The sequence below is a fragment of the Tamandua tetradactyla genome, chromosome 13, assembly GCF_023851605.1.
Source record: "Tamandua tetradactyla isolate mTamTet1 chromosome 13, mTamTet1.pri, whole genome shotgun sequence".
In the NCBI taxonomy this organism is placed as follows: Eukaryota; Metazoa; Chordata; class Mammalia; order Pilosa; family Myrmecophagidae; genus Tamandua; species Tamandua tetradactyla.
This window is the reverse complement of record NC_135339.1, coordinates 80,644,629-80,788,807: the sequence shown is the minus strand read 5'-3', so window position 1 is coordinate 80,788,807 and position 144,179 is coordinate 80,644,629. Positions and strand designations below refer to the sequence as shown.

General features: G+C 38.5%; 1 protein-coding gene, 1 long non-coding RNA gene and 1 pseudogene across 16 annotated transcripts; 2 read left to right on the top strand and 1 right to left on the bottom strand.

Moving 5' to 3' along the window:
• The first annotated feature begins 19,086 nt into the window (after window positions 1–19,086).
• Window positions 19,087–21,030, top strand: LOC143653257 (protein NEDD1 pseudogene; annotated as a pseudogene).
• A 15,613-nt stretch (window positions 21,031–36,643) lies between these two features.
• Window positions 36,644–70,270, bottom strand: LOC143654347 (uncharacterized). Of its 7 annotated transcripts, none has more exons than XR_013161772.1 (8): window positions 69,727–70,270; window positions 55,703–55,948; window positions 54,923–55,254; window positions 52,945–53,108; window positions 51,643–51,796; window positions 50,507–50,734; window positions 37,302–37,380; window positions 36,644–36,866 (listed from the first exon to the last, which is right to left on the bottom strand). It is a non-coding gene; the product is annotated as an uncharacterized LOC143654347 (long non-coding RNA). The 7 variants fall into 7 exon arrangements; XR_013161774.1 differs by having other exon boundaries at window positions 55,789–55,948; XR_013161775.1 differs by having other exon boundaries at window positions 52,940–53,108; window positions 54,923–55,948.
• Window positions 69,804–104,864, top strand: FAM204A (family with sequence similarity 204 member A). 9 transcript variants are annotated; one of them, XM_077126170.1, is made up of 11 exons: window positions 69,804–69,885; window positions 70,198–70,393; window positions 71,498–71,647; window positions 73,875–74,008; window positions 75,007–75,248; window positions 75,756–75,840; window positions 75,981–76,011; window positions 76,194–76,293; window positions 87,417–87,506; window positions 101,546–101,652; window positions 101,953–104,864. In XM_077126170.1, exons 5-11 carry the CDS (start codon window positions 75,015–75,017, stop codon window positions 102,002–102,004), a joined length of 699 nt encoding a protein of 232 aa, XP_076982285.1. In that variant the 5' UTR covers window positions 69,804–69,885; window positions 70,198–70,393; window positions 71,498–71,647; window positions 73,875–74,008; window positions 75,007–75,014; the 3' UTR covers window positions 102,005–104,864. The 9 variants fall into 9 exon arrangements, with proteins under 9 accessions (XP_076982285.1, XP_076982284.1, XP_076982289.1 ...); XM_077126169.1 differs by having other exon boundaries at window positions 73,825–74,008; XM_077126175.1 differs by lacking the exon at window positions 69,804–69,885 and adding an exon at window positions 69,890–69,977 and having other exon boundaries at window positions 73,825–74,008.
• The last annotated feature ends 39,315 nt before the right edge of the window (window positions 104,865–144,179 follow it).

The following is a 144,179-nucleotide window of genomic DNA, read 5'->3' as shown; positions in this document are numbered from 1 at the left end:
AATCATACAACTCAACAACAAAAATCAAACCACCCAAATGAAAAATAGGCAAAAGATGTGAATAGACGCTTCTCCAAAGAGGACATACAAATGGCTACAAAACACATGAAAAGTTGCTCAACATCATTTGCCATTAGGGAAATGCAAATCAAAATCACAATGAGATTACATTTCACACCCACTAGAATGGCTACTATTAAAAAATAACAGGGGCTGCAAGGGTAGTTCAGTAATAAAATTCTCACCTGCCATGCCAGAGGCCTGGGTTCAGTTCCTGCTCCATGCACTGCCCCCCAAAACAAACAAGCAAGCAAAACAAACAAAACACAAACAAAAAATTTAACAAATGGTGCTGCAATAATGGGATACTCACATGGAAAGATAATGAAATGTGACCCTGCCATACAGCATACAAAAAAACCAACCAAACAAACAAACAAAAACCCCAGAAAATTATAGGTCTTGGAGAGGATGTGGAGAAATAGGAACACTCATTCATTGCCGATGGAAATGTAAAATGGTGCAGCCGCTGTGGAAGACAGCTTGGCAGTTCTTTAGGAAGGAAGTTATAGAACTGCCATGTGGCCTGGCAATCCCACTACTAGGTATATACTCAGAAGAACCAAAAGCAGGGACATGAATAGATAATGCCAGACTCATGTTCATAGAGGCATTATTCACAGTTGCCAAAAGACAGAAGCAACCCAAGACTCCATCAACCAGTGAATGGATAAACAAAATAAAGTATATACATGCCATGGGATATTGTTATGGTATGTACACACAAAGAAATGAAGTCCTGATATATGTGACGACATGGATGAGTCTTGAAGCTATTATGCTGAGTGAATTAAGCCAGATACAAAAGAACAAATATTGTGTAATCTCACTGATACGACATCATGAGAATAAGCAAAGTCATGGAATTAGTATTGAGAATATAGGTTATCAGAGGCTGGGTTGGGGGTAGAGAATGGGGAGTTAGTGCTTAATTTGCACAGAATTTGTATTTAGGTTGATGGTAGAGTTTTGGAACTGCATGCCAGTGATGGTAGCATATTATTGTGAATGTTATTAACAACACTGAATTATGTGAATGTGGTTAAAAGAGGAAATTTTAGGTTGTATATATGTTACTAGAATAAAAACTAAAAGATAAAACGTAGGGAGGGCACGGGTGGTTCAGTGGTAGAATGCTCGCCTTTCATGCGGGAGACCCAGGTTCGATTCCCGGACCAGGCACCACCTCCAAAAACAAGATAAATCATAGGATTATATGACACAGTAAACGCTATTATAAATGATGGACTGTAGTTAATAGTACAAGTATTAAAATGTTCTTTCATGAATTATGACAAATGCACCATACATGCACCGTACTAATACAAGGTATTAGTAATAGAGTGGTTTATAGAGGGAAAAAACCCTAATGTGAACTATGGACTAAAGTTAATAATAATATAAATTAATAATAATATTATTAGTAACTATATTAATAATATTAATATTCTATCATTAACTATGAGAAAGGTACCACACTAAAGCAAAAAAGAGTTTTCTGTAAAAATTCATTTTCTTCAACTTCTCTACTTAAAAAAAATTTGGAAAAACAACTATTCACAATTAAAGGCTTATTGAAAAGGCTATTCAAATACTTCTCCTTTCCCAACTACAATCTAGGTCAAGAAAGTCTTTCTTCCCACATTTCAGCCACAACAACATATCAAAGCAGATTCGCCGCAGAAGCAGATATGAGAATCCAGCAGTCTTCAAGTCAGACGTGAATAAAATTTGAAAATATGTCAAATAATGTCATTCCTCACTAATTTTTTTTTTTTCTGTTTTGGAGAACATAGCTATTTTTTCATAACTATGTTGTTTTTGTTAACATGTAAGGGGTGAGCTTTGTCATTTAAAGTCAATTAATAAACAAATATTTAAAAATTTCTCAGTTTTAATTTCTATATGGTAAATATCAATGGTACAACCCAGGTAAACAGAAGCTCAATAAATTTTAAGAGGGTAAAGGCTTTAAGAACTGCTGGCTGATCGAAATGAACCCAGATTAAGACTCAAAATTCTGCATAACCCAGATGTTCCTTATCCTTCTGGCTTTAACTTCTCGACTCTCAATGGGACACTTTTCTCCAGCTGGCTGCGTATCTTCCCAGCCTTGCTCCAAGTGCAGTTTCCAGGCTGGGTCCATGGCTGGCTTGTGCTGTTGTCTTCCTTTAGCCTCTCCCTACTCCTCCTAGGTGTGGGACCTTGGGCAACTTTTTTATACTGCAGGTCACAGACGGATAATAGGATGAGCTTCACATTGAGGATTAAGTAAGTTTATGGAAAGCATTTAGAATAGTACCTGGGAGACGGTGAGCACTCAAGACATGTTCAGCGAATCTGGAATTGTCTTCGTCATTGTTACCTCTCCTGCTTACAAAGCTGCTCAAAGGAAGTGCTCTTTCTTTGGAAATACCACTTCTCGGTGCTCCCATGCCTACCTCCCCTACCCCTAAACCCTGACATTCATAGTAAGTGAATGCCAATGGTTTTGCTCTCTTTCCTTTTGCTAGTTGATTAAGGCATTTTCACATTATCTCCCTAACTTTATCTAAAACTCGTTTAAAAAGAATTCTCTATTAGGCATGTTTTATTTGTGCCAAACTGACCTTAATAAATACTTATTGAGCCATTGGTTTCCAACCCTGTCCTATGCAAACTATAATATTGTCTGTATTACCGACTTTATGGATGTGCTGTGATAATACATGTGACGAGACTTAATCTTCCTTAGAGAAAAAAAAATCCACAAGCCAAAGCAGCCCTCTTCTTTGTGTTCCAAAATGCCCTAAGGCCACAATAAGAAATCTGTCCAGACACTGATTATTGTTAAATAGATACCCTTGTTTGTGTTTTCCCTTAATACTCTGCATTTCTTTAGTGTACTGAATGTTTCATACCTAACAACCCTTTCTGTCAAATAAGCGTTTGGAGAAACATCAAAAGTTTGGCTTTACAGGACGTGTGAAGATGACATTTTCTACTGTCCTTGTTAAATATGTTCTCACTTAAACTTTGCATTGTCAAGTTTCTGCCCATAATATTCTCAGGAGGGAAATGATTGATCCATTAAAACCCAAAATAAAGAAGTCCTCAGTGGCATTTGGAAAGCATTTTTGCAACATTATTATAACTACTTTAATCTGTATAGAATTTTTCAGATATGATAGATGGCAAATTTTAGCCAAATTCTAACTTTTTAAAATGTTGAGCCTGAAAAACCTTGAGTAAAATAATTTCAGAGGTTATGCCTATTGCAAAGACACAAAACTACATGGTATTACATTTAATTGCTCACAATGACACTACGTATGCCAGAGGAAGAATATTAACCGATTTAAGCAGCATTTATTGAGCATTAACTGTGTACAAGGTGCTGGGGATTCAGGAGGACGTCTATTCTTGTAGCAGGAGACAAAGAACAAATGAAAAATAAATACATGAGACCATTTTAGATTGTGATGAATGTAATGACAGCAATACAAAGGGATGACAGACAGACAATGATTGGGGACTGAGGATGTTGTTTTGATAAAATGAGCAGAAATTACACTACTTATTTTACAGATATTCAAAATCTATGTCTAATGAACATAGATTAACAGGCATTATCTCTGTGAAGGGTGATCTTATTGACTTCTAATACTTTTCTATATTTTCCTGTTTTACTTGCACATGTGCTATTTTATAATCAAAGAAAAATCATATATACAAAACCTTACTCTGATGGTGACCAAATTCAAATTGTATTGACCTTGTGAATAAAGATGCGATAGAGATCTAAAATTCTAAGAAGAGAAGATATTGTTTGAGGTGAACTCTTCGATTTAGTTGCCTGTTAAAATAAGTACAGTTTGAAAAGTACTTGGAGTGCTTAGCACCTAGTTAGTGCTACATGTGTGCTAAATTAATAAATCGATAAATATATTGAAATGATGTCTACCTTTAAGTCTGTTTTCTATGCACTGTGGAGAACAAAATAATGAAGATAACATGGTCTGAAATTCAAATATTACTGACTTTTTTCATTTCCCAGCTGCTAAAACAAATGCCGTACAATGGGTTGGTTTAAACAACAGAGATTTATTGGCTCATGATTTCGAGGCTAGAGGAAATCAGCAAAGTGATGCTTCCTCCTGGAAGACTGTGGCATTTGAGGCCGGCTGCAGTGATCCTTGGTTCTTAGCTTTTCTATCACATGGCAATCAGTGCACATGGTGAAATTTGCTCCCTTCTCCTCTGGGCTTATTGACATCTGGCATCTGATTTTCACTCTGCTTATAAAGATCCCAATAATTCGGACTAAAGCCCAAATAGGTTTAGTTAGGTCACAACTCAACTGAAGTAACATCTTGCCCAGATCTTACTTACATTGGGTCCACACCCTCCAGAATGCAGACCAAGAACACAAACTCCAAACTGGAGCACACGAATTCAACCCACATCACTGGGTGTCTCTTATTATTATTATTATTTTTGCTAAATCTAGCAGCCTGGCCTTCAAGAAACTTATACATCTACTAGGATAGAAAAACATGCACATAACTATCTGTGATATCAATGCTCCTTTTATGCAGCAAAAACTAACTGAACTTTCCTAGTTAGAAAAGGAAGACTTAAGTTGCAGGTTTAATTGAATCCGAAGGGGAGGGGTATTGAACAACTTCCTCTTGTTGATGAGAAGTCTAAACATTTATTTTCTCAAGGATGTTCATTACAGGCCATAAACAGGCTCATAATAAACCCAGTGGTATTTTTCTGAGTGAAATGTGGCAAGTCATCACATCACCCCCAAAGAAGAGATGCTTTCAACCCAGACATGGTGGACTGTTGGCAAACACAATGTTCTTGACATTTCTGGAGGTGATTGTCCACACAGTTGCATGTCTTCACATGGTCAGGTAGAAATGAACCAACACAAACTCTGTCCTAGAAGACACCAGCTGGTGATAGTAAACAAAATGTGTACATCTGACCCCTTATTTTATAAATGCATTTCATATGGGAGAACCTGGAATTAATGCCTTGCCATCTGTGGCTGCAATAGCTGTCAAGTTGGAAAGGGTGTCTGGGGACAATTTCAGAACTCCTTGCCTGGACGTCTCTTCTACTTGGCAGAAGGAAGGAGAATTTCAATAACAGAAAAATATTCCTTCCTTTTCTCCTTCTTGTCAATCTCATAGCCCACTGAAATGTTGACTTTTAGAAAGCCTGTCTTGAAGGTACTTTGTGGAGGAAGAAATCATGGAAAACTTTAATCTGGACTACACAGGCTTTTCTTAAAACTTTTCACTTCCTTATTGTTTCATATCTCTGCTTACTCAGCACTGCTTAATACAGTTCTAAAGGAAGTCTCCCACTTATGCATGTAGTTCTAGAAATTTATCTTGAGTTTGGTTATGTGGATCTGAGAACACAGTTTCCCTTGGAAAAAAATGTTATAGATGTTTAAGTTCCCAGGCAGGCCCACAAGCCAATTTAATGTTCTTGAAGTATCATCTAAAAAAACTGTAACATAAATTTAGTAGATTGAAATGCTAGTGATCAATGAAAGGGAGGGGTATGGGGTATGGTATGTATGAATATTTTTCTGTCCTTTTTATTTCTTTTTCTGAATTGATGCAGATGTTCTAAGAAATGATCATGATGATGAATATGCGACTATGTGATGATATTGTGAATTACTGATTATATATGTAGAACAGAATGATTATATGTTAAGAATGTTTGTGTTTGTTGTTGTTATATTTTTTTTAATTTTAAAAATTAATTTAAAAATTAAATAAAAAACTAACAACCTAAGGAAAGAGAGAGGGAGAGGGAGAGAGAGTACTTGCTAGTTTATGCTTATTCAGATCTAGATGGATTCTTCAATCAACTGAATACAAGTGTAGCTTGCAGGAGGAGCTCTTTGTGCCTTTTGAATGTTGCACCATATGGAAATGCTATCTATTCCAAATGTTTTTAATTTTAAAATCTGCAAACCCACTTACAAATGGTGACAATATTAGTCTGGGCCTGGTCTCAGGAAAAGGAGGTACAATAAGAGGAAGAAGGAAAAGAATTTCACAGCTGGTTCTAAATAAAAGTTGAGGAAGCAAAAATAAAAAGAAAATTATTTTTTTTAAACTTTTTAATTTCTTTTTTCTCCTTCTGGGTGCCCCAGCCCTGGTCCACTTTCCTCCTAGCCCTCTAACCTCTCTCCTCTCCTGCTTATAGAGCCATCTACTTTAAGAAAGCTACCCCTAACCTCCAATATTTTATCTATTTTGCCTCCTCATTACTTCCCATAGAACCTCACATTTGCCCATTACAACTATTCTCTGCTAGGTATTGGGAGGAAAGCAACTCTATTAAACTACCTTAGAATAAAATGTGAATGACAGCCAATGTCATAATTTTCCCTGAATTATTTATTTTGAAGGGAAGGTCTTAAAAAATTTTTTTAAAAATGGAAGTGAACTACTTCAGATAGCATGTGCTGGGCCCAGTCAGGATTTGGTGGGCTGTCTCTGGGCCAGCATCTCCTCTAAGCTTTCTGCTTTCCTCATTTCTGGGTGGCAACTCCCCTGGAAGCTCCGGTTTTCTTCCCAAGGCCACCCATGGTAATAGCTGCAGGAGCTCCAGTGGAGAGGCTGAGGTGCGGCAGGCTGTTTGCAATGTCTCCCCCTTGGGTGGCTGGGGCAGGACTGCCCTGGGGCTGGTCCGGGTGATGGGGCTGGCTCTGATTCCAGGGTCAGAGCGAAGCCCTCTGCCTTAGAGGTCCAGGGGTGGGTGGGGCCAGAGGCGGAGGAAGCCAGAGTCCCCTGAGGGTATGGAGGCCAAGCTAGGGAAGCCCCAGTCATATAGAAGTCGCCACTGAAGGGTAAGAGCGAGCTGAAAATAGGAAATAATTGCAAGCTTCAGGATCCTGGTAGAACAGGAATGGGCAAGAGTGATGAGGCAGTCTTGGGGATCAGGCACCAAATCATGCTTGACTGTCCCCTCCTGCCTTTCTGACTCCCAGCTCAGGGAGGGGACCATGTCTGGACAAGGTGGGATGACTTAAAGGCACAGGGTTGGTGAACTCCTTGTACAAACAACAAGCTTTGTTCTTTGGCCCATAGCCGTGGACCACCTGCTACTTTTTTGTATTGAATGAACTTTTAGAAAATTGTGGGTGTGCAGTCAAGATTTTGTCTTATAATATTTTCCTTTAAGGAGCACCTGTAGTTTGTCCATGACTGTTGTTTCCTGTCACTCTGTAGCAAAGACTCTATAGGTTTCTTGTTATTAGGAGTGGCTCTAATCTCTAGAGTGTTCAGATCTTTCCACCTGAGCTACCAATAATGATGCTTCTTCCCTGCGAGCTTAGCTCCACTGCAGTCTGCTGGTACATCAGGGACCCCCCTGCAGGAGCTGACGGGGTTTGAAACCCAACCTCTGATACTCGTGGGCCTGGAGTGATGAAGTCCCTGATGCCCCTGAGCCTGGAACTGTAGTCTCCCTCCTCTGTGCCAGGGAGAAACAAGCCTGTCCACCTGACCCTGCTACCCCAGCCTCTGTTACCTGGGGTATTGCTGGTACCCAGCGGAGCCCTTGCTCCAGCCACTTGGCTGAGGCTGGCCTCACCTTCTCTCCTAGTCTGAGCTCCCTTTCCTTATAGCCAGGCCTGGTTTCCAGAGGCCTCTGCCTGGTCCTGAGAATGGATATGTCTACCAGTGACCAATGTCCACCCAGACATCTCCACACTGCATTATCATTTACCACCTGAAATGGTTATCATAAATGCATCCTCTACTTCTCATATTTGAGACAATTAACTTGGACCTCTGCATGGTCTTATCTTCTTCTAGACTGCTTCCCCAGCCCCTTGAGCCATACCATATACTTCCTTATAGATTTTGTTAGTTTTCCTGGTTTCTGTTTGAAACCCTCCAGGCCATAGCTCCCAGCCTGCCCTGTGACCAGCGCTTTTTTGTCACACTGGTGTAGTTACTTCTGCTGCAGAATTCCTGCCTAACAAAGCTTTTCTGCATCCAACACCTCTGTTAATAAAATGGTTACATCTCAATCCATTTGCTGGTAGTAACAGTCATATTACAGCACTTAGAGTTTTCATATCCTATCTAACTTAATGTGATTGAAACTTTGTGAAATAGATAGGTCCAATAAGGATATTATCCTGGTTCACAGATGAGAAAGCTAAGGCTCTGAGTCACTTCCTGTTGGAAATACAACCATAAAGTTATGTGGCTGAAATAAAATAAGTGGCCACTCCAGAAACTGGACCTGGTGCCACCAGCCCTGGTGACATAGAATCTCACACAAAAGAGTCAAGTCTGATTCCTAGCAGGCTTATGATCGTGATCAAGATGATCAAATGATTCATTCATTTATTCCTCTAATAAGTACTTATTGAGTACCTACTAGGTGCTAAGGATCCTTCCAGATGCTTAGGATTTATCAGAGAATAAAAGGGACAAAACTTCCCACCTTTATGCACTCATATTTGGTGATCTATCCCTAAGGAGGGATGGACTCTTAGTCCTGAGTTCTGGACAAGACACTGCACTTTGTTTAACCTTTACAGACGCAGCAAATAACTGACCCTGGTGATTCTAAGGCTTTGCCAAGCTTGGGAACTGTGATTCTGTGATTCTCCCCCTGAGGGCTTCTTCAAGTCAGGAACTGACAGTGGGTTCCTGATTTGTTTGCTGCAATTTCAGCCAAACAACTGCAACAAAATTTTATAGCACTACTGAAAATCATCTCAGAGAAGAAGCACAATTGCTCGTTGGTGAGGCTATTAAAAAGTGTTAGTGATGCAATAGAGAGGGCATCCCTTAATGTCAATATTCCAAGTGAGGTTGAATGGTATCATCCAATGAAAAAAAGACTCTACAATGTGGCTTTATTTTTCTGTTGATTTTACAAAAAAAAAAACATGTCACCAGGGAAAATCATTTTAGAGGGAAAACATAAAAATCTATATCTGGGCTGAAAATAAACCATTTTTGCTGTGTGTATTGAGAGCTTTAGCACAGAAAAGAATACGTGGTTGATTTGATTCCCAAAAGAAGCCTAAAAGATCTGTTATGTGCTATAATTATCGTGGAATCTTTTGTACGATGAAAGCATGAAGAGCTGATTCTCTGTGCTGTCAGAAATGTTTTCTTTCATTCCAACCCCCCCTCCCCCCGAATCTTTCTTAAAATATTGGTGTGAATTAAACTCACTGAGGAGGAAACCTGCGAACACCTTCCATAATGCAGTTAGGAAAATAAGAGCAGAGTCGTCATTACTCCCGTCTGGGCTGCCAGATGTTTGCAGCCTGGTGTGGGAGTCGCAGCACATTTCTGACCCCAGCCCAAGACCTGGTTAAATGTGTTTAAAATGTCCTCTTTCTTGCTCCGACGTCTAAATGCAAGCAAGTCAGGTAAAAAAAAAAAAAAAAAAAACCATGGATAATACCGATAATCTTCTAGGAGGGCATGGGAGATACCCACTAGCAAAGCCAAGTGGCTGAATTAGCATCTGGTAGTGCATGTGACTTATAATATGGAAGGAGGGCAGAGAATTCAGATCATGCCATGTCATTAGGTCCATAACACCAAACCCAGTCTGGTGACTGCCAAAACCATGACGCTTAGTACAGGAAGTTTCCTCCAAACTTTTATCTTGAAAAGACAGGGATAAAATTTTCCTTGACCCGTACATCTAGAAGATCAAGAACGGACACACAGACCATGTGATTGTAAAAACCGCATGACTGACACTCACTCCCTTTATCAGTGTATAGGTAGATGAAGAATAATATCAAGTTGTGCATAAATAAAAACAAAACCAGCAAAGAAGGGGCACATAGAACAAATATTACATAGAATACACATAGAACAAATATTACAACAGATTGTAGAGTACTCTCAGTTATATTTCTTTGTCATTTGTTAAAGGGCGGATTGTCCACCCATTTGTCATCTTAACATGAAGGTCTCAAGGAAATACCCAGGAGGGAACCATTCCTATCACCCCTCATTTTGTCCATCCATAGTTGTTGAAAGGTAGAGCTCCCTTTGCAGACTCTAGTGAGAGAGGCTGGGGAAACGGGATGTCTAGCAGAGTACCGGACATCTGCTATCAACCTCTGGACTTCTAGGAGTTTTTGCTTTAAGTATAAAACATTTGAGAAATGCCTCTGATACATGTGCAATTTGATAGGTTCATAACATGGTTAGTTCTTCAAAGTTCAGAAAAAACATACAGTAATTATCTTGACCCACGTTGGTCTGACACAGTTCTCATGACAATTTGATGACAAGGATATGAGGAAAGAGTTTCTATATACTAAAGATCATGCGTGTGCTTAACTGTTGACAGTAAAATACAGATTTCAGCTTATTCTGTGGTTCAGGAATATACTTTGCTGAAACGGTAGGCTTTTTCCTGTCCTTTCTGAGACCAAAGAACATTATATGTATGACTCACTGAATGAAATCCTCAAGAATTTTTAAAAATAATTAAACTTTTAGAAAGCGTAAATAAATTAGAAGAAGAGAGTTTGTATCACATTGGGGTTAAAGAATTTCTTAATGTTTGCATTTCGAAATGGGTGCTAGTTTAACTTTAGTTTTCTAGGTTTCTTCTTATTGCATATAAATACAATTTTTGTGATGCCGATAATTTATGTATGTATTTGATAGATGGTTGTGGAAAGAAGCCCTGCAATGATTAATTTTGCAAAGTACTTGTATAATGTAAAAAAAATTATTCCTTAATGTGCCTCTTATGAAAGTTTGGATTTTCATGTATCGTTTTTTCCTAAAATGACTCAAATGTGCTCCATAACTTCAGTTTTCCATCCCCTGTACTTTATACTCAGTAGTAATTAAAGAAGGGTAAAGAGAAAATGAGGGAAAAAATCCTTGTTTCCTTACTTAACGATAGAGAGCTAAACCACAGATAGTTCTAGATCCCTTCTAATCCAAAGATTATATAATAGAGTTTTATTAAAAGCCGATATTTATTAAGACTTTTAAAAGACTAAATTCTTCTAAGCCACAATAAGGATTTTCATCTTGCATAAACAGCATGTTAATGAAATCTTCTTATAATGTATATACAATGGCAAGACAGCTCTCTACCTCAGTGTATATACAATGGCAAGGCAGCTCTCTACCTCATACACAAAATAAAGAATGCTAAACTGAGCACCTAAAACTTTAAAATTATATGATTTTAATAATTTCCAAGTCATAAGAAAAATCGTTAAAAGATTTGGGGGTGGGCCACGGTGGCTCAGCAGGCAAAGTTCTCACCTGCCATGCCTGAGACCCGGGTTTGATTCCCAGTGCCTGCCCACGCAAAAAATAAATAAAAATGAGATTTGGGGTGTTTGCATTTTACGAAAGGGCATTGGGTCTCAGAATTGAAATGCGGTCTCCCTCCTGCATATTTTCTGTATGTGGATATGCTGTCAATGCACAAAAAATCCTGATGGCTATTTACCTCTGTATTGTCAGGACGCTTAATATCACTGCTTCTCACAGGCTTTGCCCAACATACCCTATTATTTTCATCTTGCGTTTGAGACAGAGAGGCCTGTGTCTCACTTCCGTTGTGGATGGAGCCAGGAAAGAGAGCATGACATCCAAGTGCTGAACTACAAAATCTGAAACACATTCAGAGGGCCGTCCTCACCAGATGTCTTTGTGAGAGCTTCTAAGTGGGGCCAGGGAAGGGTGGAGAGCTGCATCATGCTGCCATGGTAGAAGTAAGCAAATCTTTGCAAAAGAGAGTGCAGAAAGCAAGAAAGGGCCCCTGGGATTTATTATGTGGGTGTGGGGTCTGGTTCTTCATTTTTGGTGGTGAGGGAGCAAGTGCTCCCTCTGACTTCGTCCTGGAGGAAACAGTTTACCGTTGGTCTACAGGCATGCATAGGAGTTGTGTGGCCTTTGGGACACTGCAGTTGGACACTGCACTGGACAAAGGGCCCCTACTGAGCACCAGCTGAATCCTGCTTCTGATGCTTATTGGCAGTGGGGTCTTCTGCATATTTATCTAACATTTGAGCCTTCATGTTCTCATCTAGTAAAATGGAGATAAAATTCATGTCTTCACAGTCTGTAGGGAGGAAAGGGACTCTCACAGAGGAACCAGATTGCTCTCCTCAGACCTCTCTTCTCTAATGGGGTTAGCCCTTCTCCTTCCCAGACCTATCAAATTATTGGCTAATTGGGATGTTCCATTAGCTCCTTTTCTCCTTCTCTCAAATCAGGATAGTTTATTGACCTAAAGACCTTTCCCTTGGCCCTGCCTCCTCCTCACACTGCCATTCCCACTTGGGTCCTTTTCTTCACCACTAAGGAGAGAATATTTCTGGAGAGAAATCATCTATATCCTGGATTTCCACCTGTCCCTCTTCAGCACTCTGCAGTCTGGCTTTAGTCCACTTCACACAATCAGAATGGACTTGGCAAAAGTCCCCAGTGATAGCCTCATCACCTAATCCAGCCGCCTCTTTTCTGCATTCATCCTATTTGACATTTATCTATGCTTCGTTATGGCAAAGCTCGTCTCAGCCTGCGGTATCCCTGGTTCCTGGAACAGTGCTGGGAACATAGTAGGGGCTCGGCAAATATCTGTTGAATGGATTTCTTGTTCTCTCTGTTTTCTCGGCTTTCATAACTCTCCTTGGGTCTGTCTACTGCTCTGATTACTATTTTTTCTGTCATGAAGTTTGTTACATGGACGAAAATGTTCTCAGCTTTTCAGGGTTCTGGCCCTTTTGAGAATCTGATGAAAACAATGGAACCTCTTTCTAAAAAAATACACACAATCACAAACCCAGATAGTTTTGCATTTTTACCTTAGTATCTGGAACTCAGGTTAAGAAACGGCTTCAATTGCTAGTGTTCCTTTGGAATTTTCTTCTAGTACACTACCTTTTTTTGCTTTACATGCTTTTTTGGAAGCCCTTACACACTTGCATGGCTTCAGCGCTATTCATAAATGACTTCTAAGTTTACAGCTACAACACCAACCTCTCCTTTAAGCTCAGAGCACATATTCGCAGCTGTCCATGGATCTGTCCATTGCATATCCTTCAAATTGCCCCACTTCAAATGCCTAAAGCTTACCTCATTTCCTTCTTCTCACACCCTTCTTCAACTGTATGTTCCTTGAATTGCTTAATGCCCCCATCTCCACTCAGATGTCTAGCTGGAAACTCAGGATTCAATCTATATCATTCCTTCTCACCTACTCCCATATCCAACTAATAATAAAATTCTGTTCATTTAATCTTGGAAACATTTTTCAAATCTAACTTCTTTATCCCTATTCCTTCATCATTTCTTACCTGCACTATTACAATCCAGAGTAGACTTACTGACTCCAATTTCTTCCCCACTCCACTGCCCTGCATCTACTGGGCAAAGATCAAAATCTTTAACATGGCTGACAGGGACCCAGCCTACATAGTCAGTCTCATCTCTACCCACCTCTCCCATGCTCCCTAATCCTTCACTACAACGCTCTCTCACTTGCTTTATTGTCTTCACTCAGACCCAAATACCCTCTTTCCCTTCCCTGTCTAAAAAACAGGCTCTAATCCTTTAACCCAACCATAATACCGTTTTTGAGATCTTCTCCAGATGCTTCCATTTCAGGCTTCAACTTCTCTTTGTTTCTCCTTCTATTACAGTGTACTTCATTTATACTTTACCATATTGTCTCTTTCACCAGACTCTGAAAATCCTCAGAGTGATGGGGTATTCCTACCCATTTATGGCACCAGTGGCTTCTGCCTCAGGTGAGTGGATCTTGGCATGCACCTGTCTTCCCAGATTTCAGGATGACGATTTGCCCTCCAACCTCAGTTATCTGATGAGTGCAAGAAAGGTTATTGATTTTCACTGTGTTCTGTTTGTCTTGTAAGAACAAGAGTGACAACTCCAAATCTTTTATATGTTGGAAATGAAACTGAAACTATCTATCTTTTGATGCAGTGTGGAACGTTTCTGTTGGATGTATACCTGGGAGTGAAATTTCTTGGTCATAGGGTACATAAGTGTGGTAGTTAGACTCAGTTGTCAACTTGGCCAGGTAGCATACCTAGTCTTGTTGCTGCGGACATAAGCCAATGGTACGTGAACCTCATCTGTTGCTAATTCCATCTGCAGTCGGCTAGGAGGCGTGTCTGCTGCAATGAGTGACATTTGACTTAATTGGCTGGTGCTTAAATGAGAGAGCGCAAGGTAGCACAGCCTAAGCAGCTCAGCATACCTCATCTCAGCACTCTCAGCTCAGCCCAGGCCTTTGGATATGCAGAAAGAAGTCACCCCGGGGAAAGTTGTTTGAACCCAGGGGCCTGGAGAGAAGACCAGCAGAGACCATCCTGTGCCTTCCACATAAGAAAGAACCTCAGTGGAAAGTTACCTGCCTTTCCTCTGAAGAACTAACAAAATAAATCCCCTTTTATTAAAAGCCAATCCCTTTCTGGTGTGTTGCATTCCGGCAGCTAACAAACTAGGACAATAAGTATGTTCAGATTTGGTAATTAATGCCAAATGGCTTTCTAAAGTAGTTGTATAAATCATGCCATTTTATGTACAATATGTGTATATGTATATATTTGTGTATACATACTTTGTTTTTCCTAATTAGACCAGTGAAATATGATATGGTTTGCCCACAGTGCTCTAATGATGATGGTGAAACTGATGATAAAATTTGGGGTTTTAGAAAACTGAGTTCTCCAAAAGTTCTACTGAGACAAGGAAAATAATATATGTGAGAAACTTAGGTCTACTTAAATAATGAACATCAGAGAAGGAATTAATTAAAGTAAAATAAAATATTCCATTTTCTTATTCTTAGTTGCTCTAAAAAATAACCATTTTAAGTAATAGTAGCAATGCATTGGTTGGTTAAAGTATAAGGATAAATGAAATGAATGACAGCCATGTCATAAGGGACAGGAGGAAGGAATGGGGAATACTCTCTTTCGAGGTACCTGCTGCACACCTGGAGCATTATGGTGTTGTTGAAAATGGACTTAATTTAAAATGTTTATTGTAAATTCTAGGGAAATCACTGAAAAATTTTTAGAAAGATATATATAATCTCTAAGAGAAGAGATAATATGAAATCATATAAAATGCTCAATTAAGACCAGGAAGGGATTAAAAAGAAGCAAAGAACAAATGCAATGACTAGAAAACAGTTCCAAACATGATGGATATTAATTCAACTATACCAATAATCATTTAGAATGTGAATCTTCTAACATGCTAATCAAAAGGCAGAGAGGTCAAAGAGGAAGCAAAACCAGACCCAACTATATGCTATCTAACAGCTGTTGCAGATTGAATTTTTTGTGTCCTCCAAAAAGATACGTTGAAGTCTAAGCTCCCTGTACCTCAAAGTGTGACCTTATTTGGAAATGCAGTCATTGCAGTTGTAATTTGTTAAGATGAGGTGATACTGAAGTAGGGTGGGCATATTAATCCAGTATGACTGGTATCATTATAAGAAGAAGTGATGAGACACAGAGGCACAACGCGGAGAAGGCCATGTGAAACTGGAGACAGAGACTGGAGTTATGTAGCTACAAGCCATGGGACACCAAGGATTGCAAGCCATTCACCAGAACCTAGGAGGAGGCAAGGAAGGGTTCTTCACTGGATGGTTGGAGAGGGCAGGGTCCTGCCAAGCACTTTGATTTCAGAATTTTAGACTCCAGATCTGTGAGAGAATAAATTTGCTTTGTTTTAAGCCACCAAGTTTGTGATCGTTTGTTATAACAGGGAACAACTATAACAACCAATGCACCTTAAATACTAATTAAAATAGACTAAAGTAAAATGGCAGAAAAATATATACCAGGCTAATACTAATCAAAAGAAAGTTAACCTCAGACAAAGCAGACTTCAGAATGGGAAAATATCAAGAATAAAGAAGGAAGTTACATAATGGTGAAGGGGTCAATTCTCCAAGAAGACATAATAATTCTAAATATGTATGCACCTAGCAAAAGAGTGTGCAAATATATGATGCAAAAACTGCTAGGACTTAACAGAGGAATAGACAAACCCACTATTACAGTTGGAGACTATAGCACACCTCTCTTGGTATGTAATGGGTCAATCATTAAGGAATGTTAGACCTGAATAGCACTATCAAAAAACTTTAACTGACATTTATAGAATATTTCATACAGCAAGAGCAGAATATACATTCTTCTCAAGCTCGTATAGAACAGTCACCAAAATAGACCACATTCTATATATATCTTAACAAATTTAAAAGAACAGAAATAATGTAAAACATGCTCTCAGGCCAAAATGGAGTTAAATTAGAAATCAATAAAAGAAATATGGCTAGAAATTTTCAAAATATTTTCAGATTAAACAATATACATCTAAACAAGACATGGGCCAAAAAAGAAGTCTCAAGAGAAATAGTAACTATTTTTAATTAAATGAGAATGAAAATACAACTCATCAAAATGTGTTGAATGCAGCAATAGTCATGCTTAGAGGGAAGTTTATAATAATGAATGCATATATCAGAAAGAAGAAAGGTCTAAAATCAATAACCTTTGTTTCACAAGGCTCACCCTTGTGAAACAAGAGGTAGAAAAACAAGCACAAAGCAGAAGAAAAGAAATAATAAAAATTAGAGAAGAAATCATTGAAATTGAAAGCAGGAAAAAATAGATAAAACCAAAGACCTACTTCTGGTAAAAGATCAATGAAATTGATAAATCTTTAGCTAGACTGAGCAAGAAAAAAGAAACAAGACACAAGTGATCAAGATCAGAAATGAAAGAGAGGATCACTACAGCGATGCCTCACGAATATTTTTAAAAGATAACAAAGCAATACTGTGAACAACTCTTATGCCCACAAATTTGATTACTTAGATGAAATGGACCAATTCCCTGAAAGACACAAAACTACAAAAACTTACACAAGTAAAAATACACAGTACAAGTAGGCCTAAATCTATTATATCTATTAAATAAATTGAATCAATAATTAATAACTTTCAGAAAAAGAAAGCACCAGACCCAGATGGTTTCACTGGTGATTTCTATTTAGCATGTTTGGAAGAAATTATACAAATTCTCCATGATTTCTCTCAGAAAATGGAAGTAGAGGGAACATTTCCTAACCCATTCTATTAGGCCAGTATTGTCCTCATAGCAAAACCAGATGAAGAAATTACAATGAAAGTAAACTGCAAACTAACATCTTTCAAGAACACAGACGCAAAATTCCTGACCAAAATATTAGCAAATCAAATCCAACAATGCATAAAAAGAATTTTCCACCTCTAAATGAGCTTTATTCCAGTTATGCAAGGCTGGCCTACCACTTAAAAAAATCAATTAAAGCAATGTATCACGTCAACAGACTAAAGACCAAAAATCATATGGTCATATTAATGGATGCAGAAAAAACAGCCAACAAAATCTAACACTCGTTCATGATAAAAACTCTCAGAAAAATAATAGGGAATGCCATCAACTTGAAAAAGAACGTATACAAAAACTCTAATACATAAGGATGAGAAATTGGACACTTTCCTGTAAGACGGAGAATAAAGCAAAGATGTTCTCTCTTACTTCCTATTCAACATCTCACTGGCAGTCCTGGCTTGTGCAGTGAAACAAGGAAAGGAAACAGATGATATTCCGACTGGAAAGGAAGAAAGGAAACCATATTCACAACTGACATGACTGTCTATGTAGAAAGTCCCAAAGTACTGATAAAAGTTTCTGGAACTGATAAGCAAGTATGGTAAGATCACACACAGAATGCAAAGTTACGATGCATAAGTCAATTGTTTTCTTTTTTGCCAGAATGAACAATTGAAATTTAAGATTAAAACTATACTATTTAAAAGAGTAGCCAAGAATAAAATATGTACAAGATCTATGTGTAGAAAACTGCAAAACTCGAATGAAAGAGATCAAAGAAAATCTAAACAAATGGAGAGATATTCTGTGCTCATTGATTGGAATACTCAATATGTTAAAATGTCAATTCTTCCCAACTTGATCTAAAAATTCAATGCAATCCTAATCAAAATTGTAGCAAAAATTTGCATATTGTTTAGCTGATTTTGAAGTTTTTACAGAAAAGCAGAAGTCCTGGAACAGCCAACACAATAAGGAAAAAGAACGAAGTTGGAGGACACACACTAAGTTCTAGACATTATAGAGGATTCAGTAATAAGAGCAGGTGGTGTTGGCAAAAGAAAAGACACAGATCAATAGAACAGAATAGAGAATCAAAAAGCAGACCCACACAAATATAGTCAATTGTTCTTTGACAAAGAAGCAAAGATAATTCCATGGAGAAAGGATAATCTTTTCAACAAGTTGTGCTGAAACAACTGGACAGCTACATGAAAAAAAAAGCTGAACCTTAAACGATTCACAAAAACTAATTTACAGTGGATCATAGACCTAAAAGTAAAACGCAAATCAATAAAAGATCAAGAATTAGACATAGTAGAAAATTTATGTGCCCTTGGATTTGGCCAGGAGTTTTTAGATATGACTCCAAAAGCACTATCCATAAAAAAAAAAAAAAAAAGGTCATTTGGACGTTATTCAAATTGCAATTTTCTGCTCAGTGAAAGACACCCTGAAGAGGATGCAAAGACAACCACAGAGAAAGAATGTTTGCAAAGCACATATCTGATAAAGGCCTTCTCTTCAAGATATACAGAGAAGTCTTAAAACTCAACAGGAGGAAAAGAAACAACTGAATTTAAAAATGGGCAGACCGGGCGGGGCGGGGGTGGGGGGCGGCTGTCAGCGGGCCACTACCCGCCCGAACCCCACGGGGTCTCCCGCCCTGTCACCCGACGTGTCCAAGGTCCCCGATCGCCGTGCGGTCTCCCGCCTGGTGCTGCGGGCTGCGGCGGCCGGTCCGGCGCGGGAGTGCCCCGGGAGCCGCGGGCGGCCCCTGGTCGCACACCTCCACCTGTGCTGGCCTCTACAATGGTCCGAGAGGCCATTCAGGTGCAGCCATGCAGGAAAACCTCAGATTTGCGTCCTCGAGGGATAGTAAAAATATGGGATGCCTCATCTGTGACATACATTAGTGGGTAAGGTCAACCGGCACACATCACCAAATGGAGCAACTCAGTGTGTCGGAGCAGCATTAACTTCCTGGCGACAGCATCTTCCAGAGGCGACAAAATAGTTGTTTCAAGTTGCAAGTGTAAACCTGTTCCATTTTTAGAGCTGAAGGGCACTAGGAGATGTGTCAATTTAAATTCCGCATCTATGTATTTGGTAAGCAGAGGCCTAAATAAAACTGTTAATATTTTGGATTTAAAATAGAAAAAAAAAAGAGTTCATGGTCTCCTAGGTGACCTAGCTTGTGTAACCCATAGTTGAAATGATTGCTGTGCTGCTTCTGGGTCTCTAAGTGGGGAAATGATTTTGCATAGTGTAACCACTAACTGATCTAGCACTCCTTTCGGCCACAGTAATAACCAGTCCCTTTGGCACTTGCAGCCTCCTTGTTTAAGAATTCGCTGCTGGGCTGTGTTTCAGATAAGGGATAGTAACTCTCTGGGATGTAGTCAGAGCCCACGCTTACCTTTGAAATAAAGCTCCAGCTTTCAGCCTGTGCTTTTCTCTTGTTAACGAATTGCTATTTGTAACCGTAAGCCTGGATAAAAGAATCATTCTCTCTGCCACTTCAAGTAAGAAATGGGGGAAAACGTGAGTGGCCGAAGCCCCTCTCAGTACAGTGGATTTCATGCCGCTTTGGCTATTGGATCTTCCCGTGGGAAAATAAATCAGTATGACTTAAGGATATTGAAATCACCAGTAAAAACCATCAGTGCTCCCACAACATCTGTGCTGTGGATAGCATTTCAGTACCACGCTGCTCTTCCTAAGACAAGCTGAAATAAACGGTGTCCAAATAAGCCCATGGCAGAGAACAAACGGACGTTTTAATGTGAGCAATAGCAGTGGAGGAGTCAGGATTCTGGAATTTTCAGAGAAGTAACTGCCACTTCCATTGCCACAGTTCTGTCACAACCCATGACAACACTTGTGGGGAAAGGAACAGTTGGTGTTCAAGACAAAGCAGGTTTGCCTCGAAGCATAAACACAGATATTTTATCTAAGGAGACAGAGAGTGGGAAAAGTTAAGATTTCTCTAGCATTGATGATACTGGAAAAGTAGTTTAGGGGACATGTTCTCACCTATCAGAGATGATGCTGTAGTTGACAAGAGAGCTGATGAGTCCATATGCAAAGGGAATGGCTTTGGCCTTCTACCACAACTGAACTCAGTGTTTCCTCCAAGAGAAACTCCAGTGGCTTCAGACAGTTCAGCATTGTATTCTACCCCTCTTATGTCTTCATGGGATCCCCAGGGAAAGAGGAAAATGAAAATCATGATATGACAGCTGAGTTTAAGAAAATGTATATATGAAAAAGAAACCTAAAGACTCCTTCAAACATTTTGCAAGGTTGATCTCCTCTGGAGCTGAGACTGGAAATCTAAATACCTCTCCATCATCTAACCAAACGAGAAGTCCTTTGAAATTTGAAAAGTCAGAAAATGAAATCGAAGCCCAGTTGATATATGAGTCCACAATCAATGGGTCCTCTACCCAAAATCCAAAGATAGCATCCTCTGTCACTGCTGGAGTTGCCAGTTCACTGTCAGAAAAAAATAGTTGATACCATTGGAAATAATCGTCCAGATCCACCATTGACCTCTGTTCAAATCCATTTTATTCAGAACATGATACAGGAAACACTGTATGACTTTAGAGAAGCATGCCATCGGGACATTGTGAATTTGCAAGTGGAGATGATTAAACAGTTCCATATGCAATTGAATGAAATGCATTCTTTGCTGGAAAAATATTCAGTGAATGAAGCTTTAGTGGCTGAAAGTGAAAGACTGTGAGAAATAAAACAAAAGATTACAGGCTCACTTTTGAAATTCAGTGCATGTGTATTATAATTTGGTATGTTTCTAGTAACACAGACCTACAAAGAATAAACATTGTTTTTATGACCTCTGGAAGATTATTTTTTTTATATGCTATATGGCAGGAGTCACATTTCATTCTTTTTCCATGTGAGTATCCCCTTATGGCAGCACCATTTGTTGAATATTTTGTTTGTTCGTATACTTGTCTGTTTGTTTCTGTTTGGGAAGTGCATGGGCCGGGCATTGAACCTGGGTCTCCCGCATGGCAGGCAAGAATTCTGCCACTGAACTACCTTTGCACTCCCATGGAAGAATTTTTATTTCAAGTAAAAGGGTGATGATATTTTATATGATTTCCTTTCCAATTATTAAAATATTTATATTTTATAGTAAAGGCATTGTACAATATATCATCTATCCAAAAAGAAAGTCAACAGGATCTTTATTTTCTGAGAACTTTAGCTATATACTAAGTGTCCTTTTTCTTAAGAGAAAAAATTGTGTTTAAAGGAATAGGTTATGTACGTTTTTAAATCACCTTTTTTAACAGAAAACTTGATTCACAAGTTGTCTTCCAAAATTTTGGAGGTGTTTGAATATTAAAAACCTTGATATGCCTTCCACTTTTGTGGAAATGTCATTTTCAAGTGGCAATTGGTGTTCCTAAGTAATTGATTAATAAAATACAGGGTTGGTTAGTTTTAAAAAAAGGGACAAAGGATCTGCCTAGATACCTTGCCAAAGAAGATATAGAAGTAAGCATGTATGAAAAGATGCTCCACACCATTTGCCATTAAGAAACCACAAATCAAAACAACAATGTGACACAACCACATACTATCAGAATGGCTAAAATTAAAGAAAAAACAAACTGGCAATACCAATTGCTGGTGAGGATGGAGCAACAGCAACTCTCATTCATTGCCGGTGTGAATGCAAAATAGTTCAGGCCACTGTAGAATACACTTCCTTACTAAACTAAACACGGTACTACTCTACTATTAACAGTTGCACTCCTACCTATGTTGAAAATTATGCCCAAACAAATAACTGCATACAGATGTTCATAGAAGTTTCATTTTTAATTGCCAGCAAGTGGAGACAACCAAGGTGTCCTTCAGTAGGTGAATGGATAAACAAGCTATGGTATATCTGTACTATGGAATATTATTCCACACTAAAAAATACATGAGCTGACAAGCCATAAAAAAAACAGGGACAAATCTTAAACACATATTGCTAAGTGAAAGAAGTCAATCTGAATAGACTCATACTGTATGATTCCAATCATATGGCACCTAGTAAAAGCAAAACTATAGAGACAATTAAAAGGTCAGTGGTTGCCAGAGATTCAGGAGAAGAAGGATGAATGACTGAAGTACAGGGAAAATTTTAGGTTACTGAAACTATTCTGTGTGATACTGTAATGGGTGATACATGGTGTTATGTATTTTTTCAAAACCTATAGAATTTTACAATACTAAGTGAGCCTTAACATATAAATTTTTTAAATCATTAAAAATTGGGGGATGCCAGTAAAGAATGCAGATTGTGACAAGAGAATCTAACTGTATTATAGATGTATGTGATAATCTCAGAGAAGGGGGTTGGGAAAATGCTGCTGACCTAAGTAGTTGTGGAAATGGATGGAGTCTTTAAAATTAAGACAAAAAGAGCTGCAAATGAGTACTGTACTCTAGTTGATAAAGTTGTTTCCATTGGTGGGACTATTTAACAATTCTAGTACTGCTATACATGTATATATTGGAATTGAAGAAATGTGTAAATCGCTGGCCGATGATGGGAGCCAGGTTTCTTGCTGTCGCAGTGGGAGGTTACAGATAAGCAAGGGGAGGAGACTAGAAAGACCTCTGTGGTAATGGATTAGAGCCAAAGAATTCAGTATGAATTCACATTTAACTTAATCTGGGTACAGATGTCTACACATAGAAATACTTATATGTGTATATACAAGGTTTGTAGATATATATATATATATAATTTTTGCTCTGGAAATTGAGAGGGTCTAAAAGAAATAAACCACCAGGGGTTGACAAGCATGCGTAGTACCCAGAACTTGGTTTCTAATCCCATTCTCCAATATATGGAAGGAGGGCTCACTGGAGAAATGGCTGCTTCTAGAACTGAGGTTGAAATAGATAAGATGAGCCTGGAGCATCTGACTGTGCCTGAAAATAAGGAAGTTTTAATAATAATTTTAAATGTATTGTAAATCCAACATTATGAATGTGATTAATACACTGAATTATATATTTGAATGTGGTTAAAAGGGGAACTTTCAGTAACTTATTTGTTACTAGAATAACATTTTTAGAGTGTACAATGATAGTGACCAAATGTACAAATGAAAAAATGTTTTTGCATGAGGAAGAATAAAGGAACGTCAATATTGCAGGGTGTTGAAAATAGATGGTCACTCATAGTTTAGCACTTCAACTTCTCTATGAGATTAAAGCAAAAAATGTTCATTTGGTACAAAATTTATATTTTAACTAATGTTTTTCCTAAAATGACTTATATGGACAGGTTAATTGAACATTATAAGTACATGGAACCTTGAATAGGGCATGAGATTTTGTAGGTTTGTCCACTGTGATGCCCCGATAAATCTCAGAGTGATTTGAACAGTGAATAAAGAAGTATTTGCAAAGTCCCCTTGGGGGAAGGGGAGAAAGGGGGAAAATTCAACTTCCCCATTTGGAGAATTCCTGATATTCTCACAAGCAGTGGGGACAACCAAATCAATAGGCCAAGCCCTCAATCTTGGGGGTTATTCATATGAAACTTATCCCCACAAAGGATAGGCTAAGCCTACTTAAAATTAGGCCTAAGAGTCACTCCCAGAGAACCTCTTTTGTTTCTTATATGTGGCCTATCTCTCTTTAAACCAACATGACAAGCAAACTCACGGCCCTCCCCCTCTCTACATGGGACATGTCTCCCATGGGTGTAAACTTCCCTGGCAACGTGGGGCAGAAATCCTAGAATGAGCTGGGACTCAGCATCAAGGGACTGAGAAAACCATCCCAATTGAAAGGGGGAAGAGAGAAATGAGACAAAATAAAGTGTCAGTGACTGAGAGATTTCAAACAGAGTCGAGAGGTTATCCTGGAGGTTATTCTTACACATTATATAGTATCCCATTTTTAGTTAAAGGTGTATTGGAGAGGCTAGAGGAAGTGCCTGAAACTGCAAAGCTATGTTCCAGTAGCCATGTTTCTTGAAGGTGGTTGCATAATGATATCGCTTTTGCAATGTGACTGTGTGATTGTGAAAACCTTGTGTCTGATGCTCCTTTATTTACAGTATGGACAGATGAGTAAAAAATATGGGTTAAAAATAAATGGAGAAACGATGATCATGCATCTATGTGATGATGTTAAGAATTACTGATTGCATATGTAGAATGGTATGATTTCTAAATGTTGGGTTAATTTCTTTTTTTCCGTTAATTAAAAAAAAAAAAAGAGAAAGGGTAATTGGAGCTGAAGGGATACAGACTGTGCAACAGGACTGGATATAAAAACTCAGAAATGGACAGCACAATACCACCTAATTGTGATGCAATTATGTTAAAACATTGAATGAAGCTGCATGTGAGGTATAGGTTTTTTTTTTTCTCTCTATTATCGTTTTAATTCTTATTCTGTTGTCTTTTTATTTCTTTTTCTAAATCGATGCAAATGTACTAAGAAATGATGAATATGCAACTATGTGATGATATTAAGAATTACTGATTGTACATGTAGAATGGAATGATTTCTAAATGTTTTGTTAATTTTTTTAATTAATAAAAAATAAATAAATAGATAGATAATAGGAGGAACAAATGTTAAAATAAATTGAGTAGACTGAAATACTAATGATCAATGAAAGGGAGTGGTAATGGGTATAGACAAAAAGTAGTGGGAACAAAGATTAAAGTATATCGGGTAGATGGAAACACTAGTGGTCAATGAGAGGGACGGGTAAAGGGTATGAATATATGAGTTTTTTCTTTTTTCTTTTTATTTCTTTTTCTGGAGTGATGTAAATGTTCTATGCAATGATCATGGTGATGAATACACAACTATGTGATGATATTGTGAGCCAAGTATGGAATATTCATATGTTAAGAATGTCAGTGTTTGTATGTTGTTTGTATGTTGTTTTGTTTTGTCAATAAATATATTTTAAAAATCATCTACAACTGTACAACACAATTAATGGTGCAATTATAATATTCTTTCATCAGTTGTAACAAAGTTGCCACACTAATGCAAAGTGTTAATAATAGGGAAAACTGTGTGCGGGAGGTGTGTGTACAGGAATCCTGTATTTTCTGCATGATTTTTCTATTAACCTATGTTCTAGTTTGCTAGCTGCCGGAATGCAACACACCAGAGATGGATTGGCTTTTAATGAAAGGGGATTTATTTTGTTGGTTCTTCAGAGGAAAGGCAGCTAACTTTCCACTGAGGTTCTTTCTTACGTGGAAGGCACAGGATGGTCTCTGCTGGTCTTCTCTCCAGGCCCCTGGGTTCCAACAACTTTCCCAGGGTGATTTCTGTCATGGTTAGGGACAGGTGTCAACTTGGCCAAGTTGTGGTACCTGTTCATCTGATTGGGCAAGCGCTGGCCTGTCTGTTGCAATGAGGACATTTCATAGGATTAGGTCATGATCACATCAGCTACATCCACAGCTGATTCCATTTGTAATCAGCCAAAGGGGAGTGTCTTCTGCAATTAGTGATGCTAAATCCAATCATGAGAAGCCTTTTAAAGAGGACTCAGAGGAGACAGGTTGCATTCCTGCTTTGGCTGGTGAGCCTCTCCTGTGGAGTTCGTCCAGGCCATCCATTGGAGTCATCGGCTTCGCAGCCTGCCCTGTGGATTTTGGACTCTGCGTTCCTACGGTCACGTGAGACACTTTCATAAATTTTATACTTGCAAGTGTTCCCTGTTGGTTCTGTTTCTCTAGAGAACCCTAACTAATACAACCTATAACCTACAACTTCTCTAATATACGCACTCTAACATACATTGCATGAAAATTGGGCATTTTGTCAAAGGGACACAGGGGCCAACTGAAAGTGCTCCCAATAGTGAAGCCTAGAATAACTAGAGCAACAAAATAAATAAGTTAGTATTGGATTATAACCAACAGTACAAAATAAATATCCATGAGTCCATATTGATATAAATAAATGATTTAATAAATTACTAAACAGGGAGAATAGACAACTCTCTGATGTAGAAGAATTCCAAATAAGTTAAGTAGATGCTCCTCCGTGAAGGGTACAGTATGGAAATGTGGAGAAAAAGAGAAACTTTACAATGGAGAAGACTGACAAACACTACCTTAGCCGGGGGTTAAGGTCAACCCCAGTAGACATAAATCATGTTGATAGTATGTGCACTTGATATGATGTGATGAAAACACTTTACCTCTGTGATCATCCTTCCAAAACCCCTAAGCCCAGCCTCATGAGAAAACAGCAGACAAATGCCAATAGAGGAGCAGCCTGCAATCGTCTTCTCTCAATATCTTCATGGTCATTAAGAACACGGAAAGTTTGAAAAACTCACAGCCAAGAGGAGCCTAAGGAGACAGGACAACCAAATATAATGTAGGATCCTGGGATGAAGAAATGGACACTAGGTAAAAACTAAGAAAATCTGAATCAACTGTGGACTTTAATTAATCATAATGTATCAATATTGGTTCATTAAATGCCACAAACATACATCATGAATGGAAGATGTTAATAATTATGGAAACTGTGTACGTGGGGAAAGGAGCATGTAGGAACTGCCTGTATTCTTTGCTCAATTTTCTGTAGTTATAAAACTGTTCTAAAAATTAAAGTCTATTAATTTTTAAAAAGTAAACTGTTGGGCAGGCCACAGTGGCTCAGCAGGCAGAGTTCTCACCTGCCGTTCTGGAGACCTGGGTTTGATTCTTGGTGCCTGCCCATGCAAAAAAAAAAAAAAGTAAACTGTTATAACTTTTATTCCACTAATTTGGGATCCAACTCATTCCTAAGTTGCATGAGAGATATAAAATAAACATATAAAATAGTTTCTATTCTGAAGAAGTTTATAATCCAGTTGGGGAGAAAAAATACTCATAAAGCTAATAGCTACCATTTAACATAACACTGTTAGTTTTGCACATATTATTTCAACAACCGTATGTGATGGCTAGTGCTATTACTACTGTTTCAGTTATTTTACAAACTAATTTTTAGGGAAGTTAAAGAACTTAGAACTTGCAAATAAGGAACTGGTGGAAATGGGATTCAAACCACGTCCTTCTGATGCCATGGTCTATTTTTACACACATGAGAGTTAAATTGTGTAGAAGTGCCTTTCATTTAGGAGTTTTGAGTAAAGAACTAATGGAAGAAAATTTAACCTTGACATTCGCTCCCCCTAATGGGATGGATGGGTGTGGAGAAAGAGTGACCCCCAGGGGGTCAACCAGAAGGCTGGTGCAGAAATCCCAGGTGAGAGAACTAGAGTTTGGACAAGGGATTGTTTATGGGAATGGAGAAAAAGTAGGCAAATCCAAACAGTTCACAGGATGAAATGACAGTGCTTGACTGTGACTGGGCAATGGACACGAAAGGCTGTCGTGACTAGCATGGGGTGCAGAAGCTGGGAGAAGTGAGGTGTTTGAGAAGGCCTCTAATCCTAACACACTCAAGAATGCGTCTTCTTTTCCCACCACATGAATGCTAGGGTCCCCAACAAAACTGAGCTTTATAATGAGAGTACAAACCCCTCCACAGGCTATCTCCCTTCTACGGAGAGTTAATGCATACTTAGCAGGGAAAGAAGAAAGGGAAAAAAGCAAAGAGTTAGACGAAAACGGATATAGTTTTACATCTTCTGCTCACATTAATCTAGTGATAAATTAATGTCTGTTTTTTTATTGTGAAATATAACAAATATACAAAAAAGCAATAAATTTCCAAGTTCATTTTAACAAGTAGTTATAGAACAGATTTTAAAGTTTGGTATAGGTTACAGTTCCATGATTTTTCATTTAGTTCCTCCAAGATACTGGAGACCAAAAGAAATATCAATATAATGATTCAGCAGTTATATTCATTTTTAAATCCTATCTTCTCTGTTATACTTCTCCTTCTGTTTTTTTTCTTTTTTGTGAAAAATAACATATATACAAAAAAGCAATAAATTTCAAATTACATTGCAATGGTAGGTTGTAGAACAGATTTCAGAGTATGGATTACAATTCACAATTTTAGGCTTTTATTTCTAATTGCTCTAAGGTACTGGAGACTAAAGAAATATCAATATAATAATCCAGCAATCATACTTGTTGTTAAACCTGAACTTCTTTGTATAACTCCACCATCACCTTTGATCTTTCTCTCACTCTTTAGGGGTATTTGGGCTATGCCCATTCTAATTTTTTATGTCAGAAGGGGCTGTCAGTAATATGGGATAAGGGATGGAACTAGTTGATGTTCTGGGGAGGCTGGCCCCTCTGCATTTCAGGACTTATCTGGTCCAGGGACGGATCAGGAGGTTGCAGGTTTTGGATAGTTACCCTAGTGCATGGAACCTTTGTAGAATCTTATGTAATGCCCGAGGTATTCTTTAGGATTGGCAGGAATGGTTTTGGTTGGGGTTAACACCTGGTTTTATTGTGTTATCTTCCTAGGAACAAAGTTCGACCTCTGTGCCAAAGGGCCAATTTTGTGGTGGTGGTGTTTTTACACATGGGCTATAATATAAGCTAAATCCATAGGCTTTTATCAGCATATATGATTAGAAATGGAGAAGGAAGAAAGGTAAGACCCTTCAGGGAGTGGGGGGAGGGAGATGGGAGCCCGAGGGAAGGGCATTATATCTCCCTCACCTTCTTCTGTTCTCTGGCTTTGCCTGCTATTTCTACTAGCGGCATGGGCAGAATAGAAGGTGCCGTCTTCTTCCATAGCTGCTGTAGTTAACATTAAACTGACAAACCATCTCTTTTTTTTGCAGTCCTTGGGGACCCACGAGGGCTGTCTAAAGACACGAAGACTACTGCTTCTTATGCTGCACTCCTCAGTTCTCACATTTTCCCCCAAGAGACCTAAATGGTGGTGTTTTAGAGGACTTGCCAGATTTTTGTATTCTAACGAGACAAAATAATAATAATAATCATCAAAGCAAGTCTGTTAATTCAATGAGAATGTTACATATCTATGTGTTCGGTTGTCATCCCTTAGGACTGTCAAGGCTTTTCCCGAAAGGAAACTGAGCATATTGAAGCTGAAAGAAGATATTCCTAAAAATGTGGCATAGAAGAGGTTTCTGGTCCATTCGTTATGTTTCATTATACAGCAAAACAATGTCAGGCATACAAAGATTTGTTGACATCACATATAGTATTGCAAAATGAATCAGTTTAAATATTAATAGCATATGGGAAAGTAGCTGGTCAGTGAGGATTGTCTGCTCTTAGACCTGAAGCACCAGCGGTCATGTTCACCTTAACTCCCCAAAAAGATGGTGCTCAGGGTGGGCCACGGTGGCTCAGCAGGCAGAGTTTTCATCTGCCATGCCAGAGACCTGGTGCCTGCCCATGCAAAACAACAACAACAACAAAAAAAACCAGAAGGTGCTCAATGTTTGTTCACGGAATTAATTGATAGTAATATTACTAGTTGACTTTAGTGATGTCATAAACTTATTCTAATTGCATTTTGAGTGAAAGATACCCTAAATGATGACATTGAATTAATGTAAGGGTTTTAATGCATTGTTCGGGATGAAAAGACTACTACAGTACAAAGTTGTAGTTGTGATTTATAAATCTAGTATAATTATACTTGTGATCATGCTGGAGTTCCGTGGTAAGTTTGAGGGTTAGGTCAACCAGGTGCTCATTTAACTGGAGGGGACTAGAGAGAAATCAGAAATTACAACTCTTAGCTCCTTTTTAAGGTAGTCTCTTTCTACCTGATTTCATTTTATGTTTTTTGAATCCCTTTGGCCTGTTGTGACACTCACCCAACCTGAATTATAGGAGGACTCCAACATGCCTGCTAAATCTTGGCTTAGATGTGTTCAAATCTATCTCTGGGGGTTGGAATTTTTCAAAATTATCCTTACAGACTCACTTAGAGAACACATCTCTAGTATTCTGGCTCAGAGATGGCTTAACGACTGGTCTTCCATGGCTCAGAAGGCTTGGGTAGGGCCAAGATTCTACATTGCTAACCTGTCCCCAGGCAAGGCCAAAGTTACTGGTCCAGGAACCACACACCGAGTAGCAGACTGGGCTTTATGCCTCTCATTTCTTTCAGCTATGAGATACATGAGATGCTAGACGAATCTTCTTGGTCTCCTAGTCTGAAACAAATTTGAGTTAGTGACAAATTGGTGGGCTTCTCTGTCCCTTCCAGAGTTTTCATCCAAGTGTCCATTCCAGATGTGAACTTCGAGCATCCCCCTTCCCTGGGCAACTCTGCAGCCCTCTCTCCTCTGCAGGAATGGCCATGGGCACTGTCCTCCAGGGTGTGAAGGACCCCTCCTTCTCTACCCCCCATGAGTCTTCTCTTAGCCTTGGTTTTCCTGCACTGATTTTCCCAAAATCTACAACCTAGATTTGAGAGGTCTCAACAATTCCAATATCTGGAAGTCTGACCCTTACCATTGCCCTGTTTTATTTTCCTGGTTCACTTTATAGGTTCCTTGACAAGCCCCACTTTTCACTTTTGATGACAATTTTAGACCTGGAATTAATCATGCTATCAGTCGTATGTCTCCACTGCCCCTGCCAGCAGAGTGCCTTACTTGAATGTTGAGCTTCTTAAGTCATATACCCCATACCCACTTTTGCCCTCCTTGAGTCTGCAGCCAGAAAGTTGTGGAGTTTTTTTTTGTTACCAATCCAATCATTTCTCTCTCTTTCTTTCTCACTCTTTCTCTCCTCTAAAGGGCAGACTAGTTCCTCATTCTGTCCCTATACCAACTAGTGTGTTTTCTTAGTCCAACACTGGCAAATCTCAGCTTAGCTGAGGGGTTTCCACTCCAACTTCTCATCTCCTGCATCCAAAGACCTCATTATCCCTTATCTAAATATTGGGGTTCCTGAGATCAATAATTCCTGCAAGGGCAGCCATGGCAGAGTTCATCCAGCTTACTCACTTCCTTCTTTAATTCTAATAGTTGGGGGTTTCCCATGAATTCTACCATGAAGTAAAGAGAAATCTTTATTCTATGGTCAACATTTCCAGGTGTTTTAGCAGGGGCGTTTTTAGATTGTCTACTCCTCTGTATTGTTAGCACCTACTCTTTCTCTGCACTCACCCTACAGGCCATAATTCAGGGTTTTATTTCTCATTAAAGGTTTTAATGCTGTACTCCCTATTCAAACTTCAGAACTCAACACAAAGGTCAGTTCCATAAAGAATATTCCGATTCCTTTGATGAGTCAGATTCTTCTCTTAGTGTTTTTCCATACAGGCATGTGTAAATTTGTAATGCCTGTATCCCCTCTAGAAGGTAAGCTCCTTGAGGGGAGGGGAGGAGAGGGAAGGGGAGAGGAGGAGAGGGAAGGGGAGAGGAGGAGAGGGAAGGGGAGGGGAGCTTGTTCCACACTGTACAAGGCTCCAGCACAACATGGAACATAATGACAGCTAGAATCCATTGAGCCCTGTTTTTGTGTGCCTCACCACACCCCCTGGCACGCCCCATTTTACAGGTGAGGAAACTGAGAGATGAAGTGGTTAAATAAATTGTCCAAGGTCAAAAAGCTAGTACTTGATTGATCTGAAATTAAATCCAGGAAGTCTGGCTTCAGAACCTACTGTCTTAACCTTAATTTTGGAAGGCATGGTTGTTGCTTTGGTAGAATAACTGTTCCTGAGAGCCTTTGAGCTCTCGTTCCCCACCCCATAGAGCCAGCGAAAGAGGTCTCATTTCTTCATTTTTCACCATATGGCCCTGTCCGAGGGGCCCCTCAGGCTGCTGCTCATTTGCAGTGCAGAGAGGTTGGCAAGCCCTGAGCATGGTCACATGGCTAGCCTGTCACCTTCCCCCAGCTCTATGAGAGCTCACTCCTGAGACACCCCAAAGGGACATTTCAGAAGTCTACACCTACTGATTCCTGCAGATTCTGATTCAGAATTTCTGGGGTGGGGCTTGGGATTCTGTATTTCTAACCAGATTCCAAGTAATACTGATGTTGTTGATCAGCAGACCATTTTGGGTGGTCAGGAGCTACAGCAATATATTTTACTCCTCTGTGTTTTCATTCCCTAAACTGTATTGGAGCTATAGGACCTATTAAATGAGAATAAAATGAGAATGAAAGAATGTGTACAAAGCACCTGCTGCTAGGGCTGGAAAATAGTAGGTACTCACTCAGCTAATGTTTTGGTTCATTTTCCCATTTTATTTTTCAAAAAATATGCTTATTTTTCTAAAGATATGTATTATTTACATATGTAAAGAATCTTATCGTGTGATATTGCTGTGGGAAAACTAAAACACACACACAGCTCTTGGACCAATCAACACATTTAAAATACCCATCTAACATTATGTAGTATATTTTTAAAAGGAGTCATCTTGACACCTTTGCAACTTAAATTCACTCTCTAACCACCTAACTTCTGGATATTCTTTGCCTGACTATTAAAAGCCAGTGATGAATCACACTAAAAAGAAACTCTTATTGCTTCTGAGTTCTCACCATTATTACAAATCCATAAATTGCCCAGAATTGCAGCGCTGAAGGCTATTAGCTCCTAAGATTTCTATTATGAATTTGCACTTAATCTTTGATCCTGACATCACTTTTGGGCTTCCTATTCAATTATTTACTAAAGACACCTCTAGAGCCCCTGTAAACCAGCCTCTCCATGGCTGCTGTCCGCTGGCTCTTACATCCCTACCTGTGTTTCTGAGTTCCTGCCTTCCTAGGACTTCCTGGGCTGCCACAGTCTCTTGTTGGAATTCTGAGTTCCATGGAATTCTCCTAGTGGGCTGCAGGATGTTCAGGGGACATCTCTGGGTCTGAAACTCAGTTACAGACACTTTGACTGACACCAAGCATGAAAATCACATTACCCTGGTTGTAAAAAACCTTCACTGGCTACCTGTAAAGGACAGGATTATGTGTAAAGTCCTAGTTATTAACTTACAAGTCCTTAAATTGACTTGGTTTTGAATACCTGAGAGACATTCTGCGTCCACACAGCCTCGGTCGTTTTCTTTGGTCTCAGTCAATTGGATTACTTCTTTTTGGCTGAAGACATTGAGCTACGGGACATTTTTAATGTTTGCTCTCTACTTATGGAATTTATTAGCCACGGAGTTCAGGCCATCTTAGTTTCTGTCAAGCTTTCACTCGAAATTTAAGAGGTACCTTTTCCAGATTGCTAAACTGGTTAAATAAGACATAAATCGATCTGTTGCTTCATTTCTGAATCACTGGTCTTCTTTGGTATTTTTATGAATCTGCTCTAAGGCTTTGGCATATCACAGTTAAATTTTATATTATTCCACTTAATATCCTTTCTTTTTTGCCACATGCTGACTTGAAACACTGTCAAAGTGAATTTACTACTTAAGTGCTTTGCATGACCTATTACCTTTTCACATCTATTTCAGAGGGATGTTCTAAGGACAATGAAATACTATATGCAAAAGTACTTGGATTGTGAAACATTAGGTATTATATTCAATTACGTACAGATTTTCACCTTATTTTTCTTATTAATCAATCACTCCACTATTTTTGGTATAATTAATTTTTATAAATAATTAATTATAAATAATAAATAATAATTAAATATAAATAATTATTATAAATAATCAATTATTGAATGAATGAATGCTAGACACAGAGGGGAGCACAAAGTATTAGGTCATGGATTTCTTAAGCAAATTTCAATCTGACATCTTTTGATATGGCATAAATATGTCTAAAGTTAACTAAAAGTAAAATATTTAAATAACAGGCTAGGACAACAAATTAAAACAGGGCACAGGATATCACACAATCAATGGCCAGATGTACCCACAATGGGATACCACATCCCATTTCACTTTCCATATATAATTACAGCTCTACAATTCCTGAGGACGGTGAGGCTTCCTCAGCCTGGGACACCAAGGAGAGAAATCTGATTTTGGGGAATTGAATTTGTGTTGGACTCACAGGCATGTGTAGCACTGGGATAGGCAAAGAAGAGATGGGGACGGAGAGGATATTACAAAAAGATGGAATAGAGCAGGAAAGAACAAATGACTTTTTTTTAATTAAGTTGGAGGGATATATAAATTAAATAACTTTGGTTGGAGGCTGATTCAGGAAGAAAAGATAGTAACGTAAGTAATTAGAGGTTCCCATTCTTTTAATGGGAAGACTTTAGTTTTCATTTTTCTTAAAATCTCAAGACACTTGGCTGGGGTCGGAGAGATGGAGTGGGTAAGGTTGGAGACCATCAAGAAAATTCTTTAGGGAAGTGGAAATAAAGATTCTGTTGTTGACTGCATTGTCCTTTCTGTTCTAGGTTGTCTGTGAGTGGCTGGTAGAGATCTGAGATCTAGTGCTAAAAGTTGATCACTTATTTGTGAATCACAGTTCCAAATATTTAAAAATTTGAAATCACCCATAGAGCTCTCACATATCAATCTATGAATGGAAAGAAATGTATTTTTCAATATAGTGTAAGAAAGTGTAATCAGTTCAGTCTGATCCAATCACATTCCAATTCAATGAGTAACTGTGATGGGCTTTCTGTGCTTTCGGTGCCATCACTTGTGCACCTAGAGGAAAGTAAAGGACAAAACAGCTTAGAATCTACTTGTGAAGATAAGCCTTACACGCAGGAAACCGTTACCCAGCAGGCAAGGTGGACGCTAACTGCCAAGACCAATACCAAGCACTGTCCATCTGTGCTCCCAGAATTCAGAGGGGCCCTGAGGAGGAGAAGACATTCACTGTGTGGGGAGAAAGTTCTGGCTTCGAGGGAGTAGGGGCCTCATTATTCAAAATGGGGTTTGTGAGCCAGCAGCACCAGCATCGCTGGGGAGCTTGAGAAAAAAATGCACATCTTTGGGCCCCATCTCAGGCTCAACAAATGTGTCTGCATTTTAACAAGACCCCAGTGACTCATGTGTACGTCACAGTTTAGGAAACACTGTTTTAGAGGACTCTGGCCAACCTGTGCAAGAATGAGCACATGAGACCAATGGAGATGCCCGGCAAAAGAAACCCAGGGCTGCAGGGTGACCCAGCTGTAGCTGTGCACTCCCCAAATCTCTCCCTCTAGCTGATCTCCTAGACCTTGCATGGAGTATCCTAGGACAGAGTTGGCTTCAAGTGCTAGGTAATGGCCAACCCTGTTGAAAAATACTCCTCGGCTCTGACAGAAATGTACAAATATTTGCATGGTGGACACAGCTTGGGAATAGGCAAGGATTGAAAATATCCTCCACGGCATGTCTGTCACTATGCATAAGTGCCTCCAGGTATAGATCTGAGCTGATGCTTTTAAAAGCTAAAAATACCATGCATCCCATATACACAAAAATACTCACCTTCCTGTTTCTGTCCTGTAAGTTCATGCTTGTCTGGTTTGAATTAGAGTAGTTCATTAGGGGGCAGGGGTAGAAGAGACACGTTAATGGAACTAGCAAAATCCAAGCCAGGATGCCCAGCAGAACAGGCTAGAAGTAAACAGCATTGCTCTGATTTTTCATGTGAAGCAGGGTTCTCATGCCTAGGGATAACAGAGTGTTGAAGCAACTATAGAGAATTTTGTACGATTATCATTTCTTTCTCCCTCCTTCTGTCCATCCTTCCCTCCTTTCCTCCCGCTGGTCTCTCTGTCTCTCTCTTTTTCTTCTTTAAAACATGATGTGGTTTCCATGCAAATGAAAACCAGCTGAAAGCTTGCCAAGGCCGAGATGTAATTGAAGATGGCATTTAAGCCTTTGTATCTCCTCTGTCCCCAGAGATATCATCATAAAATAAAAGACTTCACCAGGTAATGTTTTCTTCATTATTCAACATCACAATTCTGAAGCGAAAAAAGATAATTAGACATACAGTGCTGTCAACACATAGTTTGTGAGGAGCGTCTAGTTAATTAGTTATGGTAAAAGGTTTTCATATAGTCATAATTACTTTATATTTCAGAGGAAAAGCAGCAAATATACACATATTTTATTTTACCTGGTGACAAGTTTATCAAAGTGATGCTGATGTTTTGATGATACTTTGGCACCTTCTTCAGATTTTTCAGGATATAATGCAAAGTGTCATGGGAGGAATTTAACAGTACAACTCTTGTTAGCTTTAATATGAGCGACACATCTGAAATCCTTACACAATCTAAAATACACTTTAGAGACTATAAAAAAATATCTTCTTGGTGTCCAGAATTTCCTTTGTCATCAGTGGAAGGCTCACCCAAGGAATAAATCAGAGAATGGCTACAGCAATTTTGTTTAAAATAAAATATAACCTTCATGAGACTATTTTTTCTATCCTAATTTCTGAGGTTGACCACTGAAGCATGAGTGGTGGCAAAAATAATATACCAAGAAATGTGAATTCTGTAATTTATTTATTTACAATAGTTTCAATTAATACAAGCTATCTCTTCATTTCACCAGGTGTCTCTACTGAATCAGTTACTCAACATCTCATTCTAATGAAGAAATGAACATGCTTTCTTCTTTCCTTTGTGTCTGTACCAGTTCCAATGAAGTCTTAGCTACGAGGAGAACCAGATGCCCCCTGCCTTGTCCTTTACCCATCTGGGGGCCCTGGAGCCCAGGTTGTCTCATCTCTAGTGATGCCGACCCCTGAGAGAGAAAACAAATCAGACAGCAACATGCCTTTAATTGTTGATCTTCTCAAGAGGTCAAGTGTCTGAGGTATGACTGTCTATATAATCGAGATGTACTCAATCATGAACACAATTTTCCTCAACCCAGGTCTAATAATTAAATTCTAATTTATTTATTAGAATGGAAGATGGGACCCTGGATATGTGCTAATAGTGGCTAATGGGCTGCTTTCCTACAGCACCATCGAAATGCTCATGTCACCTTATCCATTGGAAGTTGCCAATAGGCCAACTCCAAGAGTGCATGACAGGCTTGTACTTTCCTCTACCCCTGCCATATTCTTTGATGTCATTACACTTTTAAATAGGTCAATGGGAATTACAATAATCATTTCTTGAGGGTTTAGTAATACTTGCATTGTGTAGTATAGTACATGCATTATTTTCTCACTTTAATCCAAGCTTTGCCACCTTCTAGCTTTATGACTCTGAGCAAGGCACTTAATCTTTCCAAACCTTAGTTTCTTCATCTACAAAAAGAAGAAAATAATAGGCTTAAGATATATAACAAATGTGAGGAACCCCGCACAATTTATAGAATGCTCAGTAAATATTAGCAGTTTAATTTTTATTCTGAGAACAACTGTCTGCTTTAAGTAGTATTATTATCTCCATTTTATAGACAATGAAACTCGAATTTATGGAGGCTAAATCACCCAACTAGTATATGATGGTGCTAGGATTCAAACTGAGGTCCCAAACCCATGCTACTGGCCACATCAGAATACTATAACAACCCTAAACCATGATCCTTGATTCTCACCCTTCATCCTCCATCCAGGTGAAGATGCTGGAGATGGGATCTAAAGCCTCTGGTTCCTGGGGTGTGGCACTCTTGGCTGGCCTTTGTGTGGATCTGGAATGTCTGGGAGGTCTGAGTATCCCCTTGCTGCTTACTTCAACTTGCCTGGCTTTAAATGCTTATTTGCTTCTATTTAAAGGATGAGAGGGAGGGGGTGCCTTCTAGAACTTCCCACACATGTTCTCCTCGCCCACCTGACTAGTCTTTTGGAAAGAATGACCAACCTATCATGCTCTGATGTTTTTCTCTTTACTCCTCCTTGCATGGTTTCTGTTTTCAACATTATTCTTTGAGATACTGACATATTTTCTTGGATAAGCCAAGGAGGGACATCCCCATTTCTCTTATCCCTCTAGCCAGAGAAAAATAAGTTTTAACATCCAGTGTCTCCAGCATCCCTTCCACATTTTCAAACTATCCTCTCAGCAGAGCAGAAAAAAGGGAATGAATCTTTGGCATAGGCTGAGGCTAAGGTTACTAAACGTGACCCTCAGAGTGTCCTGATGTACTACATGTGAAGCTATCTCTTTAGGTAGGAATCATGTTAATAAACTCTGATTTTCATAGCTACCTTGAAGTAAATTACATTTTGATTTGGGGGACACAGAGTGCCTGAATAAGTCAGATCAACTAGGTGACTGTATTTTCAGTAATGCGATTCATTGCCTGCATCCTTATTTTCACCCTAAATTTAAATATGTGAGTTATGTTCCATACATGAAGTTATGACACATAGTTATGCCCTCATAAAAAACAACCACCTTTAAGCTCATTTCCTTGAGATAATTAAGACAATATTTGCTATTTCTATATCTTTTTAATGGGAATTTTTTAGCCATGATTCTAATCATTAATAATTGCCCAGTAATCGAGGAAACAAATACAGATTTAGAATGACAAAATAGTGCTTGAAAATAATCTCTCTTTTGTCTCTTCTTAAAGGAATAAAAGATATAAGTTTTAGCATACCCAAGGTGAATGGTTTTTAAAATGTGTATAATGCAGGTCTGGTCAACATTTTTAGTTTATTTATGTAAAACACCATAATATTCAAAGTTCTCAAATAATTCTCAATTATGTGCTAGTTAATTCTTAATTAATTATGTTAACTTAAACTAATTACTCATGTAATTACACTAGTTTAACCTGGAAATTTGAAACAGCAATGTTTTTGTTAACTAAACAGGAATAAATTATATAGGCAAGAACAGAGACAGGGTTCCTTTTATTTTGTTTAGCCAGTTCAGTGCCTACAATGCACAATTAATCTGGGCACATCTGATTTCAGCACCTAATCCATTTGCAAAATTGTGGAAGCAACCTTACTTTCCATTTCAGAATGTTGTCTTCACACTTTCCCAGAAGTCTTCAAATGATGTTACTAAAAATGAGAAAATAGTCTCTAGCCAAAAAGGAAAAAATAAGACCAGACCTTCTAAAGTATTTTGTAAGTGTCTGTCTAGGTCTTTAGAAAGCAAAAAAATTGCTAGACCTATCGACTATTTAAGGAAACTAGCTAGTCTATTTGCTGAACCTAAACTAAAGACCACAGGACATGATCACTGTGATTGTGACTTGAATTACAAGCACTTCCATCTTGCTAAGTTCCAAAGGTTGGAAGAGAAAATCAGTGTGGATTCCAAAGTAATAGCAAGAGCCAGGTTATTGGAGATGACAAGGAATAGAATATTTAACCATTGGTAAGAAATAGGGGAAACTAGCTCTGATTTTATGTATTGCTGCATCTTGCATACTGAATGGTATTAACAGGGTTAATGGGGCAATCTTTCATTCATTTGTCAATCAGTCAATCACCATTTTTAAATAAGGATTCACCTGTGCCAGGCACTGGGCTAGATTTTGAGTAGACAAAGATGAAAAAGATAAAACCCTAGTCCTCAAGAAGCTATCACCCAAGCAGAGATGATGTCCCACATTTTTCTTAGCAGGAAATTACAGCTCAAAGAAGTGGTTTTAGAGGAAAAAAGAGAATACTGATGGGGGGGAAGAGTTGGAGAAATGAAAAAGGCTGAGCACTTTGAATATGACTCATTGAGCAACAATTTCCAACTCATAGTTCAGATGCTGACCTAACCTAGACTCATGTATTCTTGGAATTCTTCTGAGGATTCACAGATGGTGGAATAATTCATCTCATCTCGAAGCAGTAAGAAAAGGGTCATATTTGCTTCCTCCACTTCTAGGCTCAAGGAGAGGTATTTTCCTGTAGGAGCTGGTAAGGAAGAATCCACTGGAATGTGATACAACCCTTATTTCCCCTCCAAAAGGCTTAGCTGACTTATGTTAGGTCCTAAACTAATGAAACAAATTTTCTTCTTCTGAAGTAGGGCACCTATAGACCTAGAATACAGTGAAGATTTAGAAGTATTTCTAAAGTTCATTAAACATCTGAAATGGAATTTGCCACATTAAAGCTAAGTATTATTAATAAGGGCAGGAATGCCAGCGTGTTAATGGCAAAGGAAAGCTCCAAGCACTTATCATTCACAAGTTTTTTAAGCCATTGTTCTTTCCAGTAACAGCAAAACTGATCTTGATATAAATTATTAGTTGTAAATTACTTGCTTAAAATCTTGAGGCTGTTCATTTGAGTAAACCACGAAGTGGCTTTCTCTTCTCATTTAAAAAGCTACCAAATGAGTTACAATTCCTTATTATTAACATCCACATAAGAACCATAAATCAAAAGAAGAGCATGAGTCATGGTTGTATCACAAGAATTAACTTCAAAGAAGTATGAAAGAACAATATATTATTTTCAGTACATTGGGATTAACGATTACTTGCAACTCACTTGTAGTACTCTATTTCATGATAGAAAACTCAAAAACATATCATTAATCCTGACATGGTATCTATTAACATTCATCTAGATCAGCGAATCCCAGTCCTAGCTAGTTTCTCTCCAGGGTATTTTCAACTACCTCAAGGGATATTATGAAACGCTTCCAAAAGTCCCTAAACAGAATTGATGTTAAATCACTTTAAAGTTAAAAATAAATATATAACATATGGCAGATTAGGGGAAAAGAAAGTACCAGAAAAGCCAAACTAATAACTCGAAAAACATTCCAACTTACTAGTCAACTTAAGGGAGGATTTAGATAACATTTCGTAAACCATGAACTCTTCAGTAAAGAAGAATGCAGTTCTGGAAACCAGGAAAAATACTATCCAGTTTTATGTCCTCACTCAATAGTCTCAAATAAATAATTCTCAGTTGTTTTCTAATTAATTCTCAATTAATTATGCCAACTTACACTACTAATTACTAATGTAATTACAATATTGAAGCTTAACCTTAACCTGGAAATTTAGAAGCACAATGTTTCTGTTAACTAAACAGGAATAAATTATACAGGCAAGAGCAGAGTCAGGCTTCTTTTTATTTTGTTTAACCAATTCAATGCCTACAATGTGCAACATAATCTAGGGATATCTGACTTCAGTATCTAATCCACTTGCAAAATGGGGAATCAACCCTACTTTCCATTTTAGAATGTTGTCAACTTTCAGCTCTTACATACCTGTTTCTGTATTGACAAGTGGTGACTTCAGATTCATCTCAGCAGGTGCAGCCCCATTCGGTATTTTACAATTCTAACCTAGTTCCTAACATTCTGGACAATGGCCTTGAGCAAGCTGCAAAAAAGCAAGATTCTGGGACTCGGTGGGTCTGAGACTACCCTTTCTTGACATTTATATATGAAAAACCATTCGACAAAAATGGAGTGTTCAAAGGTCTCCAAGTCTTTTCGTAAGCATTCTGTAGATGTTACCCCAGCATCTTGCGGGAATTTCTACAGTAGAGAAATATGGAGAGAATCTGGTTTCTGTCACTTTGAAAGTAAGCAAGGTTGCTGACTAGATCATTAGACAAATATCAATTGCATTTTTTCTACTCCAAAAATAAACATTTGGGAAATATAACTTTGATTTTTAAATGATGCTTGTCAGTCACAAAGCAATCAAAAGTATAAGATATCTAGGAATAAATTTGCCAAAAATTATGAAGCATCATAGAAATATACTAAAGAAGACATGAATAAATGACTAAAGATGTCATTCTTTATTCCCTGAACTCTATAAATACAATGCAATTTGGACAATTAGGTGTCCAAATGGATAAAAAAGATGGATTTCTATCTCAAATCATGCCAAATAAAGTCAGTACAGGCTTAAGACTTAAATATGAAAGCAATATGTTAAGATTTTTAGAAGAAAATAAAGAATATCTTTAGTGTCTCACAGTAGGGAAGGTTTTCTTAAATAAGTGCTTCATGACTTATAATGCACTTCCATATGCAGTATCTTTCCTGATAAGTAATGTTGATGATGCATCTTGACATGGAGAAAGAGAAAACTAGATGGCTATCTGTGAACAACCTTCATCAAGCTAAACTCCAGGTAGAATAAGGGTATACTGCTCCTGAGACTTTGGGGTCTTGTTGAGATATGGGTAATAATATATATATATATATAATGGGTAATAGTGAAGGCAGAGGCTGATCTTACATGCCTTATTCTCACTCTGTCCCACAAACAATGGAGAGTAGCTCAGGAAGCCCATGGCAGACGGGATGAAAAAACCATTGGTTCAACTTCAACTGAACTTAAGGTGGGTGGTGTAGGTGCTACTTGTGAAGGGAAATGAGGTGATCATGTATATCTGACACTGGAAAACTCACAATGGGGCAGTTTGAAATAATACCCATTGGGGTATCGGACACCCAAAAGGAGATCCAGGGAAAAGCTTACTCATTCTTTAAAAAAGAAATGTTCCTCACCCCCAAATTAAAGACAAAGCACAAAAAAATGTGCTTATTATAACAAGGTTACTGAAGGGCATTTTTAAAAGCAAAATTTCATCCTTACTTGTGATTTTAGTGTTTATTCAGAAAATGCAATCGGAACTAATACCTAGACCATTTTAATGTTTTCAATGTTAATGTAATTTTTAGTATACCTAAAATAGGACGAATTTACTGAAGACATCATTGTAAGAAACAAAATCCTAAGGAAGCTATTAATAGTTTGGGAATTCTGGCTCATACAGAAAATGTTAAATCTATCTAGTGAAGAAAATTGTTATATCAGACATATATGAACTCATGGATCCTAATATTAATAAAACGCAAAGCAGAATGGATATGATTTTTCATGCTACTAGGTTATCAGCTGAATCTCTTCCTGCAGGTGGCAGACACAGAAAGGTATAAAGAAGACTTGGATGGCATTTCTGGTGCCTGTATGAGCGCTAAGAATCATAGCATAAAGTCTTCTTATTTGGTTCACTAATAGTTGTTAACTTGACAACTTTATTGGAAACTCCCAGCAGCCAGTGGTCCTGGGCCTTCAAAAAGTCACCTTTCCATATTATAAAGCGATATCCAAACAAATAATGTTAGCACAATAGTTTGCAAAAGAGGTATAAATACACAAAATCCTAGAAACTTTTGCTAGGGGAGGTGGGTGTGCCTTCTCAGAGAAGACAGCATTTGGACATCTAATGAAGAGCAGGAGTTATTAGGTATAGGAAAAGGTCATTCAAGGCAGAGGGACCAGCAAATGAAAGGCTCAAAGATAAGAAAAGGCATTTCCCAGGGAAGAGAGATGTGGAGCAGACAGAGGGCATGCGGTGTGTGGCAGACTTGCAGAAAACAAGTACAATACATCAGGAGGGAAAATGAAGAACAGTAAAATTTCTGAAAACAAGACAAAACACTCTCAATAGAAAAACTTCCACAATAACAATACTGGAATTGTTTAATCATTGTAGTCTTTCACTTATCCCCAATTATGAATCTTCTTTCAGGTAATATATTCAAAAGAATCCCAACCTGATGATAGAAATCAATAGGAAAGCACAAGTTTTTTCTTTCTAGAAATATACCCTACCATTTATTTTCTGGAACATACCTATTTTATACTCAACTCACAGCTTGTCATTGATAATATTTGAAAATACTTACAAAACATCTAGAAAAGATTTGCATCTTGATCATTAAGACCTGCCAGATTCTGATAATTCTCTTGGAAAATTAAAAGACTTCACGTATACAAATGTAATGAAACCCACATTTACAGTGGAACACTTAACAAATGAGACCAAATTTTCACCTCCTGTGTTTCCTCTAGCTATAATCTTCCAAACTGGACTAAGAACCTCCTGGGAAGTATGCCTATCACAAAAATCGCTCAATTTTCAAAATGGCCTGTGAATCATAATGGGACGCTTAGTAGTTAAGTGTCTACAATAACATAAAAATGCCTCCCAGCCCTTAAACAGGTGGTAGAAAGGAGTCAGAAACAAGTCTGACAATGGCCTTCTTTTTGCCTGTTGAAATCTCAGTATATCAGGCAATATTAGAGGAAATGACAAAAAAGCAACTAGAGGATGGCTGTAATAAGATATATAAACTTATAATATGGAAAGAGCAGGAGCATAGTGTAGCAGTCTCAGACTTCCTGGAATAGAATCCTGAATCCATCCCTTTCCACCTGTGTGATCTTGGGCCAGTGGTTTAATCTCTCTGTGCCTCAGTTTCTCTAAATGTATGCAATAATACTATGTGCTAAATAGGATTATTATGATTGTGCTGAATACCTTCTCTTTGCCCCTCCAGAACCACCTCCAACCTTTCTCCACCCTGCTCTGTGCTTGGGGAGGCTGGTCCACACAGGTGGGCATCAGTGAGCTCCTTGCCTTTTGGTTTTCTGTTGGGGTTTGGTCAGTGGGAGGAACTGCAGGACAACTGGAGGCAGGAGGAGAGCGAGGTCTGGATGGGGGGTATTCGTCCGCTTCCTTGGGTTGTCTGCAACTGACTGCTCTCCTTGCCCAGGCCTAGGAGTGGTAAAGCCCCTTTGCTGCTCGTAACCAGGACATTGCACAACCTGTGTTGCTTTTTCTCTAAATCCCACTCACATCTTCATAAATATCCCCTTATTCAATTCACTTCAATTTATCCAATTTGAATGTGCCATCTGTTTCCAGCCAGGATCCTAACTAACAGAATGGGTTTCTCTTTGTAAAGCACTTAGAAAAATAGCTGGCACGTGGTAAGCACTATATAAGCATTTGGTAAGTAAATAAAAATAAATGAGATTTAGAAACTCTTTTGTAGGAGACATTAAACGTCTTTCTGTATCCCGCCCTGCAAAGCAAAAAAAAGTTTAGAAACATTTTCCCAAATAAGACAGTTTTCTTCATTATGATTTTACTTATGAGGAATAACCATCATTCTATTTTTAATCGTGTTCATAGTGTTTGACTTTAAAAATTCTTAGTAAAATATTACTACTGAATTTGCTTTCTAAACTCAATATGAGTCCATGGGGAATTTATATAGCTATGCTCATTATAATTGTTGTATATTGCTATTTTTGCTTCATTATTGTTACATTTCTTTGTTGTCCCTCTTCTTGATATTTTATCAAGAGATTACAATATTGTCTTCTTTGATGTTTTAAAACAATTTGGAATGTAAACATCTATATTATTTACTCAATTCATCAAATGGAAAAGCATTTCACAAATATTATTTTTTAAATCATGATTGTATCTGATAAAAACAAAAGACTCATTACTTCTTTGTATGAAAGAAAAGAGATCTTACACTTTGGACTCCACCTTTTCCATCCTTTGTTACTTTAATCTAAGGATCTGAGATCCGCTGCCTTTTTTTTTCCAGTACACTTATCTATTTGTGTTCTACTTTTTTAAAATCAGTTACACCAGATAGCAGTAGCAACCTTTTAGTTTCAGCTCTTGCATACTCATTTCTGTATTGACAAGTGGTTACTTCTTAGCAGCAGCAGCTCCATCCAGTATTTTTAAAATTCCAACTCAGTTCCTAATATTCTGGAATATGACCTTGAACAAGCAGCAAAACAAGATTCTGGGAGTTGATAGATCTGAGAGTATCCTTTCTTTGGCATGTATATTTGAATACTCGACGAAATGGAGTGTTCTAAGGTCTGCAAGACTTTTTTTCTAAGTATTCTATAAATGTTACCCCAGCATCTTGCAGAATTTGTATGGTAGAGAAATAGGAAGATAAATCTGGCTTTCATCACTTTGAAATTAAGCAAGTTTGCTGGTTAGAAGATCATCAGACAAAAATCAATTGCATTTTTACTACTCCAAAAATAAACATATGGAAAATACAATTTTATTTTTAAATGATACTTTTGTCAGTCACAAAATAACCAAAAGTATTAGATATCTAGGAATAAATTTGCCAGAAATTATGAAACATCATAGAAATGTTGTAAAGAAGACCTGAATAAATAGTTAAAGATGTTAATTCTCTCTCCTCAAAATCTACAAATTCAATGCAACTTGGACAATTACTTATCCAAACGGACAAAAAAAGATGGATTTCTATCTCAAACCATAAAGATAAAGTCACTGTGGATTCAAAACCTAAATGCGAAAGCAAAATGTTGAGATTTTTAGAAGAAAATAAAGGAGAATATCTTCATTGTCTTACAGGAGGGAAGGTTTTCTTAAATAAGATACAAAAAGCACAAACCATATACAAAATATATGGATTTGGCTATATTAAAATTAAACACTTTTGCTCATCAAAGGATCTAACTGACAAGTTGAGTATACAACTCAATAAGAAAAAAGACAAACCATCTAATAGAAAAATGGGCAAAGGACAAGAACAGACATTTTACCACAAAGGAATTATGACTGTCTAATAAATGTATAAAAAATGATCAACTTCATTAGAATCAAGCACATATAAAATAAGATCACAATAGACACCATTTTTATAACATTGGATTTAAAAATAAAAATTCCTGAGAATATGTAGTGTTGGTAAAGATGTGAACGAGTAGAAACTCATATAATCATGAGTGGGAATATAAATTGATAAAAATAACTTTGGATAGTCACTTGATATTATCCAATATAAGTGAACATATTTCCCTATGATCCAGCAATTCCATTTCCAGGTAAATAGAATACCCTAGGGCAGTGGGTAGCAACCTCTGTATTGATCTTACAACATAGCCTGCTCTAGAACCCATATAAATAGAATTATACAGCATGTACTCTTGTAAGACATTTCACACAGCATAATGTTTTTGAGATTCATTCATATTTCTTTTTATGGCTGAATAATATGTATTCTACTCATGAATATACTATGGTTTGTTTATTCATTCTGTTGATGGACAAATGGAATATTTCCAATTTGGGGCTGTTATGAATAAAGCTGCTGTGAACATCCTTGTACAAAGCATTTTGTAGATATATGCTTTCATATCTTTGGGGGAAATAACCTCTAAATGGAATGCTGGGTCATTCGATAGACATATGTTCACTTTATAAGCAGCTGCCAGATTCTTTCCTATGTTAGCCAACCACAACAATGTATTAGATTTCTGGTTGCTTCATATCTTCATCAATACAGTGTTGTCAACCCTCTTAGTTTTATTAGTTGTGCAACTGTCTCTCATTGTGGTTTGAATTTGTATTTTCCTGATGATCTAATGATGCTGAGCCTCTTTATATAGATTCCTTTGTGAAGGATCTATTGGGTATTTATATAGATTCCTTTGTGAAGGATCTTGTGATGGTTGGGTTCAGATGACAACTTGGCCAGGTGATGGTGCCCAGTTGTCTGGTCAGGCAAGCACTGGCCTAACAGGTAATGCCAAATATATTTCGTGGCTGGTTGATAAACCAGCCTTCTGATTTATTAAATCATCAGTCAGTTGATTGTATCTGTGACTGATTACATCTATGCTCAATTAAGGGTGTGTCTTCCATAAACAAGAGAATCCAATCAGTTGGATTTGATCCAATCAATTGAAGACTTTTAAGGGCAAAGAGAGAACTTTCACTGCTTCTTCATCCAGCCAGCCTCTTCTGTGGAGTCCATCTAGACTCTTCATCAGAGTTGCCAGCCTCACAGCCTGCTCTATGGATTTTGGACTCTTGTGTCCCCACAGTTGTGTGAGATGCTTTTATAAATCTTATACTTACCGACATCTCCTCTTGAGTGTGTTTCTCTAGAGAAGACTGACAAATACAGGTCTGTTCAAAACTTTTCCCCACTTTTCATTAGGTTGTCTTTTTATTATAGAGTTGCAGAGTTCTTTATACATTTTTGGATACCAATCCTTTGCTTGATAGATGTTTTATGAATATTTTCTCCAGTTTGAAGTTTTCCTTCATTCGCAGCTTTTAATTTTGATTAAGTCTAATTTATCGATTTTTTATGATAATTGTTTTCTAAAAAAAATTTGGCCAGTCCCAAGTGTTTAAAATTCTCCCATATTTTCTTCAAAAAAGCTTATAGTTTTAGTTTTTGATTTAGGTATGTGATCTATCATCTCATGTTAGTTTTTATGTATGGTGTGAGGTATAAGCTGAGGTTCATATTTTTCCATATGTATATTCAGTTATTCAGGCACTATTTGTTGAAATGACCTTCCCACTGGATTTCTAGGCATCCCTGATGAAAAAAAAAAAAAAGGACTGCATACATATAGGTCCATTTCTGGACTCCATGTGTTCCAATGATTTGTTTATCCATCCTTATGCCAGTACCACACTGTCTTGATTATTGTCATTTTATACTAAGTTTTAAAATTAGGTTGATAGTCCTCTAACTTTGTTCCTCTTTTTCAAGACTGCATTTTCACCGAAATTTTGGAATCAGATCCTTTATTTCTAGGGAAAAAAGCCTGGTGGAATTATGATTGGAATTGCACTGAATCTATGAAGGACTTGGGAAGAACTGTTGTCTTAACAATATAGAGTCTTCTACTTTATGAACCTGGTATATCTCTCTATATATAGATCTTTAATTTCTATCAATGAGTATTGCATTGTGAAGTGTAGAGTGTCTTTTATTAAACATATGTGGAAACAGTTTATGTGTTAATGCTAGTTTAAATGAAATGGATTCTTTATTTCATTTCCTAATTGCATTACAATAAAATTCAATTAACTTTTGCAATATTAACCTTGTACACTGCAAATTTTTGCAAATTCGTCTATCTTTAATACTTACTTTAAAGACTCCTTAGGATTATCTATGTAAACAAACATGTCATTTGCAAATAGTGACAGTTTATTTTTTCCTTTCTGAACTTTACAGCATTTAATTCTTTTTCTTGTCTTATTGTACATATGTGGACATTTTTGCTTTGTTCCCTGTCTTAGGGGGGAAGCATTCAATATTCTACTTTTAAGGATGATATTAACTGAAGGTTTCTTGTAAATGTGCTTTTTCAGATTGAGGAATTTCCTTTTATTCCAAAGTTGCTGTGAGTTTTTTTTTTAACCAAAAATTGATACTGAATTTTGTCAAATGCTCTTTCTGCATTTAATGATATGATCATATTATTTTATTTCTTTATTCTCTTAATATAATGAACTACAATGATTGATTTTTGATGTTAAACCCAATCCTGCATTTCTGGGATAAATCCAACCTTGTTGTACTATATTATTTTAGATAGATATATATACATAGATATAGATATAGATAGATATTTAGAAAGAGGACAGGCAGGGAATGAGAATATGCTATCAATTACCATGTCTTAGTCTATACCTTACCATTTTCTTCAAAAACAGCAAAGTCTATAGAATTGCATCCATTTATTCATTCAGCAAATATTTACTGAATCTCAACAAGGAGCCAGGCTCTGTACTTTGGATATACTGATGAACTAAACAGTCATATATCCCTGCTCTTGGAGAACTAACATTATGAAAAGAGAAACAGACAATAAACAGACATAAGAGCAAGCATTACAGTACCTTAGAAGGTGGTAATTGACCCTTCTATTCACATTCTCAAAACTGTTTTAGCTGTTTGGAATCACATTCATTTCAACGTCTCCATTTCCCTTTACTTTACTGATTTGTTTCTGACCTTTTTCTAGAACTAAGAAATATCAAGTCCTGAAGGAAAAACAAATGGTGTCAGCTGCTGCAGTGACTCAGTTTCACCACTGGGTGGGAAAAAGATGAAAGGAACTGAAGAGTAATTATAAAGGGATAGACAGCAAAGAAAAACTATTGCTCAATTATTACTACATTCAACCTAATTCCGACTCTCATATGACCTCTTTTCTTCTACTTGTAGTGCAAAGATTACACAATCAGGTGAGTAATTTCATCGTAGAGTGTTGTTTTGTGCTCAGCAAGTTGAGAAAGGATCTATTTGTGTGTGTATTCTACTTATTCTATTTGTATTAATATCTCTAGTTTTCACATATATTTTATATAACATGTGTGCATATAGTATATTGTATATTATATTACTATTTTATTTTATGTTATTGTGGTCCACCAACAAGTCACTTTTTAACACTTCCTCTTTACTACTTCAAAGATAAACTATTTACAAATAGGACCACATTCATGAGATGAGAGTTCAGACTTGAACATATATTGGGCGGTGGGGGTGGGGGGCACAATTCAGTCCATAACAGATGAATATATCAGAAATTCTGAAGTTTAGGGGAAAGAGAATGCTTAATGGATACTAGTTTGCACCAGGTGCAATGCTAGCACTTCTTTTAGCAGCGGAGGAAGCGAACGGATAGGATGTCAGCGTCCAGAGGCTGCAGGCAAAAACTTCCAGGACAACTGCTCGTTTGGGAACCTGGCAGGTCCAGAAACTAGATATCATTAGTACGCCAGAGATGACAACCCCAACTCCTAAATCAGTAGCCCTTATGCTCAGAAGCATAGGTCTAGAATATCCACTTATTCATTTATCCAGGAGGATTCTCACCTAATGAGGGAGTTAGCTCCACACGCATTTCTTGAACACCCCGTATGTGCTAGGGCCTTCGGCACAAATATACAGAAGAGGACATGGTCCTTGCATTAAAGGAATTTACCAGCTGGTCACTGTGCCTCTTCGGGATATGAGGGGTGCTGGAAAGTGATGGTCCAGGGACCTTCTGAAAGGGTGCTGTACCCCAACACAGGCCTATCTGTGCACTTGTCTGGAGCCCACCTATAGGATTAGAAAGGACACTGAAATGGCCACTCAGGAAACCTTGTAGCCCTTGCTCTGCCCAAACCTCCTTCTGAGACCTTGAATAATGACAAAATGGCTCATACAGACTGAGTCCTTAAAAGGTGCCCTGTGTTGGGTGCTACGTGCCTTATACACACAACCTGAAAACTGCATCTGAATCCTCTAGGTGTAGGGCTCCCATGATTTAGCGTAGGCCTCCCTGGATTCAGCCCCAACATCATTAGTTTTCTCCTCCCCTACATACACCCTACCCAGCAGCCATACCTACTGCATTACTTCACATTATTCTTACTTTACAGCCTTCGTTTTCATGACCTCTCCCACCTGGAGTGCCCTCTGCAGCTCTGTCATAATGCTGGCCAGCCTTCCTGGCCCAGCTTAGAGGCCAACTCTTCCTTGAAAATTTTCCTTAGTGGAAATCTCTCCTCCGAACACCTATAAAACTGATACCCCTCACTCAATGGCATTTAAGTGTCTTAAAAAAAAAAAAATCCATCCTGATGCTCTTAGTTCTGATTACAAAAGCAAAACATTACTCATTGTAAATAATTCAGATGTCAACGTGTTGTAAACACACACACTCCTTTCATGATTTTAAGCTCCTTTTTATTCTTCCTTATAATCCCCTAGAATCTGCCTATTTTAGAGCCAGACCATCTACCCCAGGCTTTGTTCACAGTGAGACCTAAATAAATCTTTATTTGAATGAATGAATTATGCTTAGGACTTTTTATAAGCTAAACCTACAGCCAATTTCTAAAACCTATGTGAGCTTTATGGCAGATGATATTATTAACATGTCTTTATTTCTAATTTTATAATTCTTCTTTGCTAGTAACATTAGCATTATTTTGTTGCTAGATTAATGAAATGCTTGTGCTTACTTGGAGTGTCAGGCCAAATCCACCTCTGATCATCTGTTATTGCTGGAAGTTCTATTGCCTCTATCTTCAGACCACTTTAGAGATGAATAATTTAATTCATGCTGAGAACATTTCTGTACATCAGGTTGTTCACCTTTCAAAGTTCCTCAGGTAGCTGCAAGAATTTGTGAGTTAAAATATTCCTGGGTTATAGGTCTAAACTTCATTGAAAATTGACTGCACATTTTTATCATTAAATCATGAGCATCACAGATGACTTTCACATTTCTCCTGAAGGTATGTTTCTTATTAGGCTAAAGCTTTTCAGTCTGTACAATTAATGGCTCATAGCACACTAGGGAACATTTATTAATTTCATTTTACTTGTTTTTTGGAGGTTATGAGGGTTAAGGGTTCTTAGTTGGAGTTATTGAAATTTTAAAAGGTGTAAATAGGTAAATATTATGGTTCCTGGAAAAGTGAGACATTTTTCTGTTTAAGCAAGTGATTAATATTACTAGTAAAAATGTCATCAGCCTTCCCTGCCAGGGTTATGCAGTTAGGATGACATGCTGTGCGTATGTGTGGGGCTTACTTTCCTTATCTTATAGGGCATTTGGAGACTGCTTAAAATAAGAAAAATACTTTAAAAATAGATTCATAATGCTTTTCTTGGTCTTAGACAATAATTTCAAATGCAAAATATTATATTCTTAGATGTTTATTAAAGATTTTGCGTGACTATATTTGGTAGCGTATATCAGTGTTTGAGACACAGGTTGTTTTTTGTTTTTTGCTTTTATCCTTTTGTCAGACCATGCAAGATAAATATCATTCTTGTTAATGGCTGAATTTCTGGAAGGCAGGCTCCTTCCCCTACTTTTGTGGATAGATTACTTATTTTATATTTTAACTTAGTTTCATTCATAAGCTAGTGTCTTAAGTAGTTGTTTTCTCATGCTATTTATGGCACATGGTGCTGGTTAGTAAAATTTTTAATTTGGGCATATATCAAGCAGTATTTTAACAGCTTTATTGAGGTATAATTCACATCGCATGAATGTCACCCATTTCAAATGCCCAATTCAATCATTATTTAGTATATTCACAGAGTTGTACAACCATCGCCACCATCTAATTTTAAAACATTTTGTTCACCTCCAAAAGAAACCCTCCCTTATCCCCCTCCCCACCCCACCAGCCCTAATCTACTTTCTGTCTCCATAGATTAAGCAGCATTTTTAAAAACACAGTTGAATTGTCTAAAAATTTTGGTGATTTGATGATATTGTTAAAACCAACAGTCAATATAATATACCATACTTAGGTAATGTCGTTTTCCTTTGTCTTCTTACAAGTTTTATTTTTGAGATGAAGCATCTGGTTTGCACTGATTTCAGATCCACAGTTGATAGGTTGCAGTTGTATCATATTTGCCTGTGTTGACCTCCGACTTGGTTGTTACTCTAAGGGTTCTGTATCTACACCTGTACAAATGCAAAATGTGAAGTTAGAATAATGGTGAATATTTCATCGGTTAGCATGAAACACACTCACAGAGCAGAATAGCTTGAGTGATGGTATCATGCTTTCTTTTCATTCACCGTCTCCTCTTCCTTGCCAACACATTAACACACACACACACACACACACACACACACGCTTGTCATAATCAGATATTGTGGAGGATGGAAGTGAGCAAACTTTACACAGAGACAATTCAAAGTGGCAATACATGTATATTCTTATGCACACTACAAAAACAGCGCATGATGTGTGTTTTGTTGCATATATGCATGGTTTAGCTCTAACTCATAGCAGGAGTCACAATACATTCACTAGAGGTTTGAACTACTAATGCAGAAAGCAAAAATATAGAGAATTGTATTCTAGGTGGATGTTTACGTCTACTGATTTTATGAATGGCATTATCAGAAAATACGAGATCATTCATCAATTCACTCATCCATTCAGCACATATGTATTGATCAGCTACAATATAAAGGGTGCAGTGCCAGGTGCCACATAAAATTCAGCTTCCTTAGGAAAAGCTGCTCATCTTCAGCACAGAAAAGGGTGGGTCACCTTCTCACGAAGAAAGAGCTCAATGAATCATGCATCTTTTCCTTTTTCTTGAAAAACCACAGACTATATTTTGCATAAAAATTCAACATAATTGGTATATACCCATCTTTTTTAGGTGAATTAGGCCTTAGCTGACAGATAACCCATTTTGTTCTAAAATCCAACAAACTCTTGGAAAATCTTATTCTATACAATCTTTTTGAATATGTCATTTGCCATTTATATTTTGATGGCTGTAAGCAAAAAAAAAGTTATAAAAGGTATTAATGCAAGTAGATAATAAAGCTGCATTCTATAAATCTATAGCAGCTTACAGTAATCATTAAAGCATGCAAAAGTCTTTCGTCTATTTAAAAATATGCAGTGCACAGAATGTCTGCTAAGGTGCATGACAAGTCAGAGTTAAATATATATTAATAAATGAATTAGCTTCATAAATAATAGCCATAATGACATTTTAGGAGACAATAAGTCTGAGGATTGTCAGAAAATGGTTGATGTATGAGCTTCACGTCTCAGTGATTCTTCAAAATGAATAGGCTTTGCGAGATAGTTCAGACCCGCGACCAGCCTATTTCCTTGAATAATTTACTTGTTGTCAATTTGTACAGCCACATTACACATGCAAATTGTGCTGCCTGTGCAAACAGCACTTGGAGATGATAAAAACAAATTTACGAAGGCTATAGAAGAAGGATTTATTTCACTTTCTCACCCAGGTCAAGCAATACATGTATCTGACGATTGTGTGTACCCAATTTTGTTGTAATTATATCAGCAAATTATTCCTTATAATCTTATTATTTTTAGCAGTCTCCTTGTGCTTGGGATAATTAGCTTTCTTCACTCAGTGTAAAAACAATTCAACTTGCCAGCCAGGCAGGGCATAGCTCCATTATCTGTTTTGGGTTTAAATTTATTCCCTATATTCTTGGACACTTTGTGTAAATTAAAAATTTCATAGTCCCTAATACTGTACACGCTGTTCATTCAGTGATGAATTAAGGCCCCTAAACCTCTCCGTTTGCTATTAGATATCTCACCCACTTTATATGTTAATCTGTGCTAATGAATTCCACAACCCCTAGCCACAGCGAGATGACTAAAATTATTACCACTTACAGAGATATGCCTTTTTCATTTAAAGTTCAATTCAAATTGCTCCCATAAACAGTCTGCCACACAAAGATACCTCCTATAAAGGAGAGTTACTTACCTATAAGTAGAGTTCTCTGAAGGTAGTATTATCTTTGGATGCACATTCCTAGGTCATGTGCCCTAGAGTCTGTGGCATGGGGGGAGCGAATTCATAGCTAATAGGTAAGACTTTCTTTCCTTGGGGCACTTTGTTAGCTCCGTGACCTGTGTTTCTTCGGGGTTCTTTGTGCCACACCCTTTCATGCAACCAATCCTAGCAGATCAGGCCCAAGTGGAGTAGCAGGACAGCGGACAGATGAGCATGGGCGGAATGGATGCTATAAATACTTGCTGATGAGCAAGGAGCATATTTTCTGTCCTAAAGGACCTATAAAACCATGTGCCCAGTAACTGGAAAAAAAAATCAAGTTTTTTTTTTTACATAGATTATAAAATTTAAATAGATATTTTATATAAATAATAGTTTTAGTGCAGAAATAATATATTCCCATTATGGAAGAATTTGAAAATATAATTAACAAAAAGAATAAAAATCACCCATGTTCCCGCCAATAGTTATACTACTTAGTGTCACCATGACTGTCATATCTGTTTTTATAGACTAGTTTGCTACTTACATTCTCTTTTAATATGCCAACAAGATCACTAGTCTTATCATGCCCCTTTTCAACCCATTCCAACAAGCAGCTCTAGGACAGGGTGCCTGCCCCATTTCCTCCCTGAGTCCGTGACTTAATCCATTTTATGAAGGTTGTTTGCTGTCTTCTTCTAAATTTGGCTGAGCCCTTTGCTCCTTCAACTACTCTTTCCTTTACAGAACATTCGAACAAGTTCTCACCCTGCTTTAGCTCAAACGTGCCCTCTATAATTACCACCTTCCAAAATCATCTTTCATAAAAAATGTGACAAGGCACAATAGCATACGATCTGGCCTGAGGGCTGGGTCCTTGTGCCAGGCTTCATCCCACCCCATAAAGATGCAGTGCCTTTCTGGAATGGGTGCTGCTCCACTTTCAAGGCTGCCTCTGCATTTGATCCATACAACCACCATCTGTGGGTTCAGGCCAAGCAGGTGCTGTCATTCCTGTAAACACAGATAAAAACATCTAAACGCCAGGAGGCCAAGTAAGTACCCCAGGAGAAAAGCTTTAGAACAAAGTACCCTCCCTTTTAATTCTTGCCCTTAATTGTCCTTTATGGCTTTGGAACTTAGGGCATTTGTATGTTTTCAGATTTCTCCTTAAAGACAGATCACTTCCAAAGGTTAATGTTTGGAAACCTTTTTGGTTAAAAATTCAGAGCATCATACATTATTTTACTTTGAGATTCCTTAATTATTTATTACCTGGAGAAGGCTGTTTACATAAAGCAAATATTTTGCTTTAGGTGAGTTTATAATAGTCTATCTTTTATAGTATCCTCTCCTTAAAAGTCAAAACAACTTCTTGGGAATGAGATTTTTCAGTCCACAGTCAAGAAAATACCCACGGAGTAATTTAATTCAATATCACTCTTGGACGCGTTATGGTTTGGAGACAACCTGAGCCTTTCCCCAGCTCTGTTTATATTTCCTTTTTGGCCACTGGGTCACTGCCATGCAGTTGAGATGGCAAATCACAGGTGATATATAATATGGGAGGAATATCAACTTAGAGAAAGAATTTAATGAGTCATTTGAAAATGTGAAGCCATCAAATGGATGATGGATTGGGTAGGCTACAATTAACCTGAGTTAAAATTTGGCAGAGCAAGACCGATGGCTCTTAACCTCTAATCTTACTTAAAGTGCTTTATACTCTTTGGTGAGCAAAAACCAAAAGTATTTTAATTCAGCATCTTCTCTGGAATACTGTGTGATTGCCTAATTCTCTTAACTCCATTTCTGATTCTCAAAGATGTTTTTGGTTCCAGAAAGACCAAGCTCAGAAAAGATGTGAAGTAGGCAAGGTTGCTTTCCTGTGCCTCAACCATCCTCAGGGGGTCCCCTCGCTTCCTCTTTCCAATCTTCTCCTGCCTCTTCTCCTCGGGTGTTCTGTAGCCTGCTGTTCCTCCATCCCCTTGTTAATTCCCCCCCAAATCCCACCCCCCTTACCCCCCCCCCCAAAATCAGCTGGTCATTCAACTACAATGCAGTGCAGTTGACTAATAAAACTAACTGTGTTTTCGTTCCCAGGGTTATGTTCATTTTGACAGGGACAAATCCTGGTGAAAACAGTTTGAGACCAGGAAAACATTCCATTGACCATGAAGTGATGGGACTTAGCTCCAAGTTCTTAATCATTATCAATGTGTCAGTTGCAGAATTATTGAAAGCCATGTAGAAGATGTGGATTCCTTTTCTGGCCCATGAAGCAAGTTATTCTCTTTTCTTGGGGAATAGTTTCCTCATATAAAAAGTGGGGATTACAAAGAAATCTACCTCATCTGAGCATGTGTAAAAGCACTTAGGAGAGCACTGTCATTTAGAAATTATCCAGTTCATTTTTTAAAGATAGTCGTTTCCACCTTCTTTCTCTTCCTCCTCCTCGTCTTCTTGGAGGAGGCAACGTGACATGGAAGAAAGCACGTTGACTTGGGAGTCAGGTGATCCCAGGCTCAGCTCTAGACCTGCCACTAGTTACCATGTGGTGGTGGGCACGTAACCTTTCTGAACTTTAGTTTCCTTTCACATAACATTTGGATAATAAAAGTATCCCATATTGTTGTCTTGAAAATTAAGTGGCATAATGTTATGCTTAGTGGGGTATTTGTACCCAGCAGACACACATTAATTAATAACTACTATTAATGCTAAAAAAAAAAGGCACAAAACATACATATATTGAAGCCAATGGCAATTTTCTAAGTATTAAAAAGACTTGTTTTCATTTCCTGTGCTGCTCAAGCAAATACCATAAAATGGGTCAGTTTAAACAATGGGAATTGATTTGCTCACAGTTTTGAAGTTAGGAAAAAGTCCAAATCGAGACATCATTATGGCATCATCAAAGTGATGCTTTTTCCCCCAAGATTGTCATGTACTGGGCTGGCTGCTGGTGATCCTTGGTCCTTAGCTTGTCACATGGCAAGGCACATGGTGGTGTCTCTAGGCCTCTCCCTTCTCTTCTGGATTCCTTTGATGTTCAACTTCTCACTGCTCCCTCTGGCTTTCTCTGTCAGTCTGAATTTCATTCCACTTATAAAGAATGTCAGTAATAGGATTAAGGCCCATCCTGACTGAGGTGGGCCACACCCTAACTGAAGTAACCCCATCCAAAGGTCCTACCTACAAGGGGTTCACACCCACAGGAATGGATTAAGTTCAGGAACATGCTTTTCTGGGGTACATATGGTTTCAAACCACCACAAGTCTTTTATAGTCATTTAACTAAATATGTATGTCAGCTTGTTTACATTTAATTAGTAAGAGTTTCCAAGTCTATGAATCATAAATACTGTTTCCTTTATGGGAATATTTTTTCCACTACCTAAAACAACAAACAAAATACGTAATAGTATTATTCGGAGAAAACATCCCAATGAAGCACTAAGGACATGCTAGAGAGTAAGTTGTTACTCTAAATGATTCAATATATGGGAAAATATGAATAATATGCTAATAAGATTTCACAGAACAAAAAGTAGGAAGGAAACAAAATAAAATATACAAAATGTTACCTAGAAAAATTATAGAGAAAGTTCCCTGAGTTTCTTTTTAATTGAAAAATTAGCAAACTGAAAATTACTTTCTCTCCCAGCATCTTTCAAGTCCAGTTACCATTTAAAAATAGTTTATGATTTTATTAACATATAACTATGTCAAATAATTGCCTTCATGTCAGCAAAAAGGAATTTTAGGTACATACTATACTAACATAATAACCATAATCTACTTTACGATGCGAAGTTCAGAGTACATATTTTTAAAAATCCAATTCTGTTTCCACTAAACTCTCTGAGTGTCATTTATTTCCCTTCTGCATAGAATCAATTGCCAAATCCTCTACAATTGTATCCTTCTTTCATTTTTTTACCCCAGGGCCTGTAGTTGAAACTGAAAAGACTCTTCTGTTTTTAGGTTCATTCCTATCACAAGTACTTCCCATCTTAATTATCACTACAGTGTCCTAACAAGTTTCCAAACTACAGTCTACTCTCAATTAGCCTGTCTTTTAAGATTCTCCACAATTTGAGCTCTACTCAACTTTCCCATTTCTCTAGTGATGAAACTGAGGTTCAGGGAAGTTTAGGAAGCTGAGTATAGTCATACATATCTTTGTGACTTCAAGGTCCAAGGTTTGTCATTAAACTGTGCTTCTCTTTCCTGAACATGACCCATTATTTCCCAAATCTTCCCAAAATGAATTTCTCTATTATATACACCTATTGAGGTCTTTACATCCTCCTAGGTGCAGTATATATCCCACTTTTCCCCAGAAATTCTTTTGGAAGGCCAGTCTGATTTCATTGCTTCTAATTTCTGCAATCATGGTTGAGATATCAATATAGCATTTACAACTGTTTGCTTAATAATAGGGTTATTTACATCTTTTTGTCTCCCCAACTAGATTTTGGCTTCTTAAATGGCAGGGACAAAGACTACCTGTTTTATTGTATCATTTCCTTCTTTGACCCTGTGGTAGTTTGAAGCTGTATGTGCCCCAGAAAAGATGACGTTCTGAAAGCTAACCCATTCTTGTGGTGTAGACCTATTGTAGGGTGGACCCACAGTAAGTAGGGTCTTCTGGTGAGGTGGATCTTAAGTGGAGCTGTGACCCACTCATTCAGGGTGAGTCTTAATCCTCTTATTGGAGTCCATTATAAGATAAAAGATAGAGAAACACACAGGAAAAAAAGCCCTAGAGAAGAAATTCAGCGAGACACGGAGAAGCTCAGAAAGAAAGCTATAGAAGGAGCAACAAGAACTGAAAGCAATGAAACCCAGGAGAGAAAGACCAGCAGACATCACCATGTACCTGAAAAGGGCTGAGGATCACCAGTAGCTGGTTTTCAGGGAGAAAGCATTGCCTGTCGATGCCCTGATTTGGACATTTTCACGGCCTCAGAACTGTAAACTCATAAATTAATGAATCCCCATTGTAAATCAACCCACTTCTGATACATTGCATTTCAATAGCTTTAACAAACTAAAACATACCCTACATCAGACCTAAAACAGTGGACAAACAACTTTATGTCCATAGATTTGATAATTTTGATGAAATGGAAAAATTCATTTAAAGACACAAATTACCAAAGCCTGCCCAAAAAGTAATGTATATAATATATAGTAATATATACTCATAGTTCACTATCTATTAAAGAAATTTAATTTGTAGTTAAAATACATCCCAAAAAGGAAAATTCCAGGTCATAAAGGCTTCACTCTGTCCAACATATATGGCAGAACCAAAATACCAAATCTTTATGATCTCTTCCATAAAATAGAAGAGAAGGGAACCCTACCCAACTCATTTTATAAGGCCAGTGTATTAATCAGCATTCTCTAGGGAAATAGAACCAACAGGAGATGTCTGTAAATATGAGATTTTGTGAAAATGTCTCAGACAACTGTGGGGATACACAAGTCCAAATTCCATCGTGCTGACTGCAAGCTGATAGCACTGATGGAAGTCTTAATGAATCCCCAGGAGAGGCTGGCTGCTGAAGGAGAGATGAAAATTGTCTCTGGCTGAAGTAGAGATCAAAGTCCTCTCTTCTAACTGCTGAAATTGTCACCCTTAAAAGTCTTCAACTGATTGGATTAATCCAATTGATTGGGTTAAATCCATCTGATTATGTTGGGTCAAACTGATTGGATTCTCTCATTGTGGAAAATACTTCCCTAAATTGATCATGATGTAATAAGCCACTGATGCAATCAAATAACTGATGAGTTAAGTCCACAAAATGTCCTCACATTAATGGTTAGCCCAGTGCTTACGTGACCAGACAACTGGGCACTGTCACCCGCCATAATCACACATGAACTTAACCATCACAACCAGCACTGACTTGATATCGATATTAGACAAAGCCATTATAAGAAAATCATAAACCAATATCCTCAGGATATAAACACAAAAATTTTAAACAAAATATTAGTAAATTGAATTCAGCAGCATATAAAAGAGCAGTACATTATAACCAGCTGCTAGTTATGTGAAGTTGGTTCAACATTAGAAAAGCAATCAAAATAATTTGCCTGCCATGCCGGAGACCTGGGTTCAATTCCCAGCGCCTTACCCATGCCAAAAATAAAAATAAATAAATAAATAAATAATTTGCCATATCAAGAAACTAAAGAAGAAAAACTATATGATTATCTTAGTTGATGCAGAAAATGTATTTGGAAAAGTTTAACATCCATTCCTGATAAAACTCTCCATAATCTACGAATTAAAGTGAAGTTTCTCCACCTAATAAAGAGCATTCACAAAAACAAAAAGCTATTAACATATTTACTGGTAAATGATTGAATACATTCTCCCTAAGATCAGGTACAAGCAAAGAGGTCTACTCTCACCATTTCTATTCAACATCATACTAGGGGTCCTAAACAGCAACAGAAAATAAAAGTTATACAGACTGAGAAGGAAGAAAGAGATCTATTTCTGTGGCTTATAACATGAACTAATAAGTGAGTTTAGCAAGGTTACATGATATATGATCAAAATTTAAAAGTCAATTTTACTTCTAGATTGGGAAATTGAAATAAAAAACAATGCCATTTACAATAGCACAAAGAAGATGAAATAGATGCGAATCTTTAAAAAAATGTGTGCAAGATCTGAAAACTACAAAACATTCTTGAGAGAAACTAAAGATTCCTAACGAAATGGAGAGATAGACTGGTGTGAATTAGAAGACTCATTAATGTTAAGAGGTCAATTCTCTCCAAATTTCTTTATATACTCAATGCATTTACAATCAAAATCCCAGCAGTAGTTTTTAGTAGACACTAACAAATTAATTCTAAAATTTGTATGAAAAAAAAACCATGCCAGAACAGTCAAAACAATTTTAAACAAGTGAAAAAAGAACATTGTTGGATGGCTCATACTACCTGATTTCCAACTTAATACGAGCCACTGTAATTAAAACAATTTGTAGTATTGGAGAAAGGTTACACACACAGATCATTGGAACAGAGCTGAGGGCCCAGAAAATCAATATACACACTCATGGTCAATTTGACTTTGAACAAAGTTGCAAAGGCAATTCAATGGATAAAGAAGTTTCAGCAAATGATACTAGAACAATTAGATATCCAGATACCAAAAAATAAACCCTGACATATTCCTTGCACTATTGCTATATGTATAATTAGCTCAAAGTGAATCACAGATTTAAATCCTAAAACTACAAAAATATGTAAAATAAAATGGAGAAAAAGAAAATTGTGGCCTTGGCTAAGGCAAAGATTTCTTAGATGTAACACAAGAAGCACAAACCAAAATTTAAAACTTCGGCTCTTTGAAAGACACTCAAGAAAATCACGAGAAGCCACAGACATCATTAGTCATTAGGGAAATTTAATCATTGCCACGGTGAGATGAAGTGTCTATTCTAGTTTGCTAGCTACCAGAATGCAATATACCAAAAACAGAATGGCTTTTAAAACGGGGAATTTATTAAGTTGCTAGTTTACAGTACTACGGCTGTGAAAATGTCCCAATTAAAGCAAGTCTATAAAAATGTCCAAATTAAGGGACTAACAAAAGCTTACTTTCATTCAAGAAAGGCCAGTGAAGTTCAGGGTTTCTGTCTCAACAGGAAAGGCACGTGGTGAACATGGTCGCATCTGCTAGCTTTCTCTCCAGACTTCTTGTTTCATGGAGCTCCCCGGAGGCGTCGTTCTTCTTCATCTCCGAAGGTCTCTGGCTGTGTGGGCTCTCGTGGTTCTCATGGCTCTCTCCTGGCTCTGTTGCTCTCTCCACAATGCTTCCTCTTTAAGAGAATTCCAGTTAACTAATCAAAACCCACCTGGAATGGGTGGAGTCATATCTCCTTCTCATCAAAGGTTAATACCCACAATTGGGTCTGTCACATGTCCAAGGAGATAATCCAATCAATTTCCAAACTACAGAACTGAATAGGGATTAAAAGAAATGGCTGCCTCCACAAGCGAATCAGGAGTAAAACATGGCTTTTCTAGGATACATAATGCTTTGAAATTGGCACAGTGTTCATACCAATAATGTGGAACAACTGAAACTCTCATACATTGCTGGTGGGATGTGTCATGATACTATTCACATAGCAATAATCTCTTCTCATTTCAAGAGAAATGAAAGCCATTATACATGCAAAAATCTATATGTGAATGGATTTAGCATTTTTATTCAGAATTGTTAAAAACTGGAACCATCTAAATATCTTTCAACTGGTGAACAGATAAACAGTGAAATACTACTTAGCAATAAAAAAGTGACAAACTGCCGACACAAACAATATGAATGAAGCCAAATGTATTATGCCACATGAAATGGGCCAGATTCAAAAGACTACGTACTGCTTGATTTCATTTATACAGCTTCATTCTAGAAAAGACAACACTACTGGGACATAAAACATCTTAGTTGTTGCCAGGAGGTATAGCTGTCAACTAGAAAGGGGAATGTAGGAACTTGAGAAAATAGAGAAGTTCTATATATTGATTGTGGCAGAATTTATATGACAATGTATTTGTCAAATATCATAGAATTGTACAGTATAAGGGATGAATTCAACTGTAAGTAAATTACATCTCAGTAAACCTGATTTAAAAAAAGAAGGAAGGTTAAGTAAACATATTTTCAGATAAATGAAAACTAAGAAACTTATTTTCCAGCAAACCTACACTACAAGAAATGTTAAAGGATGTTCTTCAGGATGAAGGTAAATGAAGGCAGAAGGGAACTCAGCTCTATAGGATGGAAAAAAGAGCTTTGGAAATAGTAAACATAAAGGACTATTTTCCCCCTCTTTATTTTTTTTAAATACAGATAATGATTTAAATAAACAACACAATATGTATTATGGAATCTATAATGTATATAGATGTCGTACAAATGACAACATCAAGAATTAGCCAAGAGCAGTCAACTGATTCATATAATTCCAAGGTTTCTACATTTTCCATGAAATGATAAAATATTAACTTTAAGTAGATTGTAAAGTGAAGGATATTGTAATCCTAGGGCAATCACTAAAAAATAAGAGGAAGTGGTATATTTAAAAAGCAAACATATAAATTAAAATGAAATTCTAGAAAGGACCTGGAGATGAGCTTAGAAAGGAGGTTGGAATTTCTAAAGGGGTATGCAAAGGCTCAGAACTAGGAGGGCAGTATGGTTAGCTCTGTGTGGCTCAGTGTTCGCTTTGCTTGGATAGATGGGAATATATCTATAACTCTAGACCTCAGGGTGGAGTGTGCTTTTCTTAACTGAAAATAATGGGAAGAAACTTACTCAAAGTTTACAAATAGAAAATAATTTTTTTTTAATTTCAAAGACCAAGATTATGTGAGGCAAATCATTAAGGTCATCCTCAATTTAGCAAATATGTGATTTTCCATGTTTATTTCTGAATAGCTATAGGAAGTTTAGCATAGTTATTGGTGATAAGGTTTCTGGGCCATGGACAATAATGTCACATTGCAGGATAATCAAACAAAATAAATAAATAAAATTGAATAAGAAATATTTCCTCTTATTTTGAATCTGGTGATTGAGGAAAAGCAATGTTAGCTAAAGATGAGGGAGTGGCTGGAAACTTTGGAAAAGATTCTGAAGAGTTTTTCTGGCTACATTCAAGGTGAGATGCTAGTTCTTTAATTAGTTATTTCACTTCAAACTTACAGCTTTCTTTCTCTTCACAAGCACGTCATCTCTTCACAAGCACATACACACCACAGAGTAGTGGTGTGTATGTGCTTGGCAGTCATGATTAGTGTGGCGAGTAGTGGTGTGTATGAGTTACAAAAGAGATGATGGAGAACAAGACGCTGGAGAGATTGGGCTAAAATTGGACAAGAGGGTTTCAGATGATGCACCTGTATCTGTGGGGAAAGAGGAACCGATATGGAGTATCTGGGACACTTAATTGTAAGGATCAAAGGGAGGTAGAGAGCACTTTTTAGATTCTCTCTAAACCAAGAGGAAGATGGATCAGGTCACCCCACCCCACCCTAGCTGACCTAGTACGGCTTTGTTGCTGTCGCTGTTTCAAATGTATTGAGGATGTGGTGCTGAAGGTGGAAAGGAGGTAACAGGTAACATAGAACATGTTTGTGGTGAGTTTGAAAGAAGTAAAGGTATTTTATGGAAGTTCATGGTAAAGGACATATCCCTAAGGGTTGGGGTGAATTCATAAAATGGAATGCAGAATATAAGTGGAAGTGCTCTAGGTTTTGAAGGATGAAGAGGAATTTAACAGGTAAAGAATAGTAAAGGTACTCCAGGCAAAGAAAATACAAAGTGCTAAATTCCATCCAGCCTACTTTTCCAATCTAAGGACTTCTGTAGGGCTTACTTATATCATAGATCTTATATTTTTGTAATTATGACAAAGAATATATCATTTACAACAATGTTATATGTATCAATTAGACTACAGACATCCAGACAGTTCATATACTTCTTTTATATCCTCTATAATCCCTAGCCTGATGCTGAGCATTGGGCACAAATCAATCTGATAACATATCAAAATTATGTCATCCTTCATTTGTATGTGTAAGGGAAGGAAACTAATATTTATTGAGCATTGACCACATACCAGGCTCTGCCTTAAAAGCTGTATATGTGGCCCTTCATTAGAGAGATTAATCAGGCAGTGGGGTGTTCTGGGAGAAGGTTTTAGGAAAGGGGACACTAGCATAGACTTCAATGTAGCAAACGAAGAAGAATCAAAGAGGTACCTTTGATGGGATTGCATCACTTGCTAGGTACTGAGGAGGAAGAGGCGACACTTTTCTCCTGAAGCCTCCCTTTTCATGAGCTCCCACTAGGTATATCATCCCCTAGGGGCAATGACGTCTATACTTTATTGACTGCACTGCATTGGGATTTATCCAGACCCTCCTCTTAAAGAGGTAGTTTGTGACAGTGGGAAGAACTTGAACTTTAAATTCTGGTGAAACTTCCCCACCTTGTGTGATGATTTGGAGTTGTATATACTCCACAAAAACATGTGGAAACAAAAACATCTTAAACTGAATCCCTCTCCTGTGGGTGTGAGCCCATTGTAAGTAGGAACATTTGATGAGGTTACTTCAGTTCAGGTGTGGCCCAGGATGGGGCTTAACCCTATTACTGGAGTCCTCTATAAAAGAATGATATTCAGATAGAGAAAGCCGCAGAGTGAGCAGCCAGAAGCCAAAACAAATAGAACCCAGGAGAGAAGGGAGAGGCCAGAAGAGATGATTCCCATGTGCCTTGTGAAGTAGCAAGCTGAGGGCCAAGGATCACCAGCAGCCAGCCCCAGAATATGAATCTTTGGGAAGAAAGCATTACCTTGATGATGCCTTGATTTGGACTTTCTCTTAGCCTCAAAACTGTAAGCAAATAAATTCCCATTGTTTAAACCAAACTGTTGCATATTTGCTTGAGCAGCATTGGAAACTAAAACACCATGGTTCCACACTGTACTAGTGTAACATTATGCTAGCTTCTTAAACTCTCTAAGCCTTAGTTTATCTGTAAAATGGACACAATAATAACTACCTATGTTAGCTTGCAAGCTGCCAGAACCCAATATACCAGAACTGGAAAGCCTTTTTAAAAGGGGGATTTAATAAGTTGCAAGTTTGAAAATGTCCAAATTAAGACACCAACAAGAGGTTACCTTAATTCAAGGAATTCCAATGGGTCAGGAACACCTCTGACAGCTGGTCTCTTGCTCCTGGGCTCCAGTGCCTTCAGCCCCTATTCCTGTAGGGGTTGCTCACTTCTCCAAGGCTGGCTTTCATATCTTGGCTTCGGTTGGTTCTCTCCAGGTTCTGGCTTGCTTAGCGTCTCATGGCAACATCTGCTGGGCTCTAAGCATCTCCAAACATCCGTGTCTCTATTCTCCATGTTGTCGGCTCTGCTCTGAAGTTTCTGTTAGCTCTGAGGCTTCTGTCCTTCTGTTGTTTCTGTCTCTCTCCAAAATGCTTCCTCTTTTAAAGGATTCCAGTAATCTAATCTAGACCCACCTGGAATGGGTGGAGTCACATCTCCATTTAATAAAATGCTAATACCCACAATAGGGTGTGTCACAACTCCGTGGAGTTAATCTAATCAAAGGATTCCAGCCTACATGACTGTATCTGGATTAAAAGAAACGGCAGCCTCCACAGTATTGACTCAGGATAAAAGCATGACCTTTCTGGGGTTCATAATACCTTCACACCAGCACACTACCTCACAGGGTAATGATAATAATAATAATAGATGCAAAGTACCTAGCATGCAAGAGTGATCAATAAACCTCCCTCTTCTGTTGTCCCTCTCTCCCTCTCGTGCAACCTATTTGACCTGAAGAATTTGAAAGTAATAGGCATGAGCAGTGAAGTAAAGGTATTTTTCTTTGGTCACATTCTATGGTACAGACATTTCTCTTCCTCAAATGTCAAATCTTGCCCATGTCATGGTGTTAGTTTTTCAACATATTCCATGTAAATTAACATTGCAGATATGTCTGTTTGCAAAGTTTAAAAACAAATCCAGACAGAGAAATTGTCATTGGTTAGTCATGAAGGAAATTTAGAACTCCCTGGTTTCTATTTTTTTTGCATACCTTACTAAATCACTTTTTCTTCAATGCAGAAAAGAGGCATTTTGTACAGTAGGGAATTAACTATTCTTTCTTTCTGCAAGAAGCACATTTATATGTTCAGCAAAGGTATATTTACTTTATCCAACTGAGAAAAATTTAAGAGATTTCATTATATTTGGGGGAATTTTTCATCAATCATAGAGTGAGCAGACACCAGAAAGTACTTCACAATTAATCTTTTAAAATATGGCGTGACTTGGAATCTCTACACTAAGAAAAAAATATAATGAAAAATATAATGAAAAACTATTCAGAAACTATAATATTTCTTGGCAAAGAAAAACTGCTTTGTGATTTTTTTAAATACGTTTGAGAATTTAAATGAAACTTACATGTTTGAAATTAGTGCCAGATGCAACACGGTTAAAGCACAATTCACTAGCTGCATCAGGTATTTCAGTATGATTTAGTTAAAGATATTCAACAATTCTCTGTTTCATAGAAACCTTACAGATCCAAGTATTTCATTCACAAAATGCATGGCTTGGCAGGTTTCCAGGACAGGAATTTGCTGGAGGGAAAGTAAATTTATTGCTTAAAATAAATCAAATGACTGATGTTTTCCCAGAAAACTGGCAAAACAATAATATTCAAAAATATAAAACTCTTACGACCAGGAGCCAAAGAAAAGGCTGAGCTCTTTAAGTTTATTATAGGAATTCAATGATGTCATAGAGTCAACAATCAGATATACGAAACTTTCCCAGTTTACACTGAACACCTGATTTTAAAATCCATAGATTTGAAGGTTGGACTTTCCAAAAATCTTTGATATGAAATCTGGAATTTTTAAGTGTTTGGAGTGCTTATAATTATATCCCTCCTCTATCCATTGCACATTTATATGCAATAAATAATGAGCATACTCTCATGGAATATATTTAGAAACAATCTAGATCATTCTTAGACTAGCTAATATTTGCCTTTCAGCCCTCTTTCCCCATTCTAGTGACACTTCTACCATCACCGGTAAAAGCCCTAATACAACATCTACAAAAGCACTTTCATACAAATCCTTGCTCTTAACCCCTTAACTTTTTAAGGATTTGGATTCAAGGGAAACCCTATTAAGAAGCTGGATACATTATTTAGCTAGGAGGATTTCATACCGACCCTTAAATTATTTATCCTTGCTTCCACTCTAGAATCTCCAATCAGAATGTGAGCATGAGTGGGACTTAGTTATCTAGCCCCAAGCCTGTGAGTTCAGGTTTTACTGATGCTGGGGTTTTAGGAAACCCCACATCTTGGCACATCATCTCGAAGACATAGTGAGCAGTTAAATGATATGCTTTTATTGCTAATAACAACAGTAACAACAAATAGCTAAGACTTGAAATTACTGTAGGACCGGTAACGTACTAAGGATTCCACGTGCATTTTCTTATGTAATCGTCATCACACTAAAAGATCGACAAGTCCTCTCGCCAATCGCTCCATCTTCTTCCAGAAAACAATCTCGAAAAATTAAAGGATTTCTAAAATAGCCTCGCCTCCCATCACTATCACACCCCTCTTTTTTATTTTCTTCACAGCCTTTTAAAACTTGGGTTTTTTTTTTTTTTTTTTTTTTTTGGTGCTTATTTTCTATTACCTCCGCTCCCCGCTCCCACCCCCCACCCCGACCTAAAACAGTGTTTGGCGCGGTAAAGCGCACTTAACTTTTGGCCATGCCATACAATTCAAATAGTCAATCAAACAGCTGGGCCTCCACCAGACGGTAAGCACTTTCAGAACAGAACTGGGACTTTCTTAAACAAAGGATGTCACGGTGCCTGGTACAGAGCGGACGCTCACTAAATATGTGCAGAAAGGAGAGGAGAGGCAGAAAGGAAGGGAAGGAGGAAAAAGCAAAGGAGACAAAAAGGCTGAATGAATGAATGAAAACGGTTCAGAAGGGCCTACAGAGCGTCTGCAGCGATTCTCTATTCCCGTGGGATGAAGTCAGGTCAATCTCTAAACCAGCACTTTCCCCACCCAGACGCACTGGCATAGGGAGGGAAGGAAGTAAGGCCAAAGCCTACAAAGACGCATAGATGAAAGGAGAAAACGGGGGAAAAGAGGAGGAAACAAACAAGCAACCTCCTTTATTCCAGTCTAGGAGTGCGCTGCGAGGCTGGTTGCCATGGCGACCTTGTAGCCAGAACGGCCCCATCCTATTGGCTGAGATGTAAGAGCCAATGAGAAGGCAGGATGTTGACGGCGTCTTAAGATGGCTGCTAGGCGGCCGGTTCCTAACTGGTGAGTAGGCCTTTTGCCGGGATAGTTCCGGGCCCTCTCGAGCTTCAGCGAGACAGGTCCGGAAGTTACCAGTTCGGCAGACGAGGGACGAAGTTGGGCAGGTTCACAGCTTCTCGGCCGAGGCAGGCTACAGAAGCCCTCAGCCCGGGCCCACGGGGTGGTCGGCGGGTTTGGCCTCGGCTTTCCTCGAAAGGGGCGTCGCGGTGCTTTCCCCAGCCTGTTAGTGGGAGAGGGTTTCTCCGTCCCACCCCAGCCAGAGGGAGAGGGGGTAAGGTTCTCGGTAGGGGAAACAGCTCATGTTTACAATTGCAGTAACCCGGGAAACACCTACAGTTATTGGAATTGTCAACTGCCTAGAGATTCTACACCGGAATCTGCAGCGTTCTTCCCGTTTGGGGGTTGAATTGTGGCACTGCCGCCGGAGAGCCTGCAGAGTTCCGGGTTGTGCAGCCGAGCAGGAAAAGGTGTATTTTTCTAGAGCCACCCTCTTGCAAAAGTCTTGAACCTTGTAAGTATTCTCAGCGACATCCGATTTAAAATGATCCTTGAAATGTTATTAGTTAATTGTAAATCTTTGCATGAAGGGTCTTTGGTCTGAAGAAGTGTTTGTCCCCGTTTTTCCAGGCCTTGACTAGACAAGCAAGTAAGCATCCCCCTTAATTAGAACAAGCATACATGCAGAAGTTCTGCTAAATAAATACTTTGTCTGGGTAATCAGGCTGGTAACTTAGATTTGAAGTCGGGCCTGTGATTCAGTTGTTCTTTCTGTGTCTCTTTGAGAAAAGAGAACTCATTTCATGAAAGTAAATACAGCAGTTCCATTAATGTTAATATTAATGATACATGCTTTAAAATATTATAGTTAAATAATTAATTACAAGTCACAAAAACTGATTATTGTTTAACATTACTTAACATGATCAGATTGATGGGCGGGTAATTTACGATTGTTATGCAAGTAAGATTAGATTCAGTTCAGACAAGTTCAGATTTCTGTGATAATTTCAACTTGGATACAAGTATGAATCAGACAGCTTTGATGAAAATTGAATTGAGTTTCTGGATTCTTAGAAACAGGAGTCATTCTTTGAGTTGCTCAGATTATATCTTTTGGGTTTTGGTTATGAACAGCTGTCTGATCTTCCAGAAAATATAGTATTCTCACTCAGACCTCTGAATGTGACTTTGATGGATGTCACTTAAATAAGCATAGCAATTTACATAACTGTCTGTTCTTAAAAACAACTGTGCAACAACAATCTAGCGTATTCTTCAGACCTGCTCTCAAATCTGTCTTCAAGAGTATAATTCTACTTAGACTATGCTTTCTAAAAGCTTATCATTTAAGCCCATAGCCTTCTGAACATTGTGTAAAATAAACAGAGCACAGTGCATTAGGTCTATCACAATGCATTAAGCAAGTCAGTTACTCATCTGTAAAAGGGGTATAGATGTTAATTCCTAGTGGAAGGGTCATTGAGAGGATGGATGGTAAACCAGTGCCTGTCACATTGTTTGTATGCCATATGTAGTAGTGACCTGCTTTTGCTTCCTCTTTCTGCTTCTGTTTCTTCTGTCGTAGCTGGGGTTTCCTTCCCTTCACTTTCTACAGAGCATCTGTTTGAAGTGCAGAGTCCTGAAAACTAGCAATTTTGGCGGTGGCTGCTAGGTGGAGGAGAGGAACCTTAACTACTGGGGTCTTGGGGCTTAATCGGTATTGCATCTGACTGGGAGAGCAAGGAGTGTTGCAGCAAGGATTGAGGTGACAGTGCATTTGGGGCATACATAATATTAAGATCCATAAAGAAATGTTTTAGAGCTCTAAAGCATCTCACAGATCATCTGATCAAACCTTTCATTTTATAGCTTAAGAATGGAGACCCAGAGAAGTGTAGCGGGGACTGAATGATTAAATTAAAATTATTTGAGTTACATGCTAAAAACTGAAAGCTTATGAATTGATATATGAACTGTTATATGGGCTTAGCTATAATCTGCATTAAAAAATTAAGTTTCTATCTATTTCTCTGTGTACTCCGTGTCTTGAGAATAGCTGAGTGAATTTTCACCACATTTAAAGGGTAATTTGGAATTATCTGCTTTAAAATAAAGGAATATACTTTGAAAGGCAGAAAATCATTCTCCAGAGCAGCCAGAACAGGAATAATAAGAAACCTGACATGGTGCCAACTGAAAATGTATGAATGATATGTACATTCTGTGACTAGAAAGACTGTTTTCAAACATGACCCCAAAACAAAAGTCACTAAGCAGCCACCCCCATTGACTTATTTGTGGTGGAACTGCTTGTCACATAGACAGCTCCACGGTGCGGGTACGGAGTGAGTGGAAGCTGTTATTTATGACCACTGAGTTGCCAATGTGTTTTTTTTTTAAAATCACAGAATAACACATCACTTTAAAGATTTTCAGGAATTGAGTTCAAACATATACTGTATTTGGATTTTGCCTTATTTTATGGATTTGGACTTGAATTCCACTTTTTAAAGGTTATTTTAATTTTTCTTTTTGCTGTGAGCACACGCACATAGCTCTCATACCAGACAAATGTCTTACTGAAGACAATTCTTAACACCACTTCAGTGACAGATAAAAATAGATAATTTTGAAAAGTCCAGAAATCATTTGAAAATGGATAACTGATTGAGGACTAATGAGGAAAGCCATGCCCTATTCAAGGCAATGGAGACCACTCCATGGGGTGGCGCCCATTTGGGTACCCAGGACACAGACTGTTATCCTGCTAGGATGCTGAAGCAGAGGTCCAGTGGGAGACCTGTGTCTGTGAGGTACATGCCTTTCAAAAGCAATCAAAACAGAAGTCCAGGCTGAAAGATATTTGACTGCTGATGGACAGAAGCTTGCCACATGTGTAGAATAGCCGCTCCATCAGGTTAGGGATTTTCGCCTGTTTTGTATACTGCTGTCCCCAGTGTTTTGAAGAGTGCCTGGCACACTGTGGACATGTTAAAGATATGACAGGGTATTGAAACTGTGGTTTAAATAGGACCTCAATTTTACTAAGAAATTTTAAATCTGAAATTTGTTACTAATGCTAAGTTCTGAAATGACTAATGAGCCCAGAGATAGATTATATTCCAGTGGCAAAATCATATTGGAACTAATTACTACCCCACTCTTCAGAGGAGTAGAAACATTTTTATTAATGACATAACATTTATTTTTCACTATTGGGATATTTTAAAAGATGTCGTTTTGTACTAACAAAATATCTGAAGACCATCTCCATTCCACCTTTTGCAAGTCACAGAATTTAGATGATATGGTGCCTGGAGCTCTTGTAATTTTTAATGTCCTCTTAAAAAAAGAATACAAAATTATAAATAGAAAATTGGATATAGGACTCTAATAGACATATAAATAAGGGCCTTCAAGCTGAAGCTCTGTTATCTTGCAGGTAAATTTGTTTCTGGATTTATCGCTCCATTCAGAAAATAACACATCAAAAATTATTCATAAAGGGTGGGCCACAGTGGCGCAGCAGGCAGAATTCTCGCCTGCCCATGTAAAAAATAATAATAATAATAATAATAATAATTCATAGAAACTTCATGTCAGACTGGAAATCAGACAAATAGAAGGATGTCCCATGTGTCTAATCTCAAGTGTTATAGTATAGACCTCGTTTTGCAAGATATGCTAAGTGAGTAAACTTCACACATTAGAAATTTCAAAATTAATCTGTGGACCATGCTAACCATAGTAGAAATTATTATAAAATTGTAATATATGGCCACAGAAATAATTATGACAAAAAAACAATATTTATTGAACCTGCAAAACCTTCTAAGCACTGCAGTGACTGTTTTCATGAATAACCTCATTGAATCCTCAGAATAACCTCATTGAATCCTCAGAATAACCCCTATGAACAGCATAATTATCCTTGTGTTACAGATGAAGAAACTGAAGGTCAGACACACTAAATGATTTCTTCATCTCACAAGTGGGTGGTGGAGTCAAGATTCCAATTGGAGCCATTAGATGCCAGAGCCCTTCCACTTAATAAGCTGAGAGAATATTTTAGTGTGAATATTTCATAAACTCAACAACTGATAAGGCTGAACCAAAACCGTAAAAAGTAAGATCTCTTTCTTTGGACATGGGAACAGAGCCTTGAAAGATATCAGAAATCCATTATTCAAAGTAATGCAAAATGCCTTGATGCCCTTATCTTAGTGTGAATGGTGATGATTTTCTTACTAGGTTAATCATAACATGGGGTAGAAGAATCTTCAAAAATGATTTCTGCCTTCCATTTTACTTCTTCAGACTGTTAGTATATCATGAATAGTACACGAACTTCTCTGTTTTAATACACATCTTTTGAACTCAGTATGGCTCAGTATTTCAGCTCAGAATGTATGCTAAAATGGACTGTGCGGTTGAGATCACTGGTGAATGTGTACTCGATTATAATTTTAACAAATGATTACAATTCTAATTTGTTTTTATCATTCTATTAAACTTAGTAGTAAATGGTTTTCTTTAACAATAGGTCGTATAGTTAATTAGTGCCAAATATTAACCTGAACTTGAATACTAATTTCCCAAACGTAGTATTTTTCAGAAAAGCTGTACTTGTGGTTAAATTGTGAGGATTATACTTCATTTAGTATTGTTTTAGCAAACTATAAAATTTAAAACAAGGGTATCCTTTTTACCACTACTCCTTCCTCAAGCTACATACAGCTTAAAAGTTTTCCTTTAAACAATTGTTTACCTGTTCCTTTTAGACAGTAAGCCCCCGGAAAATTTTATATGTTCAAATGAAGGTGAAACATCAGATTTTATTTTAACCTCTCATGGTTACAGCATGATATAAAGTGGTGTGGTTTTAAATTGCCTCCAGTGTACATTGTTAGGCTCTTAAAAACATTCTTGAGCAGTGAATGCTTTTACTGAATTTCTTTTTTTTAGATAAAATTTCTTTTATTTAAATTATACAGAAAAATAATTTTAAATGGTCTGGTCCTAAACCTTTGGTATAATTATTAGGCTCCTGGTGTGTCTTTTAATGGTTTTAAAAAGTCTTTTTATGGCTACATTGTACATCTAAATTCATCTTTTTCTCTACAGAAGAAAAGATGTGGAGTGGTCTACTACCTCCTGGCCTAAATGAAAGTGATGTTGAGTCAAATTCTGAAGATGAAGCAACAATAGAGAACTCTGAATTTAACTTACAGGAAGATAAAGAAGATCAGGCCACTAAAATATCAGAAATCTCAGATTTACTCATAAATGCTCCAAAAACTGAAGCAGAGGCAAATGTAAATGCATATGAAGAGTGTCCATCTGGAATTTCATTAAATATGTGGAATGTAGGTCTTCTCTAATGTATCCTTACCAAAGCCTGTGATATATGTGTCAACCATGGTCAGAGTGTCTATGTTCTGGGGAAGATAAAATATTTTTATTATTCTGTGGGTCGGTGGTCAAACCATTGGCCAGTTAAATCCTTGCTTGCATTTGTTTTGTTTTTTTATAAAAGGAGGTAGAAAGAAAACACTGAATAGGATTAGCTACTTTGCCTAGCATGATGCATGAGGGGTGTCTATCTCAATTTTATCTTTTTGTTGTCTGTATGAGTCATGGAATTTCACTCTCAGATTATCAAATGACTTTGAGATAAGTGAACATCAAAAGTCAGGTTGTGAGAGTCTCAGAAAATAGAGTATCTCAAGAAGAACTGAACTACTTTCATTAAGTTAATATCTTCAAAAAAAAGCTAGAGTATGCTTGTTTTTATTAACATGTTTGTTATTTTTTAAATGTATGTTTTGTCTTAAAATATATTTGCTTCTCAATCTTTTTCTACTTTTATATAGAAATTTCAAGAATTGCATAAAAAACATTCTGAACAGAAAAATTCAGCCTCAAGATTCAGGAGGAAAAGAAAACGCTCCAGGAAAGGTGTTTTGCTTTAATTCAGGTTAATTGACAATAAAGTTAATGCTAAGTTGTGACTAATAGAGTTAAACACTTTTTTAAGAGCATAGTTTTGAAATAAGAATTGAATATATAGGTATTGACACTTTGTGAATTCTTTTCAGATAAATTGAACAATGGAGAGGTATCTCATAGGTAGGTAGAATTTGAAATATTTTTCTAGGCAGAATTATAAAATTTTTACAAATAGTTGAACCACTTATCTCTGATACTGGTCAAACATGTCTAGTAATACAATTGTAATAACCAATTAAAAACTGTAAAAATAAAAATGAATATACGTTGTGTAAATCTTAACCTATTTTATCTTCATGCAGTACATGCTCACCAAATGAAACCCAGTGGAAGGAACTCACTCAGTATTTTGGAGTCAATGATAGGTTTGACCCCCCTGTAAAAAAGAAAAAAATTGAGAAGGTAAGATCCTTTTTATGGTGTCTTGTATTAGCCACTGAGATATGTTTGTGATTAGGTTTAACCAAAAGTACTTGTCCTTATTAGTTCATTCAACAAAGAGTTAAAGTACTTACTGTGTGCTAAACTTGAATGCTAAATACCAACTTATTTATTTTTAGACATGAAAGAGGCAGACAAATACAAATAAACATATAGTTATAAATCATTAAAAAACTGTTGAGAAGGAAAAGAACATGGTGTTATGAGGAAATTAAAATGGGTTCACCACTTTAATTTGGTGGTTAGGGCAGGCCTTACTTCAAAGGTGCTATTTCACTGAAGCCTGAAGGATGAGAAGGAACCGTCTATATTAAGTGCTAGTGCAGAGACAATAACATGGGCAAAGAGCCTCGTGGAGAAGGAGTCATCTTGAGACAGTAGAGTGAAAGAATCCCATCGTGGCTGGAATGGAGTCAGTGAGGAGGGGTGTGGTCCAAGATAAGATTGCAGCAACCAGTAGGGATGGGCAGAGGCCAAACTGTGTAGGATTTTAAAGGTCATAGGAAGGAATTTGGGTTTTATTCACTTGTAATGGAAAGTCACTGAAGGGTTTTGCATCAAGGGAGTGACATCTAATTTATAGCTCAGAAGATTGCCCTGGCTGTTACATGGAGAATTGATTTCAGGGAGATAAAAGTAGATGGTAAGAGAACATTTAAGAGACTCTTTTAGGTGTGAAATGATGCTGGTTTGAACAAGAATGGTGCTGGTCAGTATTGTGTGATGGTTGCATGATATTGAAAGTATAATGAACAAAGCTTAGTTTGAGTATGGTTGAAGGGAGAAGGCTAGAGGCACGTATGGCAACAGAAGAAAAGATAGAAGATAAAAACTGGGACTGTTTAACTTAGTAAAATCTAGAGTGGACAGTGATGGGGACTACTTGTACAAATATAAGAAAGTTTTTACCTGAGTGAGAACATTACAAAGTATTGAAAATAGAATGGTATATGGAAAAAATACATTTAATGCAAACTAATATCTGTAGTTAGCAGTTACTTTGTAATATTCTTTCATTAATTGTAACAAAGGGAATATACCAAAGCTAAAATGTCAATAAGAAGGAGATATAAGGGGGGGGATTTTTTTTTCTTTTCTCTTTTCCTTTTTTTTCTTTCTTCGTGGAAGAAATAGAAATGTTCTTATATAGATTGTGGTGGTGAATGCATAACTGTGTGATTATACCAGGAGCCATTGATTGAATGCTTAGGATGGATTGTATGCTATGTGACTATAATTTTTTTGTATTCTTTTTTTTTTTGGCATGTACAGGCACCGGGATGTCTACTTTTTGTATTTTTTTTTTTTTTGAACTTTTTTAAGAATTAAAAATATGTAAGAATGGTGCCGGTGAAGATGGAGAAAAGTAGATGGATTTGAGGTATATTGTAAAAGTATAATAGAGGCAACATTAATTGCCACATTGCCTCTGGATTGCTTGTGTGTGGTGGCAAGGGTTTTGGGTCTGTGGTAGGAGAGATAGCTGTTGAAGGTTCTGCCCTAAGCAGTGGCTTGAATAGTGATGTTAATTATGGAAAAGGGCGGGACTTGGGTGGGGCTATCTAGGGCTCAGGTTTGGGTACCTGGGTGGTAGCTGGGAGCAGGAATAGAGTAGTCTGTTGCAAAACGAGTCAGGAACTCAGAGGAGAGTTCTGGGCTTGAGATAACACATTTGGGAGTCTTCTGTCTGTAAATGATATTAATACTTAGTAAAGGCTTGAATGAATGAATGACTTATATATTCATTCTAGGAGCATGAAAATCAAGTGCGGAGTGTTAGGACTAGGGGCACAGGGGCTGTTCCTCAAGAGTAGGAGCCCAAGTACATTGTATCCTAGGTCAGTTCTTTGTAAGTGTAAGCAGATGCCACCTTCATGGATCAGTGCTGTAGACTACTGTATGTGCTTAGAGATCTTTACCATTTCCTGAGTAGTTAATGTTTTGTAAGAAAAATCCTTTGATTTTAAGTCCATCGTTGGGTGGTATTTCAGTCTTCAGCATGCATACATTAAGTGTATTTTTCGTGTGTGAATCTATTTTGCGCGTGAATCTTTAGATTGTTGTCTAAGAGTAGTCTTTAGAACACGGGGAAATTTAAATCAGGATAATTTCCTGCCACATTTATTTACTGCTAGTGAGCAACTTCATTTTTATAAGCTTCAAGCAGGTACAGAAATGCTGCATTTCTCACAAAGAAAAACCACTGGTAGAGTTGAAACTAAAACCTGAATTTCAAATCACCACTCTTAGTTCTCTGGTACCACTGCAGAAGGGGCTGGTAATGGTAACTATTTTAATTTGTGATTGCCACACTCTTGACCCTTATTGTTCTAGTGGACTGAGAGGTGGGATCATGTGAAGGAGATGCTTTTGACTGTGCTGAATCTGTTCTGTAGCATCAGGGAGGCAGATAATGGTGACAACAGTTATCCATGTACCATTTCTAGCAGACCTGCATTGCCAGGCCAGGTTGTTTTGCAAACAAGATAACTGATCCTGGCTAGGCTTATATGTGCCCAGGATTTTGCCAAGACTTGGTATTCTCTACCTAAATTCAAGCATAAAAGGAAAGGAAAGATTTAGTGAAGTCAAATATTTTTATATATTCTCTTAAAATATTTAGTTTAGCATAATTGCCTGCCAGCAAGTTCACACTCATCCTTTGGTTCAGACGTGAACCGTTTTACTTGGTACTCGTTTTGCTGTTATGCACAGTGCAGTGGTGCTTAAAATCTACTGTACATCCAAAAGAGTGAATATACTTAAAGAATATCCGCATTGGAGAAACCAAGATACAGGCTAAGAATAAATGTAAGTCAAACAGATAATGGCTACTGTTCAAGAAATCTAGAGAGGATCGTGAAAATCTGTGATGTAGTTGGGACATAACTGGCATGGATTTTCCAGTACATTATTTTATTTCTTTGAAAGCAAGACTGATCTGTTATCATATCTCAGAAAGCCTTTTCATTCTCTGTTCACTCGGCCCTCAAGAATGGCAAAACAAAACAAACTTCTTAATTGTGTATCTATTGTATAGTCTGTTTTCTCTTTTTGGAACACTGCCAAGCTAAAACTTACTCAACCAAGGATGTGTATTTACAAGATAGCTGTCACCTGCTTCCCAGACAATACAAACAGTCTTGTATTTTTTAAATGTAATCTTCCCAATATCCAAAGATGTATTAAAGTGTTCTTTGTATTACATACAACTGTAATTGTGTTTTTGGCAACAGTTACAGTAACAGCTTACTAATAATTCTGTGATCATAACAATTAGTTTGAATCTATATGGGAATGTCTTTACAATAAATTTTACTTATTAATTTCATTATCAATGTTGCATGTTTTTAGTTAAATCAATTTGATTAGTCAGCCAGCAGTCATAGCTTTATATATACCTTATGAATACTTTTTAGGGTGAAAAACTAAAGATCCCGTTAATAATTTTTGGAGTACACAATGTCTTTGATGCCTCTTTTTAGTTGTATATGCTATTATATAGTGTATGCTATATATATGTGTGTGTGTGTGTGTGTGTATGTATGTATGTAGTATAGTGTATGTGCGATGCTGTTGTATAGTGTAGCTTTTTTCAAATGTATTTTTTCTAGCAGAACACATTTAACAATCAGAATTGTGCATGAAACTCCAATACATAATCAGGTAAAAGGCTGGCTACCCAGAGTGTTTGGGGTTTGGGGGGATGCAAGGAGTGGAGTGGCTTGTGGTGGTATCAGAAAGTTTCCCTGGTATTAATTGCAAAGCATTCTCTCTTGATCCTCATGTGATCCCTGCAGAGTGGGTAGATAGAGCCAGTATTCTTATAATATAGAAGAAACTGAAGCTCGGTGTGATTTGACTGAGAAAATAAGCAGTGTAGATAAGAAGTGAAATGAAACTTTAAATTCAAAACATTTGGTCCCAAATATGAATTTTTCCAAAGTAATATTTTTTTAGTTTATACTTACCTGCCTTAAATGATTTAGGTTTACATGATTTATATATAAAAGTAGCAACATTATATTACTAGCTCTTATTTTCCCCTTTTTCTATGGAATGATTACCTAATCTTCCCCTCTAATATGTAGGTCTAATCATAGTACAGAAAACTAATATGTACTGTTTGTTTGTACTCAGCTTTAAAAATTGGTTGTATTACCTGAATAAATACATATTTCATTGCAAAATTTCAGTAGAAATATAATGTGGTCCAAACTGACTTAAAGAGCTTTAATCATATAAAAAGGTATTCTACATATGTACATACGGATGGTTAGTCCGTAATGTTAAACCCAGTACCTGTCAATTTCTTAGATATCTGTAGTAATACCTTCTTGACATCTGCAGCAAAATTTTATAATGAGAGGTTACTTGTTGCCTCATATGAACCTGTTAGACACTGGCCTTAGATGAATTTTGTAGTTGTGGCCAAGTTGCCATCCCTCAGTTTGTCTTTATTGAGATATATCATAAGCTAAATTTTGATTCCAGCCAAAAGGCGGCTTAGAAACAAGCCTAAGTACTGCATTGTGTCTGCTTTGTAAAGCTGTAGCATGTCTCAGCCTTCTGCCACTTCACTGTGGTATGAAAGATGCTGTGGTTAATTCAAATAAAAATTAATCTTAGGTCTCTGATATAAAACTTTTTTAAAAGCCTTAATACTCAAATCTGATTTCATGAAACTATTTAAAGTCTGATTTCTTTGTATTGTGCTTGGGTCTGAGCTCTTCGAGAACTATGATGAAGTCTGTAGCCTACAGAAATAAGCCTTCTTTTCTTTTATATGAATGTTATCTTTATATCTAGATATAATTGTCCTTATATTTAGATATAATGACATACTATATTCTAAACACTGTGCTAGGCATTTTATATACATTATCTCTGACCCTTACTGTAACTTTACAAAGTATGAGGTGGTATTTTCATTTTACAGATGAGATAACTGCAACCCAAAGAGGTTTAGGAATTCACCCAGTGTTTCTTGGTTAGTAAGTTAAAGGAGCTGGTATTTGAACCCAGATTTGATCTCACTGGCCATGCTCTTTGTTATGTTAACTTATGGTCTTAAGGTAATGGAAAATTTTTATGTAGGAATATTCTTTATAATGTAAGCATTTAGAATGTAGTTGGACTGTTAATATCTTCTTAGAGAAGCAAAGTTTGAATGTGCACATGGAACCAGAAATTTTTCAGAGCCACAAGGAATTACTTAAATAAATTGCTGGAAAAAAAAAAAAAGAAAATTGTATCTAGTGATAAACAAGCATTGCTGAAATCTTTTGAATACTTTTAAGAGCTGAAAACAAAGTTAAAAATGTAAATAGTATTTTAGGGTTTTATTTCAAGGAGGGAATTTTTGTCATCCAAGCCAATTCCTTCATTTTCTTTAAGGAAACTTGCTTATGAGCCAAGTACTTCATTTACCCTGAGCTATAAATGAAATAACCATAACTCCTGACTTCTGGTTCTTTCTTCCATCTTCCTCAGTGGCTGCTCTTAATGGCTGTGGAAATGGGAGTTGGCTGATGATGAAAGCATAGGTTTGCAGTTTTAGCTGATTTTTTATGTTTTTATTTTTTGGCATGGGCAGGCTCCAGGAATTGAACCTGGGTCTCTGGCAGGCAGGTGAGAATTCTGCCACTGAGCCACCATTGCATCACCCAGCTGATTTATTTTTAACTGAAAATTATACCCATAAGTTCAGCAGTTTGTATAAGTTTCTAAAAGAGGTTAGCATTCTTGTTTTTTCCTTTCTGATACTAAATTTTAAGCTGTGGCTCCATGGGAACAAAAGGAAACTGACAAATTGATGAAGCAAAATGACTCAGTAAACAGATCAGCAGTTTATTCATAGACATTGGTGGCAAAAAATGGAGTTGATCCCTTCTTACTGATCTGTGTTCATTCTAGGTTCTGGAATAAAGAAATACTGTACCTAAATCTTATAAAATCTCAGGAATCCTGGATAAACAGAGTTTCTACGTGAAATAAGCAGGGCAAGCTCAAGATAGTACACTATTAGTGACCATGTTACTGAGATATGCAGGACTGGAGGAGGTAAAGGACTGGGTGGAGGTATCAGGCTACCCTGGCTAGAATTTGTGGATGTAAGGAAAATTGAAGTTTGATATTAGTATTTTGTTTTCAAATATCTCAGAAGCATTTGAAGAGATACTTAATATTCTGTGCAGGAAGCAGAGGTCATTATATTAGCTTTTCTTAATTAAAGCAACTTTAGTTCTAATATAAAAATAAATAATTCATATAAAGTTCCAAATGCAGGTACTATGCTAAATTCTGGGAGCCCAAGATGGAGAAGATTTACTCTAGGCTCTCGAGTATTTTTTCTAGTGGAGGGATATATTTATATATATAAAAATGTGCAATAAAATGTGACTCTTTTTTTGCCATTATCCCAATTTTTTTTATTTTATTTTATTTTTTTTTTTTACTTATTCCAGTGTTACTGTTGTGGAATTTTCTTGGGAAGGTCTCCAAAATGGTAGATATGTAATAAATATTCCCAGTTTGGGTGGGGTCCTTTCAATACTAACTCAAATGTGTCTTATTGTACTGTGAATATTAACTCAAAACACAAGTGAGTAAGTGCCTCCTTTGTGTAAGAAACTGGGCTAGATGCTGGGACACACCGAAACTAGTAGTAAACACTGTCTGCCTTTAATGAGCATATATCCACAAGAGGAGGCAGACACACAACTCGCTGAAGTGTGTCAGACCAGTAACTGCTGAAGGGAGACAGAAAGTGCAGTGATGACAGTATGAAGTGGGGAACAGTGTGAGGTACTGGGCATAGGAAAGGGTATGGCAGGGTCGGGGAACCTGCACAGAGAAGGTAACATTTGACATGACTCTTAAAAGGTAATTAAGAATTTTCAAAGGGAAGCACATCATAGACCCAAGGAACATTAAGAAAATGGTAACTGGGCCAGAAATTAGGAAGTATAGAAGTATTGCCCACCATGGGCCTGAGAAAGCATTTTGGAAAGGGATTTGGATGCTTTTCTTTAAGGAAAAGAAATCAGAGTATGTTAAGTTGGATAATGACATGATGTCTGTTTTAGAATGAAGACCAGTTAGGAGAAGGATATTCCAAGCAAGGTAAAGAGGTGCTAAAGGGAAAAAATGGGAGAGACTGCAAACATAGAGTTAAAATAAGGGCAGGGGTTTGAGAGACATTGAAGATAACTGGGGAATCCATCAGGGTTGACTAAGTGGGTGGACAGCTCCTGAAGGGAAGCAGGCAAGAAGTGATGAGCTTGTTTTTAGACATAATAAAATTGAAGACCCTACTTTTGCAAGGTTTTCAATATAAAGATGATTATCAGATAGCTGGAGATGTAGGGGGCTTGGTACAGGTGAGAGGTTATATAATTTGAATTATTTAGAGATATAAATCGACTTATAAGAAGTAAGTGAAGCCCCAGCACTGAGTATATTATTGGGGGAAAGTGAAGAATAAGGAGAAAAGGAAGCCAATCACAGCACCATGAGGACTACAATAATTGTGATAGATGCTCAAGTAGAATTAGGACAGAAGGTGTCGCTTATGACTAGAAAAGATAATTGAGAGAAGAAAGATGAGGGCAAAAGGAATAGAGTTCTGAATGGGAGGTGATGTGGAGGCAACTGATAGAGACACTGTTTTAGAGGAAAGAGATAAAGAAACAACATAAGACTGTTTGAGGAAGAAAAAAGGAGGCTGCTTTGGTCTGTTCAGGTCCTGGTCCAGGATGGGGAGGATACACTTATTTGTAGGGTAAAGGAAAGATGAAGGAGAAAGAGGAGAAAATTTAAAGAGCAGGGTTCCCAATAATGTGTAAATGAATGGGATTATGAGCGCAGATGGTGGGATTAGTCTTGGAAAGGGAGATGTTTCTTTCTTGGGTGTAAGGATGGAAAAATAGTATATTTTTAGGTGGATGAGAGAAAGATTGTGGAAAGGACATATATGATCTTAGTTTCCTCCCCTTCTTTCCCTGGGCCTCCATGGAATTGTGAAGGATATAAAATTGAGGGTATTTGAAAAAATGGAAAGGACGTGTTAGTTTGCAACCTACTAGAATGTGATATACCAGAGCTGATACAGCTTTTAAAAAGGGTAATTTAATAAATTATCAGTTTATAGTTCTAAGCCTATAAAAATGTCCAAACTAAGGCATCGGGGGACAGATACCTTAATTCAAGGAGGGTTGAAGTGTCAGGAACACCCCTGTTAACTGGGTAGTCACGTGGCTGGCATCTGCTGATCCCTTCCTCCTGAGTTGTGTTGCTTTCAGCCTCTTGTGGGGGTTCCTTTGCTTCTCCAGGGCTGGTTTTCATCTCTTGGCTTCCTTTCACTCTCTCCAGGTTCTGGCTTGCTTAACATCTCATGGTGATGTCTGCTAGACTCCAAGCATCTCCAGACATCCATGTCTCTGTTTTCTGTCTGTCAGCTCTTCACTGAAGTTTCTGTTGGTTCTCTCTCTGTCGGCTCTTGAGATTTCTGTCATTTCTGGCCCTGTCCAAAATGTTTCCTCCTTAAAAGGATTCTAATAAACTAATCAAAGCCCACCTGGAATGGGTGGAATCACATCTCCATCTCATCAAAGGTCACACCCACAACTGAGTGCCTCTCATCTCTGTGGCTATAATCAAATCAGAAGATTCCTACCTACAGTGCTGAATCAGGATTAAAAGAAATGGCTGCCTCCACAAGATTGAGTCAGGGTTAAAACATCGCTTTTCTGGGGTACTTAATATTTTCAAACCAACACAACATCTAACAAAGGAATGTGGGAACTTTCCAGGGCAGAATTGAGAGCCTAACCCAGTTGAGTTTGGAAAACTGTTTTTAGTGAAGCCACTGAATTATTTTTCTGTCATTTATAAAGAAATATAAAAACAGATGTTTGGCTTAGACTAGGGTTTGGGAATAGCAAAAACTTGAAAAGAGTCTGGAAAAACTTGAAGTTATTGCTTTGGGCAATGGTTTCTTAAACTTTAGTAGGTATCAGAATCATATAGATTGTGGGCCCCAACCCCAAAGTATTTGATTCAGAGAATTTGCATTTCTAAGAAGTTCCCAGCTAATGCTGGTAGTGCTGATCCAGACTTACACTTTGAGAACCTCTGATTTAGAGGGTACTTTGAAAAGATTTATCATGAATTACAGATTAGGGAGGGAGTAGAAGAGAATTGAAGAAGGGATTCAGGACTGAAAGAAATATGAGGGTGCCAGGCAATGGGGTTCCAAACAAAGACAGAAGCCGTATTCACTGGCTATGAGAACTTAGGATAGGTGGAGTGATAGAAGTGTTTGTTCAGAGAGAAAAATTCCGAATTGTAACATTTGGGAGGTGGAGTTTTCAAGTGATGCCTGTAACATGGCCTAGAGCAGTGTTCTTCAAAATACTGGTTTTTGAAAAGGTGAGGCCCTTCTGTCTGAATGTAACTCAATGTGCTCCTTCCTTCATTGAGAAAGTTTTGTTGCCCCCTGCCACCTCCTCCTAAAAAGTCAGCTGAACAAAATTGTGCTTGTCATGTGTCATGTGCTTGGCTTAATTGGTCCAAAGTTCTTATCTCTATATGGACCCAAAAAAAAACAAACAGTTCGCAGACTAGCACTATTTGCAGACCAGAATGGATACATGTACCACACTTGGAGTGACACTGGCCTGGATATAAATGACTGAGGTGGTTGGAAATAGAGGTCCTTAAAGATGAAAGATGTTGGAAAAGTGAATGCAGGATACTGTTTGGGCCATCAGGGGAGGAGTTCTGCAGAAATACAAGAAACCGAAAGTTCTGGAGACTGGTGAATGATCACGGGAGAAGAATGGGAAGAAGGCAGTAGAGCCATGTGCCCTAAGGTCAAAGGCCATGAGTCCTTCATTGAAGGGCTCAAAGGAACAAGGGAAAAAAATCTATCATTCTCCCAGGTCCATGGATGGGATGAGGAATTGTGAGAAGAAACAGCCTTCACTTCACAATTGATATCCTCACTGGTCTTCATTCCATAATCTTTCTTGGCAAATTATGTTGTGATTATTTTTTAAATCTCATTTTAGCAAAGACTACAAGAACAAAAGTATTCTTACTTGACTAGTATAATCAAGCAGTATGCTGATGGAAGAAACATTCTAAAAATGTCTCTTGTTAGATTAAGAGGGAAGTCTGTAGGAGACAAAATGTTCAATGAAAATGTGGAAGTTAAAGGATACACTAGATAAGCCATTGTATTAGGATACAATTTTTTTTACAAGAAGCGTGTAATAGACCATTTAAAATTTTTCTATTTTCTGTAGTAACTATTTTCACTAGTTAAACTCAATTATTTAAGTCTAAGCATCTTTCCATAAATGTGTGATGATGCCCATCTAGTCTAGTTATGATTTCCTGAAGTATCTTTAGCTAGTGAGTAAAAACATTTCTATAGGAAAATAAAGTCATTGTTATGTGTAATCCCCATCCCCTCCTGTGTTTAGAATCCAGTTTAATATCCATTGTCACAGAATCTGAGGGGATATTGAAGGAAGGTCTCAAGATACAGGAATTGGTAATAGAGAAAAAAGTCAGAAGAATGGTTGGGAATGCAGGTTCTAGGCACATCTGGATTCTATGATGGCCTTACCGCTTACCAACTCTGTGACCTTAGACACGTTAGCACATCTAAGCCTCTGTTTCCTCCTCTAAAACTGGATAAGTGTATTATTTCATGGAGTTGTTATAAGGATTAAGTGAGCTTTTTTAACCCTAGGGTCTACCACATAATAAACACTTCATAATTTTTAACTATTATTATTAAAATTATTGTTATTAAGGAAAGCATAGGCTTTGGAGTCACAATGATGTGGATTTGTATCTCCTTTTTGTTAGTTCAAGAAGTTATTTCAGTAAGCTATTTAGTTTCTCAGAGCCACTTCTCATCCATAACTGGGGGTGGTTCCAGCCGTGTTATGGGGTTATTGTGAAGATTAAGTGGTTCAAGTATGTAATGCATTTGGCGTATAGTTTTTGCTCAGCAAATGTTTGTTTACCTTTCTTATCTGTCATTAATTTTAGGTTTCTTTTCTTTCTAGTCAGGTCTTGAAAAGAGCATAGACCAGGCTGTGGATGAGTGGAATATTGAGAAAGCCGAGGAACTCAGCAACCAGCTGGCTACTCGAGAGGTGAGTTAAACTGATTATATGTTTTCTCTGTTTCAAAATTTTCTAAAATGAATATACCTTCTTTTTATGATTATAAGTTAAATTCAGTATTAAAATATTTGCTCTTAGATATTTCCTTTCTGGAAATAATCTATGATTGATCCTCAACCCTAGATCTCACCTAGGTCAGAAAAGTTTTTTCCCGGGTATGATAGAAGGCTAGCTTTCTTTTTCCATTTGCATTTTCAATTCATTTTTACTGAAGGCAGCTATATGCTCTGAAGTTCCAGTGCCGATCTTTTCTTGATCCTCCCCAGAATGCTTTCTTCTTTCATATTCTACACATCCTCACCAGCCCTTAAAAATTTTCAGCCTTTTTTCTCTGTAGTTTATAGTATAAAACTAATAAATAGATTATTCTTTTTCCAACTCTGTAATGCCACCAAAAGATTCTAACATGCACCCCGTGGAGGGCTCTCCCTAGTTGAGAATCATTACTGGGTAATACTAGATAATACCAGGCAAAGTCTCATAAAGCGTAAAGAGCAGCTCATATGGCATATGGGGTTTTTTGTTTATAATTCCTTTTTGTCCTCTCTAGGAAAAAAGTTCTACTATAGCTTTTATTTTTGGTACGTGGATCCCTGCCTACTTATTTCATTCTTAGGGTAAAACTGCCCCATGGTGCTTGATTACATAGAGAAAGTCATGAGCCATCTCTGTTGGGCTCCTGGCCATGCTCACTCTTCATTTTTACTTACCTGTCGGCAAATGTTTTTCCTAAACTGCAACTAATGGTGAAATTATTTCAGTAAATTCTTCTGTGAAAATACTGTTGCACCCTGCTATCATCAGATGTCAAAAACTCTACCATTGATGTCCTTGTATGTTGTGTTTTTTGGTTTATGTTTTAAATTTTTAGCTGCTGGTCTTAAATATCTTGTCGGGTTTGTATTTTTGTATAGGGAAAAAAAGTTCAGAAGAGAGGCTTAGGAATTCAGAAATTACATTTTTCCTTTTTAAGCCTCTTAAAATCACTTGTCACAATACTATTAAATATGCCTGTGTATAATGTGTATATGCAGTTTTTATATGTCTATTAATGACTAGTCTAAAGGAAATTTAGATTAGGGGCATAGGCAAGGAGAAGCATAAATGGCAGTTTTGTGGGCTTTCAAAAATAAACTGGCATTTTAAAAAAGTTTCTTAATGTGTTCTTTTTTCTTATATCTCCCCTGAACTTATGATAATTATTATGCTTTCAGTTTGACAATTACTCTATTTCATCTTTAAAGGTAGCTCTATTTTTATTTCATTTTATATAGCAGTCACTGGATATAACAGCATTTTATTACTCTGTTTTAGAAAGATACAAATACTTCATTTTAATAAAATGAATTTGGTAGTGTGTTAAATGGTGACACAAACTCAGTAGGATCTCAATGTTGTTATTATAGTGGTGTCTTCAGTTGAGTAAGGTTCCAATGATCATGTATAAAATTCTAATTAACAAATAGCATCTACTCTTTGTTAGTAACTGAACTCTTTTGGTATTTGAAACTTACTTTTCCATGAAAGTGCTGTTAGAAATAGTGGTTAAGTTTCTTAGCCAGCCTGCAAGTTTAGTTAACCCACAAGATAACAGATTTACCAGTAACTTATCTAATTTCCATATTTTGTACAATTGACTATGAAAATGTCAGAGAATGAAGAGGGAGGGGCAGTACTTGTGGGGTTGGAAGTTCCAATGGGTTGATATCCTTCATGGCTCTGGAGGTGAAGAGGGTAAGTAGGACAGCGTGGTGTGGGTCGTGAGGAGTGGCTTAAGGTGTAAGGGGGCTTTCAGGGACTGAAAAGCACATAGGGCAGAAATAACTAGTCACTAGTCTGAGTCCCTCAGTAGGAAGTGTGGAAGCTGGTGCCAGCCTGATCTGAATATCCACTTCATTTGGATCAGAACAAAACCTTTTATAGAGCTAGTATTTAAATTCATCACTGGCGATAAAATATTCCATGTTGTGCCATATGTTGAACAAATATCTCTTGAATCCCTTTAAAAATTATGGATATTCGTTACTGGTTATTGTCTAGAAGATGCTGCACCAGCATGTGGCTGTTCTGTGGATTGGTTAGATAGTTCCAGTAAAGCTAAAGGCAGGCATATAATAACCAGCAAGACCGACCTTAGGGTTTGGCTGCCCTGATTGTTTTCAGAAATGCTATACCTTTCTGTCTCTTCACTGGTGTCTTAAGGATCACAGGGCTCAACAAATTAGTGCCTGCCCCATAGTCATTGCTTGTCCAGCCTTCCTTTTGAAAGACCCAAGAGCTGTGTATTTATTTATGAGATGTCTTCCACACAGTAGGGGACTCTGACTTGGACAGAGGCCCTTGGGTCAGTAAGTTTCCTCAGATCTTTGACTTGGTAAAGAAAGAGTCAGTCGAAGCTCAGTCTACATTAAAATGTAAGTTCCACATGATCTATCAACGACCGTCTTTTTTTCTTTTCATTTATTAGCACCGCAAGCTGAGGCAAGGGGAATTGGTACAGAAGCATTTACTTTACTGCAGATTCTGTGTAGCTTTTAGGTAAAGTTAGTAATGCTGAAATTTTTTAAGAGTTGAACAGATTTGATTTTTAAAAAACTTTACTTTGAAATAATTTCAGAGTTTTGCAAAGTTGCAAAATCTGTAAAAAAATATCCTATATACCTTTCATCTAGATACACTTTACATTTACTTTATCATGCCCTCTAATCTACACAGTTTATTTAAATTTACCAATTGTTCCAGTTTACTTTATACCAAAAGAAAATGTTCTTTTTCCTGGTCCAGGTTGTTGCATTTTGTTGTTAGTCTTTTCAGTCTACTTTAAAATGGAGTAGTTCCTCATCTTTCTTTGTCTCTGTCTTTGAAAACTGTAGCCTTTTTAAAGGAGAGACAGTTATTTTGTAGGATGTCCTTTGATTTTGGTTTTTCTGCTGTTTCCTCATAATTAGATTCAAGTTATATATTTTTGTAGGAAATATCATTGAAGGGTTGCTGTGTCCTTCTTAATGCAAGATGTCAGGAGGCATGTGATAACTTTTTGTCCCATTTATTGGTGATGGGACCTTGATGATTTGGCTGAGGTAGTGTCTGCCAGATTTTTCCACTGTAAAGTTACTATTTTTCCCTGTAAATAAGTATGTCTTGGGGAGATAATTTGAGACTATGTAAATATCCTATTTCTCATCATACTTCTACTCATTAGTTTTAGCATCCATTGCTGCTGTATTTCTTGCCTGGGATAATTATTACCATGGTGGTTGCCCAGTGATTTTAGATTTCTTTCTTTTTTTCACTTTAGATTTTTAAGAGTTTTTTTTTTATCTTTTACTGGCAAACTAAATGTGTAATTTGGCTTAAATTATTGGATTATAGAATATTTTGTTTCTATGTAAATCTCTCAGGAAAACTGGACAACCATGAATTATATAAGTTTTTCCTGAATGATACAGTGGGGTGGGATGGGGTCACCATGTGATCTCTGCTCACCTATGGTTGCCTGTTAACTCTGACCTTGACTAACTCACAAGATTTTACTGGTGAGCTTTCCTTTCTCTGTGCCAATTCAGGTTGCTTGTCAAAACATGTAGAAGTAGTGTTTGAGAGACTTCAGAAATATATTTCCTTTGAGAGTATTAAGTTTTTTGTTTTTGTGTTTTGTTTTGTCATACTACTATTTTTAAAAATAAAAGTTGTGTAATACTGACGAGATATTTTCCATTTATATCAGTGGATATGCTCTAAAATGATAGTTATTTTTTGTTGCACTTTATAACAAGTAGATTATTTTAGAAATACATGATATTTTTGGCACTTGTAAGGATAGTAAACATTTTTCTCAAGTGTTATTTTTATTTCCAAACAAATATAATACTTTGTTCTGGTAAAATAATTAAATTTATTTAGTGTGGATTAAAGAATTCTGATTCAAAGAAGAAACAATAATTTGGTCCCTATTCTTTTCCTGCTATAAGTGGAAAAACACCTGGAAAATATTTGCTTTTCAGACACCAACGTTGGAAAGATACTGATGCTATGTTACTTAAGCACCCGTGAAGAATAACTAAATTAATCAAGATTGAATTCTTTTTTTTTTTTTTTTTTTTACATAGGCAGGCACTGGGAATCGAACCCAGGTCCTCGGGCATGGCAGGCAAACACTCTTACCTGCTGAGCCACCGTGGCCCGCCCTCAAGATTGAATTCTTGAATAAATAGTTTGAGGTTTAATTTTTTTCATATTTTATCCCTTTGGTGCCAATCACTGGATATGAGAGATGGGATTTTGAGAAGTAAGTAATTGTGAGTTTGGGGCAAAACCCTTTATGAATTAAATGTGTACATTCATGGTAGGAGTCTTTTTGGAAATCAGGTGTATTGGGTTTTAATCAGTACCATATTTTTTTTTCAAGAAGCAGTGACTGGGGCCCTGCTGATAAAGCCTTTGCTCAGAGGCACAGATCCCAGAGTTCTTAAAGCCTTTACCAGCCATAATAAGTGAAGCTAATTTTTGATGTTTAACATTTATAAGCCTGTGAAACCAATAGGGCAGTCTTAGTGTTGAGAAAAATAAAGCCAAAAGTAGAACCACATCTGAAAATAGGCCTTGTTAACAGTTTCTCAAAAGCACGGTATGCCAGACAAGGCTGTCAGTGGACTTTCGTCAGGACACAGCAAGTACAGATTTTTCTAGAGTCACATCCCTTAAATTAATAATGACATTAAGGTTGTATATAATCTGGTTACTGGGGGTGGCTTAAGTTGACATGTTTTGTGGCCTGGATTGGACGACTGTCATCTTTGGTTCTACCATTGGTTCTATAATATTGTGATTGCTTTGGGACCATCCCTTTGGTTGGTTAAATATTTCTTTGTTGTGTACAGTTCTGGGGGAGAGATAAAGTGGGAAAGTATTCTAGGGTTTGTTCCCTACTGATGAAACTATTCTAATTTAGAAAAAGAAAAAAGTGACCTTTTGAAAAAAGTAACCTTTTAAAAATATATTTGATATATATATGTACAAGTATTTGACCATATCTGTGGCTTTGCTAACCTCAGGTTTGAGTTGGAAGTACTTTCTGTTCATTGATGGTTACCCTCAAAATTGCCACCTTTGATACTGTGTCTTCTGACACATAATCTTTGTTGAAATCTAGATCATACCAATTTATAGAAACCAGTAGCAACATGTATTTTAAAATTAAGTGCTAAAGCCTAGATTTAATTAAGTACGCAGCAGTTAGGTTGAGTGTCTCATATTTTGGAAGGAGAACTTTTCTCTAGGCATCTTCATATTAGCCTGCTATAGATAAAAACCAACTTGGTCTGGCAGCAGAACAGTGAGTTTTTACCATTGAATGAGTAATACCTGAATTAACTAGATATAGTGCTCAGGCTGATTTTAATTATACCTGTACAGTGTCAGAACATAAATGAATAGTGTAGGGAGGTTGCCTGTGATTTTCATTTTAGCTTTGTATAGCTTATGCCCTTAAAGATTGCTTTTTTTCTATAAGAAAAAAGCACCAACAAATCCACTGATATAGGCGCTCCAATAAACCTTGATTTCTTGAAAACACTAGGCCAGATGTTGTAATATTATAACCATTCTGTGCAACTTAGAAAGAGTAGCCATAGTGTTTTTTTAAAAATTTGCCAGATATTAATATTTACAGCCAATATATTTTTGTTGTATTCCACTGCCATCTTTGTCAAAGACCCAAACTGTCAGTTTAGAGGAATGATATGATCAAATGTTTCATCTTTTAAAGCTTTTTTCCCTGAACTTATAAATGAGGACCAAAGGCAGTGGCTTCAGCCTTTTAGTGCTGCTGAACATCATTTATTTACAATCTATCACAGATGTAAATGATGAAAACTAAAATTTATCTCATTTTAATAATAATCTTTTTTGTAGATATAAATAAATATTATGTTGGGAGGATGCAGTTAACCAGAATTTAATTCTAATTTTTTAAAAAATAAAGAAGACTGCTTAAATTTTTGGATTTAAATAAAGAAGGTAAGAATATTTAAACAAAGAAGCTAGGAATGACCTTTAAAAACTAAAGTTTAAATTGATTTAGTTGTATTCTTTTATAGTCAAGTGAATTAAGTGCTCTCTGTGCTTGAGCAGATTATTAATTTGTAGTCTAAACTTTATTTTTAGAGCAATTTCCTAGAATCTGAAGGAGCTCTCACTGAAGAGGTACATTTGAGGAGATAGTTTCTGCATTTTATGTTAGCATTTAAAAAGTAGTCGTTTCTCAGTCATGCCGCAGATGCTGTAGCGCTTGCTTTAACATTCAGAATTTCTAATACATTTTATTGTCAGACTTTGGTTTCCCTGAAAAGGTTCTGGCTGCAATACACTTTTCATTTCTATTATTAGTTTTATGTAGATGTAAGTGCTGAGTTGTCTTGATAGAATAGACCCATACCTCTTTAAAAAAAAAAACGCCCTGAATAATACAGTGTTGACAGATTTACCTATCAAAATACCTTGACCATAATCATTTGTTTAAATTTTTGAACTAGACATGCTGTCAGACTTGATAAGTTTAAAGTTAGTTCTAGTCAGTGCTGTTTTCATAGCTGTAATTTTTAGGAAATGTTTGTGCATCATGAAAAAAAAAAGCTGAATTGAAAGACATAATGAAGCAGATCTTGTGGTTCTAAACTCTTTATTCTATAATCCAGAGAGTGAAATTGTTTTCTTCCTGTTTTCATGAATACTTTCTTTAGGTTGACAACCATGTTTCCAAGGTAAAACAGTTTGTTCAGATATGAAGCTGAAACAGTATATTCCAATTAGCTATTATAAGAATTTATCATTGGAACCTGTGACCCAACTGAAGGATGGCAGTGCTTTCTATTTTCTTAACTATTATGATTTCTAGTCACTGAGGATTGTATGAACAGTAAAAATGCTTTAAATATTATTTATTTGTATATTAAGAATTTAAAATTTAATGTCTCTGATTTCAACATTTTATTTTTATGGAAACTGATGATTTAGTTGGTAGGTACAGGAGTGTGTATGAAGCATACACTCGAACCATAGTTTTTGGTTCTAAAATAGCAAAAGGTTCTTTTACTTAATGATTATGTCATACATTTTATTATCATATACAAATGTCTACAAGCTCTCTGGTAAGATATGTTTTATTTCTATCTTTCAGAGGGAAATACAGTAAAAAATTTATTTACTTTGCCTTCTGTTCCTTATTTTTCTTTTCTTTTTTTTTTTCTATTTTTAGCTAGGCAGTAGAGTTTAGGACCATTTTCTTCTCAGTATATTTCACTGATTAGCAATGGTAAAAATAAAAAATAACACAAGATACTGGGGAGGAGAAAAGCTCCACTGGAATAGGCTTTTTGCTAGTCAGAGGCTTCATCAGCCACGTAGTGAAGTTGTGAGCGCTCTGCTTTAGGAGGAGTCGTTAGGGATCGTGTGGAACTGATTCTGGCCATTTCTCAGGGCTTTTTTAATTTAACTCTTCCTTCATTTATCATTTTGTAGTCTGCACATAGTCCAGGGGGCTTTTAAATGGTGATTTTAATTTGTTGAAGCCTTGTTCTCCTTAGTTCTTAGGTACAATTCCTGGAAAATAAGCTATGACTATCCAGGTAAAGCAGGTCTGGTTGAATTCCTTTACTTTTCATTTGTTCATTCCCACAAAAAATTATGTACAGCCTTGAAGGTGGAGCATTTTAACATGAGAAAAATAAAAATAGTGCTCGGTGGTGGGTTTTTCTGTCAGGTTTTTAGGTGTGCTTACACAGATCGCATTGCATTGAGGATGTTTTTTACCTTTGGGGTATGATGGGGTGATCATCTAGAGTGGCATTCCTTATGCTCTCTTTTAATTATGTTTATCTGTGCTTTTAACAAACCTTAAAAAAAGATTTCAGATGTTACAAGTCTAATTAAAGAGACAGACAAAGCACAGTTTATACTGTAGATTTTTTCTGCAGTTCAATTAATCAGCATGTTTTCTCTTTTAATTAAAACCATTTTAGTAAATTAAAGCCCACAGCAAAACACATATATAATTTGTTTGTAATTAGCTCTTAATTGGTGGTAGTTGAAGCTTAGCACCCTTGGTTTCTTTCTTCATGATTGCCATTTTATTAGCAGCCAGTCATTAATTAATCTTTTTCTAATTAGCTTATAAAACTGTTGATGGCACATTATTGTAAATGTGATTTTAAGTTCAAAGCTTGTTAATAAGCTTTCTTACTTAGAAGAACAGAGATAAAGAAATTGCTGAAAACAGTACTGCAGTTCTTTAAAAAAAAACTGTCTTTCTTATGGGGACTGTGTAAAGCATCTGACAGCTTATGGTTAATTTTTTAATGCTTTTTTTCCTTATGAACGGAATAAGTTGCTTGAATATAAATGTCTATATCCAGGAATAATTTCAACAGTATAACATCTTTTCTCCCTCCTTTGGAATACTGTAATCTACATATAATTTGAGGTCTTTAATAGTCATCATTGAAACAGGTGTTATGTAAACTATTTGACTATGAAATTCAAGTATATGAATCAAAGTATATCTTCTCACCTCATGGACCAATGCACGTTTTGAATAAACTGCAAGGTGACTCATATATATATATATGGTACATGATTATGTGATATGTGATTGATGTGTTTTAAAAACAAGAATTGTTGGATTATTCTTGGAAATAAACACCATTTGGCTTTAAGTGATAATGAAATTGTAGAAATAAAAACTATTAATGTCTATACAATTGTAAACACGTACATACAATATGCAAACATATGCAGATCTCTGCGTGCACATTTTATGACGACAATTAGATTATTTCCTATAATGGAGTGAAAATGACTTAATTTAAATTCAAAGTTTAAATGACTGGATATGGCATAGCTTATTTGCTGATATCAGAGCATCTAAGGTATAACCGTGGAGAGAAAGGTTCCAATCCAAGAGTTAGACATCCTGACTTTACTATATGACACAGCATATTACATTATGGTTTGGATGAAACATGTTAATCACATGATATTTATTGGAATATACCACCAGTTTCTTCAAACACTTCTGCATGGTTTTCTGAGCTGTTTGTCAGTATTAGTGCAAAGTTTTGAAAGTTACAAAAAAATACAGCGTTATCAGTCATTGGAAGTGTTTTTTCATATTTACTTTTTGAACTTTGCATGCTGTTTCAACTTTGGCTATTTCTTTGCTTGTTTTTTAGAAGGCATTTTATGATGCCATGCAGGAGACACTAGAAAGGGATAGCTGACAAGGAAAAAATTAAAAATTGGATAAAAAGTAAATGAATAATGTCATATTACTAAAAAGATGAGAGGCTAATTTGTGCCGACTTTTTGCTAATTTTGTTCAAGCCTCAAAATGAGGAGCTGTCACCCGTTCTGTGTAGCACTGATGACAGTGCCAATGATCCATGAAATAAGCTGCCGCTGGCTTTGTTCTGATAAGAATGAACAAATCTGCACAATGTTCGGCTCCCAGAATCTCATTTTCATACTTGCATGCAGGCTAAAAGAAATAAGCTGTTTGCAGGCTTGATTAATCAGACATTGGAGGGGTTTTTGTCTCTTTGATCTCTTTCGTCTCCTAGGTAACTTGCTTGACATTAATGTTGAGCTTGAGTAAAGACAATCAGGAATTGTCGACCAAACTGATATAAAAATTAAAGACCTTAACACTTTAAGTACTCCGGTAATGGTTCCGCTTTACTTCAGAAAACATCTGTTTTCATTTAATTAAAGAACAAAAGAGAATGGCATAAATATTTTTCATAGAAACCTATTATTCCATAAAAAGTTAAAGTATGATAATTGGTATTTTTAAATAAGTGCCTTGAAAGTGTTCAGAAGGGAGGGAAACTTCATAAATACAAGCTAGTAATTTTGAGATGAGTAAAATATTTTATGAAATAGCTAAGAAGTTTATAGTTATGCTATATTAAGTGTTTGAATCAGATGCTTCAAATGATTATCAGCAAACTTGACAATGGAAGACTTAGTGAGAAAAACTAACTTTATTTTGAAGGTTTGTCTTTTTAAAAATCTGTACTATGCTACAAAGATGTGCTATTGTATCTGTTTTACAACCCAATATGATTTACACACGCTAAACCTGTAAAATTGAAAGGAATTAAAAAAATGTCGCCGTGCATTTGCTTGAGGTTATGCAGACGCTTTTACAAATCTTCCAAGTGGCTATAAAGATGAATGCCTCAAGGGTCCAACCAGGGCCCTGCTTTTCCAACCAGTTAAAGCCCTTATCTTAAATCCAAGCAAAGTACCATTAATCTTTTTGAAAGACCTTTTATGGCTTTTAATATATCCCAAATTAGAACATTTTACACCCTTGGTTCCTGAAATATGGTGATAAAAAGCCTTTAGAGCTTAATTTTCCTTACTGCATGCTCTGACCAATTTGCAGTTCTTTGTGATAATGTTTAGACACCTTAATTAAAATGCAGCAAAATATTGGATGTTCTGTATGGAAAGTGCTGATACTTTGGCTACACATACAAAAAATTCTGTATATATTTTTATTCATTAAAAAAAAATCTCTTTTCACATTGTGTTGCTATAGTTATCTGATGACCCGAAACAGTTTTTAATATCAAAACCATTGACCAAGCTTTTGTGATGTTTACATTGGGCACGAAGGTGCTTTTTCTTTTTGACAGTAGCAAAAGGGGGATTCTTGTCGGCCTATGTTATTTGTTATACTGAAACACAGCACGATATTCTTTCAGATTCTGAAATTCAGGTTAGTCATCTTCCTAGGGGAGTGTGTTTCTTTGCACCTGTCTCTTCCATAGAAAGGTCTTACCATCTCTAGTATTTTCAACTATTTCCATTCTAGTTTCTTTCTTCACAAAAATAAGTGAAACACATTCATTTCAATCATATGAAGTGTACTAAAAAGGATATGACTTTTAATCATCATTACAAACTAAAATATTCTTTCTGTAAAATACATAGACCAAGCTTGTTCGATGTTTTATCCATTGCAGAACGTTCCATTTAACCTAACCCAAGGTAAAAATATGGTTAGAAAATACACCTTTTCTAGGAACAGGTCTACAGGTCTGTTTGACAAAGTGTTGCATATGTACCTAGTCAGCTCACAAAGTGATGGAGCCTTGCATGTGAGTACTTGTTTTATGCATTGTAATGAATTATTTTTAACAATTTTAAACTGTGTCTTAAGGAACATATGTTCTGATCTTTACTGTGATCCTGATTGTACTGGGTTGGGCTTAACTTTTTCAGAAAACTGAAAGCTTTTACAAGTTTAGAGTATATTACTATATCGAGATCAGGTACCCTGTTTGTATAAAATGACTGCATGTCCAGACATTGAGATGTTTTTTGTTTGGTCTGCCTCAAATCCAGGAAAACCTATATTGGGAAATTTCAGTCAGATAGAAATGAAGCTATATCTTAATCTATAACGGTTTTAGAATTTATCACAAGGTTAGTGGTACATAGAAAATATGGTTCAGATCATTTCTGCTTCTTATAAAAAGAAGCTTAAATATAAAATGAACTAGCTTGAGTGAGTCTTTTTTCATTGTGGAAGCAGCATTATTTATAGGGACTTGTCAAAACTATATCATATAACAGATTTGCATTTGATATGTAATACATAGGATTGGAGTTAATGGAAAAATACAGATTTCTGTGTTTTACCTTTTAGAAGTAGGGAATGGGGAAGAGACTATTCCACATGAATGCAGGAGAAATCTGTTGTGCATTTTTAACACAAGTGGCAAGCTGTGCTCAATGAAATTATACAGTTAATTAGGTGCATTTACTACTGCTCACCTAAATTCCCTTTGGACTCCCAGATTTCCCAGCCACCTTTCATTTAAGTGGAGCCATGCAAGTAGTTCTGACCAGTGGCCTGTGAGCAGAAATGATGGATTCCACTTCTGGGACTAAAGCACTTAAGAGTTGGGGTTAGGCTCTCTAGCTCTGTCTTCCTCTGCTGTAATGAACTTGAAAGCCACATGTTGAGGTATAGGCCCCACCATATAGAGGAGAGCTGGAAGTGAAGCAAGAAATAAGAGTGAGCCAATGAAACTTAGGTATTTGTTTGATACTAAAGTACTGACTATCCTAACCGGACAAGTGCTATCTTGATTATTTACATTTATGACAAATGGATAGTTTTTCAGTGTATATGACATCTGTCTTGATGACAGATTATATCACAACATCCTTCCAGACTTTCACTTTCTCCTTAGATGATGATGTTACAGCTCTTTGATTCTTAGTTGTGTTGTTGTATTTTTGGGGGGGTATTTTTATATTTACGCTGATGAAAATACAGAAATGAAAAGGTAGTCAAAAGAACAAGGTCATAATTGAAAGAGTCACATAGGGGAGAGTCAGCATCTTTCCCCAGCCTCTTTCCCAATTTGAAAGTAAACCTGTTTCCTTCAATGCTTTATTTATATACAGCACCTAGAACAGAGTCTGGCATAGTAATGCATCTGTGCCTGAAGTAATATTTGTTGAATGAATATTGTCCTTGTGGAAAAAAGAGATAACAATGGCACTGGTGCTGCTGCTAATATTTAGAGTTTTGAGAAGACACTGCAGTTGGTCTGCTTTCTCAAGTGGGTTCTTGCCAGTCAGAATTAATCATTCTTTCAGGAGTGGCTTCCTCTTGGTATTGACCAATTCATAACCTTGGTTTGCTTGTCAGATTGCTTCCATTCTAAATATTCTTGTCTGGATTGAAGAATCAGATCTGTTTTTGTTCTCATTTTAAATTCTCATCAGTGCTTGATTACTACTTGTCTTTTTCATCCTATAAAGAAATTGTTCTCCAAGATAAGCTGAAAAAAGTGACAAGCCTGCCAAATCTTGCTTTTCTCAATTGGTTTTTCTTCCGCTTAACCCCCTGCCGTGCCTTACTGTTGTTGAGCAGATCGCTAAAACTTGGGTTTTAATACATTGACTTTAGCGTGGCTTCCAGGTCCAAGGCAATCTGTGCGCTAATATGCATTAGGTTGAGTCTAGGACTAGAAAAGACAAGACACACCAGGAAGAGGTTTCTAGCCTTGGTTTAACCAGGATTCTTGACAGATACTTTTGAGACATCTGTATTGATGGGCATTTTAAAAAATAAGAGCCCATTAAAATTAAAGGGTGTTATCACCATACCTGTCATGGAGAAACTTGTTGAGAAATAGTTCTGCAGCCCAAGAGTTGTGTAAAGCCAAGTATAATAATGTTAAGACTATGGCATCCAAGCTAAAGGGCTGTAGAAATGCAGAGAGCAAAGCTTAATTTTAGGTTGAGTTAGAGAAGATTTCCAGGATAGGGGGTTTAATTTGATTGGACCTTGCAGGCCTGGCAGAGGGAGCACTTATGTACTGTGGTCCCAGGGCCCAGCCATTTCACCTCTCATCACCCCTTTCATTCTTTTTCTACAAGTGAATTTAAAAGCTGTTGCCCATCATACAAAGTGCATTTATAAAGTCATAATTAGCTTTTCCATGTTTTATTAATCACATTTATAACTGCCAATCAACTTCTGATGAGCATGAGATAACTGGTGTGACCATAGTGAGTTGCTGTAATTCTAGCCCAGAGCAAAGAAACTTGATGTCTCTGTCAGTCTGTGCAGCCTTATCAGGGGTAAATTCCTGTTCAGCCCACTGAAATACTAAAATAGCTTGGTGATACTCATTACTACCTTTGTGGACCCTCAAGGGGCCTTGGTTTGGGAAGGATTTCCATCCAGGAGACTGATACAACTAAAGGGTCTGTTGGGAGGAAAGGGAAATATAGATCGTATTTATGTATTCATTAGACTTTGGTTGTTTGAGGGGGCCTGAGCATAAGAATTTCTAATTTCCAGATATGGCTTTCTTACCCACGAGTTTTCAATTATTTGTTATACTGTAATTTTTATATTGGCTTGAATATTTATTTTCATCTTCCCTCTCCCCTACTTTTCTTTTCTCCTTTGCAATTCTTAGCTTGGTGTAAAAATTGCCAAAGCTGTCGCCTGCCACAATTTTGTAAAAGCCAAGAAGGCTGCTGAAAATTCACAGGTTGTTCGGAAAAAGAAGAAACTTGCATGGGGGTAAGCTTAAGATTTTTTGTGGTCATTCTACTAACTTCATAGGAATTGCAGAAATCCTGCTAGTACATTTTGTGAATCCAGTTTGCGTATGATTTTTATTCATTGTATTCTTTGTATCTTTGCTGAATGTTTATTGGATTATAAATATGGAGGCATTTCTTCATCCATTTCAGTGTTAATTTTGTAATCTACTTGTATGTGAAAATATTTTATTTTGGGCAATTATTGAACATGTTACTTTAGCAAAATTGTTTATTTGATTTTAGAACTTAATTGAAATTTTTATGCTCTTCATTTTAGGTTTGAAGCAAAGAAGAGATGGGAAACCAAAAGCAACATGGGATATATGTAACTTGCCAGAGCTCTTCAAGACATTTTTAGACCTAAGTGCTCAATTTACTGAAAAGACTTTCCTGCTTATGTTAGATGTCAGGAAACTGATAAAATAGAAAAGAAGCATACATTTTGGGAGTTGATTATCAGATCTTTTCAGTTTTTTCCTGAGGAGTTGATCCTATTAAAATGCATGAAATGGAGCATTCTGTTATTTATAGAAGAAACGTATTCATATGTTCAAGAGAAACGTATTCATATGTTCAAGAGACATTGATAGGAACTTTATTATTTACTTATATAAAGTATAAAATCAATTTTATTTTTTATCCATTTGGTATAGCATTAACAATGAATTCCTTGTACTTTCTTGTCTGTACTTTAGGATTTTGTTTTTAAGATTATTTGTTTACGGTGGATTAATCATAAGCAAAAAAAAAGTCTCAATTGATAATGTTTTTACAATTTACTTTAATTACCTTAATTTTTAAAGTTATTGACCCTGTTGGATGCAATAGAGTTATTTCACAGTCATAAGGTAAAAGTACATCCAGATAAAATACTTCAATAAAGAAAAGGACAGACTTTTGTGTTTTGGAGAATGTTTTAGTTTGCTAAGGCTACCAGGATACAATACACCAGAAATGGAATGGCTTTTATAAATGGGATTTATTTAGTTACAAATTTACTAATTTGGGAAGGCACATAGTGACATCTGCTCGGCTGCTTTCCTAGCTTTTGGGTTCAAACACCTTTCCCCAGGGTGGTTCCTTTCTGCATCTCCAAATGCCTGACTCTGAGCCGGCTCTGAGAGCTGTATTATGCTGGGCTGGGCTGAGTTGTTGAGCTGTTTCTTTCTCTTCTGATTTCTCTTTTTAAGCCTTTGGTTGTGGAAGGCACTCCCCTTAGCCAACCACAGAAATATTCAGCCATAGATGAAATTAACATGCTGATGACTTAAGTCCACAGCAACAGAACAGCTGGGCACCATCACTGCCCAAGTTGACACCTGAATCTAACTACTGCAGAGGGTAATTTAAATTCAGCTATGCCATAAAATGTCTTCCTAAATATCTCTTTCTGCTGTGAAATTCTTTAAATTATGAGATGGTTCTTAGGTGAAAAAATAATATCATTGTATTAAGCAGACAGTTATAGTTCAGGACAACTAAGAACATGGTTTGATTATTTTTATTCCTCTTCCCTGTTGCTCCTTAAAAGACTGAATAGATTAATCAGGATAAAGAGGATTGATATCTTGAGGCATAGACTTCAGTGGTTGTTCATTTTAGTCCTAACTGGAAGGGACTTTGAGAAATCATGGCACAAGTAGGAAGGCAGGTCTGCTGATGGATATCGTGATTTTTTTTTGTCAGGTACTTGGTTTTTTGGCACCTACCTGGTCTCAGTGCTCAGCAGAGGTAAAAAAAAAACTGCATATTGTGATTGTCATCTGTTCAGCTTTTCCTCAGCCTTCATCAGATACTCTATTTTCTAGCTAACGTAAACTTTCTCTAGGTTGATAATATAAATTGAGGAACATATAAAATGAGTCATGCTTGTAATTATTGTTATTATTTGGGGCTTATAACAGTAATAACATTATACTAATTGGTGGCAAATTTAATACTTATTTCTTTTTTCTAGAATAAGTGATTAACTGGTTGCAGCTAGTTATTTAAGAGAGCAGAAATGACATATTGCTTCCACTTTTTAGTTGAGAAAAGCCAGAGTTGATGTGAGGCATGCTGCTAGGTAAATGAACTTTAAGGACAGTATGTTGAATGAAATGGCAGAAACAAAAAGACAAATATTGTCAAGTCTCACTCATGTGGACTAACTATAATATACAAACTTGGAGAATTGAGGTCAAGAGTATAGATTATCAGGTTGGGGTCTATTGTAAAGGGCCCAAAAATTATATTCAGGAATTATAAGTGTTATTTCTAAATTCTGAGATACTGAGCTAATTGTGTATAACTTGGTTGTTCCCTGAAACTTCGGGTATTTATGTAACTCTGAGTTAGTGCATTGAAGCTATGAAAGTCAGTATTACCCCGTACATCAACTGTTTAAAAAGTTGAGTGATCAGACTTCTATTGGAGATATGAATGAAGCTGATCTGAATAGGACTAAGGTTAATCAGAATACAGGGTAAAAGGTGATATAGTCCATATTTTTAAACTTCAGCTTCTCTGTGAGACCAAAGAGAGAGATGTTTATTTGGTGCAAAATTTATATTTTGGGTAGCATGTTATCTAATTTAACTTGTATGGTCAGTTTATGTGAACACCTTAAGTACATGGAATCTTGAGGAGGGTGCAAGATCTTGTTTGTCCAGGTTAGTTTCATGCCCTGATATACCCCAGAGTAATTTGGGCAGAGAACAAAAAGGTATTTGCAAAGTCCCCTTGGGGGACTGAGGGGAAAGGAGGAAATATTAAATTTCCCCATCTGGGGAATTCCTGATATTCTCACAAGCAGTGGGGACAACCAATTCAATAGGCTGAACCCTCGATCTTGGGGGTTAACCCCTATGAAACGTATTCCTGCAAAGAAGAAGCTAAGACTACATGTAATTATGCCTGAGAGTCATCCCTAGAGAACTTTTATTGCTTAGAAGTGGCCTGTTTCGTTAAGCCAGTTTGACAGGTGAACACACTGCCCCTCTCCCCCACGTGGGACATGACTCCTAAGGGTATAAATCTTCCTGGCAGCGTGGGACAAGACTCCTGGGATTTGCAAGGACCCAGCATCATGGGATTGAGAAAGCTTCTTGACCAAAAGGGGGAAGAGAGAAAATGAGACAAAGTTTCAGTGGCTGAGAGATTTCAGACTGTCAAGAGGTTATTCTTACACGTTATATAGATATCCCTTTTTTTTTTTTTTTTTTTTTTTTTTTTTAGAAGGAAGGAAGGAAGGAAGGAAAACATCTTTAAACATTTTCTTGTTTTATTGTATTTTGTTTTTCCGTTTTTTGTTACATGGGCTAGGGCCGGGAATCGAACCGAGGTCCTCCGGCATAGCAGGCAAGCACTTTGCCCGCTGAGCCACCGCGGCCCGCCCTAGATATCCCTTTTTAATTTATGGTGTACTGGAGTGACTAGAGGGAAGTACCTGAAACTGTTGAAATGTGTTCCAGTAGCCTTGATTCTTGAAGATGATTGTATAAATATATAGCTTTACAGTGTGACCATGTGATTGTGAAGACCTTGTGTCTGTCGTTCCTTTTGTCCAGGATATGAAGAAATGAGTAAAGAAATAAGGATAAAAAATAAATAAATATTGGGGGAATAAAGGGTAACAAATTGGGTAGATTGAAATACTAGTGGCCATTGAAAGGGTGGGGCAAGGAGTATGGGATGTATGAGTTTATTTTTTCTTTTTATTTCTTTTTCTGGAGTGATGCAAATGTTATAAAAATGTTCTAAAAATGATGACTACACAACTATGTGATGAATCGTGAGCCATTGATTATATACTATGGATGGACTGTATTGTGTAAAGATTTCTCAATAAAAATATTTTTTTAAAAAATAGAATTGAGAAAGTAAAATCTTTGGAGATTGTATATCTGCTTACAGAATTCATCATGAAAAGTTATCCAGACCAAATATTTTATGAATTAATATTTCCTGTTCTATTTTAGAAATATAATTTATGATGCTTATCTAGAATATTCTGTAAATGAAGACATACCTATAGTATAGGAGCCTTTCCTCTAAAAAACATTGTGGGCAGTGGTGGGGGGTGGAATCCACTACACAACCTAATGGTTTGCCTGGAACATTAAAAATGTCACCTTTGAGCAGGCGAATGTTATTGATCTTCTTGTATATTGAGACACAAAGTGAGCATTTCCCCTCAGCTTTTGCCTCATTTTTCTTTGTCTGTTTATTCTTCCTTAGAGTATTTGGTGACCCTTGCAGACATGCTTCACCACTCTTCCCATGCCAAAAGCTTGCCAAAGTGGCCTCTTTCAAGGTCTGATTTTAAGGGTCAGACCAGAGAAGTTCAGCCCCAGAAGCCTTTCTTCAGCCTGTTCCAGTGCCAGCAATTGTCCTCTCAGTGCCTTTCTCAGGGTTCTCAATTAGATAGGAGCATTTTATCTGAATGGAAGGCATTATGGTGGAATCAGAGGTAATACAGGACTCCTTTGATAAGGGGAGCCATCTTATAAGTCCCTGCTCTTTTGGGGGCATGGTTTGTGGAAAGCTCCAAAGCATGTACAGCAGAAGAGGTGAGGACACTAAGTTTTGGTGGTGGGGGAAGGATTTGGGGGAGAGGGTGGGGCCAGTTGTCTTGGGTCAGCCCTACTGCCAAACAGAACCAATTTGTTTCATCAACTATTCATGTGAACTAGATGTTTTATTCATTAAAGCACTAAGAGGAGAATATGGTTCCTAGAGTCCCAGTGTTGCCTGAAGAGGATCAGCATTAGTCTTCTCTGTTCTGGTCACAGCAAAACAGAGATTATTTTTGGATCAGTAATAACTGCAGTCCACTTCAACATGTACATTTACTACTGCCAGAATGCCTGAGTTGGATTAGTAATGTAAATGTCAGTTACTGTTAACTGGGTGGGATTAATATGTTTCAGGCCATTGGCATGTCATTAATGAAACTGACTTACTGTTTAAGTACTTCAGGCTAAAACAACTTACTAAAGAACACTAAATTTGAGCTTTACAGCATTGGTTCTGAGAAGTAAAGTTGGTAGTGCATTCTTGTTTGGGAGCCTTCAGGATGTTTCTGATTTTCAACAGAACGTTCTATTTCTTTCACCAAAAGCATAGTTTGAATATATAACCTCAGGTTTGCTATAATTAATTCTGATGACAGAGTTAAATGTTGGCCAGGATTGTAAATCAGTAGTTAGACAGGTTTCTGCAACTGACCGTAAATCTCTAACTCCATATTTTAAACACATTTATTTTGGGGGGGCAGACAGAAATGGGAGGGTCAGGGCAAAAAGAGGAAAAAATGTTATCTGAAATGTGAAGCTTAGAATGTCACATTTAAATTCTACTGATTTCCTTGATACCTTCCACCTAAAATGTTATCTTTAAAGTGTCTTAAAGAATAAAAACAAGTTTAATGTTTAAAATATGAGGATATAATTTTCAAAATATGCAAATATTCATTTGTTAGACAAAAATGCCACTTTTTTAAAAGGTGCATGTTCTACTAACTAAAAAAATTACTGTGTAAGGTTAATGCTTAAATAAGATGCCAGTTGTGGGTTGTTTTTTAAAGAAATAAAGGTTGGGAAACAGATGATGTCATATCAGGCCCCATTCTGGAAAATTAACTTGGTAAAATCCAGTAGTCAAATTGAGAACCAACTGAAATAATTCAAGTTTTTCTGTGTTGGCAGAAGTGCCTTTTATTTTTAGTGTCTGGCAGAGTAACAAATGCTTTGCATATCAATTTAATATTTTTTCAAGCCAACTGTTTATTCATTGGCTTAAAATTTACACTCTACTAAAATCTTAGCCCTGACTTTCATGAAACAAATGTAATATTTGGACAAAATATGTATATGTAAATCTTTTTCCAAAACCAAATGTAGATTGGTATTTGTGGCATCAATGCTTTCCAACATGGTGATGGATCTAAAAGTGCTTTGAAAAGTCGAAGTCATTATAAACCCAGGGCAATTTTATTAAGAAGTAGTCAGCAGCTTTTTAGGTTTTCAAATTTAAAATAATGAGAGACTTCATGTAGAAAGTAGAATGTGTGTTAGAGTAAGCACCATTGGACTATCAAGAGATGATCTTATCAATATCTATTCTTGACCTTTGTGACATGCTGTGACAGTAAGATTCATTTTCCACGTTTGAAGTTGGGTGCTCTGTAGATTTTAATAAAATGAGCTGAACTGTGCATTCTTTAGTCTTTATGATTTTATCCTCTCTCCATACCACTCAAAAGGAAACAAAAAAACATTCTTAGTGTTGTAGCATACAAAGACATACTGGGAGTGATATTCTTGACCCTAGTCAAGAGTGGCAATGTGCAGCACCTCAAGTTGCCATGAGGAAACTTAAGAAGGTGTCCGACTAGTTTACTCAAATGTTGAGATGAAGTGTGTTCCTCCAGCAGTATCTCCTGCTCACTGCTAGAGTGTCTTCTAATGCAGCGGTGCTGTCAGGGTAGCCTCCTATCACATTGACTTTGTGAGTGTGATCCCTGGAAAATATACAGGCTTTTCATTGGACTATCCATTAAATGCCAAGCAGTAGGCTGTTTACCTGGAAATAATTACCTTTTTATTAGTATTAGTAACCTCTTTTTAGATGTAAATGCAAAAAGTTTTACAGTTTTGCAAGTGAGATGACATTTTTAAAAATATTGAGTTTAAATACATAACCTTTTATATCCAGACCAGGCCCCTTATGGAAGAAAGCATAGCATAAAAGGGAAAGAAAGGGGAAGGGAGGTGTAGTGCCTGAGAGATGTGTGGGCTCCAGGTGCTCCTAAGACCAGTTCTCCTCCTGTTCCTAGTCCCTGACAACATTCTAGAAGCTCCAGCTCCAACCCCTTTCTGGGCTTCTGGGCTGCTTTCTGCTGAACTGCTGTGGGGGCCTGTCAGGTGACAGGGATGGAATGAGGTCATCTTTTCCCACCTCTAATTTCTGAAGGGTGTGTCTGTCCAGTTATTACTTGTTCATTGAACTTGCAGGTTTAGAAACCAAGAGCTTGGTAGAAGCTGTAATTATTGATGTCTGTTTCATACTCATCTGTAAGTTCTGGCATTTGATCAAGAAGTTAATATATCACTTCATCTTCAGACTGAATATGCCTCAGCTATAAACATTTTATTGTTTGATGGATAGCATGCAATTATGACTGCCCAGAATAAAAAGTTTTTATTTGTAATGTAGGTGATACCAGAAGAAGTAATTATGAATGTCACAGGAATAATGAAACAATGAAGCTTTGAGTTTCTTTGAATTTCTCCCTACATATTATCCAAGAAACATATACTAAACACCTAATGTATGTCAGATACTATGCTAAGCTCTTGCAGATGCAAAGAGGAATAAAGCATTGTTCTCTGCTCTTAAATATATAGTCCAATGGAAAATATCTGTCAACTGTGTTTTGGACAGCTTGAGTCTTAGGTGAACGATGAGAAAATCAACTACTTTCTCTTTGCTAAATACAAAGAAATAATCTACATGTATTAAGTTAAATAACTAGACTTGTTCTCTCTACACCTAAAACAAACACTCTTTTCTCACTAATTTAAAATAGAGAAACAGTATCTGTGTGGCTGAGAAGTGTTAAGTGGTTTCTTAAAATTCAAAACCTTTGACGAAAATAGTAAAATTAATTATGACATGAAAATAGACTGTACAGTACTGCAGTGACTTCTATCACCGACCACAATTCAATTCTGACTCTTACTACCTGGAGGCAGGCCAGGCTTCGCAGGTAAGGGCACTCCTCCATGAGACTCCCCTTACTTGAGACATCAGCCACAAGTTTTACTTCAAAGACCAACTGGCTGCAAAGTCAGGGGTTCCCACTATCCCTTCAGGTTGGATAATTCACTAGAGCGACTCACAGAATTCAGGAAAATGCTATGTTTACTGTTACAGTTTCATTCTACCAAAAAAAGGATACAAATCAGAAACCAAAGAAGAGATGCGTAAGAGAGGTCCGGGAGTGTCACAAACGCAAAGCTTCAGCACCGTCTCTGTGTGGAGTCAGCACGTGTCACCCTTCCAGCACATCAATATGTTTTGTCAGTCAAGGGTATCCAGAGTTTTTATGGGGTATGATTACCTGGACAGGATTGATTGAATTGATGCCTGCATGCTTGAACTCATCTCCAGACCCACTTCCCTCCCAGGAGGTCTGACTGATATGACGTGGGTCAAAATCCCAACCCCTAAGTACATGGTATTTCTGGTGTCTGCCAGACCCCAGACGATCACTAGTGGGTCTGGCCCTTTTTTTTTTTACATGGGCAGGCACCAGGAATTGAACCTGGGTCCTCTGGCATGGCAGGCAAGCATTCTTGCCTGCTGAGCCACGGTGGCTCACCCCTTGAGTCATCTTGTTTGCATAAACTATCAGGTGTAGTCGAGGCCACCATGAATAACAAAAGACACTTCTTTAGAGGGGAAATTCCAAAGCTTTATAGGTCATCTCCCAGGAACTAGGAACAAACGCCAGCTGTGTTCTTTATTATACAAGTGCGTAACAGCATTATTCTAGAAATAATGACCATAAGGTTGCTTGAATCTGCAGAGAACCTAGGATTTTATCACTTTGTAAGAGTTACTAGATTTAAGACCAAACCCATGCAGTTAGCTATAGCCACGCCCTCCTTAGCAGCTGACCCCCACGTGCACACCTGAGCGTGAGTGGGATTGCTGCCCTGACTTTCATCTCATCTCTTAGACTTACCATAGAGGTGAGGGTCATAGATGGGGTGAGACTCAAGAATGAATGCAAATGTCTTTTTGCACATTACTTGGTAATCTTATGCTTAAAGTTTTTTTCCTGAGGGCTTATCAACATGTACTTTTCCATGAGACTGGCTCTCACAAACCTGCTCATGATAAGGCTAGCTACTGTGACATTATGCCCTCCCCCCTCCCCCCCACCAAGACATAATGATGCAACACAGTAGGATTTGATTTCTTGCTCGAGACAAAGGCAGATGTTCCTAACGACTGGGGGCTCTGCTCCCTGCAGTCTAGTAGACACCCAGGCTGACAGCAACTCTGCTGTATTCTTTCCTTAGTCATCATCTCAGGCTATGGGAAGAGAAAAGAGCAGAAAGAGCACTCAGGAAGTTACGGGCCTGGCCTGAAAGTCAACACATTATTTCTTCTCCATTTGCACTGGCTGGAACTTCATCACTGCTCCACACCTAGCTGGAAGGAAGACTGGGGAATGTATACTAGCTGTTTGCCGGGAAGAAGGGGAAACATATCTTAGTAAAAAGCAGTGTCTGCCACATTGCCTCAATCACATATTACCTCAACTTGGTAGCTTTAAGTTCTGCGGAAGCATGATGAATAGCACAACCTGCTACTTGTAATTTGATGTGGTCATTTTTACGTGGACTGTTGACAGAGCTGAGTAAAGTAGCCACTCCTTTGCCATGGAGTGTGCCTGTTATCGACTGCAGTGTAGGAGAAGTAAGTGCTGAAGTAGAGTTAAGAGCTCAGAGTCAGCAAGGCTTAAGTGAGAATGTAGGTAGTCACCTGTGGAAGTCAGGGCTTCACACGAGGAGGGGGTGCTTCAGGTAAGTCATAAAGGGTGATTGGAACTAATTGAAGGAACAGCACCCCAGGCAGAAGGAGCAGCATGGCACATTTGAGGCCCAGGAAGGAGTTTAGCATGGGGAGAGCATGGGATTGCAGAGGTCAAGCGGCAGAAAGAGATGAGAGTGGCTGTGACCAGCCCTCATACAGCTTTGTAAGAGACGCTAGGGAATTCCGACTGGAGTCTCTGGAGAGTGAGGGGACATCAACACATTAAGCAAGCAAGCAATATACAGGTTTGTGCTGAAGGAATTGTGTGTTGAAAGGAGGCAAAACAAGAGATAGGCCAGTTAGAAGGTTAGTTCAATGGCCCAGAAAAGAAATGATGGGAACCCGAACCGAAGCTGTGGGGATTGAGAAGAGATGTTCAGGTGGTGGATTTGACAAGACTTGGTGGCTGGATAAACAGGGAGGGTGTGGTGAGGCTTGAGTACTAGTATGGGGTGGTTATGTGCGATGAGGAATGGAGGAGGTGAAGTGGGTTTTTGAGTAGGAATAATGTAGGTCACATTTAGACATTCTGGGTCAAGGTACTTGGGGAATGTCCTGGAAATGTCAAATGGGCAGTTGGTATAGAGAACCAGAGGTCAAGAGAGAAACTCATTGCAGAAGACAGGTTGAGGAAAGAGATTTAAAGGAGACCTCCAAGTACAGTATCTTCAGGATATAGAAGGTAATTAAAACCCTGCTAAGGGACAGGACTGCTCTGGGACATCTGGAGAAGAGACGGTGAAAAACCACTTCTCAGGGTATGAATATGCTTAAGATGTTGGTAAAGGAAGAGGTCAAGGAAAGGACATTGAAAAGGAACAGATAAAAACAAAGGAGAAGGAGGAGAAGGGGTTGTTGCAGATAAGTTGAGGAAAGAGGTTGAAAATGGTGATGTCTCGGGCGGGCCATGGTGGCTCAGTGGCAGGGTTCTTGTCTGCCCATGTAATAAAAAAAAACCAAAAAACAGGTGATGTCTCAACAGCTGTCAAGCGAGATAAAGGTGGGAAGATGGCGGTTGGAGTTGGCTCAGACAGGCCCTGGTGACATTGGCCAAATCCCAGATTTAAGCTATAATCACAAAAGATGATGTCTTCGAATGGGTTTGCTAGAAGCATCTTCTAAGATGTCTTGTGAAAGCGATTTATGAGAGGTGTGTACTTTCGGAAGAACCTGTAAGGGAGGGAGGGAAGCAGAATAGGAAAGTGCTGAGCAAGGTAAAGCTTTGGCCTGACACTGAGTGTGGTCAGGGGATGCTCTATGACCCCCGCATTGAGGGAGGCAGGTGTACCCTGTATCAGTCATCAGTGGCTGTAAGCCGTCCCCAAGGTTGGGGGTACCACCTCACTGGGAAAGGTGGCCTCCTTTAGTGGAAGACAATTCTCAGAAAGAGGGATGGCTGTGAACTGTTAAGAGGATGGTTTCGCCACCCCAGTAAAAGGGGATCCTGTCATCAACTACGGATGAGGGCAGCGTGAGTGTGTGTGTGTTCACACACATGTGCCCAGGCAATCCAAACCAGGGCTAGTGGGACTAGATCCTCCTGGGAAACATCTGTTTGGACAAGCAGCATAGGGTGGTGGGCTTGAAGTCAGAAGGGCTTAAATAGTCAGAACTTCGCCTGGTTGTCACAGTTAAATGAGAACGAGATATGAGTGATAGTGTTAGATGGAAGCCTGCTGGACTTGGAACCACATGTGTTACGATTCTTGATCTCGAGAATGAATAAAACCCTTTAATAAATAACCCTACCTAAGGGAGTATGAAAACTAGGGTGCTGTTTGAAGACACAGAAACTCATGAGCATCTACCTCTGAGCATGCCGCTGGTGCTACACAAGGGTTTGGGCACTGGAGGAAGGGTAAAAATTCCAACCATCTACTACTCAGGATATATGGTGAAATATGGAGATATCTATAGAGGAGCAGATAGATACACAGACATAGATAGAAATATAGAGAGCAGTATCTCTCAAAATAAGTTTTTTGAAACTTTGTCCCATGAAGAAAATAGGTTTCTGTAGTCAAATAAGTGTGGGTAATACTGCATGTTATCTCCACTGGGACCTTGAAAATGCGCATCAGCACAAGGATTCTGAGATGTCACTAAGCCGGTTTATCTCTATTTAGCCCAATGTTTCTCAAATTAAACAATATGACCTTTTATTCACCTCATGTTTATAAATAATCCATGTAACTGGTCACGACACTTTAGGTACTACAACTCTAGCTCCAGTATCTATGTAATAGTAACATTTTGGTTTATGTAGCAGTTCCCTTGTCCCAGGAACCCTTGCCTGGGAAAGGCATCTGTGCATTCCCCCTGCTGAGTTTGTGCGGAACCCCTTCCCTCCTTCTCTTGAGCTGAATCTGTCATGTATTTGAGGCTCAGCTGAAACCCTCTTCTCCCAAGTTTTCCTTGACATTTATCTCCTCCCCATAGCACGGAAACCACATCTTCAGAACCCTTGGATTTCTGAACCCAACTCAGATTTATTGAATTTCTGAGAGTGGGGTCTGCATTTCTTTAGTTTTGTTTTAAAGCTCTCAGGTGATTCTCCTGCAGCTAGGTTTTCAAGCAAGCATTCTAAATGGCCTGAAAAGATGGATGGAGGATGGATGGATGGACGGATGGAGATGGATGGATATACACACACCTGGTCCTCCTGGTTAACAATTAAGCTGTTTGAGATCTTCTCTTAATATCCTTAATAAATATTCATAACTGACTGAGAAAATAAGTCTTGAAACTATCGCTATTGTTCTACTGAACATTTTTAAAACACTTTGAGAATTCAGTGCGATATGCCCCTGCTTTCAAATGCATGAGGCACTTAGTTCTCATAGGTTTTATAGTGTATTGTTAGTTCTCATACATTGTATAAAGGTCTAGCAGGTTGTAAAGTTAAAATGCTTTCCCTACTGCTTCTACACAAGGCTCTTGAACTGTGTCTCCAACGGAGCCAAACACTTTATAGATGAAGGACCTGAGGTGTTGGAAGGTTGAAGAGGGAACTCTAAAGCCATACGTCTAACATAAAAGGACCAAGAGTAGAACCTGGGCCAGCCTTTGATCTTTCCTCCCTTTCCAATGATTCTTACAGTGTAATCCACGTGCCACCTGCAAGCAGAATCACTTGTTAGAAATGCAAATTTCAGGGCCCTGCAAAGAAAGACCTCATGAAGCAGAATCCCTGGAGGCAGGGCCTGGGAATCTGCATTTGATGGAGGCACCTCCTGATCGATGGCACATCAAAGAAGCATTGTCTTGGTATAGCATCCCCTTCCTAAATGGGGAAGCCGGAATGGGAGAGGGAGAAACAAACTTAGGAAACGTACGTGTGTTTTATCATAAACTATAGGGAGGGAGGTGCAGTATGCAGTTTAATTGCTGAGTCTAATTCCATCAACTTCAGTGCTCTTCTCCCCAAACAGGCCATTTCTACTCAGCGACTCACTTTCATTTTCACAAAAAAGAAAGGTTTCGTGTCAACTCATTTTGAATCCTTTCTTGCTCCTTGCTTCCTTGCCAGCAGTGCTCCAAAATTGAAAAGAAGAATGAGAAAATCCCAAATTCGTATTCATAAAAGTTCCATCCCCATGACAGAGGGCTGGATTAAAGTCCTCAGAAGTTTCTATGCACATTGGAAGGTGTTTTTCTGAAATTCTATATAATCAGAAGTGGCTTCAATAGTCCTTGAGGTGAAAAACCTTGTAAGTCATACAGCGCCATCAGGAACAAGCTGCCTTCTTTGAAATTCGGTGTCCTGGTTCCTTTGCCTTTGTAGCCTCCGGGCAGTAAAGATTGCCTCGGGGCAGTAAATCTCTGCTGCCAATATGGCCCTCGAGCATTTTCCAAAAACAAGATCAGATAGAATCTGGAAGAAATGCATCTCCCTCCCCCATTTTCTTTCCTCATGCTTACAATAAATGGGTATTGAGGACTCATTATGTGTCAGGCTCTTTTGAAGGCACTGAGGATACAGCACTGAACAAAACAAAAAAATCCTGAACTTCATGGAGCATTTCTAGTAGGGGAGACAGACAGTAAACAAGCAAGTAAACTGTACAACGTCACAGTGGTTACAAAGTGTGGCTCCTGGACCAGCAGTGGCAGCATCACTTGGAAAACTTTGAAATGCAAATTCTTGGGCCCCCCACCCAACCTGAACAAAAGCCTCTGGGGTGGGGCCCAGCAGCAATGCGGATGTAACAAGGCCTCCTGAAGATTCCGAAGTAGCCTCTGGTTTGACAGCCACTGCCCTTCCCTATGGTGATGGGCTATGGGGGAAAAGCGAGGTCCAGAAGTGGGAGGACATTGCTGATACCAGCAAATGTTAAAATAGTGACGTGGTTACATACTAAACTAGAGCAATCCAGACTCTAATCCCAGTTCTGCCCCTTGAAATACGTTAGCTTAGGTTACTTAAGCTCCATGTGCCAGTTTTGTGGAAGACACAAAAGTGGAAGTGGTGGCTCTAATCTTCAGAGAGTCTCCAAGTGAACCACGGAGGTTAAATACCTACATAAAGTAGAAATGAGAAGCATACACACACACACACACACACACACACACACACACACAGTCATAGGGAAGCGTAGGCTTTGAAATAAAACTTGAATTTGAATCTACACTCTCACTAGCTATGGGACCTCTCTAAGTCTCAATATCATGTCTGTAAAATGTTGTCAGAATGATACTTCCTGAGATGGTTGTGAATGTTAACACAAAGCATGGAGAGTGCTCAGCAGAGGGCGTGGCAAGCAGTGAGCACTCAATCATAATTAGATGGTATTATTAGTTCTATGCTTAGGTCAGAGCATTTTCGATCCTCTCCCTTGATCTTTATGGAAGTAAGGCCCTGATACTGAACCATATTCCACAGTGAAGCTGCTTTTCTTGGAACCACCCAAGCCCCAACTCAGTTTATACCTGGATGCTGCCCAAAGAATTCCCCAAAGCTAAGATCTCATAGGTGGAGTGGGTAAAGAGCTGGCTTTGGTATTCACATATAATTTGAGGTTTAATGTAACACTTTTTATTATTGTTTTGAAGATTTTATTAATGTATATAAAACTCCTAGCACACAATATGCGTTCAACCTTTGTCATTCCTTTTTTCATGACTCTAACCCTAGGACCTTTCGCAATGACTGATATGCAGTAGGTGTTCAATAAATATTTGTTGAACGAATGAATGAACAAAAGTACTAATTAACAAATTCTTCTTTCCTTTCATCTCTTCTTTGGAGACATTTCTGCTCTACTGTGTACTTAGTTTACTTTTCTGAAGCCAAAGATTCTTAGAAAAGCTCTTCATTTCCTCACCTTCCCTTCTACCACTGGTTTTTAACCTCCTGGGGGCTACAGACCCTCACTCTAGATAGGAGCACATGTGAACATGCACACTGCATTTTTCTTTTTTTTTTTATTTTGCATGGGCAGGCACTGGGGTCTCTGGCTTGGCAGGAGAGAACTGTTGAGCCACCGTGGCCCGCCCGATTGTACACTGCATTTTGCACACAATTCCAGGGGCTCAAAGGCCTTCTAAAACTGACCCATATAGAGAATCCTGCTTAAACTCTCCCGTTCAAGATCATCCAGCTCACTTAGATGGCAAAAGAAATCACATCCCATGTAGTTATCTCAAATCAGCAGCTACCATGGAGCAATATATGACACAGGTGCTATTTCATCTCTTCATTCAAGGCCACACAAGACCTACCTCTAATCTACTTGTAATTAGGGGTGGAAAAGATGAAAGCAATTCAAGTATTTTAGGTTCCTTTCAGTAGACAGGTATTCAAGAATGTTATTTGTAAAAACAGGTTCATTCAGTCTTACTGATCACATTATCCTGAAAATTCTAAATGTACTTCCTATAATCATATTTCTCTTCCTTTCCATTCTCTACTTGTGAGAAAACCCATGGTCAAAGAATTATCAGAAAACAAGCAAACAAAAAAACAACAACAAAAGGAATTAATCAGGCTTCCTTTGACCCGAGGGAATTGAGTATCAAGACCCTTCTGAAAGCAAGAAAGGAGGATAAGACAAGAGGAGACATACCAAAATTAAATCGTGTCAAGTATCTTGTCTGACCTAAAAAGAAATATTTGATCAGTGTTGGTAATTGATTTATAGGAAAGAAAGCTAAAAGAGGAAAATGGGGAATGTATGAAAACACTTAAGTGCAGCGCAAAAGAAGTACCCCCAAAAGTTCAGCCATAGATTTTCTAAGCAGATATAAATGTAGGCATTAAGATAGTCAAGAATTAGGCAGAAAATTTTCCCTATTTGGAAACTGGAAAAGAAGAGTTTGTTGCTCTAGAGAAAGAAGAACATGATTTGGTCCGAAGGGACTGTCACTCAGACATACATTGTCTAGGGGGCTGGAGAAGGATTATAGCCACCATTTTGGCTTCTCTAGACTGAAGCAGCAAAACAATGTCTAGTGGTTGCTAAGCAACCATTAGCCCATTGCTGCCCTTTTCCATTAAGCATTATCTGCCTTTTTAGATTGTTTTAATTTATTTTTTAAACAGGAAAGGTAATGCAACAGAGAATTATCAGTGCAAACTTACAGTGAAAATGCATTTGAAGTGCCCAGATCAGTGAAGGCTTTGCAAAGGTTAGATCACAGCTGGGCGGGATGTCGAAGATAGTCACAGCTGATTGTCTTCCCCAAACATTTCATCACTTTGACTCATGTTTCCTAATGCCAAAAATAATAACACTGTACACATAATGATAATCTTTGAACATTGCAAAACTTGACTCCAGGGTTCTTTATACTGACCCAGATGGAAGAATCTTCTCAGTCCTCTGCTGTAACCGGCCCCAGTCTAGAGCTTGTCCTTCTTCGCAGAGATGAACACCTAAAGCAAGAGTCTCAATTACCAAAGAATGGTTGTTAGAGGTGGGGAAAATAGAGTTCTGGCTCTGCCCACCTCTGCAGAGAGCTAGAAGCAGGTTTTCACAGCACCTGAAACAGATACATGGAAATAGCACCTGTTTATGCAAGGAGCACTTTCAGGGATATACAAATGGAAAGTACCAGGAGGAGAGAATAAAGGTCTCTTTTTAGGAACCCACCTTCATTCAATTTGGAGAGACGCACTTGTGACTTTTAATACAAGGAGATACGGGTCCCCAGGTGGTTCAGAGGTAGAATGCTGACCTTCCATGCAGGAGACCCAGGTTTGATTCCCGGTCCACGAACCCCCTTCAAAAAAAAAGATTTTATAACAAGGAGACATCGGGGTGTCCAGCATAAGGGTGGAAAATCAGGGTTAGGAAAGAGTTACCGCTAGCCCATCATGCCGTGGGCACTTAGTGCATCTTTCTAAATACCTGCGGGTTCACTGTCTGGCTTAGGGCATCTTGTGTGGGTGAGGATCCAGGCAAAGTAGATGAGTTGGCCCCATGCGCTGGGGCTCAGAAATGTAAAGGCACACACATAAAGTGAGCTCCCTCCCTCCGAGCACACAAACCCAAGAAGAAGGACTAGGCAGTGGGTGTCTGGCCTGGGGGAATGGCATGCGCAAATAACTCGGTTCCAATCCTGGTTCTCCTACTCACTGTTTCTATGAACTTGGACAACTTTCTTACATTCCTCATCTGTAATTTAGGGAAAACAGTTCTTTGGCAGGGCTGTTGTGAGAATTCTACAATATACTAGATGGAAAATGGCAGTGATCATGATGATTATAACTAGGACTACTTTATTATTGCCATCACACCACCTCGGCTCCTAGCACTTCGCTTCTATAGCTAGAGAAACACTGCTTCACATTGTCCCTTGCCGACCCCCTTTTTGCTTCGAGGATGCCCACGGTGGTCTTCAAAATGCAGCTTCATCTGGATAGCAGAGTGTGTACATTGCTCAGGACCCCTTAACAGGCAGGGACTCAGGGCGCGGCCACACCCATCAGATAAGATGCTCGCACTGTGGGGCAATTGACTCCCTCCGGGCGTAGGCGGCCCAACCTGCGGGATGTGGCCAGAACCAGGCTGACAGTCCCCACAGATGATCCTCACCTGTGCTGAGCGTTGTCTCCACCCGTTTTTGAGTGCTAACTATGTAGGAGACACGGTGCTAAGCATTTCATATGCATCATCTTATTTAATTTAAAATCTTGTGAGATAGATTCCATTATCCTTATTTTACAAGTGAGGAAGCAGGAAATGCAGAGAAGGTATGAAACTGGCCCCCAAATCAAACCCCTGGTAAAAGAAAAAACTCAAGGCCCAAATATGGGTGTGTTTAACTCCGAGTCCATGCTCATCATGAGTGGCTCATCTGGTGCTAAGGGAAGAGAAGGCTTGTGCAATTCACACATCCAGGTGGAACTGAAGCTCTCCAATTGTACTGATGGGCCAAGGAGAGTCAGGACTAAAGAGGCCCCGCCCACCGTAAATAAGGGCAGCTGACAGCAGAAGCAAACATGCGACCTGCATTCCCACTGAATTTCCAGGCACGCCCCGAGGTGGGCGGTCAGGTGTAGAACGAGCTGGACTCAACTGCTCACCGCGCTGAAGTCCCAGCTGCTGCAGCCACAGCTGAGGTTTGTCATGCCTCCGCAACGTGCAGGCCGCTAGCGGGGCGGGGCGGAAGCGGGATGTTCCTTCCCCCTTTTCCCACCACAGCCAACTTTGCCACATCCTCAGCCCCTGGGAGCATTGCTGCTGGCCCACCCCCATGTCTGCACATTGCCCCCCACTCTTAGCAGCGTCCTTTAGCCGCGGCCTTAGCTTCCCTTTATTATCAATGAATTTTCACTTGGAGCTTTTAGATCTGCTTTGCTCCTCCTGCTGCCCCACAGAGAACTGAGGTTCTGAAGGAGGCTGCAGTGGGTAGGAGAACTGCCCCCAGGAATGCAACTTGACCACTGGCCATCAAGGAAGCTTGTCCTTTCAGTTGTCCTGCGGCCTCACATTCCCTCCCCCTGCACTTTGGAGAGCAGATACACCAGCAAACACCCAATACTTGAAGTGTATGCCTGGAACTCATTGGAACACCGTGACAAATAACCCCCATCATCGCTGTCATTTTAAAAGACGTACTCTAGGAAATTTCTGAATACTTATTTTATAAGCATGGTTCAGTTGCAGTCATTAGGAAAATTGTTTTAGAATAATGTGAAACTTGGTAACAAGTGTAAAAACTATCATTTGGCCATGAGAGTAAACCATCCAGAACATAGAAAACGGCCCATTTCATCAGGGCTGGGCTTTTCCCCCAGGTTCAACTTTTAATCCAGAAGTTGTTGCTGAGGGAAACAGAAAAACACAAACCCCTCTCTCTCCGTTTGTTAGAAGTTGGTACATTGTTGTAAAAATCCCATTAAATAATTATTATTTATTGAGAAAGGATAAAGGATTTTTGATCAGGAGAGTTTTTGGAGAATTTTAGTCCTGATTTCCAAGTTGCAATAAATCTGTCTTGAAATCCGGTATTTGGCTTTGAAGATGAATATTTATGATTATTTCTGAAAATGCTAACTCACTGGCGCCACCCCCAGAGGCCGGCCATCAGCACAGAGCAGCTCTGCCTAACACACTGCCTGGAGAGTCAAAGCCACCTGCTCCTGTCGGCCTGCGCCTTCAGACTTGTGCAGCCCACATTCCTTCTCCATCGAGGTGGGAGAACATTAGTGCTGCCACCCCCAGGGAACCTTTAGGCTGCACGGTGGTGCAGTGGGAGGCTACCAGGAAGGCCACCTGGTCGGCCACCAAGGGGCCCATTTATAGGGCCAGCCTTGGGTAAGTCACCAGGGTCCTGGTTTGGCCCCCGATTCTGCAGACCCAGTCACCTGGCCTTGCCAAAGTATCAGAAATATTCCCAGGCAAGGAAACTGTGCTGACTTAATTCACAAGAGCCTGATTTATGTAAACCAGATGCTAATTTGTTAACTTACAATGAGAAACAAAACTACCCAGGGAAATGGACTCTTGCAGCCGTCAGTTTGCAGAATCTCTCCTTGTAAGGAAATGGCACAGGAGGCCAAAATCTCAATCAGTAAATACCGAGTGAACTAGGGGTCTGAGTAAAGGGAGGGAATTATGTGGTTTAAATGTGCATTCGTATGTGGGTAAAATTGCTTGTTATAGGCATCTTCTCAACAAAAATGTGGCTGCTCCCTGTGGGACACGACAGGTTGGACTCAATCCAGGGCCTCCCCTTCCCTTGATAGAGCTTTGAGGGCCCTGCCCTCTTCAGACTCAATGACTCATCTTTCCATAATGAGCATGTTTTTCTTTTTGCTGTGTCATTAACTTCCAACAGGGTCTTGTCCTTTAGGCCTGACTAACGTGACTTTGCATGTCTGTGTTCCAATCTGGGTATAGAGTTGTGGTTTAATCCACTGAGACAAACCTTATTTTCAAGTTCTTGGTGGTGATGGTGGTGCTAGGTAGAGAGTACTGTCACGCTGTACCACCCCCTATGTATATATGTATATATACACACAGGGACAGAGAGACAAAGAGACAGAGAGGCAGAGAATACATTTGTAGCATAACTATAAAGTGATACTAATTTTTAAAAATTTATTGAAATCCAAAATGCATACAATAAAATTAATCAATCTTAAGTACACAGCTAAATGAGTTTATTTATAATTCCCACAATATCACAACCATCTGGATCAAAATATTGAACATTTCCAATACCTTTCCCAGCCAATCACCACCACCATCCCCTCCCAAGAAATAACCATCATTTTGACTATAGATAGTTTTGCATGTTCTCAAACTTAATATAAATGGAATCATAAAGTATGTGGTCTTTTTTGCATCTGGATTCTTTTATTCATCTTATGTCTGTGAGATATATCAATGTGTGTAGCAATATTATTGATTTATTATCTGACATAGACAAACCAAGTCTTGTTTTCTAGGTACAGCTTAACTTTTATATATAATAGATACATAAATCTATTAGGGAAAGTTGATTGAGGAATTAAAATTACAGTAAACTAAAAGTATTCATTTAGAATTTGAGTTTCAGATTCACAGTTCTTAAGCTTTAAATCACATACATATAGCAGCTAGAACTCTAGACTGGGAGTTATAAACTCAAAAGCTTCAGGGTTGAGACAGGTTCATAAACAAAGGAAGCAGAGAGGGTGGTGACTGGCAAACTGGACATTTAAACTATTTAAAAATTCTACTTCAAATGATGTATCCTGAAATTGAAAAAAATTATTTGAAACAGGATAATGCATACCTGAGACTATCAACCCAGAATAATCACCACCCAAACATATTTTAATAAAATTGCTAGTCTTGACCAACACCAAGACAAATTTAGTAAACTGTAATAAGATTTAAGAAAATTAAATTAGTCTTTAAGAAAAAGAAAACTTCTTCGGGAAACTGTTTGAGTTTCCTAGGCTGCTTAAAGCAAATACCATGAAATGGTTTGGCTTGAACAATGGGAATTTATTAGCTTATAGCTTTGAGGCTGACAAAATGTCCAAATCAAGGTAATACTTTCTTCCTGAAGACTGGCTACTGGTGATCCTTGGCTCCTCTCCACATGGCAAGGTACACGATGTTATCTGCTAGTCTCTCCCTTCTTTTCTGCATTTTGCTGATTGCACCTTCTTGCTTCCATGGCTTTCTCTCTCTCTCTCTTCATTCTGTTTATAAAGGACTCTAGTAATAGGACTGTCACATCCTGAATTTGGTGAGTCACACCTTAACTAGAGTAGCCTTATCAAGAGATCCTACTTTCAGAGGGTTTACACCCAACGGAATGGATTAATCTTCAGAACACGTTTTTCTGGGGTGCATACAGCTTCAAACCATCACAGAAACTTTAGCCAAAAGGAGCGTATCACTTATATGGGGAAGAAAATTAGTTATCATTGGACTTTTTTTTTCTGCTTGGGCAGTCACCGGGAATTGAATGCAGGTCTCTGGCATGATAGGTGAGAACTCTGCCTGCTGAGCTACTGCGGCCCATTCATCATTGGGCTTTTTAAAGCAATGCTTTATGTCATAAGAAAATGGAGTAGCAGCATAACATATTTAAGATACTCAAATTAAGAAAATGTGGGTCATGGATTTTAAATCTATCAAAACTAATCTTCAGACATAAAGGTAATACATGAACTATAATTATCATGAACAAACTCAGGAACAATTGTTCTCATGAGCTCTTCCTAAATAATCTAGTAAAGAAGAAGCTTCATACTAGAGAGAGACTTTGATATAAAGACTGAGCAGTCTATACATAGTTACTTGTGATATTGGGAATAAAGAGCATTAGGAGAGTTTGTAGCATGTTTCAGTGAGCTGGTCTGAAAGTGTTATGTGCCCCAGAAAAGCCATGCTTTAATCTTGATTCACTCTTGTGGGGGAAGTCATTTCTTCTAATCCTGATTTAGTATCGTAGGTGACTACCCAGCTGACAAGAGGTGTTCCTGACCCATTGGCCTTCCTTGAATTAAGATATCTTTACTTGGATGCCTTAGTTTGGACATTTTTATAGGCTTAGAACTGTAAACTTGTAACTTATTAAATTCCCCTTTGTAAAAGCCATTCCAGTTCTGGTATATTGCATTCCAGCAGCTTACAAACCAATACAATTAGCTTTATGATCTAACAAAGTATATATAGGACAGACAAAAAATGGAAGAGGGAAAACGGGGATTGAATATGGAAGAATAAATTCTGGCAACTCATTAGGGAAATACAAATTGAAGCCATGATGAGATAACACATCATATCTGCTATGGTGGCTATAATAACAAAGAAGAATAAAGAGAAGGAAGAGGAGGAGGAGGGGAGGAGGAGGAGAAAGAAGAAGAAGATGAAGAAGAAGAGAAGGAAGAGGAGAGAAAAAGTGAAAAAGTTGGAACCCTTATACTTTGCTAGGGGGAATATATAATGATGCAGCTGCTATGGAAAACAAACATAGAGTTGCCATATATCTCAATAAATCCATTCTTAGTATATACCCAAGGTAACTGAAAACATGTTCATACAAATACTTGCACTTGAGTGTTCATGACAGGATTATTTACTATAGTCCAAAACTGAGAACAACCCTGTTCCAACCCAGCTCTTGGAGGGTTTGGGTCAGGACAGCCTGAAGAACAGAGGACACATCAGGCAGGGAGTTAGACATAATTTTATTAGGACTTACAAACAGGAGAAGATCTTCCATGATGGCGGCTGGCCATGGAAATGAAGGTTAGTGCCCGGAAAAGGGTGGGGAGTGCCAGGGGGTGGCTTATAAGGGCTCAAGACAAAGAAATTTCATAGGATGTAACTACAGAGTTTCAGCAGGGTCTCGTGACACAGGGGTTTGGAGGTTTGTTACTAGCAGTGATAAGTGAGGGGAGTTTCAATGTCTTATCTTATTTATGATACCATTTGTACATTCTTTCCCCCTTGAGGAGGGCTGATGATTTTCAATGTCTGTCCTGGTCATGTAGGCAGCTACGTGCAATGACCTTTCTCACTATGGAGGGGAATCCTGGGCCCTGGATCGCCACAACCCAAATGTCTATCAACAGATGAATGGATAAATGAAATGTGGCATATCCATACAATGGAATATTATTCATCCATAAAAAAGAATGAAGTACTAATACATGCAACAACATGGATGAACCTTGACAGGATTGTGTTAGGTAAAAGAAGCCTATGAAATCTATATGAAATTTCTAGAATAGGTAAATCCATAGACACAGAAAATTAGTTATTGTTGGGGACTTTGGGGAGGGAAATAAGGGGAGATTGATTGTTAATGGATTCAGGGTTTTCTTTTGAGAAGATGAAAATTAGAATTTTCATCTAGAATTAGATGGTGGTGATTATTGCATAATTCTGGTTGCACTAAAAACCACTGAACTCTATCCTTTAAAATGGTGAATTTTATGGAATGTGAATTATATCTCAATTCAAAAAGAGTACATCTTGGAGCACCATAAATCTACAACTGAGCTTACGGCTACATACAGCATTGGTGCTATTGTTTGGCTAGTGTTTTGCAGAAGTCCCTGCACTGGATCACTTTAGGTAACTGGTCAAAATGCAGCTTCCAGGGGCCCATCCCAGACCTCCAGAATCTCTTGGAATGGGGTCAATAGAATCTACATTTTTAATAAGCACTTGAATGATTATTTTGCACACACAAAAAATTGAAAACTCTGAGTGGCTAAGGTTTTGTTTTGTTTTTCTTAATTCAGTGAGCAAAAGATACTTGTAGACTTCAAGTTTCTACTAGGGAAAATAACTATTAATTGCAGACCAAAAGTCTCATCCTTAGGATCCTCCTATATCATCATTGTAGGAATTTCCTTTCCCTTCCTCCTGTGTTGAGGTCTTATTACCTTCTTGTTTTGATGGATCACATCTTTCAGAGTCTACTGAGAGCAGGCACAGAGGCAACAGTTTTTTTGAGTGCTTGCATGATTTAAAATGCCTTTATTCTGTAATTGACTGATAAACTGACTTTAGAATTCTAGGCTGGAATTAATTTTCTTTCAAATTTTGATGGTCTTGTTCCATTACTTTCTGGCTGCCAGTATTTTTGGGAACTCTGAAATCAGTGTGATTCCTATTCTTTGTGTGTTTTTCTTTTTTTCCTTTTTTAATTTTGTTTTTGCATCTTTATTTCTTCTTTAATATTCTCTCTCTCCCTCTCCCTCTCACTGGAACTCTCTCTCACTGGAAGCTTGTAATCTCTTCTCTTTTTCTCCTGTCTTCTGAACGTTCATATGGACGTGCCTTGGCAAGATCTTTTTCATTCATTGTCCTGGGTGCTTAAAAGGCCCTTCCAATTTACCAACTCATGTCTTTCAATTATGGAAATTTTCTTGAACTATTTTGTTTCTCTTCTCTACACCAACTCCCCCCTCCCCCCCAAAACACACACCTTTTTTTCAGGAAATTTTCTCAATTTCATTTTCCAGTTGAAGTCTTAAGTTTTGCTATATTTTTAATTCTTAGAGCTCATTTTTTTTTAATTCTCAGAATATTTCTTAGAATATTAGACTGCTCCTGTTTCATGTTGCAATATCTTTTCTTACCTCTTGGAGGTTTACTTCTAATTTTATACTTCCTGCTTCTACCAATTTTTTTTAATGTTCATTTGTTTTGTTTTTTATCTTTTGCATTATAATCCTAATTATCTGGTCATATTTAAGAGTGGAAGGCTAAAATGCTTATTTAAAGCTCTGAGAGCATGTGGGAAACTTATACACAATGATTGTTCTAGTTTGCTAGCCGCCAGAACGCTATATACGAGAAATGGAATGGCTTTCAAAAAGGGAATTTAATGAGTTTCTAATTTAGAGTTCTGAGGCCAAGAAAATGTCCCAATTAAAACAAGTCTATAGCAGTGTCCAATCTAAGGCATCCAGGGAAAGATACCTTGGTTCAAGAAGGCCGATGAAGTTCAGAGTTTCTCTCTCAAGTGAGAAGGCACATGGCGAACACAGTCAGGGTTCCTCTCTCATCTGGAAGGGCAGATGGTTAACATGGCATCATCTGCTACCTTCTTCTCCTGGCTTCCTGTTTCATGAAGCTCCCCAGGAGGCATTTTCCTTTTTATCTCCAAAGGTCACTGGCTGGTGGACTCTGCTTCTCGTGGCTATGTCGTTCTGCTCTGCTTTCTGAATCTCTCATTCTCTAAAATGTTTCCTCTTTTATAGAACTTCAGAAACTAATCAAGACCCACCCAAATGGGTGGAGACATGTCATCACCTAATCCATCTTAAGAACCACTCTTGATTGGGTTGCATCTCCAGGGAGAAGATTTAATTACAGATTCAAACATATAGTATTGAATAGGGATTATTCTGCCTTTACAAAATGGGATTTAGATTAAAACATGACTTTTCTAGGGGACATACATCCTTTCAAACCAGTACATTCCACCCTCTGGACCCTAAAAAAGACATGTTTTCCCCATATACAAAATATATTAATTTCATAACAATATCACAAGTCCTTAAACCATTTCAGTAGCAACAAAGGTTAGAAATGTACAAACTCCTATCAAAGTTAGTTACAGGCATAGTCTGTTCTAAGGCAAAATTATCCTCTGGCTCTGGACCTTTGAAAACTTATAACAAGTTATTTGCTGCCAACATACAAAGAACAGTTATGGGATACATATATGCATTTCCATAGGGAGGAAGGAACACAGGGGTCACTGTACCCCAAGCAGTTTAGAAAACCTGCAGGGCAAAGTCCATAAGATTTCAAAATTTGAGAGTCATTTATCTTTGGGGCTTTAGAAAGTGGCAGTCCCACTCTTTACAAAGGCCTGCACAGAGGCCTGCCTCTCTCCAAATGCAACCTTGGGGGACACTGGGGGAGACCACCTTTTTCTTGGCTCCACCCTCTCCAAGCATCGGGGCTGCACCCGGGCTCTCTGCTCAATCCCTCCATGTGGTGACAGCCAGGCTCTCCCCAAACCCCAGGGAATGTGTTTCACCCTTTCCAAGGTCTGAGACTGCATGACTCTTCTGCTGCAATGAGATGGAAGGCCCATCCTCTGCCTTTGGGGCAAACTCACCCTGTCCATGGGCTTGGGTGGGTCTGCTCTCCTCGCCTGAGGCTTCTTGACTTCAGACCTCAGCCTCCATGGTTTTGCCTCTGAAGTTATTTTTCCTCCAATGTGTCCCTTCTCTGAACCCCCCTAGTTCAGACTGGCAGTGGCTGTGTTTGTACAGGTCCCACAGCACTCTCGTTGGCTTTCTATGCAGTAGCCTTGGGTCATGCCCATCAGACATAAGGAATTTCCACAAATCCTTCCTGGATAATTCCATGTCCGATCCTGGCTTTCTCTGAAATGGCTGACTCGTTCCACATTTGGCCAAATTCTCACGTGGGGCACTATTCTCTGGGGTCTCCCTTCCAGGAAGCCCAGAATTCTCCAGAACATCAACTTCTGGTTTCTTTGTACCCAAGAGTTCAGCTCTTATCTTATCTCTTTCGTGTCGCATTTCACTATAAGCTGCGAGGAGAAACCAGGCAGCACTTTCCACATTTAATTTGGAGATCTCTTCCACTAAATATCCAAGTTCATGACTTTTAAAATCTGCTTTCCAGCCAAAATCACTAGCCAACTTTGCCAGATTATCTGCCATTTTAAAACAAGGACTGCCTTCCTTCCAGTCTGTAATGACACATGCTTCATTTCTGTCTAGAGCCTGGTCAGAGGTATCTTTAGAGTCCACAGTTCTACCAGGATGCTTCTTCAAAGCATTCCAGGCATCAAGCTCCTCACAGCTCCTCCAAAATCTCCCCCTTATCCATTTAAAAAGCCATTTCAACATGTTTGGTTTTTGCAAACTGCAGCAGCACCCCACTCCTCGTACCAAGCTGTATTAGTCAGGTTTCTCTAGAGAAACAGAATCAACGGAGAACACTCACAAATATAAAATTTATAAAAGTATCTGACGTGACCATGGGAACACAGAGTCCAAAATCCGCAGGGTAGGTTGTGAAGCTGACGATTCCGATGGAAGGTCTGAATGAGCTCCACAGGAGAGGCTCACCAGCTGAAGCAGGACAAGAACCCGTCTCTTCTGAAACCTCCTTAAAAGGCTTCCAGTGATTAGATTGAGCATAACTCATTGCAGAAGACACTCCCCTTGGCTGATGACAAATGGAATCAGCTGTGGATGCAGCTGATGTAATCATGATTTAATTCTATGCAATGTCCTCATTGCAACAGACAGGCCAGCACTTGCCCAACCAGACAAACATGGCACATGAACCTGACCATGACAATCCACCCCTTGTTACTTGGCTTATCAAGGCATATCACCTTAAACCATACTAATTTCTAAATAAAAAGCATTAAAACACACATTTTTTCTTTTATCTAACAATACTCAACTGTCCTGCATATAACTGGAAACACATTAACACTTTACAGAATAGGGTGCAAGTCCTTGGGTAATATTCATTCTTAAACGTGATATCTTGCAACTTAAATAGTATAACAGGAACAAAACAGCATTACATTCCTCATTTCTGTAACTGATCACGTGGTCATAGTTCATATTTATCACTACCTTCTTCCACTACCCATTCCATGTTCCCTTTACCCTCAGCGAGCACTTCAGCTGGCCGTGGTTCTTTGCCTGGTGCAGTGACCCAAGTCGTCATTCCTGAAGTTTCAGACTCATTGGTAGTCTTGCCTGGATTGGGCTGTTGCAGTTTTCCATCGATTTTAATCACAGGGCATGGTAGTACCAAAAGAAGCCCTATGGGATCTCCTATATTCCAAGAAAACTCTTCTTTACCTCCATTGTGTAATTGCAGTTCTATTTCCCCCTGATAGTCAGGGTCAATCACCCTAGACAATAATGTAATCTCCTTCTTGGCTTGTTGATCCAGAGGCATAAGTAGCCCAAAGTGACCAGGTGGCAGTCTTACATTCCAGTTCAATGGAATCATTGTTGTTTCTCCTGGTGGAAGCACTCCCCCTTTTGGAACTAAAACCTGTAGACCAACAGAGCTCAGGGTCACAGGGACAGGAAGCAAAAATTTTCCTAGTGGATCACTAGGGGTAATAGTGAATGGTACCACTCCCATTTCCACCCCTTGGTTCCTGGACCCATGGATCCTGGCCATGGGAGAAACAGCACTATATAGCAGATGCTGATTCAGAATATATATAGCTTCCTGGAGAACATTACCCTAGCTTTTCAAGGTATTGCCACCTAGTTGGCACTGTAATTGAGTTTTCAAAAGGCATTTCCACTGTTCTATCAATCCAGCTGCATCTAGATGATGGGGAACATGGTAAGACCAGAGAATTCCATGAGCATGTGCCCATTCCTGCACTTCATTTGCTGTGAAGTGTGTTACTTGATCAGAAGCAATGCTATGTGGAATACCATGACGATGGATAAGGCATTCTGTAAGCCCACAGATGGTAGTTTTGGCAGAAGCATTTGTGCAGGGAAAGCAAACCCACATCCAGAGCATGTGTCTATGCCAGCTAGAACAAATCGCTGCCCCTTCCAGGAAGGAAGTGGTCCAATGTAATCAACCTGCCACCATGTAGCTGGCTGGTCACCTCAGGGAATGGTGCCATATCGGGGCCTGAGTGTGGGTCTCTGCTGCTGGCAGATTGGGCACTCAGCAGTGCCTATAGCTGAGTCAGCTTTGGTAAATGGAAGTCTGTGTTGCTGAGCCCATGCATAACCTCCATCCCTACCACCATGACCACTTTGTTCATGAACCCATTGGGCAATGACAGGAGTTGCTGGGGAAAGAAGCTGACTGGTATCCACAGAAAGGGTCATCTTATCCACTTGATTATTAAAACCTTCCTCTGCCGAAGTCACCCTCTGGTGCGCATTCACATGAGACACAAATATGTTCATGTTTTTAGCCCAATCAGAAAAGTCTATCCACATACTTCCTCCCCAGACCCCTTTGTCACCAATTTTCCATTTATGGTCTTTCCAAGCCCCTCACCATCCAGCCAAACCATTAGCAACAGCCCATGAGTCAGTATACAAATGCACCTCTGGCCAGTTCTCTTTCCAAGCAAAATGAACAACCAGGTGCACTGCTCGAAGTTCTGCCCACTGGGAGGATTTCTGCCCAGTGGAAGGTTAGTCTGTTCTTGTTTCATGTTGCAATATCTTTTCTTGCCTTTTGAAGGTTTACTTCAAATCATATACTTCCTGCTCCTACCAATTCTTTTTCAGGTTCATTTGTTTTGTTTTTTATCTTTTGCATTATAATCCTAGTTATCTAGTCATATTTAAGAGTGGAAGGCTAAAATGATTATTTAAGCCTCTGAGAGCATGTGGGAAACTTAAACCCAATGATTTTCTCCATGGTTGGATGATCTAGCTGGGAAATTTTCAGGGACAGAATCTTTAGGTCTTTCCTTTCAGACTGGTCAAATTATCCAAAGAAGATCCCACCAATCGCCCCTTGAAGTCTGAAGGTCTGGGTACAGGCTGTCTTGGACCTAAATGAGTAAATAGACAATGGTCTCAACTTCCACCCTGTGCACATATCCTTAACACACCCCTCCCAGGTTTTGATATGTTTTCCCATCCCTCAACCATGTCTAGTATCGCCAAGTCTATAGACACTGTTTTCTCTTCCCCAGAGAGAGAGAGCAGAAGGATATCTGTATAGCTGAATGCTTTCAAACAGATTTTCAGTCAGTCCTTATTTTAGCCAAACTCTCTTCATCTTCGCTTTCAGAAGTAACTGGGGCCATTAATTTATTAGCCCTTTGAGCAGGGATTTGGTTCTTGGTTTTTCCTGCTGCCAGTTTAATACGCAGTCATCTTAGTCGGCTCCATCCTTTACAGCTTGTATTATGATTTTGCTTCTAATGATCCTCTCCCATGTTTCTGCTCTCATAGTTATGTGCCTTTTAAAACAACAGCAAGAACAACAAAAACACACTTTGCTATTATTTGGTGGAAAGAGTGAAAGTACATAAGTTCCAGTCACCATCTTTATACAGAAGTCCCTTCTAGCTTTTTTTTATCAACTTAGTTGATATGTTTTGTATGTAAAATGAACTGCATCCATTTAAAATGTGCTATTAGCTTAGTTTTAACAGATATATACACTTGCAAAATTTTCACCAGAGTTAAAGCTATAGAACATTTCCATCATCCCCAGAAGATTCTTTGTGTCCCCATTTGCAGTCCATTCCTCCCTCGAATGCTCCAGACAACCACTGATTTGTTTTTTATCACTATAGATTCGTTCATATTTTCTAAAAGATTCACCCATGTTGTTGCACGTAGCAGTAATTAGTTCTTTTTATTGTCAAGTTATATTCTATCGTATGGATATATCATTTGCCAGTAGAAGAACATTTGATTGTTTTTCGTTTTTGACTATTGTGACTAAAATGACAATAAACATTCATGTACAAATCATTGCATGGACCCTTTCATTAGTTTTTAATTGAACTATTTCAACAACCTTTTGCTGTTATTGCTATCTCCAGCCTGTCCCAGCTCCAATACATCTTATATCACTTACAGAACATTCTTCCAGAAGCAGATATCATCCAGTCACACCTTCACTAATGTCTTATAGTATATAAATAAAAGTCAAAACTCTTCATTTCCAAAAACATCCCCCTATCTTTCCACATTGTGCTGGTTTGAAAGGATGTATGGACCCTAGAAAAGCCATGTTTTAATCTAAATCCCATTTCGTAAAGGCAGAATAATCCCCATTCAATACTGTATGCTTGAATCTGTAATTTGATCAACTATCTGGAGATGTAACCCAATCAAGAATGGTTGTTAAGATGGATTAGGGGAGATGTGTCGTCACCCATTTGGGTGGGTCTTGATTAGTTTCTGAATTCCTATAAAAGAAGAAACATTTTGGAAAATGAGAGATTCAAAGAGAGCAGAGCAGAACGACATAGCCACAAGAAGGAGAGTCCACTAGCCAGTGACCTTTGGAGATGAAGAAGGAACATGCCTCCCAGGGAGCTTCATGAAACAGGAAGCCAGGAGAAGAAGCTAGGAGATGATGTCATGTTCGCCATGTGCCCTTCCAGATGAGAGAGGAACCCTGATGGTGTTCGCCATGTGCCTTCTCACCTGAGAGAGAAACCCTGAACTTCATCGGCCTTCATGAACCAAGGTATCTTTCCCTGGATGCCTTTGATTGGACATTTCTATAGACTTTGTTTTAATCGGGATATTTTCTCAGCCTTAGAACTGTAAACGAGCAACTTATTAAATTCCCCTTTTTAAAAGTCATTCTGTTTCCTGTATATTGCATTCTGGCAGCTAGCAAACTAGAACACACATCATTTATAACTTGCCCCTTAGCGCCTTTCCTCTATCCATATCAAACCTCTCTCTCCTCTGGGTACATGCTCCATACTCTCCCATCCCTAGATCTTCCCTTCTTCTCCCAGGAGAGCCTTCCCTCATCTCTGTACATTGGTTCAGGTATGGAAGAAGGTCCATCGCGTCCATGAAATTTAAGTTGGCCATCATCTCTCCTTTGAGTCTCCATCACCCTTTTAAACCTTCCATAATTTGCAGTGCCTCACACAGAGTGTGTGCTCTATCTATTGAGTAAATAAGTGAATGTATTTATAATTCTTCATGTAAGAATATCCTGCAGATTGTTATTGTCCCTACATCTTTGCAGAATGAAATAAAGCATAGAAATGAGTTATCTAGGTAGCATGAATGTAAATGGTATTTAAAATATTTAACAATTTCATGGAAATATTTCTAAAATGAATTACAAATGCCTCTGCCTTCTTAAGCAGATTGAACTAAACATAATTTAAACCTTTTAATAGGTTAAGATAATCATTATAATAATCACTTATACATGTGTACTGTCACATAGGGACATCCATCAGGGCAGTTCTGATGTATAAAGCTCTCACTCCTTCACTAAATGACCCCTTACAGCTGTACTTTTATACTTTTATTTCCTTCCTCCATAAGCTGTTATTTCTTAGTGCACTGCTAGTTGTTACCTTATTTTACTCATAATTTTCAACACAGTAGCCCGCAAGGTAAAGAGAAGAGATTTTATTCAACTGAAAAGCCCTTTTAGTAGAGTCATGTGCATATCAAATTTTTAAAGGTAGAGATTATGTGGTTGTGATGAAATCACCGCAGGCATGATACACAGAAAAGCCCATCAGTGAGAGCTATTTGTTAGTTTATGTAGATTATAGACCAAGCAAAGAAAAAGAGGCCCAGAAAGAAGCGAACTGATGGCAATTGCCTGCTGGTGAGCAGCAGAACTGAGTTCAGAATCCAAGTTCCCCAAATCTCTATCATCATAATTTATTTTCAGAAAGTAGAAACACACAGTGTTCCTTGTTTAATCCCTACATTTTGAGTGGCTGAGTTTCTGGAATCATAATCATCAGATGTTTACACAGTGTCTACTGTGTAAATATCCACTAATGCAGACCTCTCAGTCTTCTGAAGAAGTTTTTCAGAGAGAGAGAATGAGAATTGCACCCACCCCTGCAAAGGGAGAAAGGGGCAGTTCCTCATCTGCATGTGACCATAAAAGGGGTCTGGGGCTAAATGTGCACAGATTAAACTATCATATAATGTGGGCTCAGTCCTGAGAGTGTCACATCAATTCTCAGCCTGGGTGCGTTTTCAGGTAAGACTGGTAAAAATTCCAGTGAAGCCAAACTTTATAAAGAGCTCTTCCTTTGTTCTGCAACTGGCAGTGTTGCTATTTCCATTTCTTTTTTATTTCTATAACTCTGATTCTATCCAGGAGGCAGAGACAACTTAAAACACAGAATCTCCCAGCCTTCCTTGAGGCAAGATGGCCCTTGATACATCTCTGGTCAATGAGACGGGAAGTGTCCGTGGGCAGGGCCAAACCACATGAGGATGCTGAAGTACTTAGGTGACGTGCACCAGCACCTGCAGCTTACTTTGCAATGCCTCAGAATCCAATAATATGAATTGATGGATGAATTGAGCAATGGATAGCAGGATAGATATATGATGGTAAAGAACAGCAAAACGTCGAGGTGGAATCTAGGGAGTGGGTATATAAATGCTTCCTGTAAAATACTTCCAACTTTGCTGACTGTTCAAACATTTTTCAAGATAAAATGTTAGCGGGGGAGAAAAACCTCATGTGTCAAAGGCTTTTGGCCCTTTGCTCCTCCTCTTTCTCCTCCTTTGCACCCAGTACAGATGGGGAAGGTGCTGTAGCCATCCTGTGACAAGGAGCAGTGGGGCCGGATGGATGGGAGGAGTCACCCGGGTGCCTCCCTTCAGCACTTACACCAGGAATTTCCTCCTAGACCTCTTGTCGCAGAAGGCAAATGCATCCTCGTATGTTTGAGACAGTGAGTGCTGGGTTTTCTAACTGATGCACTTGTACACTCTAGGGGGATGCTCTAGTTTGCTAGCTGCCAGAATGCGATATACCAGAAATGGAATGGCTTTTAAAAAGGGGAATTTAATGAGTTGCTAGTTTACAGTTCTAAGGCCGAGAAAATGTCCCAATTAAAACAAGTCTAAAGAAATGTCCAATCAAAGGCATCTAGGGAAAGATACCTTGGTTCAAGAAGGCCGATGAAGTTCAGGGTTTCTCTCTCAAGTGAGAAGGCACATGGCGAACACAGTCAGGGCTTCTCTCTCAGCTGGAAGGGCACATGGTGGACACGGCGTCATCTGCTAGCTTTCTCTCCTGGCTTCCTGTTTCATGAAGCTCCCCGGGAGGCGTTTTCCTTCTTCTTTTCCAAAGGTTGCTGGCTCATGGACTCTCTGCATCTCATGGCTACATCGTTCTGCTTTCTCTGAATCTCTCTGAATCTCTCATTCTCCAAAATATTTCCTCTTTTATAGGACTCCAATAAACCAATCAAGATCCACCCAAATGGGTGGAGACATGTCATCCCCTAATCCAGTTTAACAACTATTCTTGACTAAATCACATCAACCAGGGAGATGATCTCATTACAGTTTCAAACATACAGTATTGAATAGAGATTATTCTACCTTTATGAGATGGGATTTATATTAAAACATGGCTTTTCTTAGGGGGCATACTTCCTTTCAAACCAGCACAGGGGAAAAATTTATTGGAAAGGTTTTAAAGATAAGGCTTGGAATAGAGGGAGATAGTCCCCAACTGATTTTCTCTCCCTGGTGCTTTGAGTAATGCATTCGTTGAAATTTCTCCTCTGAGGTCTAGAGTTGCTAACCTTGATCTCAATAAATGGACATTTGAGAGTCATGGCCTGATTTTCAAGAAAGAATGAATCCGAACCCTTGGAGCAGGGGCTTGGCAGCACTTTGCAGGCTGTTGGATCAGAGAGCTTCTCCCGATATCTCATTTCAGAGGAGCAGCTCTTAGCCAAGCAGCGGAGGAGTCTTTATTATGGAGCCATGTACAATTGAGTGTCCCTGACCCGGGGCAGGCTGACCTTCCCACTGGGGACCAGAGCAAAGCTGGAATGCAAGAAATGAGCTGTGATGCATGGTCAGAGATTGACCCTGGTAGTTTAGTGTCTCCTGGACAGGGTATTAAGTCGAAATGATTTAGTGCTCCTGGTGGGAGTTCCCGACATATTATCAACTTGAGCTAAAATGTCTAATTTTAAAATGCGACTTCCAAAATGTGGTCAAGAAGCAGAATTCCAATTCCTCTTGTTCCAAAAACAAAATTAAAAAGTTCTCTTAGTTCAGTCACAGGTTGATTTTTCTCAAATGTACTTATTAGATTTCTAGTGTATTTTCTGGTTCAGCAAAGCATTGCCTCTCTCTTCCCATGTGAGGCTGGTTATTTTCATCTGCCCTCATTTCGGATCTGTGATTCTTGAGCTGGATCCACCTCAGGAAAGAGACCTCACTGGCCTTTGATTACGTCAGATTACATGTGGATATCGTCGTCCTGCTTCCTGTTACAGCAGCTGTTGGAGGTTAATATTCCCATCTCGGAAGTCAGGAGAGGTTCAAAATTCCTGCACCCCCACTGTCTCCCTTCTGTCTCGAGAGAAAAGTTCTTCCCAGGGATGTTTCAGAACAAGGAATGAGAGAAGGATGGCATGATTGAAAGGGCTTCTAGAAACTTCCGACGAGCTCTGTACCCATTATTACCTTCCAAGAAGAAGGCAGCGTCATGTGAGGGCCCCAGTGCTGCAGAAACTACAGCGTGACCCCAGGGATGCTGTGCAGGTGGCAGCAGGTGGCTCCGCATGGGCTGTTCCTTGGCCCTAAAGCTCAAGGACGAACCTCCTGGGGCGTTGGTGGAAGTAGGTAGTGGGGTCCCAGCCAGACCCCTCGTGCCTGGGTGGGTAGGCAGTGGAGGACACCAGCAGCCTTCTGAGGCTGACCAGCAGCCTTGGAGAGGGCAATCTCAGCCCACGCTTCTTCCTCCACATGGTGGAGCTTCTGGGAATCATGAATTCCTCTGATAAATGGAAAAAAGCTATGAACCCTCTTTTTGAGAAAAATGTACACAAATTTATAAACAATATAAGGAAGATTGAGAAAACTACACAGCATGGGGGAGGGAGACCAGATCCTTCAAAGACAATTTGTGTGTGTGTGTAAAATCATTCATGCAACGAAGAGGCACTCCAGGGAGAAGTAGAAAATATACCAATATCTCTGCAATTCTCCAACCCTTTACCAGCTTTATATTTAACAAATGGCACATTACCATATATTAATGCCATGAGCCTGCAATGCCATGCTTTGGATTCTGATTTCTGTGCTGCTGCTAGTTAGACTATGCGACCTTGGACAAGTCACTTCCTTCTCTGGGCCTCATTTATTCATTTCAACTGGGCCCTTCTGATGCACCAGAGGTTGAGCTGAGAGGTTACAGGATGGATTCCACAAGGATTCCAACTTTAGAGCTTTCAGTCTTGCAGGAAGCCTTAAATGTAAACAAACAGGTAACAGTGATATGCAAAATGTTTAACAGCTGGCGAGCCATGGGCACCTATCCAGGTGTGGAATTGTGTCCCCAGAAAAGACACGATCAACTCCAAACCACTGGTTCCATAGATGTGAACCTATTTGAAAACGGCATCTTTGAAGATGTGATTAGTTAAGGTGAGACCAACGTTGGGCCCTAATCCAATAAGATAGATATCCTTATAAGGAGTGGGAAATTAGGAAGCAGACAGCTATGAGGGAAGAAGCCACATGAAGATGGAGGCAGAGATTGGAGTGATGTACCTGCAAGCCTAGGGACTCCAAGGATTGCTGGCAAACACCAGAAGCTAGATGAGGCAAGGCAGGATTCTCCCCTACAGGCTTCTGAGGGTGTGTGGCTCTGCCTACCCCTTGATTTCAGCCTCTGGCCTCCAGAATTGTGAGAGAATAAATTTCTGTTGTTTCAAGCCACCCAAACCGTGATACTTTCTTACAGCAGCCCTGGGAAACTGAGGCAGGGATCAACCACTGTGCACTTCCACTGGAGCATTCCAGCTGAGTATTGTCTTGCAAACAAGCCCAGCTCAGTGCAGAAAGACCATGCCACAGTGTTCAGTGGAATCACAAGAAGAGGAGCTGCTGCTGAGGTCTCAGTCTCCAGCTCTGTAGAATGAGGAGCTAGATTAGAGGAGAGACCAGCTAACCATGACCTGGCCCATGGACCAGACTCGACCTCCAGCTGTTTTGGTAAACAAAGTTTTATTGAAACACAGCCATGCTCATTTGCTTACATATTATCTAGGACTATTTTCAAGCTATGACAGCAGAGTTGAATTGTTCCAGTGAAGACTGTATGACCCACAAAACCTAATATTTGTACTATCTGGCCCTTTCCTTAAATTAGATGCAATTTCTCTTCCATCATGAAATCTCCATAGCTCTCTGAGCAGGCAGAAAACACAATGTGCACTAAATGTGGGTTTCCTTAGAGAATCCAGCAGAAAGTCTATATCCCAAGCAGACAATGCTGGGGCAATGGGGAGTGGAGAATACAGAATATAGGCTGTCCTTTGGGGAAACTCTTATTATTCTGTACAAAATAGTTCTGCTTATTGTGGTAATGAAACCCGTTAGGGAATTGCTCATATGTACACGTTGGTGAGTATGTACTTGCAATTAAAAATAGTGAAGCTTCTAGGGCATCATGGTCAACAAATGCACTCGGTCATCTAACAGCTAATCCACATGCAGACTGAGGGGTCTAATTGATGTAGTTGGACTAGCCTGAAAATCTCCAGCTCTGCATGTTTTTTTTCTTTGCAAGACTCTGGGAAAAACAAAGAATCATAGCTTAGAACTGGTCTGGCTCCATGTGAGGTTCTGATAACCAGGCTCTGGGAATTTCCTGGGAGGATCAGATGAAGATTTGAGCAAGTGGGAAGACTGGCAGTGCTAAACTGTGCTGCATTTCTTTCCTTCAGGTCCCATATCCTTCCTCCTTGACCTCCTTCCTCCTCTCAAACCTTCTCAGTCTTCTCTCTTAACTCCTTGAAATCAGGCTCCAAGTCAACAACTCCCTTGTCTATCTTTGAACTCTGTAGGTGATTGTATTATTGGCCTCAATTCTATACCCCTCCCTGTATTCAAACCCTTTCCTAGTGACGTTTACTTCTCCCACTATTTTCATGGGCAGAATGGCAGTATATAGTTTCATGCTCCTTGATTTGGAGCTTGACCATGTGACATGTTTTGGGTGAAAATGATAGTATGCCAACTCTGAGCCCAAGTGTTAAGAAGTGTTGCATGTTCCCACTTGTCTTTTGGTACTTCTACCATCACTATGAGAAAACATGCCCAGCCTAAGTCAGCCAAATCCCAATAGACCTACAGAAACGAGCAATCATAAATCTTTTTTTTTTAAACTCTTAAGCTTTGGGGCGGTTTGTCACACAACAGAGTTAACTGATAGAACCTCCCACAAGCTCTGGGAGGAAAGTTCTAGCAGAAAGCAAGAGAACCATGTCTAAGGAAAGTCCGCCCATTGTGTTTAGAAGCAAACACCAGACATGGATAGAGCCCTCCTTTATTCACAGATAAGAAAGAAGGAGGAGGAGAAGCAGGAAGGGGAGAATAAAAGAAAAGAAAAGGTAGGCAGGCAGGAGGAAGGAAGGGAGGGAGGAAGGAAATGACACATTTGAGTAAAAAGGGGGAAAAAAGATGGGTCTATAGCTTAAGAAAGGAGGGGGAACAGAACCGAAGATGCAGCAGATAGTTATTTTGAAAAAAATTTATCTAAGAAAACAAAAATTAACTTTAGATGGCTTCTGCTTGATGTTTGCATAAAACTCAAGAAAATATGGACTTTCAGAAATGAAATGTGAGATAAGACAACAATATTCAGATTATGATCCAGAATATGTTTTGAAAACATTTCCCTTCTTCTCTCATCTCCAGGTGGAACTGACCATTCCCCCTTTCCCCACAAAGTCCGTTGTTCCCTTTGCTCAGGTCAGTCAGGTAGTCCCTGCTGTGCTATATTGTGGTCGGTGAGTTTCTGTGATGTGGTGGCTTCTTTGAAGGCAAGTGTATTAGCTAATTCCCTCCTCCAGTCTACCGTGACGAGAACCTTTGACAGAATCTAGGAACAGAAGAAACACACCCAGAATTATTTTTTAGTATTAAAATGACACCCAGAAATAACGTGCACCCTATCACTAGTGGAAAGGAAAATGCAGCAGAGATGGGGATGGGCCAAAGCCCTGGTGTTTTCTCTGTCCTGGGCAATGTCATCACAACCTGGGTGGCCTGGAGGCAAGGGCACCTGGTCACAGCTACCAGGCAATGAGTTCCTCTTCTGGAGCTATTAGCACCACCCTTAGGGGACTCTCTTGAGCCTGTGGAGGGGGCAGAAGTAAACAGGCTTCTGTAACATTGAAGGGTTTTTGGTTCCAGCAAAACACTCGGAATTTCTCCTGCCTTATTTGAGTGAGGCTTCCCTGGGTAGCCTAGGAGTCCTTGGCACCGCTGGTTTCTCACATGGGTGCTTAGATGAAGATATCAGAGCACCCCCCAAATGGCAGTAGGATTCAGCAGGCATATAAGCCAGAGGTGGGGGTGTCCCAGCTGCAGAAAGAGCCATGTTTCTAAATCAGCAGGTAGGCACAAGAAAAGGAGCCAGCATTTTCCTAGTTCTTAAGCTTTCACTTGGCCACATTTCCGATGTTTCAATTGCATGTTAATCAACTGCTTTCTCTAATATCTCTTCTGCATGGCACTAACCACCATCATATCAACATATGGCCTTTGAACAACTGTTGAATGTGTGCTATTTTTGGAGAATGCAGTGATCAGGTGGAGCAACCTTTCCTCTTCCACCCTCTACTCTGGATGCTTGTCCAACCTCAGGGGCTCACATTTCCTGATCCCTCTAACCCTAGCACTCATCCAAGGTCTGGACAAGCCTATGCCCATAAGGACACATGGTTAGGGGCTCAGCCAACTGTTGTCTACCTGTCCTCAGCTCTACCATTCAGGTGTCTGTTGACAGTGGGTACCTCGGCTGTGAGGGAGTGAGAAATGGGAAGGGTATGGTGCAAGGTCACAGGAAGCCTTCAGCATGGATTGCCCTTGAATTTCTTCTTGCCTCCCATAGCCCAATCCTCCAGCAGAGCTGAGGGAACTTCGGTGGCTGATTCACAAAGCCACTCCAGCTGACTCTTTCCTTGCCCCTCTACCTTCACATTTGAGAAGCCCATTGTATTGGTTGCTTATGGCAAATAGCTGGGTGGTTCTGCTTCGGGCCTCTCATGAGGTTGCAGCAAGATGCTGGCTGGGGCCTTGCTCATCTGAAGGCTTGACTGGGGCTGGAGGATCCACTTCCAAGGTGGCTCACGCACATGGCTGACAAATGAATGCTGGCTGTTTGCAGGAGGCAAACATGAGCCTCCCCAGGGGGCTTCTGCCCATCCTCACGGCATGGCAGCTGGCTTCCCCCACAGCAAGAGATCCAAGGAGGTTCAGGGAGGAAACCACATTGGCCTTTAAAATGTACTCTCAGAAGTCACACTCTATCATTTCCTCAATGTCCTGTTGGTTGTACAGTCAGCCTATCTATTGTGGGAGGGAATTACCTGATTCTGAATACTGGGAGACCAGAATCATCGGGGACTGTCTTGGAAATGGTTACTACACCAAGGATGTCAGATACTTGCATAGAAAAAGAACTTTTCCATGAAATAATGAAGGCTAACGTTTATCCCATAATCATTATTTCTAGGCACTGTTAAAAGTGCTTTACATGTCTTAACTCTTTTAATCCTTTCAACAACCCTATGAGATAGGTAGTAATATTTTCATTTTAGAAATGAGGAAATGGAGGCCCTAAGAGCTGAAATAATTTGTCCAACATCACTTAGTAAATAGAAGAGCCTGGACGGTCCAGCCTCCGAAGCCACACTTGGAAGCCTGCATCATCCTGCCCACGTCATCCTGCTTCATGGCTTAGCTCGCAGTTGTTTGTGGAGGTAGGAAAGGATATCTCAAGGAAGACGGAGGCGTCTTCTTTGCTATTCTGCTAAGAATAGCATATTCGAGAGCCCAGAGTTCCTGCTTTTTGGAAAGATCATGAGACACAAGGATGACCCTCCCAGGACCTTGCAGTGGTGACAGCTGCCTCTGTTTCCACAGGGACAGCCTCAGGACATTCACGGATGGTGCGCGTGCTGTGGCAGCCTAGCCATTTATGCAGGTTCACACCTTCCCGGAAAAGAAGAAAATTAACTTTTCTCTCTAAACAAACTTTCCAAGGCAGTCTATTAACAGTTATCTGCTACCTGCCACCAGGGAGTACAGGCAGGTGGGGAGCATCTCACTCACCTCTGTTTGCTGAGAGTCTGCCAGTAAATTATAAATGAAAACCCTGCCTGCACATTTGACCCTAGGAGAATGTTAAGTTGCACCAGAAGAAAGCAACTGGAGGTCCCTGGAGCAACCCGTGGCCCCCCAAGCAGAGCTAGGCTGGTGTGGACCAGGGGTAGGTTGAGACACAGTTGACGGTCTGCCCAGAGGCCACCTGCAAGGATGCTGCATTGCCAACCTTGAAGGGACAATGAACGGGGCTTGTCAGAAAGAAAAATACACTATGACGGGGCAGGGTGGTGAGTATAGAGGGCACCAGCTGAGGACAGCTGAATGGGTGCGCTGCCATTTTTGCTGCTCTGGCTCCTTAACACTTCTTTTCATTCTTTCCTTTTGGCATAGGAGATGATTTCACATGTGGCTTCCACCTGATTCTTGCAGGGATCTCGGATAAATGATGAGAAAACAGGTAACACCTGGACACCTTTGCGCCATTCTGTGTGATCAGAGGATGGGGACAACTGGACTTCCCCCTCCACCCCTTTATTTATGGAGGCCTTCACACACTCTCCAACAGGAACAGAAAGAGAGAGGAGACAGAGCGAGACAGAGAGAGGCAGAGAAAAAGACACACACAGAGAGAAGAGAGACATGCACAAAGAGTGGCAGAGAGAAAAGGGATGAGAGAGCCTGGGCTATGTGTTCAGGGCCAGGAAACCGTGCATCAGTGAGTGAGTGGTTTCTGGTAAACCACTGAGTGTGGTCCTGGTTACCAGGCCCACCTCTCCCTTCTAAACACCCTTGGCTTGTGATCTGATCAAGGATTTCTCGAAGGTTGTAAGACTAGCTAACACTCATATAGCATTTACTCTGAGCCAGGCACTCCTCGGGGTGCAATACGTAACAATCTAATATTACTAGTATTTCCATTCTACAGTTAAGGAAACCAAGGCACAGAGGGATTGAGTAACTCGCAAATGTTCTGAGAGGTGGTTGTGTGATGAATATACAGCTATGTGAAGCTATTGTGAGTTATTGTTTATATACCAAGAATGGAATGATCATATGGTAAGAGTGTTCGTGTTTGTATGTTGCTATGTTTAAAAAAAATTTAAAAATTAAAAACAACACAAATGTAGAGATGCACGGTGGTTCAGTAGTAGAATGCTCACCTTTCATGCAGGAGACCCGGGTTTGATTCCCAGACTATGCACCCCCCCCAAAAAAAGTAAATTTTTATGAATACCTCCCAATGGCAAAGTGATTAAAAAAAAAAAAAGCTAGCATGGCCCATCAGTCTTTGTTCCAGTAGCCATAATCCTTAGCAACAAACTTTTCCCATCAATTCCCGCATTCCTTCTCATATTTTCTTAGTTTTGAAGGATAAAATTCAGAATTAGTACATTATAGCAGCAAAATATAATTTTATTAATAATTTTCTTTTGTTAGGTTTACAGAAATATTATGCATAAAATATATAAAATACAGAGTTCCTATATACTACTCTATTACTAACTCCTTGCACTAGTATGGTACATTTGTTATAAATCATGAAAGAACATTTTTATAATTGCGCTGTTAACTGTAGTTCATCGTTTACAATAAAGTTTGTTGTGTTATACAATCAGAAAAAAAAAAAAAGTAACTTGCCCAGGCTTACATAACTCCGGCTCCAGAGCCTGTGA

Bases quoted from the DNA above. Each gene is read 5' to 3' on its own strand.
- FAM204A (XM_077126171.1), top strand. From the start codon at position 75,015: ATGTGGAGTGGTCTACTACCTCCTGGCCTAAATGAAAGTGATGTTGAG. The intron at 76,012-76,193 runs GTAGGTAGAATT...ATCTTCATGCAG, and splicing joins AATGGAGAGGTATCTCATAG to TACATGCTCACCAAATGAAA. The intron at 101,653-101,952 runs GTAAGCTTAAGA...TCTTCATTTTAG, and splicing joins AAGAAGAAACTTGCATGGGG to GTTTGAAGCAAAGAAGAGAT.